The sequence below is a fragment of the Heterocephalus glaber genome, unplaced genomic scaffold (genome assembly GCF_053883595.1).
Source record: "Heterocephalus glaber isolate CG9 unplaced genomic scaffold, H.glaber_assembly_v1.0 deba00001446, whole genome shotgun sequence".
NCBI classification, from domain to species: domain Eukaryota; kingdom Metazoa; phylum Chordata; class Mammalia; order Rodentia; family Bathyergidae; genus Heterocephalus; species Heterocephalus glaber.
In genome coordinates this window covers 1214854-1336749 of record NW_028258298.1, presented here as the reverse complement: position 1 = coordinate 1336749, position 121896 = coordinate 1214854, and the positions used below count along the sequence as shown (strand labels likewise).

Genomic DNA, 121896 nt, shown 5'->3' with positions numbered 1-121896 from the left:
CGGGCACCCGGGATTGGCCTGGAAGCGGCCTAAAACCTGCGAACCGGCCCTCCCCCCTCCCCTCCCCTCCCCTCCCCTCCCCTCCCCTCCCCTCCCATCCCCCGCCCCGCTCCCCCTCCCTCACCCCGCCCCGCCCCTTCGCCGGTCTCTCCCCCTCGTCCCCGCCCCTAGTTACACTATAGCCGAGGGCCTGGGGATGGGTTGCAGGCCTCAGCCAATGGGCGCCCTGGGGCCGATCGGCACCCCTAGGCGCCTGCGTTGCCTAGGCGACCCGCGCGCGGCCCCGCCGCCCTCGCGAGGGCTCCCGCGAGCTCCAGTGCCGGCTGCAGGGGGTGCCGGCTGCAGGGGATCCAAGCACCTGAGCGCAGTCGAGGCGGGATGAGTACATGGAGCCTCCGGCGGAGGCCGGGCCGCACTCTAGGACTCCTGCTGCTGGTCCTCCTGAGCTTCCTGGTGCTCCGCAGGTGAGAGAGAGCGCCGCCTGCCACCTGCGGGACTGCACACACCCCAGCCCTTCAGCCCTCCAGCCCTCCACACCTCCTGCTGTCGCCTGGCAAGCTTCGAATCCTTAGTTCGCAGGGAAGACAGCCCAGCCGCTTCTTTCTGCGAGCTCTCCCACACCCGAGTTCCTCTGCACCTGCAGGAGCTCTGACCCTGCCTGGAGAAATAGGCGTGGATCCCACCGGCCGCTGCCCTGAGTCCCCAGGCGTCTGTTCGTGGACTTTCCCGCTCCTGGGCCCCTGTGATGTGGGGCTCTGTGCCAGGGGACGCCCCTGCGCTCTGGGAAGGTCTCTCAGGTGTTTCCCACACCCAGCCCCATCATTTCCCGTCTGACTCCCTTCTACTCTGCTCCTAAGCTCCCACTTTCCCTCCCAAGCCTGCTGGGGTCCCTGCTCTTCAGAGGGCAGTGCCCCCATGCCAGTTACAGCCGGTTCAGCTGTATGATCATAACTGAGCCTGCCCGGGGTCTTCCCAGGTCTTCAGCCAATGGATGGTTGGTTTGCATCATGCCAGTACTGATAAATAAGGTGGCCTCTGCTTCCCACAGTGCTCACTAGCTCACTCCCTTCTCTCATCCACAAATGCTGTTTTTGGCAAATGGTGGGGTTCAGGGATAAAATGATTTACCCATTGCCTGGACAAGTAAACATTTTCGGGGGGCAGTACTCCAGAGTTTTTCTAAACTGTGTCTATTTATAGAAGCTTGCTGCCCTTACCATCTTTTAGGTCGATGCCTGGCACTTTCCATATTCAAAACCTCCTGGGTTGCTGGGAAGCAGACCAACAGCAAGGAGCGCTTGGCAGTAGACATTATTGAGGAGGTGAAGGCCAAGGCACCAGAACTGGTGACAGGAACACACCCCTCTCTCCATTGCTTTTCTGTCTTCCTTCTTCATTTCTCCAAACTTCTGGGGAGACAGAGACTTTTTGATGGAAATAAAGATTCTTGCTGCCATAAGAGCACATTTAGAAACTCTTTACACTTATACCTTTTCAAGATTTACATCCCTGTTTTGTTTCTGAGTTGGTGAGGATGTCGAATAAATATTGTTTGGGAGAAGAAAATGGTTCTTTTCTCACCCTGGGTCCAGAAAATTTGGGAAACATTTCATTTTCCCAGTCGTTCTAAAGACTTTTCCCATCTAGGCTACCATCTTTTAACCTATTCCTTCTTGAAGATGGGTCTGTGCTCTTGTAGGATGCTCAGCCTCCTGGAGAAGCAAGGCTGATGCAACTCCCTGAAGAGGTGCAGGGCAGAGGCAGTAGAAGTGTCTCACACACAGCAGGGTGTCAAGGAGCCAGGGCTCCAGAGAGGTGCAAGTATCCTGTGTGTGCCTGTTGTTGATCTGGAGTAGCTGCCATTGCAGGCCTCCCAGACAGGTCACTGCAAGGGCTATGCCAAAGGGCCTGAGACAGGCCAGGAAACACACTTGAATAATCCCCAGGAAATGCTGTGGGAAGGAGGCTGGGTGTTGTTTGACAGGGCTGTGATGAGCTGTGTGAGGCTTGTTGCAGATGACTTAAACATGTCCCCACCTGGGTGAGGTGGCCACCGTAGGAGTCAGGCGGGGGCCTGACGTGTGGCCTGGGGAATGGCAACACAGAAGAAAGAACCATGACTCAGGCCTGGCAAATAGGTTTGATGTGAATAGCAAAGTTGTTGTCACTGCCACCCCTTCTTTCTCAGCAGATGAGACAGGCCAGAGGAGCTCTGTACCAAGCTCAGGGCAGTGTGAAGGAGCCTTTAGAATGTGTATCTTTCTGATTGTATCACCGCCTGGGTGCTTTCTGCCCGCTTCCTTCTGTCTGACTTGGGCTGCACACTGACAGTTTGTGAGTTAGTCTAATAGTCTTGGAGCCCAGAGGAAATCGGATTGTGTTTCCTCTTCCCGCCTGGTCTCAGCTGTGACTGGGTCATTAACTGAGTGGTAGGTGGTGGCCTCTCCCAGCTGTTGTTGGGGAATGTCTGTGTGGTCAGTGGAATACAGGTCACATGGAAGCTGGCTCATTAGCTCAGAGTTCTGTAGAGCCCTGCTGTCAGGATCTGCCCTTCTCCTGGACCCTCGAAGGAGGTATTTGGAGGGAGCTGGGAGGCAGGGGTTTGGCTGTAGTATCTCTTTTTTCCACAGACTTTTCCTTTGGTTGGCTTGTAGTCAATCATAAAAGTTTGATTATATCATATATAAGAAATAATAGGGCCAGGTAGACTTTTGGGGAAGATTTCAACCTTAGGTTTTTATGTTTGAACAGTGGTCTTCCTTAAATGCTACCTCTATTGAAATATGGTTGTGGTGTCATTGTACATAGTTAACATAAAAAGTTTGGTAAGTTTTGATACTTAACATATAAAGTTTGATAAGCTTAGGGCCTACCACTACAATTAAGATAGTGAAAATAGCCATTAGCTCCCAATTTTTTCCCCCTCTTGTACCCTTCCCTCCTACTCATCCTTGCTCCCCAGCCTCAAGCAAACTACTGCTCAGTTGCTTTCTGCCACCGTACATTGGTTTGCATTTTCTAGAGTTTTATGGAAGTGTAACCTAATGTGTGTACTCTTTTTGTTACTGTTGTTGTTGTTGTTTGGCTTCCTTCATTTGGCATGTTACTTTGAGATCCAGCATTACTTTAACCAAAGTGCCTTTCCTTCTCTTACTTCCTTCTACTTCATGAACACAAGAATGCCTGCTTGATAAGATCAAGGTATGTTTTCCAGTATGATTGTTCTCCTTAATATAAATGCATCACTGAGCAATAATTCAGTCAACTCTGCATCTCTCATACCTGAGATTTTAGCTGGCAGAAGTGGAGAGAGAGGAAAGCCTCCAGTAGGCAGCCAGCACTCTGCTCCTAAAAGATGGGTGCGTTTCTTCTCTGAGCTCTGTGTCACTCACTGTTTCTGCACTGCCATTATCTGGAATCCTGATCCTAAGCTTTCCTTGTAGAAAAGAAAAGGGGAGAACCTGTTGAACTCCTTCTCCTTCATAAAGGTGGAGAAGTTAGCTATGCAAGTCATTTTCTTTGATCCAGATCATAGGCTGAAGCTATGTGGACAAATTGTATCTTCTTCCTAAGCTTCTGTGAGGTTGTTGATTTTATGAGCTTTGCCTACTCTAAGTCTTTACTCTGCTTGAGGCCTGAATCAGTCCCTGGAATACTGAAACTCTTTAAATCCCGTGCCTTTCATCTTCTAGTGGCGATGATTTCAGTGTCTGGAAGTGTCTCTTGCAGCAGGTAATCACCTATCAGATGGTGGTTAGACAGAGCTCATAGTGTGGAAGAGGTGAGAGGTCTGAGCCACTGTGTACAGGGAAGACGGAGTTAGCACTGGGATGCTTACATGACCATGCTGGCCATCCATCCAGGGAAACCAGAGTTACCCGGGAGCGCTGACTTTGGTGGTATATTTTTTATTTAAAGGTCTTGGCTACCAAGGAGATTGGGAGTAAAGAGCTGCAGAGCCTTGGCATCAGAAATAGCAGCAAGTTGGCCAAAATGTTGTCCCCGCCTTAGGTCAAGGAAGTAGCAAAAGAAATAAAATCACTCAGTCTTTGATGAAATGAGTCAGAGTTGTATCACCTCACATACTGCTCTGTATAAGAATACAGGAGATGCTGGTGTTGGCAAGCAAGTTTTCAAAACATTTAGTACCTGAAAGGCTCTCTGGAGCTCTGGACTGCCTTCTACCCTCCTTCCCCACAGCTGCAGATGTCTCAGGGGTCTCTCGGTGTGGGGCCCTTTGCCGTTTCCTTTCCATGCAGTTCTAACTTTTGCTTAGAGTAACTTCCCTGAATATTAAAGACCATATTGAAAAGGAGTTCTCCCTCCATGGGACTTCTTCGGGGATAGAAAGGCAGGGTGTTTCTTGAGGTTCTAGGTAAGGAAGCAGATATCTCTGGGCTGGTGTCAGCTGTTGGAAGCTCTCAATTGGTTCTGTTTCTGGACTCAGAGACTCAGCAGAACATGAGGTTGCTTCTTTCAGGAAAAAATGGTATCGTCCTTAAAAATGTAACTTGTGAGTAGGTAATAAATGAACATGGTGGCTATTCGAGAATAAGGTGGACGCAGTGGAAAGAAACTCCCACTCCTGCAGCCTGGGCATCTCTCCCCTCCCTTCTGCAGAGGGCTTACTGATAGCTATACCTCTTCTCCCATTTGCCCATAAGATACATAATTTATTGAAACAGTCCACTACTGCTGAGAATTGCTGGCTTGCAGTCTTCCAGCTACTAAAGTAAACAAAATTGGGAGGAGGATTTGTTGGATCTATTTCTGTAAGAACTGCTGACCATAACATATATTCACTTTAAATCTTGATAGACCTTTCCAAAATTGCACATTCCATTTTTGTTGGACCAGCGTAAGGGAGATTCTGAGCTCAACTCTGTAATCTAAGGAAGGAAATTCTGTTAATTTGTATGTGGAAGGCAATATAGATTCCTTGGGTCTTCTATGAACTAGCTTGTCTCTTATTTATTGTTTATGGATAAGTTCCATGAGAAGAGGTCCCCCCCAGTCCCCGATACTGGGGATTGAGTTTGGGCCTTTGCATGGAGCTGCATCTCCTGGCTCTTTGAAAAATTTTTATTTTGAGATAGTCTAGTCAAGTTGCTAAGTTAGCCAGGCTAGGCCCAAACTTGTGATCTCCCTGCCTCAGCCTTCCAGAATTCAGGGATTACAGGCATACGCCACCATGCCCAGCTCAATATATATATTTTTTTGGTACTGGGGATCGAACTCATGACCTTGTACTTGCGATACAGGTGTGGTGCCACTGAGCTAAATCCCTGGCCCTCGATATATATATATATATTTTTAAATATGCTGTCTCCTCTTTCTTCCTATTTCATGAAGTCCTTCCACTTGGCCTTTCAGAACATCTCCAAGATTGGGGCTTGTTATTGAGAGCAGAGCCCTTTTGAGTCATTTAACAATTCTCTACTTCTGTTCAGGCTGTGGTATAATCATTTCTCTATTTATAAGACTACCAATAGAAAAGTTTCCCATGGTGAAAGTGCAGTATCACAGAACACCAGGGAGCTGAGCAGTTACATTTATGGTGAGGTAGGTTACTGATGAAGTAAACTGCTCCAAGGGCATCCCACATAGAAATTTCTTCACATGAGCGACTCTAGAATGCAGATTTCTACATTGTACTCTGGAGATCCTGATCCAGTTATTGACTCTCATGAAGTCTAATTTCCTGGCCAGTCTTGCTCCCCTAAATTGTCAGGTTGGAGATATTTCAGCCCCACCAGATTCTAGCCCTGTTCTCTGCACGCTGGGTGGTGTAGTTTGAAGGCTAAGAAAGGAACAAGTTACTCTTTGATCCAAGCTGTGCCCTTAACTCCTCTACTTCAGAATATTCCTCTTGGCCCCATCCTTGGGCCTTATGCTGCTGCCCCAGGGAGGGAGAATTCAGTCTTCATGTGTGGCCTGGCTTCTGAGGCCAGCCCTGTCTTCAATGAGGGACAAGCATGGCCCAGCAGGGCACCAGGAGGCACACTGCAGGGCCGCAGCCCAGGCTCTGCTGTTCAGTGTTTTCTGGGGGTGAGAAGTCACTTCCCTAAAATGAAGCCAAAATAAAAGTCACAGAAATTCCAGAGCAAGTGTTACATAAGCTCTGGCTTCAAGGCAAGCAGGCTCCCCTGGCTTCCTCGAAGAAAGTATGATTGTGACTAAACTGCTTACTGAACAAAGCTGCTGAGGTGCTGGGCTTCCTTGGGGCTTGGTTAGCTCCTGGGTCACAGCCTGACTTAGGAGCAGAGTCCCTCTGACTTTTAAACCAGCCGAATGTAACCATCCCATTGATATTTCCTTATTATTACTGAGTTAATTACCAGGGAATTAGGGGGGTATTCTTAATGATGATCATTAGTGTTAATGATCATGATTAGTGTTTAATAACCATTTGCGTGGTGCCTTGTCATTTGATACATGAAGCTCCACCTTGCGTCTTCTCCTTCCTTATAGTGAATTCCCTGGAGAAATCCAACACTTACCATGCTTATTTTCTTACCGATTTCATTCCTTCTACTAAGTTATTGACAGCGTTGCCTAGTAAATTTACCAGAAAATTTCCAGGAAGGGAACAGGTGAATTCTCCAGGATTTAAAATTTGCTAATAGCTAGCTTCTTTATTTTTTTGTTTGTTTGTGATGTTTATTTCCTGCTTCTTGATAAGCAGTGAGAAGGAAATTTTTTTAAATCTAGAAAATGGTAGGATGTAGACACCAGCAAAGAGACCCTCCATCCAAAGAGACAACGTATATGTAGATCAAAGGAGAAGGTACAGATGGTGCTTCTAAAGCTGTAGCCTTGGGATCTGATTGAAGTGCAGGTTTTGATTCAGCAGGTTTCAGGTAAGGCTGAGTTTCTAAAAGGCAGTGGATGAAGATACTCTGCAGCCCGCTGACCACACCTGGACAGGTCAGCCTACACTGGCCATCAGTGAGAGCACCGGTTTGTTCCAGGCAGGGACTGTGGAGGTACAGGGGTCACTGGGCTCTCACCTGCATCTTTGCACCTGCCTTGTGGGAAGAGGGAGGCTCTCACATCTCTCAGCAGAAGTTGTCATGAGAGATGTACGCTTTGGTCAAGAGCTAGAGATTGTGTTTCCAGAGTTCTAACAGAGGATAAAGAATGCTACCAGGTGGAGTGATCACCAAATTGAATTATCATTGTCTTTAAAAATAATGAGAATGCATGTGTGTGCATTTTTACCATCAGACTGTCAACATTCCCATTTTTAAGAAAATAATCTGTCCACCCAGTTCCTATTTGCACTAGCCTGGGTTAGGCCCAGCAGGCATGGGGTGGCTGAGGGGTACTTTAGGCAGGGAGGGCTACATAGGAAAACAGAGTGTGTGGGACCAGGGGTGTGAAAACCATGGGAGGTGCAGACTGTCCTTTGTCTAAGGTGTGGAAAATCTCAGACAAAGCCAAAATGGTCAGGACCTTGCCAGGCAAGGGGAGAACAAGAGGTGGTTACAGGGAGGCCCAGGCAGGGACCAGCAGGGACCCTGGGGCCTTGTTTGAGTAATCTGGGGCTTCATCTGCCAGGACAAAGGTTGGCAAGATTTCCTGAAAATGCCCAGATATTAAACATTCTCATCTTTGTGGGCCATTCAGTCTCTATTGCAGTTACAGTGGACCCTCGAGTTATGACCGGCCTGATATACAAACAACTTGGGTTACCACTGGAGTTTTAATTTTAACTTATGACCAAAGTCATGAGTTTGGCCTGAATGCTGGCCACTTGTGCTTCCAGATGGTCTCAGATACAGATTTAACCCTTAAAGGGTTCTGGAAAGAACATTACAATGTCCTTTCCTGTGTGGGGTTGAGAAATCCTGGGCCAATGTCCCTCTAAGGACACTGAGATCTGCCTGGAAGAAAGTGTGGCCTAAAATTATACAGGAGACAGACTCTGAAGACAGTTGACCAACTTGAGTTATGGGAACAAATTGAGTTTGTAAGTCAAGGGTCCACTGTACTTCCTTGTGGCCCAAGCAGCCACACGTGGATGTTGGATGTGGCAGTGGGCCAATAAAACTATTTACAAACATTAAGATGGGAAATTTATGTTGTTGGTTTTTTTCATGTTGTTTTTATCTGTCCCACAATATTATTCTTTTGATTATTTTCAGCTACTTAGAAAAGCAAAAACCACTCTCAGCTGGCAGGCCTCATTGAGACAGGTGGCAGTTGGGGTTTGGCTCAGGGATGGAGTTGGTTGACCTGGCCAAGGAGCTGGGTTTGTTTTATACGATCTCCATGTACAGAATCTTTTATTGTAAAAGTTTAGAAATTACACAAAGATAGCCTGGTGCAAAGTCTATCACATAAAATATTGTGTGCTAAAATAGGGAAAATGGAGAGTTTGGCATTACTTTATGTTAGGGACATAAAACTTACTGAGGCTGTTTTTGTAATATGCAAAAGTATGCTCACCTAAATTTATTTCAAATAGTGATAAACTCCTTTACTGCACATCACGGAGTATTTCATTTCTATCTGACTCTTATGGCAGCCTTTCTGCCCATTTTATAGAGGCAGGAATGCATTTCTACAGAGCTGGAGTTGTTAAGCCCAGGTGACTGTGCTACCTAGAGATTCATGCCCAGATCTCCCACTTCCAGATACAGTGTTTGTCTTCCCTTCCCATATAGGTGGTCGTTCAGAAGAACTGAGTCCTAAAATGTCACTTGCAATTCACTTGGAACATGGAACTTTTGTCTTTAGAGAAAGGAAAAAGTGATTAGGTCCCAGGTTATCCACAGATGACCTAGCTGAAGCATAGTTCTGTAGCCTTAGTGTGTTTCAAGGCTGGGGGCTGTGAGAAGTAGGAAGGAGCAGGTAAAAGATAATTCTCTTTGCCCATGAGTGGCCTCAGGAAATTTCCAAGTGGTTGGTGATGTCACCTTCTTGTGTGCTGGGGATCCCTGCCTGGCAACATGCCCAGCGTCCAGGGCTGTAAACAAAGGGGTCGAGGAGAAAGGTACCACCAAAACTTCCTCTTGCCCCAGGCTCTCATGCTCTTGTTCTCTGTCTCCAAGTTCCCTAAACCCCATTGCTGGAAATTTCCAGCCCTGCAGCTGCTATTGCCAGCTTCTCCTTATGGTCTTCAGGCTCCTAGGTGGAGATGCGAGGGAGAATTCTAGGATCACAAAGTTACTGGGAGCGTGCCCCTGCACCAACCTCAAAGGTGCTATGATGTGCTTGTTCCTGGGGTGTGTCATGCTGGGTCATCTTTTGCTGATGCTTGAACTTCAGAAGTAATTAAGACCTGCAAATCTTGTTAATGAATTGACACTGTTTAACTTAGATGGTCTTTCCAAGTATCTGCATCACAAATCTGATAGCTGCGACCAGTAGAGGGCTCGGAGGTACTGTTTCTCGTAGCTGTTGTTTTAATGTTTAGAACACCTGGCCATGGGTAGGAGCTGCTACAGCTGTCCCCGAATCCCAGCCCTAGAGAGCAGCCCCTTCCCATAACCCTGCCTCGTCCTCTCTTCTTCTAGCACACGTGTCTTCATGTTGAGCGTTGTGTTTGTCTTGTTCCTGACTGCATCAGCTTGCTCTCCCCCTGCAGCCGGGTCCAGCTCTGTGAGTGATGCTGAAGAAAGACTCCTTCCAAGGTTTGGCTAAGACAGAGGGCGGGAGCTTCGCCTGGCCACCGCGGGAGCAGGCCCTCTTCAGAGAGGAAGGCTAAGGGCCTGTGAAGGAGGCGAAGAAGCTGATCTCTCTGTACTCTGTTCACTGCTGTAGGGAGCTCCTAGGCTCCAAGAGGGTTTTTTATCTTTCTAGGTTGGACTGGAGCACCCTGATCCCACCCTGGCTTCGACACCAGCGGTTAGGGCTGCAGGCCAAAAGTCAAAACTTTATTCTGGAGGACACCACTTTCTGGATCTTTGGCGGCTCCATACACTATTTCCGTGTGCCCAGGGAATATTGGAGGGACCGTTTGCTCAAGATGAAAGCCTGTGGCTTGAACACCCTCACCACGTGAGTGTCATGCTCTGTTCCCTGCTGACAAGCCTGGTTATGAAATAAGGGCTCCAGGTGTCTGCAGGAGGCAAAAGATAGGAGGAGGGTTCAGCCCAAGTCCTCTGCTTAGGTCTGCAGGGTAAGAGTCTCCCTTCCTCCTCATCTTTATAGAACTTCCTATTGATGGGCATGAAAAGACCTAAAATCAGTAGAAGGTCTAGACCAGTGGCACAAGTGGTGCAGCAGGCTGTTTGTTATCACTGAAAGCTCTAAAAAGTTTGCTGTCACTGATCTAGAGCAACCAAAATAGCAATATTTTCAAAAGAATACAGTGAGGGAGGTGAGTGTAGATGTAGGCGGTGATTCAGACTGTAAATATTTATGCATTTATTAATTTATTATTTGCAGTTTGAACAACAGAAATATATTTTGTCACCCTATTGGAGGCTAGAAGTCCAAGCTGAAGGAGTCAACATGTTTTGTTCTTTCTGGTGCTTCTCTGTTTCCTTGTCCTTACGTGGCCTTTCCTCTGTGGTTGCACATGCTCCTGTTTCCTCCTCTTCCTAGCAGGTGTACTCCTCACCCCAGTGTCTGTAGCAGATGAGTGTAGTCCTCTTTAGAGCGGCTGCCTGAGCAGCTATCTGCCAGCAGCCTACAGAATTCCTCTCGTGGGACAGCCCTATATGCTGCGACTCTTTTCGGCACATGGTGTGCTGACTGGCACATGGTAGTGGCACACAGTGAAATGGTGAGTATGCAGATTATTTAAAAACTAAGGCTAACTGTTTATAATCTCTATCTTTTCTTGGATTTTTTTTCAAAATTGCCAAGAGATATTTGGCTGTACCTATATAGGCTAGATTAATCCATTTTCAGACAAAAATATGTAATTACCAAGCAAGGAGATGGATTTTCTGGGGTGGTTTATGGGCTGGCTTTGAAGGTGATTCCTGGGTTTTAAGAAAGTTCTGAGCAATGTTAGCATTGTTGAAAGAATTGAGTGACTTCTCAGAAAGACTCCTGAAGTCATAGCAGTACTGTGGGATTTGCGGTTGGGCATAACAAAATGGGACAGTCTGTATTTGTGTCAACGTGGAACCTTAGATTTGAATTGGAAGCCTGAAAGCCTCCCCTCCTTCCACTTGTGAATGTGCTTTGCAGTACAGCGGGCTCAGCTAGAGATCAGCTGTGGGCTGTGGGGAGGAGACCAAAGCTCGTCATTGTCAAGCTGACTTCTTCCCTTGCCTCTTGGGGTGGCCTCTTTTAGCAGCTTACTGTGGGTCCTTATCTTCCCTTTAGAGTTCCATTTTGGTGCAGATTTTGGAAATCTGGATGCATTGGTACTGAGGTTCTTCCTGCCCTACTTCTGCTTTTTTGCTATTGCTTCCTCTCTGGGGGAAAAGAAGGTGGCAAGCTGGTCTGTGGTCATAGAGCCTGATTTCTATCCATGAGTAGTGCTTTGCCCAAATCTCATTGACCCTCCCTCCTTCTGAGGGGATGAGATGCTCTTCCCCTGGGGCTTCCTCTGGATTCTCAATGGTTCCCAGACGTGTTCAGTTAGTTCTTGGTTCCAGTCGTGAAGCCATCAAGAAGCACATCTGCAGCCATCATCATGTGTTTCAGAGATTAAAAAGAAAGGTGATCTGAGAAGTGAAGTAGAATGAATGCCAAGTTCTGGCCTCTTATTACCTTTTTTATTACAGCTATGTCCCATGGAACCTCCATGAGCCCGAAAGAGGGAAATTCGACTTCTCTGGGAACCTGGACCTGGAGTATGTGGGGTTGCTGTCCTATGACCTGGCCGAGGAGGGTGGCAGAGAGGTGGCTTCTCAGGGTGGATTCAGAACCCCTGGGAAGTCTCATCTCAGCTTTGATGACTGGGGGCACTGGGGACTGGAGTTTTGTTTTCCAGACACTGTGAGAGGCTCTGTACCTAGGGTTCAGATGCTCCCTAGCCAGGACCTGTTGCCCTGGGCCTGGGTCTGCAGCCTCAGGTCCTCCCTTTCCTCTGAAGCCCAGAGGACCCAAGACTAAGTGCCATTCACCTTTACAGTGGCATCCAGTCACCGGGGCCAGGGCACAGGCTTCCCTCTGGGTTAGCAAGGCTGCTTCTCAGTTCATGTTAGGATCCCTAGGATCCCTGTACCCTGTTTGAAGCCCTTTCTCCACCAGAAGGGCTGTGTGGATGGGCAGTGTGAACCCAGGGTATCACAGTGTGAACCCTTGCTCTGCTGAGGTGGGGTTGACCCTCCCTCACCCAGTCTCCATGGTTATGAGAGAAAGGGGGCAAGAAGTAGGCAGCTGACCCTGTCAGGTACACAGGCTCCCTTCTGGGCCATCACAAGATGGCTGACTTGGTTTTCCACCCAGGGCCTTTGTCCTGCTGGCTGCTGAGGTTGGGCTGTGGGTGATTCTGCGCCCAGGACCCTACGTCTGTGCTGAGATCGACCTCGGGGGCCTGCCCAGGTGAGCCGGGCTGTGTGGGGTTCCAGCGGGGCTGGACATATCCAGATTCCAACACAAAATACTCACGGATATTGGGCGAGTTTGCTTTTTAGGTACAGTTTCCACTTTGTCCTCAATTCCCTTTTCAGAGTAAGTGGCACCCACAAGGAGTCATTTTGAACAACTTTATAGTTGCCCTTGTCAAACCCTGGTGGATCGGTGTATGTGGCAAGCAGCAGCAGAGAGGTTGGCCATTCCGAGGCATTTTGTTCTTCTGGGCCAACTATGGAGTTGGGAGCCCAGGCAGGTCATTTATCTGCTCTGGCCTTCCTTTCCCTGACTACAAAATAGGAAAAATCTGACCTGGCCTGTCTATTTCTTAGAGATACTACCAATCATTCTTTTAAAGCCTTGGCACTTTGATAAAGTATAGCAGAAGCTACTATTGTTTCACCCTCCAACCTTGTGATGTCTAATCTTCCTAAGTGTGCTTACTCTCTGCTGAGGTCACTAGAGTATTCTGTGGGTGGAAGAGAGGTCTGGACAAGAATCAGCCAGGACCACATTCATCCCTCACACTCCTCTGTGTTGCCATTATTATTTTCCAGTGAGAAGATATTCTTCTTAGCAGGTACAAGTTTTTCCAGCTTCACCCCATACTCACACCTGGAGCGGAAAAGGCTAAGCCTCCCAGGGTACTGTCTCTCCACAGTGTGACCTTGTTTTTGTTCTTGTTTCCAGTGCAACCTGCCCTTCCCTCAAGGGCTCAGCCTCTGCCTCCATCTCTGCATTATCCAGAATCACTTCTCTGAGCTGGCACAGTGCCCCGGACAAGGCTCTGAATGCAGCCAGAGCTGTGCCCTCACTCCCTGCAGATTAGAGAGCTGTGTGCCACAGACAGCAATTTCCTTGGGCTCAGCCAGAGCTGGGCATGGAGGACAACAGGGTTTAACAGTATTAACCAACAAGCATGGGGAGCTCTGGCCTCAGATCCTCACCATGTGTGGCACCTGCCTGTTCATGAGTGGGTCCCTGCACCGCTAGTCCTGTGAGAAACCCGCCTGTTTGAGGGGACAGTGAATGTGGGCATCAGATTTGGAGACCCCAACTCCACTTCATTGTTTGCCAACATTGATCAGTATTTTTCCAACTCTGCTGAGGGCAAGAGAAGCCTCAGAGCCATGTGTTAGGAAATGTGCTTTCTCGGGATTCCACATGAGAAAAAAGTGCTCTGACTCGAGCTTTGGAGTGAGGCCCTGCTGCTGTGTTCCTCCTTCCAGGAGTTTGTGCTAAGGGCTGCCAGGCTGGGAAGCATACACCATGCTTTCCTGCTGAGGGCTGAGTGTGGCAGTGCCGTGCAACTCCTGTGAATGAGCCCGTCCCTCACTGCAGTCAGCTGCTCACAGTCTGTGCCAGTCTTATTTTCCTGAGTGATCTGGAAGGTAGCGTCTGTGACTTCTAGGCCCAGTGATTTCTAACCCTCCTGGTTTTATCCTTTTGGAAAGGCACTATAGCATAAATGCTTGAAAACTGTGCCTTGAGTCCCATGAAAGACTTTTGTCAGCCTGCCTGGCATCAATGGGGCCTGGAGCAATGAAGCTGCAAATGAACTTGCTCCAGCCTGTGTCTGGGGGTGGGGCAGCAGTGGGCTATGGCACGTAGCCCATGAATCCATGCACATCTCCTAACTTCTGGCTGAGTGGAGGTAGTGGGGTGGATGAGTCTCCTCACCTGCTCTTCAGACTTACTTCTGAGCTCTTTGAAGCTGCTTTCTTCTCCCTGCACCTTCAGCATGCCGAGGTAAGGTCCCACACCCTGACACCAGTGCCTCTTCCTCCCCTTTTTTGTTCCAAGCTGGCTGCTCCAAGACCCTGGCATGAAGCTGAGAACAACTTACAAGGGCTTCACTGAGGCAGTGGATCTTTACTTTGATCACCTAATGTCCAGGGTGGTGCCACTCCAGGTAAGAGCACATGGACTTTTTGGTCTTTACCTGTCTTTCCTCAGGTGGCAGGCATCCTAGGTCAGTCTCAGACCCTGGGACCTGTAGTTCTTTCCCAAACAGGGGCACACTTCCCCAGTGTCTCAGTGTCTCTGTGCTAAAGGACAGACAGGTGTGAGGACTCAAATTGCTTTGCGCAGTGCAGAGCTGAGACTGGAGATGAATAGCTGGCAGGATTGATAATTGAAAACATCCATCTGTCAGTAGCCCGGTGACACCATGTCTCAGGCCTGCAAATGTGGCCAGGTCTTGGCCATTGATCAGACTTTTTGTAATTACAAAATTCTGATTGATGACTTTTTAAGGTACTTAACCTGTGCTACCAGAAAGGTACCGCATGGTACCCATTTACTATTCAAAACAAATGTTAAAATGATTCTTTTGGGGGAAAGTTTCTTAATATTTTATGTGATAATTGGAAGCAATAAAAAACAGGAGTGGGAATAATTAACCCAGTTACTTATGTAAAACCATGAAGAGTGACATTGAGAAATTAATACATTAATGAAGAATTAGTACATCAATAAAAATTGCTCTTGAGTTAATAGTTTGGAATGTTCACAGCACACATAAATCAAAGAGAACTGCCAGATAAAACAAAGGTTGTCCAGTTAAATTTGAATTTCAGATAAGCTAGGAATAATTTTTTAAGTATAAATATAACCCATATATTGAATGAGCCATACTTACATTAAGAAATTGTAAATACATTGTATGTCATTGTATGTCCTGTAGTTTTATTTACTAAATCTGGCAGCCCTATTAGTGAAAGAAGCCAGAAGCTTGGAAGTTGTTCGCCTGGATTTGCAAAGAAGGTGGAGTTTCTAAAATGATTCGACAGGTGGAGCTATAGGTCTGGGTAGAGGTGGAGTGAGGGCTGGAGGGAAGATCATTCTGAGAACATAGCTCAGAGGCACTTGAGCCTGGAAATGGTGTACTTGAGAGTTTTTTCTCTGGGTAATTATTTTATTTTTACTGTGGGAAATACACACAACACAAAATTCACCATTTTTAGAAAAAAAAAGGAAACAAAGTCTTTGTAAATAGGGAGGGATGGAGGAGTTGAAGGGAGGGCAGGGGAAGGGAGAAAAAATAAGAACCAAGAGAGATTATGTAAAGGTTCATATCTCCAATGATGAATGTCATTATATTGTACACCTAAAATGTACCAATATAAGGATATACAAAAAAAATTCACCATTTTTAGTCTATAAGTGTATTATTTGGTGACGTTCCCCCTTGTTGATGGGGATATCTTGATCTCAAGACTCCCAGAAGATGCCAGAAACCATGAATAGGACCAAATCTTATATATACCAGATTTTTTTCCTGTAGCCCATACTTACAGTAAAGTTTAAATTACAATTCAGGCATGGTAAAAGTTTAATAATAGTAACTGATCATAAGCTAGAACAGTTTTAAAAGTACACTGTGATAGAAACAGCCAGAATCACTAATCCTGTACTTTGGGGCCATCCTGAAGTACAGCAATACCAAAACAGTGGGTCTGATTGGTGAGATGCCTACTGAGAAACTGACAAGCAGGTGGCCACATAGCATGGATGAATGCCTTTCATCCTGGAAGAGGAAACAGGGAAGTTGGGGCACCTCCTCCTAGCCAGTCGTGCTCCGAGGAGGGGGAGGCCAAGGGTGTGCAAAAGCACCACGAAAGTTCTACTCTTTCATGTGGCTGTTCCTTGATTGTGTGGTCACTTGTTTGCTTAGATCTTTGACAAGTTTTCAGAGATTGTATGAAGTTATGTATATTTATAGTTGTTTATGTGATGTTTCCATAGGAGAACCAGAGCCTAGTGCTTCCTGTTACCTTGTCTTAATGACAGCATTCTTAATTAAACACCAAGCCTTTGAAGGCTTCTGTTTTCAAGTGGGATATATTGCTAATAATTGGTGATAGGTGTGACAGATTTAGGTAACATGATTCCCATGAATTCAACTTCTGAATGTTCATCTCTCCTCCCTAGTACAAGCATGGGGGGCCCATTATTGCTGTGCAAGTGGAGAATGAATATGGTTCCTACAACAGAGACCCTGCTTACATGCCTTATGTCAAGAAGGTGAGAGTCAGCCTGGATGGTGTCTTCATGTATATTACATGAAAATAATATGTGGGTCTAATGTCTCTCTCATATTAATTGGTATGTTTCCCAGAAGCATTTATTAATGGCCAAGTTTCCGCCACTGATTTAGTTCAGCAGGGTTTCCACAGGGCCATCACTTAGTCTTTATGGATTGGGGATTGCAGTGCATACATGGTGTTCCAGGGGCTGAGTGGTGATGTTTAGAGAAGTCTTCCTGAGCTGCTGCCCTGATTCTAGCCCTGGGATAAAGCCATGATTTGCTTTATCTGGGGAGTTAAAAATATTCTTATGCCCCAGCCACATACCATACTGTGTGATTATAAGAATTTGAGGTAGCCTCCAACGTGGGAGGGAGGTTGAGAATGAGTGCTTTCATACACAGCGGATTGGGGAAGGGCAGGTCTGTAGTGACACTTAACAGAACAAGCTAATATTCAGGCCTGATTTCTGTCACTTGGTAGCCAAGACCTCAAACAAATGCCTTACTTTTCTAAGTCTTCTTTTTCTCGTCTACTAAGTAGGATTAGAAAGAATATCTGCCTCTCCAAATTGTACTGTGTGAGGTCAGGCAGCTAGGTTTACAGTAAGTTGTCAGTAAGTGACTTTGCTAGATCATTGGCACTCAACTGAGAGGCCTCTGGAGGGTCAGCCAGGTTGGGATGTGAGTGAGGAAATGTTAACTGTCCTCTGGGGTGAATCCATCTCATGGGAGGCTGGACTTTAGCTTTGGCCCTTGATTGTACAGGCAGCATCTCTTTTACTGTCTTCCACAGATTCATTTTCCATCTGGAAATTAATTCCGTCCCTGTAGACTGTAGATCAAGGCTCAAGTGCACCAGACTGTAGATTCTCCTAGACCCTCGATGTCCCCCAACTTCTCGCCTGCAGAAAGCTTATTGGAAAGGCACATAATGTGTCCAGGATGGGAGGGCATCCCTCAAGTAGGAGAGGGGCAAGTTCAGTCCTGAAGTCAGGCCTAGTCACAGCCTGGAAGAGAGAATACATCCAGCTTCCTTTTCCTCTTTGAATTACCTAAAATGATCCCAGTCCAGACTCCGGCTTCTAGACCAACCATTTCTCTTTCCCTCAGACTCCCTGTAGGGACTGGGTCCTCTCCAGCCACTGCTGGGTGACTCATCTGCGGAGGAGGAGAACTGTGTAGTGAGCAGAAGAGGAGAGTTCAGCTCCTTAGGGACCTCGCCTTCCGGGTAGGAGCACAATGCCTGGGTGCTGCCAACCTGAAGCTCCAGGATGAATGCTTCTGATGCTGTGTGGCTCGATGTGGATGCCACCAGCACTGCTTGGCCTTGGGCAGGTTCCCTTACCTCCTTCCCAAGCCTTAGTTTATCATGTGTGAAATGGAGATAATGACCCCCTGTAGGGTGAGTCAGTAAATGAATGTCTGTGAGCTCTGAGTATATGCAGATGTTGTAGGAAGCTAAGGAGATGTTATGTGTCAGGAATGACTGATCAGATAGCTGAAGGGGGTCAGTTCAGGGCTTTTGATAAAGAAGTCACCCAGCGTCATAGTAAATACTCTCCTGCTCTGTCATTCCCAAGAATTGTACCCCCTTTGCCCTTTTCTTAAGAGGATGCATCTTCTGCTAGATGATATCTCTGCCTCGTCTAGTTCCAAAATAATTCAGCTGAAATAAATAGTCTTGTCATAAGATCTTCAGGGAAAATTAGGGGGAAATCACCTTTGCAGGGATTTCTGATCCCAATGTGTCCAAAGCCTGAGAGCTGAGCCTTTGCCGTGGACAGATTCTGGGGTCATCTCAAGCTCTCTCCTTGTCTCTGTGACCCATCATACTCTCCTCATCTGTACTGCTGATGGATTAATTGTGAAGATTGGGTGAATAGTGTACAAAGTGCTTATTAGAAGGCCTGCACCTTAGTAAATACTACTCTATAAACGCTAGCACCTGAGTGGTAGAAATCCTTATAGCCTCTCATGCACAGTGTGCTTGCTCACTTTGTCCTCAGACTGGTAACCCCAGGAATGCTTCTTGCTCCACTGGGCCTGGGCAGGGCATGTGGGTTGGTGGCAGGGAATGCCTTGCCCTGGCTGTTGGTGAAGGCCGCACGGGCTCAGTGTGGTGAAAGACAAGCTATCTTCTCATGGTGTGGGTGAATGGGAAGATGTGGGTGTTGTTCTGGAAGCCTGATCTCCTCACTGGAGCCCAGCAGGTAGGTGCCAGGTGACAGCATGGCAGCTGGCCTCCGGAGCTAGCCTCTATGTAGGCTGTCTGGGAACAGCAAACCAGCCAGACCTTCAGAAGCAAGCCAGAGCTGTAGTCTCCAGCAGCCTGGTCCTTTGCTGCAGCTGGATGTCAGCTCCATTTGCTGAATATAGCAGGCACAGACAAGGTGGACATGCTGCAGAAAATAATTTAATTAGATTTCTCCCCCTTGCTCTCCAGGCTCCCTTATCCCTAGCTATGTGACACCTCAGCAGCTATGAAGAATGAGTACTGACTGTGACTTGTCCTTTGTCCCACGTAGGCCTTGGAGGACCGTGGAATCATAGAACTGCTTTTGACTTCAGACAACAAGGATGGCCTGCAGAAGGGAGTGGTCCATGGAGGTACTTGCGAAGAGGCTATGTGGGTGCTGGTGTGCATGGTCCCCCTGGTGGCACTGAGACACATGTGGGAGGTTTTCTGTTCTCATTATTCCATGGCACTGGATTGGGAGCTATAGGTGAAGGGGCAGAGGGTCCGTGTCAGAGATGATGATCCATGGCCAGCTCTGTGGGGTCTCCCATCCCTTCTAGGCACTAGAGCACTAACAGAGCTGTGTATATGCCACCCCACTCACTCTTCTGTCAGAAAATTACAGCTCCATTTTCCCCCAATTGCATGAGCCCCACGCCTTGTAGTTGCTCCTCAGGTCCTCTCCCATCTGCCTAACCCACAAGCTGTGACCTGGCCTTTTAATCTCTAGCATTGTCTTCAGAACCTGTCTGGAGTTAAGTGTGTTTTGCCCCTTGGCTGTTACCATCATTTCCCTCGTGTTACTGGGTAGCATTTTGACTGACCTCTCTTCTCATCAATGATGCCTCCAACCCTTTCTCAACATAGCAGTGATTCATGTCTTTGAAAGTGTAGACAGGGTCATCAACCCAGGTGCCCCACAGAGAAATGAAGGTCTTGAGAATGACTTTGGAAGGCCTCCCAGCACAGCCTCTGGTATTGGCTGGGCTCCCTCCCAGCACCTTCCCATGTACACTCCCTTCTACCCTCCTGGCCTTCTTGCTGTTCCTCAAATGCACTCAGCACCCTCTCCCTTGGAGGCTTTGCACATCCTCCAGAGAGTGTCTGTGGCTGTTCCAAGGTCACCTCTAGCTGTGCTTGCCTCTACTGTAGCACATTCTTTGCGTCTATAGGCAGGGACTTTTGTCTCTGTATTGTGTCCAGCAGCACCTGGCATGTAGAAGGCTCTTGTCCCAACAGAGTGATTTGACAACCCAGAAGACCTGGTCTCTGGGAGTGATGATGACCAGCAGTGACCCCAAGGTGTCTGGGGCTGTGGCTGTGTGGGGAAGACCTTTAGATGCTGGTGAACAGTTTCAGCTCTTTGCAATTTACTGATTAAAGACCTGTGAGGATACCTGGACTTGCTCTCTCCATGCGCCATCCTCCTCTGCAGTTTCCACTCCTTGAGTCCCTGGTGCCACCAGTTGCTGCCTAGAATGATACTTTTTTTTGGTACTGGGGATTGATCTCAGAACTCTATGCTTTCAAGGCAGGCGTGGTGTCACTGAGCTAAATCCCCAGCTCCAATACTTTTTAATTTAAGAAATTAATTAAAGAAATACATTCACGTGGTCTAAAAGTAAAGTCACACAAATACTCATGGAGAATACAACACTGCCTGCCTCCTCCTCCTCGTCCTATTCCCTAGAAATGACCATCTTGAACCCTACCTTTTTTCTTCCACCACTCTCCTTCCTGTTTCTGAGCAACATGCACTTAGAACTCTATGTTTACTGAACTGACTTTCTGCCCATGGCTTCCTGTTCTGAAGATGATGGTATTTTCTCAGCCTCCCTCCCAAGGAGCTGGGCATCTTGACATGCATGGAGGACATGTAGAGGGCTTCCTGTGGCCCTGGCCCTCCACCTGTTTCCCCTACAGCACCCGAATCTTCCAGTTGCAAATCAGCTCACTCTCCAGTGTCCTTAGTGCTCACTTTCAATGTAGTAATGATCCTGTTTGGTTTTCCTTTCATCATAATTTTTCTTTTTCTTCCTCTATTACCGTGCTCATCCTTTTCTCTCTCTCTCTCTCTCTTTTTTAAACAAATGTTTCACCCAAGACCTTGGCTGGTACTTTTCAGTGCCTGTACATACCAGATTTCACAGTGGGGCCTGGCAGGCTGCCAGGAGCCCTCCTCCTTGTGTGTGTGTGATCTGCTGGAGACCTGCTGTACAGCATTATCCTGAGGTGCCCAGGGTGTCTCTTCTGTGTTGGATCTTGCTTCCTGGGGTTTGAAGACATTATTCCATCATTTTCTAGCATGCACTGGTGCCTCTAAAACCCAGTGACATTCCGGCTCCTGATCCCTTTGGATGTCCTGTCTCCTCCCTCTTTTCATTTCTTAAAAATTTAGAATTTTCTTTTTATCCATGATATTCTGTTATTTCACATTGATACTTTCTGTTGTGAGACATTTTTGCTTTGATGCCACTTCTGTGCATTGCTGGAACTTGCACAGTTGAGTCTGCTAATGATGAGATGTTTGTTCAGTCATTGCGTTTCTTTGGCAATGCTTCACCATCTGACTGTGTAGTCTTTTCATCACTTTTGGTATTTGTACATGGCCTCTCTGCTTGCCCTGTTATGTTGTTGCCTCCTCTGCCGAGTCTTCCAGATGAGGAATGTTCTCAGTTGCTTGGCTCTAACTGAGCAGCTTTAAAAAGAGGCACTGAAGGCCCCCTTGGTGCCCAGTGGGTGGGAGAGGCAGAGGACAGGACTTCTTCCTTGTGGGGTGAAGGGGCCATGGGCTTTTTCAAGGAGGGACACCTGTACGTGACTGCCTGGAGACACTGTCTGAGCACCACTGGGCATCTCTGTAGAAAAGGCCTTTGGTTTTTGCTGCAGAAATTTTCCCCACTTGGGAATCCCCTACCATATTCCCTACTTACATCCTTCCTCCTGTCCCACAGCTCCACACCCTTGGGGGTTTTCTAAGAGCAAATGGACCATGCAAAGAGATGGGCACAGGTAGAGAAGGAGGCCTGAGGACAGGGATGTGAAGCTGGGGACAGGTGTCCTCCGCTGCATGGCCTCCCCTGAGTTACCCTGCATGGGGCTGGGAGTAGGTAAAGCCTGGGGCTGGAGGTGGGAGCAAATGGAAGCTCCTTCCACTTTCTAAGTCCATCACTGCCCTAAGATTCCCTCAGCACTTCCCTCTGCTAACATCTCTTCCGCATTTTTATTCCTTGGGGCTGTCTTTTCTGCCCCTTCCCGCCCCATCACCTTATGTGGTGAGGAGTTAGGAGAGAAAGGCCACAGCTACTTGTGTCTAATCAGCTCTGTGCATCCAATCGGCTTTGAGACCTTTGCCTGGTCAGTTTCAGACAGGCTGCTGAGCAGAGTTTGCAGCTTTAGGCAAGGAGGGTTCTGGACAGTGACATCAGGGTCAGAGGGGCTTAGGTTTGCAGCCCTACTCTGCTGCCTGCCAATTTTGTGACCATAGGGCAAGTTATTGCACCTCCCCAAGTCTCACTTACTGTTTGTTTCTTTTCCCTGGTCATCTGGGGCTTACGTCTTGCAGAGTGGCTGGGGTCACCTGGCTGCCTCAGTCTCTGTCACCATTCCAGGGCCCACCTGAGCTCAGGCCAAGGCCTGTGCATGTGAGGTCACTATGAAGGTAGACAGCAAGCATGTTCGGACCCTCAGAGCCAAGTGATGTCCTTGGCTTAGCCAAGGGAAGCATGGCCAGCCACCAGACATAGTGCATCTTTCTTGAGCATATTTAAATTTTAAAGTAAACTCATTATGGTGTACAGTAGAAAATGACTCTTCATCAAGAAATAAAACAGGAGGCTTCATTGAGATCAGTATCCTCTGTTCCATGCTTTGTGTATGAAGCTCAGATGCTGTTTGCTACAAAAGAATAGTTATCATAGTGCACATTGTAGCTGTAAAACTACAGTTACTCAAAAATAGATGCTTATGAGTGACTGCTGTGCCAGCTCTGTGCTGAGTGGTGGGATTTCCAAGATTAATTAGGTAAGTCTGCTGGCATCAGACCAGTTAATGGACTGAGAAGGGCTTGGATGAGTCATAAAGTCTTCCTGACTTTAACACTGTTTTCTTTCTCCTTTCTCCTTTCCCTTCAGTGCTGGCCACCATCAACCTGCAGTCACAACAGGAGCTACAGTTACTGACCACTTTCCTCTTAAGTGTCCAGGTAAGTCTGGCCCGGGGAAAGTGGTGGGACTGCCCAGCACAAATGTTGGAGTTCTGAGTGCCCTGCTGGGGAAGACGGATGGGGTCACCCCACTTTTCAGCTCAGAGCCGTGTTGCCACACGCCTATAAGGGAAGCAGTGTACAGGGTGCTCTGTGATTTTGCCGTGTAGGCTGATGTGGTGTGAGTGAGATTTTGAGGACTTCACAAGCCCCAAACTTGCTCCAAGGGATTAAGGAAAAAGAGAAGCTTTTTTCTGTCCTATCCTATATAAGGTTCTGATTTTAACCTGGAAGGCTGGTCCTAGAAAGATGATTGTCAAGAGACAGAAGCCCAGTCCATCCCAAGTCAGGAGGAGAAAGAGGATAGTTGCTAGATGTGTCTCAGCATCATTAGATCAATGGTCTTGTACAGCTCAGTCTTGTTCTGATTGCTCTCTCCTGAGTTCACAGGAGACAAATGTGATCAGGGCCAAGATGCAACCTGACAGCAGAGGTCCAATCTCTTGCTCTGGCTTGCTGAAGGGAGCAGTGAATGCCCTTACCTGTTACATGTCCACATTGGTCCCAGACCTAGAGCAGTGCAGTCAAGAGTGTCATATTGACTGTGGAGATGGTTGGCCCGTGGACTTTAGAGCAGGGGTCGTGTCCTCAGGCCCAGCCCTATGAAGTTACCATGACCATTGAGGTCTTATAGGATGAGGGTCATGTGTCCCAGGCAGATTTCTGGTGGGAAAAATAATGGAAACTAGGTGGAATCTATTTCCTGAGTCCCTGATGTGTGCTTTTATGCTGTATGGTAGGTCACAGGGTCTCTGTACTCAGAATTTGTAACCTACTTGTGAAGAGAGAAACATGAAATACGCAATCAATAATAACTAAGATTGAACATGAATACTGCCAAAGGGAAATATAGAATGCTGTACACTATCCCTGAACACACCTGGCCACGCTAGTGGTGACCTAGGGCAAGTCACTGAACCTCTCTCTGTGTCTTTCCCCTTCAGTTAACTGGAGATAATGAGAGTCCCACTCATAAGGTTGGTGGGGTTAGGGTTAGTATTAGTGGCCCATAAGTGTGCTGCAAACCCTGGATCAGATTTCACTGCTATGTAGGCAGCTGCCCTTAAAATACTATGCCATCACTGGCAGAGGACATTTGATTATTGCTGAATGCGTGAAGAAGAATACTCTGGTGCAGATCCTGAAATGCTAGCAAATCAGTCCTTATAGTTCCCCCAGGTACTCCAGGCCTGCTACAGACACACCAGAGCTGAGCATGGCCCTGACAATGATCTTTGCCTGCTTGTGGCAATCATGCATCAAGGTCAGCATTCTGAAATAATATTTTAGACTTTTGAAGTATAAACCCAAACTGTGGCTGTGAATAGCTGAACTGTAAGTCCCTGATTTACTGGTCCAGTTTTGCAACCTGCTGTTTAAACCAAGCTAGACCTCGAAGATGGTGCACTTTGTAGGTCCCTGCCTCTTCCAGGTAAAGGGAAGCAACTCTGAGAGGACTGTATCCGTGCTGGGCCTCTTAGATACAGAGTCATTCTGGATAGAACATTTCCTTCCCTAGAAGAGGACAGCAAAGGTTGCCTTGATCCAGAAAGCAACTCAGTGTAGAGAAGGGCTTCCCAAGCAGATGTTGAATTCTAATGAAGATCTTCAAGGGAAGATGTGAAGATCTGAGCCACTACCAATGTCTTCTTGCTGGAATCCTCTGTATGTGCCATTAAAACCACACATCAGAATCCACTGACTGAACTTTGTAGCCTCTTGAATGCACTGTTTTCCTCCATGCTCTGCTTCCACGAGCACCTCAGGCAAGGGTTGTGTGGTCAGGGAAGAGGCAGGAGGCAGAAGTACTGGGGTCTCCCCCAGGAAGGGCATCCTTTATTCCCTTTTGGGTGGTCTGCCTGTCTAACTTGTTTTGTGGTACCCAGGGGAATCAGCCCAAGATGGTGATGGAGTACTGGACAGGGTGGTTTGACTCGTGGGGAAGCCCGCACAATATCTTGGATTCCTCTGGTGAGTGCCATGCTTTGCCAACATCCAGTATGTATGTTAATCTCGGAAGTAAGAAGGCGCTTCCTGTTCTCTGCTAGTTGATGTGTGGGGGTATAGGATGCAAGGCTCCTGAGTGATAGTCAGCTTTTGATATTTCAAGATTATTTGTCTTTACATTTGAAGCAAAAGGTAGGATTTTTAACATTGCTTTTATATATTTTTGTGATTAGAAAAGTAATGCATGTATACTGTAAACATCTGGAACTATAGAAAAGGGAAAACAAGAAATAAAAGCACCAGAGTTCAGAGAATGATATATGCAATGTAGACAGTTCTTATTACATCTCCATCTGCAGGCCTGTATGCACATCAAATAGGGACAAAAGTGGTGAGGCCCTGCTGACCCTGTCACCTGTTTAATCCGGTTAGGGGCACAGAGAGACAGCTTTCTCTACTACTAAGCATAGACTTACATTACCATCTTAAATAATGCAAAAAAAAAACCAAACCCATTGCATTGATGACTAAACCATCACTTACTAACTCAGTATTTTGCTGGTGAATTCTCAGGGGTTTCCTCAGCTTTGAAGATTCAGCACCATTTCAGTGAGTACCCTTGAACTCCAGTCATATGCCTGGCATATCAGTTCCCTCTGATAACAAAGTTTCTACAGCAATGCAATTTCAAAATGTGTATTTACCAAACCACCTTCCAGAAAGATTGTAGCAACTTTCACTCACCATCACTAAATGATTTCATACAGATTCCTCAACACTGAGTACTAAAATAATGTTTTAAGATTTGCCAGTCTGACAGGTCATTGTCCAGTTTACATTTCTTTAATTGATATTAAGAAAATACATATCTATTAACCATTTGTTCTTCTCCCTTGATATTGTCTTTTTACCTTGTGAGTTCCTTTCCAAGTGACGGCAGGATTGAGGGAGGGGCTCAGAGCTGTGTCTTTAGTACTGAGTTCCATCTTCATGCATTCTCCTGAGAGCAGCTACTGGGAGCACAATGCAGACAGGGAGTTAATAGGCTCAACAAGGACTGAAAACAATGGGATCAAGCTCTGGGCTTGGTCTGTGCCTGTTTCCCTTCCTCCTTCCCTATTCTGTGCTTAGGGTGTCAGGAAAGGTGAAGGACAGAGTGATGCAGAGACCTTGCAGAGGGATTGGGATGAGAGTCCCAGAGACACTAAGGGTTCGTTTCAGACTCTGACTGATTCTGCACGCCCGTCCCTCTCCCCTCTCGTATAGAGGTTTTGGAAACAGTATCTGCCATCGTCAATGCCGGCTCCTCCATCAACCTCTACATGTTCCACGGAGGCACCAATTTTGGCTTCATAAATGGAGCCATGCATTTCAATGAGTATAAGTCTGATGTCACCAGCTATGGCAAGTATGACTCCCCAGTCCTGGTCCCCCTGGTCCTTTCCTGCATTTGCAGGCTGGGGTTTTCCAGGAGAATCTTTAGGGACAAGTGGCACCTTTAATGTATTTGGCTATAAAGTACCTGGGAAGGCAGAGGCTGTGTCTGAGTTGTCGCTTCTGAACTTTGAGAGCAGCAGGAGACCAGGCCACTTGGTGCCTGTGAATTGGCTGTTCTGCTTCGGAAGCCCTCTGGAGGACATGATCCAGAGGGAGGGAGGGGAGGCCTAGGGTGACGGGGATGGGAGCCGCAGCCTCTGCCTCCTACTCAGACCTCCGAGAGGGTGTATTCTGGCCCCTTTCGATTGGGAGTCCTGAAGAGTAGAAAAAGCCTCATTTGCCTGCCTGCAGCTAGAAATCTAGGGTCATGCTGTGATCATAATATTTCATACATTTAGGATTTGCAGCAACTGAATGGCTCATACTAAAGGTGGCTTACCTTCCCAATTGCTGGGCTGAGAACCCTGCTACCTACCCCAGCTTCTCCCATCTCCTGCTGCCACAGACAGTTCTGGGGACAGGGACGACTGAGACAGTTGCACGGGTGTCTTGCAGACTATGATGCGGTGCTGACGGAGGCTGGTGATTACACAGCCAAGTACGGCAAGCTCCGAGACTTCTTTGGCTCCCGCTCAGGTACCAGCAGGCAGCTGACATGAGCACCACTCAGGCTTCTACTTTGAGCATCCCACCCTCCCCACTCACCCCAGCCATGGATTGGAGAGACATTTTTGTCCCAGTGTGCATACACCCCACCCTTCCCCAGGCTTTGCTTCCCAGAGAAGTTTAGGCTGTGCTGAGAACTTTCCAGGATACAGGAGGACACTGGGCCAGTGGATAGGAGGCTGGAGGAGGCAGTGACAGTCTGGATCCTTCAGGGATGGATGTGTGGTCTGTCTGTCTGTCTCTTGCAGGTGCCCCTCTCCCTCCCCCACCTGACCTTCTCCCCAAGATGGCCTATGAGCCAATTGCTCCTTCTTTCTACCTGTCACTGTGGGATGCCCTCAAGTACATGGAGAAGGTGAGTGTGTGGGTCCGGAAGCAGGGGCAGCCCCTGGATGGGCAGCAGGGCCCGGGTGCTCTCCAGGGCGGGTGCTGGGAAGACAAAGTCAGCTACTTTGCTTGATACTTTGAGGCCCATTCTCCAACTTCAGAACTGAGAGTAAAGACAGCAGACTGCACTGGGGCACCAGTGGGAAAGAACAAAAGAACTTGAAAGCAGGAGATCTCATTCTTCCAGCCATCTCTCTGGGACAGGGGGCAGAGCCTGGCAGAGGAAGGTGCTGACCCTTGCCCTGTGAAGAGGGTACCTCCTGGAGCCCACTCCAGGAAGCAGTGACACACAGTTGACAGTGGTTAGGAGTTAAGGCCCAGTATACTGCAGGGCTCCGTTCTTTCATGATGTCTCCCTCTTCCTGTCCCTGTGAGGCCCCAGGGCTCAGTGTGATGAGAAGTAAGAACAGAAGACAGAGGTTAGTCCCTCTGCCTCCTTGCCCTCAGTGTGCTCCTCCCAAGCCAGCCAGCCTGCCACGTTTACACCAGAGGGCTGGGCTGAGATGCAGCCTGGCTCTGTGTCTCCCCCATGTCTCCTGCACACAGCCCATCAAGTCTGAAAAGCCTATCAACATGGAGAACCTGCCAGTCAATGACGGGAATGGACAGGCTTTTGGGTATACTCTGTATGAGACCACCATTGCCTCCTCGGGTGTCCTCCATGGTCATGTGCGTGATCAGGGCCAGGTAGGAGTGTCTCTTCTGAATCCTGGGGACCTTCTAGTGACTAGACCTGCAGTATATACCTTACTGTCTCTGCCTTCAGAATCAGCTGAGCCCAGTGTGTAAAACGGCCCCTCCCCAGCTCTGTAACCCTTTGCTGCTGTGACCGTGGTGTTCTTTTCTCCTCCATGCCTGGCTAGAGCCCCTCCTGGGTGGTCAGGCAGGCAACCACACATCCTGGTGGACACCCCTCTCAGCCGTCCTCTTGCTTACCACAGATGCTTTTCATTTGCTCACTTTGACAGGTATTTGTGAATACAGTGTCCATAGGATTCTTGGACTATAAAACAACGAAGATTGTTATCCCTTTGATCCAGGTTTGTTATCCTAGGGAGCTAGGTATAGCTAGCCCCAGCTGCCTCAGAGGAGGCTTGGTGGGAGTTCAAGAGGAAGACCTAGAAGACAGGAGGCTCCTTAACCATAGGGTGTGGTGGAGAGGGATGGGTGTGGCTTTCCAGCCAGCCAGGGGCTCTCACTCCAATTCTCAGAGGATAGGGAAGAACTGGGGTCTACAAACACACTCTGAGGTGCATCAGTGACCTTGTGGCTGGGTCATCAGGCAGTTATCATTGGTCACTGTGTTCCTGGCAGGGCTACACTGTGCTGAGGATCTTGGTGGAGAACCGTGGGCGAGTCAACTACGGGAATAATATTGATGATCAGCGCAAAGGTGGGTCTCAGCATGAGCCAGAAGAGCTACCACTGCTCCACACAGACATGGGCAGCTACTTCTTTTTCATGCAGCTCATCAGCAGGCTGTGGAGCTGACTGGAGGGAGGATGAGTTCTGGCCTCTTCCCCTTTAGCCCTGCACACTTGTGCATGTGCTCATGGGGTCATAGAACACTGAGCTGGCATCAAGTCTTTTGGCTCAAGTATGCTTTTCCAGGGAGCCATCTGCTTGATTAGGTTTGAGGAGCAGGGAAAGAGAATGTTAGGTGTCTGGGCACAGGAGATGGGCAAAGGACCTCTGCCTTCTTGGAGCTCCACCCTGAATTTCTTTTCTTCCTCTATCAGGAAACCTATAGATTATTTTTCTATGATGAGGAAGAGGAAGCAGGGTATATAATAAACAGAATGCTTGCCCCTTCTAGGAATATTGTTTCAATTCACTTTGTTTTTCCTGGCCTTCTGATCTTTCACGCTTTAATTTAGTTTTTCCTTTCTTTTACGTGGGTACCTAAATGTGGTGGTTTCAAATAATGTATAAATAAGGAGGTAAGATCAATCTTATTGTGGTGAGAAAGACTGCTGACCTTCCCATTTTCTCCAAGCTCTACATTAGTAGAGGAAACTTGCACACCCTTTCCCTGGTCATATTTTCAGTAGAGATCCTTCTGGTAGGTAGCCTTCACAGAAGCCATGTAGCCCCAACATTGGTACTTCCTCTTCAAAAAGACCTGGAAGTAGCTTGTAGCATCATCCAAGCCAGGCTTTCTTTTCCTGTAATAGTTCCCAGTATTGCTCTGGGTCTCAGTGCCTTCCCAGGTTCCCTCTGGGAGCCCACCTCCTTCCTTTGTTCTGCTAGGGGTTGGAATGACCTCCTGGCCTGTTTGTTGCCCATGTTTGTGTCTCTGGGGCCCTCATCAAGTGTGTCCTGACACCCTCTGTGAGTCCTGTCCTCTGCACCACAGTTCTGTGTTTGTAAGTTGCAGACCTCCCCTCTAGAAATGTGTACACACACACACACACACACACACACACACACGACACCTACATACCTGTCCTTATCACTTAAGAGCATCTGTGGGCCCCTTGATGCCTGTCTGTATTCTTTTGCCTGCCGGAATCCCACTCCACCCTGTTACCTCTTGGCCATGCAGAGCTTCCCTCAAAGAGTCCAGAGGCCCTTCTCATCTGTGACATCTCAGCACTGTCCCTTTGCTCAGGTGGATCATTCTTTCTACATCCTGGGAAGTCGTGTGTTTGCTGGTTATCGTCTTGTTGGCATGGATAGGAGGGTTTGTTCCAAGTGCAGAGCTCCTTAGCCAGCACCTGCTGTAGGAGAAGCCCATATTTGAACTTTCTGAGAACTTCTATGGTGGCCTTGGACATAGCTGGCCAGCTCCCTCTGCCTTGGGCTTGCTCATGTTTCCTGGCCCCCTCCCCACAGGTTTGATTGGAAATCTCTATCTAAACAATTCTCCCCTGAAAAACTTCAGAATCTACAGCCTGGATATGAAAAAGAGCTTCTTTCAGAGGTGGGTCCTTTCCTGAATCCTTGTGAGCTTGCAGATAATGTGCATGAGAGCTGGGACCCAGAAGCCCTGCAGTTGTCTGCAGGTGCACAGATGGACTGAGGCCCAGGTACTTGGCCAAGCGAGGGCAGTACCACCCCAGAATCCTGTGCTGTTAGGAAAGGAAGGTCTGTTGTGCCACCTTGCTGCCATTCCTGTGTCCTGGTTAAGAGGCAGGGTGTGGGGATGTGGGTCCTTGAGAGTGGAAGGGATGCCCCCTAGGAATCCTATGCAAATCTGGAACCAGATCCAAGAAAGTCCCTCCCACCCATTCCTGCCATGTTCTGTCCATAGGTTTGGCACTGACAAATGGAGCACTCTCCCTGAAGCACCTACGTTCCCTGCTTTCTTCTTGGGTGTTCTGTCTGTTGTCCCTTCCCCTTCTGACACGTTTCTGAAGCTGGAGGTTTGTAGGCCCCTTTCCTTGCCCCAGATCTCATGTTTCCCAGGGCTGAGCCACAGCCCTCATGCTTGCCCTGGCTGGAGGCCTCTGGCACCTGGTTTGCCCATCTGAAAGTACCCCGCTGGGGGAAGGGGCACAAAGCAGAAGTACCTAGTGGTACTTCTTGGGGAGGGGTTCCTCTGTCCAGCCAGTGCTTGGGTACCCTGCCTGGGAGGCTCAGAGTTAGCAGGGTGAGGCAGAACATGCCAGCTTTGTGGTCTCTGAAGCTGAGTGAAGAACACAGGTTGTGTGTCTGACTGTGTCTCTGCCTTCCAGTGTGATGTTCCCTTCCTGGCTCTTGTGGTAGACTAATGTCCCACCCTTCTGTTTGAAGGGCTGGGAGAAGGGGGTTGTGTTCATCAATGGCCAGAATCTTGGACGATACTGGAACATTGGACCCCAGGAGACACTCTACCTCCCAGGCGCCTGGCTGAACCCAGGAGACAACCAGGTGGGAGCACTTCTAGCCTCCTATCCTTTTTCTTGCGACTCCCTTCCCACCCCTCTCCTCCTGGCATCAAACTGCTTCTCTGGGAGCCTTTGGTCAAGACTGGGACAAGGCAGAAGTTCTACCTAGCCTCCTCCATTCTCTCTCAACCCTGCCACCACACAGCCCCCTGGTCTGGCTCCAGGACAGACTCCACAGCCCAGTCCTCCCTCTCCCACAGGTCATTATTTTTGAGGAGGCGATGGCAGGTCCCATGGTGCAGTCCACTGACACCGCTCACCTGGGCAGGAACCAGTACATTCACTGAGCAGCAGCCCCACACCTCCTGCCTGGGCTTGCTGCCTCCACCTCCCTGCAGGAGTCTTCTTAAGTACCAACCTCAGGGACCCAAGGGTCACAGTCTGGCCTCTGTCTGAACCGTACACCTGGAGGTCCTGGAAAGCAAGGTGGAAGGCATGGCGGACTCCTCGTCCCTAGATAGCTCCTCGGCCTGGCTTTGTGGCTGGTGTCTTCCCACCTCCTTGCCCTCATGGGAGAAGCCTCAGGGATGACTCTAAGAGGTGGGAATGTTTAGTAAGATACCAATGATGAATTCTGGGTCCCCAGACAAGGTGCTGAAGTTGGGGGGCTTCTCCCTGCTCCGGAGTCAAAGCCTGCTGTCAAATGTTCATGAGGTATGGCTGTACTCCACATGGTCCCTTTCTATCCCTGAAGTTGTGGGTTTGTCATCTGTAGAGGATAGGGAAGGGGGATGTCTCATCTGAGTTCACTTTATTTTTTCTTCACCACCCTCCCTGAGCTGTCTCTGGGATTCTGGAAGAAGCTCCATTTGAAACACTCTTCTGTCTTTTTCATTCCTACAGTCTCTGCATCTGATAGGCTGACACGCTAAGCTTAAGAGAAACAGAAATAGCCACTCACTCTCCTGAATTAGAAAGCATTTCCAGTAGTACTCAATGAGAAGTGTCCTTTGAAGGGAAATGTGGATCCTAGCAGAAAGTCCACCCCACTTCTGACTTCCAGGGAGGGAAAGGCAGAGGTCCAGCTAAGTGGCATTGGGCAAGTAGCGCCCAGGGAATGTTGGGGTACCCAGAAGGCCGACAGATCTAGCCCAGCTTGGTAGGTTCCCTGCCTTCCATAACTAGGCAGCAGAAGGAAAGTTAGCCGTCCTGCACAGCTGTCTCCATGTCCACTCTGGAGCCTCTTTCTCTGAGATCAAATCCACTGTTCTAGCTCAGCTTCACTGTCCTGAATTGAATAAAGAATAGAGATGACCCAAACCCTCTTTGCCAATGTCTTTGACTTGTCAGTGCCACTCTAAGCAGGTGGGGAGGGCAGCCTGGGGTCAGGCACACATTTCACTGCTGGTGCTTGAGGATCTAGACACTGACCATATGCAGCTGGTGCCAGTTTCTTCCCCTGGCTTCTTAGCATGCCTTTCATTCTCCTTGAAATATTGCTGGATTAGAAGGGTCGCTGGAAAGGAGAGGCCAAATGCAAATCCATTCTCATGCAGATGGACAGGAGTAAAAATGCACCAAACAGCCAAGAACACTGTTAGGAATGGGGGGTAGGTAATGCTATTTTCTTCATGAAGTACATTTGGCATGTACTGCCTAAACTAATTATCTTCAGTAATAGTCAAATTCAAAGCAGTGCATCTCTTTTGAGCACAGTGCCCTCAAAGGGTTGGGAAGAGTGGGGCAAGGGGCTATAGCCTATAGGCTGAGGGCAGGGTGCCCAAACACAGGGTCCGTAGTGAGTACCCCTGGTGCCCAAGGATCCCACTTGGGGTAGAGAAATGAAACTTATAAAAAGTTTGGGTTGTGGACAGTGGATGGAAAGACAGAAGCATAGTCCCTAATTTTGTCCAAACTCACACACCAGCTCTTTCTGAGCTCATTGGAATGGCAGGCATTGAGTTAAGATGTAGGTGAGTCCAGGGTCACTTGGGAGTGGCCTGAGCTGTGGAACAATGTCACAGTATCACTTTATTGTGCATTACATAGGAGCAGGGTTTCTGCAAAGCTCACCTCCGCTGGAAAGTGTGACAGGGAATTGGAACTTAACACTGGGGTTCGTATCTCTCCATACTCATTGCACGGGGTGTACTGTGAGGCTTGTGGCTTTGTAAACAGCCTTGACACCAGTACCTTCCAATGTTGGTCCCCATTCACGTGCCAGGTGCATGGAAAGCTGTCCCCTACCATCTCCTCCATGTGTGTAGCAGGCATCTGAAACAGAATTCCGATTTTCCCCCACATGGTCCCTCCTGCACTCTGTCCCATGTCAATAAATGGCAATTCTCTTTTGTGTGCCTATGATCATTTTTGGCTCTTCTCTTTATATCCTTCTTCCAGTCCCTTAGCAAGTCCTCCTGGCTTTCCCCCTAAAACACATCTGGAATTCAGCCCATTCTCTCTGTCCTGAAGCTTGCACCCTCAGAGGCCCGCCATGGTCTCTACCTGGGTTATTGCAGCACCTGCCTTTCTGCTGGCCCTTACCTTCTCCATCTGCCAGCATGAGGAGCAAAATGGTTCTTCCAGAAAGCCAACTGGATCATGTTGGTCCCCTGTGCTGAACCTTCCTGTGCCTTCTTGCTTCACTCAGGATAGAAACCAAGAGCTTTGCCCAGAGCACCGCCTCTTGTGCCCACCTCATGTGCCTCCTCATCTCCCACCACACCTCACCCTCTTCCCTTGCCCAACAGTTGCAGCAACAGAAGCCTTCTGGCTGAGCTGTGATCATTCTAAGTGCTCTCCTGCCTGATAAGAGCTCTCTTCTCAGAATGCTCTGACCCTGTGAGCTGCATGTCAGGCTGTTGCTGCTCTGCTGAAAATCACTCTTGGGGTGACCTTTCTGAGCACCCCACTTGGAACCTTAGCCACCCTCACTGCTGGTACACTGCAGGGTGTCTCCTTACAGTAGATCACACTTGAAATGCTGTGCCTTTGTCAGCTGCGTCCTCTTGATAGAGGGTGAGCTACATGAGGACCAGGATTTTGTTTCCCCATTGCTGTGTGCTGGCTTTTAGAACAACACCTGGTCATAGTAGGCACACTGTGAACACTTTTTAGATGACTAAGTAAATGAGAATAAAATAAGGCAGGGCCGAAGAGGATTTTGACTGTTAAAAACCATATTTGACTTTTAATTTTGAAAACAAATTACAGTTAAATGAAAACAGAGCAGATGGTGCAGCTGCCTGGGCCTCACACTCACCCCAACCTCTGCCCTGGGAATGCCTAACCCTGGCCTCACTGCTTTGGGCCGGCTTGCCAGCAACGGGAGCAGGGAATAGCCTGGGTTTGGAGAACAGGTTGTTGTCGTGGACCAGTTCTGACTGACAACAAACTCATTCCCAACAAAGAGAAGGCTGAAGTCCACCAGGGTTATAATTATAAATAAATATACATGCAGCTAAGGGAGGATATTAGGCAAAAACAACTGAACTAGCATCTGCCAAAAAAATTCCATTTCGTTGTTCACTGTCAATTTCCTGAAAATGAGCCCTGGGTTTTGGCTAAGAAGATGGCCTCGGACCAGCCCATCTGACCTTGGTATTTAAGGACTGGTTTCCATGAGTGAGGCAGTAGAGTGCCACTGTGATCACTCACTGATGCATGTCCTGGGCCCACCTCCTCCCTCTCCCGTGCCACCTTGCTGCCAGGGGTCTGTTTTCGAGTGTAGAGGTTGGGAAGACATCCTGTGAGGTGGCTCTGGATCTGATCCCATCGCATGGTCTTATGAACACCATGGGATGTGAAGTCCATTTCCAGACAGGCAGCCAGTTCTATGCTCTGAATATTAGGTCTCTGCACTGAGTCCCACTTACCCACCTGGGATTGGGTTCTCAGTGGTCCATAGACCTGTCCTGTGAGTTTTAATGGAGTAAGGGGCTGTTAGCAGTTAAAAAATAAACACCTCTTCATTAGGCTTGGGCCCTTTCCTTTTCTTCCTCTTGGGAGAAAAATTGTGCTTCCAACCTGCAGGAGCATGCGCTAGATCACCACCAGAGGGCCTGTCCGGGTCGCAGGTCGGGGCCTGTCCAGCACCCACCAGTGGAGGGCAGCCACTCACCGTACACTGTTCTCTCTGGGGTGGAGACGGCAGCAGGACATGAGGCGGGCTGGCTCTGCACGTTCCCAACTTAGGGAGAAGTGAGATTTTCTTTCCTATTTTTTAAAACATAGGATGATTTCCAAAGTAGTGTGTGCTCAGGTCTCCTCTCAGTGTTGCGCAGATATCTGCTCCCTTTCCCTCTGCCGTCCCCTCCTACACACACACACACACACACACACACACACACACACACACACACACGCACACACGCACCGAGACTGGGCAGGAGGACTTCGGGGTTGCCCTAGCCTTCCTTTGCTCTCTCTCTGGCCAGAGAAGCTCTTTCCTGCCCACCACTGCTCACTCCAGCCCTGAGGTCTGAGGGTGTCAAGGAAGTGGGCCTCTCCCCTTCCGGGTCCAGGCCAGGCAAGCAGCTTCGCAGTCCAGGGCTGTGGGAGGCAGTGTGTGGACAGTGGGTCGTGTTGTTCTGGGTGCAGGTCAGTCCGTGACCTGTGCTGGCTCTGGTCCCACCTCCTTGCCAGCGCTGGAGAAGGCTCGAGGGAAGTGGGCGAGAGGGAGGGACTCGACTCCCGTCACAGCCTGAGGTACAGGGTGTGCCAGCAGGCCCAGGCTCTCCTGCACAGGGCTGGGTGCCAGTTGGGATCAAAGACAGCCTGATGCTCTGTAAACATGGACTGGAGGAGAGCCAGAGGTATGTCTGATTTGGGAGCAGCACTCAGGAAGAGCAGGTGCCAGGGAGGGGCATGGGGCATGTGTGATGCCCCCGGGCTTCTCTCTGGTCTTCTGTACTCCCCGGCAGCCTGTGTGGTTGTGCAGAAGCAGGGAGCCAGCGCAGGCCGTGTCCCCTTGACTGTGAATCTTCTCACCTCCCTCCCAGCCCTGCGTGGGTGCCCAGGCCCTGTCAGTGCAGGGAGCTAATCCAGAGTGTGCTGGGCGCCAGTGCTCCTGGCAGCTGCATCCCCCAGCCCTCAGTCTCTCAGGCCCTGGGTCATGTTGGATGGAGAGAACAGGTCTGGCATTTCTGTGCTTAAATTCTCTGTCCTTTGTCCTGGCATCAAGCTGGGCTCCCAGAGAGGCCCCCAGAATAGCAAGGAGGTCACGATGCTTCTTCAGGAGTCTGCTGTGGAGGCCCAGCAGCTGTGCGGAGAGGATGGAGGCTGAGAACAGTTTTTGAGGAGCAGGCTCCTGTGGGGCAGAAGAGAAACCAGAGGGGTCAGCCTGGGTAGGGTCAAAGAGGGCATGGCCAGCTTGGCCAGCCTCTCAGTCTGGAGCCCTAGATGGGGCCACTAGAGTCCAGAGAGCCCAAGCCCTCTTTGGGATCTTTTTGGGGGCAGGTGGGGAAGGCTCCCAGTGACTGGGTAGGGGCAGGGGGCTTGGGATGAGGGTCTGAAGTGATTCCTTCTAAGAGGCACTGCCCAAGGTAACTTTGTAGGTTCAGGGGACAAGACAGGCAGAGTGAACCGCTAGTCCCTGTGGGCAGGGGGGCTGCAGATGTCCTGGGGCCTGAGAACAAATGTCTGCCCACGGAACTCTGGCCTTTGCATGCACAGCCTAGTGAAGGGAGTCCCGAGTAAGATGTGCTTTCACGAGGTCTCAGAGAAGCCCTCCTGCCATCCTGGCCTGGTCTGTCACCCAGCACCACGCACACAGGCCAGGGCATCATGCTGGGCAGGCTATTTTACTCCTCGGAAGTTATTTCTTTACCTCTGAACTATGTACACATCCTGTGGCCTACCTCTATAGAGAGATCTAAAGAATCAAATAAAAATAGCAAAATTTAAATAGAACTTGTTAGGTGCCCCAGTCTGTTCTCAGGACCTCTGGCACAGATGAAGAAACTGAGGCACAGGAGTAAATTGGGTTAGACAGAGAAAGGTGATAGATCTCGGTATGGAAGCAGGATCTGGGTCCGTGAGCCACTGCCTGCTGAGAGCCACAGGGTCACTGGCTGCTGGAGCAGGTGCATGGCAGAAGGGGAATCCAGAGGGAAGAGGCAACCTCAGGACAGAACCTGTGGTGCACATCTGAGCAGTGGTCCCTTGCTGTAGTCTAGGGCACAGTAAAGTGGTGAGCAAGGTGATGCCATCCCAAGTGTCTGGTGGCAGGACCTCACTGGGTGGGTAGGATCTGGCACCTGCTGCCTGTCAGACAGCTGAACAGGAAGGGGACTCTGGCCACACCTCTTCCTCTCTTGCTCAAATTTAGCTCTGTCTTCCCACAAAGACCAAGAGGAGGGAGGTTGAGGCAGGAGGACCACAAGTTCAAGCCCAGCCTGGGCAACATAGTGACTTAGGGAGAACTTGTCTCAAAAGGACTGGGGATGTAGCTCAGTGTGAAGGCTCTGGGTTTGCTGCCCAGTAACACACACACACACACACACACACACACACACACACACACACACGCAAAACAAGAGAAGCCCCAGTGCCGCACTGCCCAGCTCCTCACCTGGCCTGGCCTGCCTGACCTCCTACCTGCATCCTGAGGCTCAGATCTCCACCGAGGGGTCAGTGAAGCCCTTCTTGCCCTCATTCACCAGCACTGGCTTCTCTGTGCGTGTGTGCCAGACCAGGATCTGGATCCAGAAACAGGAAAAGAGGTGGGGCAGGTTCCTGACCTCATCCAGCACCTCCCCGTTCCCTCCCGTGACCTCAGGATTTCTCCCGCCCTCCCCTCTCTGCCCTTGTTCCCTCAAAATTTCTCAGTTGTTCTGTATTTCTACCTACCCCCTCATTCTTGCCATTTGTACACGTGATGGATTCAAAATATCCATTGCAAAGGAGAAATCTAGAACGATGGAATATGGACAAGCCCCAAGATCTCCCAAGTGTGTGTACATGCACGTATGTGTGTGCGTAAGTTTGTATATGTGCATGGATATGTGTGTGTCCCCACCTGCTATGGTAGTACACGTGCGTGCATGCATGTGTGTCTGTGCACTCAGCAGCAAGATCATGGGACACCCCTGTTGTGATGGGGAGCAGAAACCCTTGGTTGTGACTCCTTGATGGCCGCCCTCCCTATTTCCCTGCTGGCCAGCAGTGTGGGTGCCTCACAGGTGATAGAGAAACTGCATTTCCTGGTGGGGATTTTAGAAAGGCAAGGCTATTTCAAGGCTACTGTTTCCTTCCCACTTCTGTACAGAAGGTCTGGATGGGCTCTGGGACAGCTGCCTTTCACCTGCCGGCTCCGTAAGCACTCCCACCTTGGTGCAGTTGGCTGCCTTGGGCTCCAGGTCATTGAGGGTGACGAGCTCTCGGAGCAGGCTGCTTTCCTGGTAGCCTCCCTTCACGCCTCGAAGCTTGAAGTAGGCCTGGCTCCGCTGCAGGATGAGCCGCAGGTTGACGGCAAATCCAGCCATGTCTATTGCAAACGGTCGGTGGGGGTCAAACACTGTCTTCCAGCCAACCACCTTTCCTGCCCCGTTCACCCGTGGGGCCTCGTACCGAAGGCCACCAACAAAAGCAACAGGCCACACGGACACCCTTCTGGTGCTGCGCATCTACAAGGGAGGAGAGAGTCAGGACAGCCGATCTGTGGGTAGGAGCAGCCCTTAGGGTCCAGGGTGTGCTGCGCATCTGGCCTTGGAGGCCTCTGGCTTCTGCTGCCTGGCAGCCCTGACCACATTAGACAGGGTGGCTGACCTCCGAGACACATCCCTGGTGCTGTCTTCTCCTTGACTAACACTTCTCAGTCCTGCCACAAAATGGAATGATCCCTCACCCCCTTCACACTGCCTCTGAACCTCGAGGGAGCTCAGACTGCCTGTCCCACAGGAGCAGTCTCTGGTCACGACACTGAGTGCCCTCAGTTCAAAACCTCATTCTGGACAAACACCTCTACAGCTGGGACTGTGGTTTGGGGGCTCTGAACACGACCCGTCTTTCCTTTAAGTGGTGGCAGACGGTTTGGCCGCAGGAAGGTTTTCCACTCTTCCCTGTTTCTCTGCTATCTGCACAGACCCAGCTGCCCTCTAGTCGCCCCTCCCAGGCCTGCCCGCCAGTCCCGATCGCCAGTCCCGCTCGAGTGTCCCCTTCCTGGCGCCCTCGCACCTCCTCAAAGAGCTCTAGGCTGTAGGTGTTGTCATCATCGGCGAAGTACACCACGCCAGGCTGGGTGGAATTTCGCGGGAAGGTCTCCCGCAGCCAGCGCAGGGCCAGGTTGCGCTGCATAGTGCCCCGCGGGATGCGGGGGTCGCGGGCGTCACCACGCAGCTTGTAGTTGCGGGGCGTCTCCACGTGCAGGTGGGTGTAATTGAGGCCCGTGTCGCGAAGCAGGCGCGCGGTCAGCAGTGTGCGGCGGGGCGCGTCCTCCACTACTAGCCAGTGCAGGTTGGGCACATGCAGCAAGGTGTTGGCCATGCGCGTGAGCTCGGCCTTCTGCACAGGGCGGCTGTACGTGGGCGTCACCACGTGGATGGTAGGCAGCGTGTCGGACCAGGGCGGCGGCCGCGTGTAAACATACTCCGTGCGCACCACCTCCACGATGTCGCGGTCGGACATGCAGTACTCCCTGGGGTCTGGAGCCTCTCGCCTGGGGTCACCGCCCTCATCTGTGGAGTTGGAGATAGGCCTCATGGGGTCATGAGCGCTGGCCTGGGCCCCACCCCAAATCCAGGGTGGAGGGCAGCACTCTGCCAAGGCAGCCCTGGCCTCTGCCCAAGACGGCCGGCAGAGCCTGGGCTCATCTGCTGGATGTGTGAGAGCTAGAGCAGAAGTCTGCATCCCTGGGATTCTCAGGGGATTTTCTTCTGGCTGACTCCTAGGATGACACAAATAACCTGTTCCTCCTCTTACACTCGACAGCCCTGCTGCTGCTGTCTGAATGCAGCTGGCAGTACTCCAAGCTTGCATGCTCAGTTCTTGAGTGCACTGGATTTTCTATGACAAAGTGCCCTGACCCCCGCCTCCCTAGTTCTGCTGCAGCTGGTGGGGCTGGCCACACTTCATAGTGGCACTGCCACACTCACACTCGGTGGGTGCCACAAGGCCAGAGCAGCATGCTGCAGCATGCAGTGGCCCCCATGGAACCTGAGGTGAGCTGCCTCAAATTTTTCATTCACTAGTTGGGTGGGGCCTTTTCCCTCCCGGCCTTATGTAATCCAGTCTTTGAATCTTAGCTTAGAGCTTAGTGTCTGACTGCAGCATTTGATTCCCCTGGGTTGTGCCCGGAGCTGTCAAGAGGGTTGTGCATCCTAAACGCCATTCCTGATTTTAAACAGTTTTCCATTTTGGAATGCACAATGGGACATGGTGGAACCCTTCCTCTTGCATGTTGCCAGTCTCCCGATCTGTACTTTCTGAACACTCTTATTTGGCCCCCGGGACACCGAGCGTTCCACTGTCCTAGCATCCAGCTACTCTTTCCTGTCTCCTCCCAAAGGATAAGGGACACTGCCACTTTCAGGGCCTGGCCTCTGGCCACACACTCAGATGTGGGACCCCTGTACTTTCTGGGGGTAACCTGCTCCTACTGGGGAAACTCCAGCAACCAAGGTTTTCCTTACATCCTAGACATTTTCCTCATGGGGAATCCAGCAGTCGTGCTAAGAGGAGCCATGGGGGCCACTGGTATCCTTGTTTCTATGTTTGAAGGGCCTCTGCATAGAAGTGTGGCCTTTGCCGCTCACGAGGTGCCATTGTAGCAGGGAGGTGGTGGGTACAGGACAGACCTAGCAGCCTGGATGCCCAGGCTCAGATGCCCTTCTCCCATCACCAGCTATGTGCTCTTGAGGAAGTCACTTGGCTTCTGGTGCCTTGACTTCAGGGACTGTAAATTGGAACTATTAATAGCACCCACTTTATTGAGTTATTCTGTGGATTAATGAGTAAATACACATTTTGATCTCAGAGCACTGCCAGGCACAGTGTGGATTATTTTCTCTTGTGTAGAATGCTAGCTGCCCTACTTCCTCCTGGATCCCTTCGAGTACAGTGAGGATGGAAAGAGCATGGTCACATAGAAGATGCTGGTTGGGCCTTTCTGTTCTGCTCCCAGCCCACCACTCTTCCTGGCAGCATGTGGGGTGTGTACACAGGCTTTGTGTAGAGTCTGATACATTTGAACCCAGAAGATGAGCTACTCTTGGTGCTCAGCAGCTGGGAACCAGCTACCTGGGCCATAGATAGGATGCCAGGGGAGAGGAGGGAGAAGAGAGGAGAGCAGCACAGTTGCAGCTCATCAAAGGAGGATTTCTGGAGGAATTCTGGGTCACACTGAAAAGAGAACAAGCTTGAAGGGGTATGCATGTCCAAGATTCTGACCAGGATATAAGCTTTAATCTATCCTGCAGTCAAAAAAGGAAATGGAGGTTTGGGAATAAGATTTAGAGCAATTTGCCCAGCATCTGCTGTCCAGGTCACCCCAAACAGGTGCAGGGCTGTGCCAGGGAAAGTCTCCTCATGCTGGGACTCCTGCATACCACCCTTCCCACTGGCTTCAGGGTCTCTGCAACTTTGAGTCATGAAGGCCTGTTGTGACCCTAACTTCATTCAACTGCAGGATCCACTCAATCCATCCATCTCGGCTTTCCCTAGGGAGACAGGATGCCAAGCCATCACCTTCAGGCATAACACCAGTGCTTAGCAAAACAGCCTGGCATCTCTGACCCTAGCTCTGCCAAGCGTGCAATAGACATAATATTATATTGCTTTATGTATGGTAATTTAATCCCTTGGGAGTGATGTATTGTCAGGATAACCATGATTCTAAACTGACATGCACCAAAGAGAGGCGCTGGAGTCAGGAGCAGAGAGTACCAGCAGGTGGAGAGGCCCAAAGTACCCAGCATGGACAGCAGGGCTGCAACAATTCTGAGCTTGGCCTTTCCTCAAGGAAGCTGCAGGGACTGCAGGAGGCTTTGCAGTACCTGATATTGAACCGCATGGAGCAGAAATGCTTGCTCTGTGGATACAGTCTGCATCTGAACCAATTGGGGTTGTGGTGACAGGAGACTCCCAGGCCCAACTCCAGAGCTACCTCTCTGTGGCTGGGATGGGCTTGGGTGCCTTCTAGTTCTTCATGCTCCTATGTAAGATGAAGGTACATTGAGCTGGGAGTGTGGCTCAGTGATACAGCTCTTGTCTAGCATGTTTGAGGCCCTGGGTTCCATCCCCAGCACCTCATTGAAAGGAAAAAAAAAAAAGAATAAGTTGATAAACATTGCAAGGGGAGAATCACTGCTTGCCTAAAAGTGTTCATCATACCCAAAAAGAATGAGACTAAAGGCTGAGGAGTGAGGGGCAGCCAGATATGGGGTACATGAAAGTGCTGGAATGCAGGGAGCTCAGGTGTGAGAGAGAAAGGCAACCTTGGGACTCAGAACCAGGAGTGGGTGGCTCAATCCCAGTGCTTCCTGGTAGGACTCTTGATAGATCAGAATCTCCTAAGCAGGAAAAGGGGACACATAACACACTCTTCTTGAAAGGTTTTTTAAACACCATAAAGATTCTGAGAGGGTTAGCAGAACCTTTCTCAAGAAATAAAGGGATAGGGATATAGCTTAGTGTGAAGGCTCTAGTTCAGGCCTCAAGCACTACAAAGACAGGCTTCCCAGCACATGTGTGAGTGTGGCTCAGTGGTACAATGCTTGACTAGAATGCTGGAGGCCCTGGGTTCTACCCTTAGTGTTGTAAAAACATAAAGAACAACAAAAAACGTATCTGATAAAAGCCACAGATCTCCTCCCTCCCTCCCATCTGCCGCTGAGTGGTCTGTTCCTTGAACATGGTAAAACTGGATGTAAAGTTGTGTGTGTGTCTGTGTGTGTGTGTGTGTCTTATTTTCTAAAATTTTTCTATAATTAATGCCTTGACTTCTCAGGGCCTTGCAGACCGGAGAAGGGACCCTCCCAGAGGTACTAATTTCTAGTGATAGTAGACAATTGCCTGACACACACCTTTCATATGCAAATGATAGGCCCAGAGCCCTTGCTCCAAACCACCACCTTTATCAAACTTAGACACAAGTCCATCTTCCTCTGCCCTGAATCACCCCGTGGCCAAATATCGGATAATTAGAAACCACTTCATATCCTGGAATCCACTGAAATGATTCAAATGCTCCACTTCGAAGTCTGTTTGGCTGCTTGCTTGGCAATTTTCCTTCCTGCAGAAGCCACAGTAAAGGCTTTGGCACACGCCCCCCAGCCCAACTCCAGGCCTGCCCCTGGGGTGACCCAGTGATTCCCCTGTGGTCCTGCCCAGTGTGGCTCCTCTCTTTGGGAACTCAGAATAACGAATTCTTTCAAGGCAGTGGTCTTAGTGTTATGCAAATTAAAACAAATCCCGGGTGCATTTTAAAACAGCGTGTGGGAGCTTTTACCAGATTTTGGGGGCGGGGCGATACCAGAAGGGTAATATTGACCCAGATGATCTTCAGGGCTCTCCTAGCTGCTTAATGCCTTACAACCAGAACCTGTTCTTAGGTAAGGGAGGCTGAGCAGGGCAGAGTGGGGCTTACCTTTGTGCACGGCGAGCAGGGGCGCCAGGGTGGTCTGGTGCCACACGGTGATGAGCAGTGTCCAGGGCAGCACGATGAGGACGATCGCAAGGATGTCCCGTCTTTTCGGCATCTCCAAGGCTGGCTGCACCCACAGCTCCTCATTACCTGAGTGGTGGTAAGGTCAGGAGAGGGGCGGCCACGGAGCAGCAGCAGCAAAGGGGAGAAAAGAATAGGCATGGGCCGGCCGGCCAGGAATGGAGAGAACAGAGAAGCCGAACGCTGGCTAGCAGGTCTTACCAGGGCTCACAACCCACCCATTGTGGAAGCAGGTTTGGAGAATCCTGGCCGAGGAGTCTGAGAAGGGGTGGTTGTCCAGGGGCAGGGTCAGGAACCCTCGGAAGTGGACACCTGCAAGAGAGAGCACAAGAGGATGGGCAGAGACCTGAGCACAGGGGACATCAGGACCCGCAGGTTCCTGCTGGGGTTTCCATCCCCTCAAGGACCTCTTCCTTCTGCTTGCCCGGGTGAATGAGGCTGTGCCTTTCCCACTAGCACAGGGCATGGCAATGCTGGACTTCATGGAGATCTGAAAAGTCCGAAATGTGCTGCCCATGAGCTGCTGCACTTCTGCCAGGTACACCAACTCTCTGTACCACAGTTTTCTCATCCATAAAATTGGCTCTACTTCCCAAGGTTCTCAGAGTTAAACAGTACTGGCTGCCCCTGATGGCAGTGCATGAGAAATCAAGCTACTATGATGTCCAAATGGTTAGGCCTGCGGGGTCTTTCATGGCCTGGACAGTGGGGTCAGAGTTGGAAGGCCTCCTCTGAGGGGAAGGAAGGTGTGCTTTAGGGCTGGGCTGCAGGAAATTCTTGTGGAAATTCTGGCTAGGAATGGGCAGCCAGGGGACAGGGGGTGCTCCCTGTGGCTGCTAGGTCTTGGGGAGACACTTCTCAGAAACAGCAGCTGCAAGGCCCCAGGAGAGGCGCACCGGTGAGGAGAATGTCGCTCAGTTCTGCTGACCATCTGTGGGCAGCCACCCCCTCCAGGACTTGTTCTTTCTCGTGACAAGGAGACTAACTGTATCACATTCACGGGCATCTTAGAAGGTGTCACATCCACTTCCTCTCTTGTCTTCACTTCTGAGTGAGCCATGCAGATGCAGCTGGGGTCTGCAGGGCAGAGAGGAGAGGGCAGTGGGGGTGTCCCAGCAGCCCTTGAGGCGCCACCACCCGCAATGCCTAGTGGCTGCAGGTTCAGCCTGCCTGTGCTCCCCTCCTGGGTGGGAGTGGGGGTGGGGTGGAGAGGCATGCCCACAAAGAGTTTCTGCCCCAGCTTTGGGGAGAGTGTGCTGCATTTCTCCTTCTCAATCTTCACTAGTTCTGAGGCCTGTTGGAAGATCCAGGTCTGCCTCCCAGTAAAGAACACTTTGGTTCTGTTGCCTACCCTTCCCACCAAAGGTCCAATGCCTCCAGAGTCTGTGGAGAGAGGGTGGCAGGCACCCCTCATTCCCTATGTGGGAAGGAACACAGAGTTAAGCGTCATGGACCTGCAGGGAGGGTCATTGTTCTGCCTGGGTGCGGCATCCTCTTCCACTCCTCTCAGCTGGCCCAGCAAGTGACACAGCCCAGTGCCCACACCGTGGAGATTGTGGGGGTCCTGTGTGAGAGGCAGAGTGACCTCATGCCACACCCTCCAGATCAGGGGCCTGGCCCCCTCACCCAGGCCCCTGGCAGGGCTATATAGGCCTCTGTGTCAAGGCTGTATGTTGGCTGGCACAATTTTAGTGCGCTTCTGATGAAGTGCTAAGGTCTGAAGCTTATGCTGGAAGTCACCAGTCACTGTGGTGGTGCCCCCAGGGGCACTCTTAAGAAATGATGTGGTCATTCAGAGGGTGAATGCCATTCTCACAGGAGCAGTACCATCTATCAAGAGCAGGGCATCATAAGGCAAGGCTATCCCTCCTGCACCTCTGCTCTCTGCCATGACTTGAAGCAGCACAAGGTCCCCCGCCGGCACCATGGTCCTAGACTTCCAGCCTCCAGAACTTTGAGCCAAACATACATCTTTCCTTTGTAAAGTACCCAGGCTCAGGTCATCTGTTATAGCAGCAGAATGTACTAAGATAGGAAAACTGGGCCTGTCTGGGCCTTCTAAAATATCTGGAAGATTTCTTCTGTGTCCTTAGAGACTTGACAGCAGGGAAGGTTCTAATTCCAAGAAGGAGAAAGCTAAGGGAAGAAGTGAGTGTGGGACTCCAGGTGAGCCCCAGTCAGCTCCTTCTTGTTTTTATGCCTCTTCTTTCTGGGCAGCTGCTTTATCCTATGGCCCTCACCTCTGACACCTGCTCAGCCCTCGCTTGTCTGTACTGGCTGCTGTTAATGAACACAGGCTTTCCTGTTGCAGTCTGATGCCCAAGAACTGGGCTCAGTGCTAACACATCTGCTGGCAGTGCTCACAGCTGCCCTGTGAAGCTGTAGTGCTGTGATCCCTGGTTTACAGCTGCATTCACTGAGGCCGGAGAGGGCAATCTGCACCAGGTCAAAGATGGAAATGGTGGAGCCAGAATTCAACCTGGCAATGTGTCTCTGGCTGTCACTGGGAATGTGGGATGGGCCAGGCTCAGGCTGGACAAGGGACACTGGCTAAACATTTTCTCTTGCTGGACAAGTTACCAACCACCCTCTTTGGCCACAGCAGCCTGTACGATGGATGCTGGCACCTGCTTGGACCTAGGAGCAGGGAGAAGGGGCAGGGGGGAAAAACGAGTGGCAAGGAGTAAGGGGAATGGGCAGGGGGCGTTATCCAGTATTTTGGTCAAAATATCCATGAGAGGAAAGCGAGGGGAGTGAGCAAGAAAAGCTCTAAAAATAAACTTAGCCATAAACCCAGTTGTGCATTAATTACTCTGGAAGCCATTATGGCTTGAAAACCCCATAACTTTAATGGAGGTTATTATAAGCATAGTGGCAAAATTGTGGAGCTAATTACCAGGCGGTTATTAGCAGAACAGGGCACAGAGCTAGTCCCAGCTGTGGAGAAAGTATCTGGCCAGCAGGGGGCAGGTTTGTGGGAACTGGCGCTTCCCCTTGGGCAGAGGGCCTAGGGCTGGGACTGCATCTAGCCTGAGTCTGAGATGGGCATCTGGGCCAGTGTGAGATCAGAGGGCCAGTGTAAAGCTCCCCACAGAACACTGTTCTGATGAGAGAGCCAATAAGTCTGGAATTGGCATGTCAGGGAAAACCTTCCCAAAGGAATCCCTCTTTGGGTGTTAGGGAGTTGGGCTGTGAATGAGAGAACAAGGGCTGTCCAGGACTCAGACAGAAAGGCTGTTATTATTCCAGGCTGTCAGGGTGGGGTGGAAGTCAGGCCAGACATCCGGGGAGAGGCCAGGCCTGTGGGCCAAGGCAGTGTGTGAGGCTGCTCAAGGCTTGTCATTCTGCAGGGTTGGAGCAGCTTTCTTCTAGCCCTGGAGGTGCTCAGTGGAGAGCCTCTGCCACGCCCCTCAGGCCTGAAGAGGAAGCTTGCTGAATTCCACTCCAAAAAGAGTAACTGGGCATCTATAGCTCTGCAGTGGGCAAGGTGCTGTGTTAAATGCATGAACAATATAGCAGTGTACACAGGGCATCCCAAAGCAGGGCATGTGTGAGCTATATGTAAGGTTTGAGAGTTGTGTGTGTGCATGTGTGAGCACGTGTGTGACAAAGACCGGTTACAGACAAGCCCACGACCCACCCATACCGCCTGTTTCTGGAGGACGATCAAAGCCTTCCTACCCAGTAGGACTGGGAGTAGTTCTTTGGTTAGTCAGAAAGCCCACAAAGTGAGGCTCTTTCAGAATGATACACATGGCATACACATTTCAACATACGGGACTTTAAAGAGCCAGTTGTTCAATATAGTTGGTTTCCCCATGATTGTCTATATGTGATCATTTTTACAAATGCAAACTACCCAGCAATGGCTGGCTTTCAGCCCTTCCACCTTATTGATGCAGGGTCCGGCTTCTCCTGGTATGAGGGGCAGTGCATGGGATATCTGGACTGCTCTTCTGCATCTGCCTCACACAGTGATGCTTAGATCTCCAGCTCTGATTTTGCTGAAGTGACTGGAGAACTGAGGGACAACCAATCTGAGCACACCCCTCATTAGAAGGCTTATGACTATCTTATCAATCTTCACCTAATTTGGAGAATGCTTTTTCTGGACTCATTTTATGGTGTCTTTTGAGAACATTCAATCTAGTTTTCATAGAAACAATACACTTATCTCAACAGACCATTTCAGTGGTTTACATAGTACTCCATGATAACAAGCACTACCATCATAAACAGGGGAACACAGGTTTTGGCTGCTTGGTGTGTGCCTTCCCAGTGCGAGAAGGGTGCTGCCAGTGGTCATGAGCGGGGGACATTAGGCAAGTTGCTGAGTCTATTGAGGAAAGGTAGGTTAAGAAAGCTTCTCAGAGCCAGAGCTGTGGCTCAGTGGTACAGCAACTGCCACGCACACAGGGTATGGGTTCCATGTCCAGCACTGCGTGAAGGCCATCTAGAAGCCTGAGTCCCCCAGGCACTGATAGAGGGTGGAAGTCTTCTCTTTGTGCAAGATCATAACCAACCTCACAGGAGGAGCTGGGGGAACTAGGATGGCTGGGGAAGGCTCCCAGGCCTCTGGGCATAATGTGCAAAATAAGATAATGGGAGGGATCATGGCCTAGGCTCCAGCATCTCCCTCCAGCCTTAAGCAGCCCCCTCACACCACCCAAAGAGAGGGATGCACAGACTTTGTCCCAGAGATCCACAGGAGCCCCTAATGGGATCAAGGGATTAGTATTGATTCTGCAGGCGCTGCTCATGGAAAGCCTGATGCCAGAGCTAATCAGCTCCCAGCCCAGTCAATCTATACTTCATTAACCCAGCCCCAGCTGCCAGCCACCAGCACTGCTGCCCTGGGCCCCCTCAGCCCCTGCCAGAGGGCAGGACACAAGCACACACTCCCCATATGCCACCATCCTCCAGAACACATAGCGGGTTCTCAGGCCTCCCGCTCCACATCTAGCAGGTTCCACTGCAGATCCTACATAGAGCCAGTGGAGATTCCTAGTTTATAAACCCAGTCATTTGATTGTCTCCAAAGCGCTGTGAGGTGGGCAGAGAGAACTCGTCCCCATCTTGCAAAGGAGGAAACTGAAGCTTAGAGTGGCTGCATGACCAGCCTAAAGCCCAGATGTTATAAGTGAGCAGAGGCCTGAGACGGACCCAGCTACCTCCTAAGTACACACTTCCTCTTTCCTACTGACACTTCTGGGAAAGGCCAGTGAGGCTCCCAACCCTGTTTCTACAGCACCATGTGCAGCACCCTGCACCCCCCCCCCCCCGCCCCGCCGCCCCACCGCCCCAGGCCTGGAGACGTCTGCCACCTGCTGGTGGCACTTGCAGATGCTCTATAAGAAAGGAAGTGCACATTCCAGGTCTTCTACCATCTTGTTTCCATCTAAATGGGAAAACCCAGCCATAGACTGGGACGGAAGGAAGAATTATGTCAGTGCAGACTTGGTGTAAAGAATACTCATATGCTTTACTTTTCTTTCAGCCCAACAATGTCAAAAATGTATCCATTGAATTTTTTTTTTTTTTTTTTTTTGTACCGGGGATCGAACTGGGGTCCTTGTGCTTGTGAAGCAGGCGCCGAAACCACTGAGCTAAATCCCCGGCCCTCCATTGAAGTTTTGTATTTTCAGGTAATTTTATTTTCCAAGAAACAGCCTTTGTATTAGATTTGGATTATGATTCTATGAATAATGAAAATTAGGTTTTGGTGTACGTGGTTCTCTGCAAGTGAAAGTCCATTCTAATTTATGGCAGGACTTTGAAAGGAATAAAAATTGGCCCTAGCTGGTCTTGCTGCAGTTTCCTGCATCATGCAGCTAGAGGCCTCCAGGCAGAAAGACACTCACTTGCTCCAGAGCCTCCATGCAGGATGAGCTGAGAGCAAACGTCCACCACTTTGTCCTGGGGGACACTAGTTTCCTGCCCTCTGCTCGGCATACATAGGATGGGTGCAGCAGACAAGTGACTTGCTGCTTGTCTTTTCCAGGGGGAGAGAGGGCAGCCAGAGAGACAGACCTGATGGGGAACTGTAGACAGCTGGACAGTGGCCAGCAGGCCTGTGGAAGACCCCCAGTGAAAAGCCACCACATCACGGGCCCTGGTGGGTGGCTGGCCACAAAGCCTGCTCTGTGGCTGAGTGGGGAAGTGTTCAGTAGGAACATGCTGACAACCAACAGAACAGCTCAGGGCCACTCAGCCCTTGCTTGCACAAGGGGGACTCTTCAGGGGTTTGCAGGACAGGGGAGCAGTCCCTTCAAAGAGCCCTTCAGCTGACCTGGTATCAGAGGAGAGTTTTGGCTTTGGAAAGGGTGCCTCCCCTATTTCCTTGGCCTCCCTTCCTGCTAGCTTCCCTGCCTTGCCCTAGGCCCATTCTGTCAGCCACGCCAGCTTTTGGAAGGAAAGGGAAAACAACTATTTCCAAGAAAAAAAAAGTACCCATTTTCCATGCTCTCTCAAATTTCCACATCCATGGGAGCCTAAAACTGCACCCATCTGATCTTGTCAGTTTCCATGGTGTGGAGCCCAGGCCTGGCTTTGGAGGGTTCTAAGGGCTGTGCTTTCATCTTCAGGGCTGACTGAGAAGAAACTGCTTTAAGCTCACTCAGGTTGCTGGCAGAGTCCATTGCCTTGAGGAGGTAGGGCTGAGGATAGGGTGCTTGCTGGCTGCGGCTGGGGTCTGAACTGTTCACAGGACTTTACCACATGGGTCTCCCCAACACAGCCTTTTGCCTCATCAAGTCACAGCCAATTGGAGTCGCCCACCATACAAAATAATCATTTTTGCCACATTCTACTGGTTAGAGGCCAGGCACAGGGGCCTCCCATACCCAGGGGGCTGGGGGATGGCACAGAGGAATGGACCAACCAGGCAGACAGACCAACCCACCCTCATGCCTTCCCAACTTCTGCAGGTGATGTCAGGACCCAACCACAGCCAGGGTCTTCCATGGCCTCTCTCCTGTCTTCTGTTCACTCTCTTCTGCCCAGGAGGAGACACCTGCAGGGCTGTGCAAACAGCAGGAAGAGCCTGGGCCCCAGACACCTGAGAGCCTCTCTCCTCTGCTGTGAGGTGTCAGCAAGGGAACCTCCCTAAGCCTTAGTTTGCCCATCTGTAAAATGAGAATAAAAGTAGTTCTTCCCCTAGTAGGTTGTTAGGATTATTAGAAAAAAATCATCATAAACATCTGGTACATGTTTGGAGCCAGTAAACAGATGCTGCTGTCACTGTTAACCTGACAGCCTGAGAAGGGCCCGGTGTGGGCTGCTTGGTCTTTCTTCCCTCTCACTCCTGGATGCTGAAAGGCAGGTGGGTGCTAGAGATGCTGGCAGCCCATGTCAGCCCTGAAGAGAGAGGCAGGGAGGAAAAGAGGGGCTGGGATAGTCATAGACAGTTCTATCTCACGGGCTAAGCTTGGCCTTACCACATAGTGTGAAGCCACTGAAAGGCCTTTGCTTTCCCCGGGCCTCAGCTTCCACAGGCCTAGCACAGTGCTGCTGCATTCCTTTTGTTGCTCTGGCATATTCCAATGTGGCCTAAGATCCAACCACCTTCTTCCCCAGCAGCTCTCCATCCAAATGTCTTTCTTTGGGCCATCATTTCAGAAGCCAATATGAAAATCTTGGGGTTGTCCTTGATTCCTCCTTCTCACCGCATGTGCTGGGCTTCAGCTCCTAGCTATCTGCTCCAGACCAGGGGCTGTACCCCTCCAATCCAGGACAGCTCTTTGCTTCCCACTGGTGCACACCTGCTGGGTCAGCTCTGCCACAGGGCACAAATTGAAGGAGGATGAGTTCAGACTATTATGGTACAAGGTGAACAGCAGGGTTAGCAAGGCAAGAGAGCCAATCTACAACTGCTAACAGAACAGGGGCATCCTCCCTTTGCCAAGCTGCCATGCACCAGCAGTGGCAGAGAACAGTCCAGAACCCAGAAAGACTGTAGCAGCCCTAGACTCTGCCAAGACAGAAGATGGGCAGCTGTGGGGTGCTGGGTGTTGGATGCAACAAGGGTCTCTATGGCTGGTCAGGTGAGGGCACCACCTGCAGTGTGGAGCTTGGCACAGGCACCTGCTGGATCCTTGCCAGACCTGTGTACTGGAACCAAGCGGGCTAGGAAAATCAGGTGGGTTTGGTCCTGGCACTGAGTACGTGAGCCTTGAGTGCACTGAGCCACTGTGCAGCCTCTCAGGCTGGCGGGTCCCATGTCCTGGAGGGGAGGGTGTGGGCAGCAACACACATATGCCCCAGTGGCATCATCCTTCCTGCTCTCTGCCTCAGTTTCCCTGGGTGCTGAAGTCTGTGCTGTTGAGGTGAGGGTGTTGGTACAATGAGACTCTGGGGTTTTACATCTGTTGGCTTTCTGCTCCCTGCTCTGATGTCTTCTCTGGCCATGTGCTCCTCAGGCTGAGCAGCTGAGGCACCTATGCCACCTGATGTCCAGCCCCCAGCATGCCATGCACTTGTTTGCTGATTTTCACATTTATCCTCATGCTCAGACCATGAGGTCCTCTGGGGCACCCAGCCTTCCTGCCCCTGGGCCCAGGACCTGAACACAAAAGAGCTTCACCAATATCTCTGATTCAGTTTCCTTACCTGTAACTCTTACAGGGCTGTTTAGGGGTCAGTGGAGGGAATCTATGGAAAACACATGGCTCACAGTTAGCACTACCAATGCTAGGGCACCAGAGTGTGGCAGCATTGACAGCCACCTCCACCACCTTGTTTTGAAATTCAGCTGAACCCCAGCATCTGGTAGAGATGGGAAAAGGTGGGACCTTGCTCCTTCCTTTGAGTGAAGAGGAACTGGCCATTGGGCACCTCTTCTAGCAGGATGAGACTCGGACTGGCTGGCATGAAGCAGTATGATGGCTGAGGGGAGGCTGCTGTTGCAGGGAACCTGGTGCTCTGGCCTGGCTCTCCTTACCTCAGCTTCCTCTTGCAGGCACCATCACATAGCCTCTCCCACTGTGGCCTCGGTGCAGTTCCCTCAGGTGGGCACTGAGGCAGGGAATGGAAAGGCTGAACCACAGCACACCTGCACCTGTCCCAGTGCTGATAGCTGCCAGTGGTTGTTCCCTTTCCCCACCCCCTCAAAGGTCAGTCCACTTAGAGGACACTGACGTAGGAAGCCCAGGGATTTCCTGGGCTATATGCCCCCTCATCTCCTACTTCCAGAGCTGCCAAATCACTGAGACATGTTAGCTGGGGACTAAGGCAGGGACCCCTAGACACTATTTCCTGCTTTTTTTCTCTTGGAGGCAGATTCCTGGGAAACTTCATTCTTACCCCCTTTCACCTCTGAGGCTCCCCTACTTCCCTCTGTTACCCCTGCTCTTCCCTGGCATCTCTGCTGGGGGCAGCAGCTCACCCTACGGCCTGGATGGGAAACAGTTAAGGTAAAGGGTAGAAGGGGTTGGGGGACACAGCCTGCAAATGCCTTTGAGCCCTGGATGGTGAGTGTCCCCTCCCAGCAAGCACAGCAGGTGTAGACGTGACAAATGTAGGGTCCTTAGATCTCAGTCCCACAGGCAGTAGATTGTGCCTACACTATGTATATGTTTTACAGGCATATATCATACAGCAAGCTGCAGGGTGGCTATGGATCACCGATCGCCCAGATGGAGCCAGAATATCACAGAGGCACATGCTCAGGGCAGGCTTGCCACATACCCAGTGACTCTCTGGGGACTCTCTCTGGTCTCCTGGGTTCCTTCCCTAGCCATGGATTCTGGAAATAGTAGAGAGATTTCATTTTTTGGGTCCCAGAAAGGCAGCAGGGGAGAGAGGGCTTGGCATGGGCAGTAGTCCACTGGCCAGTGAGTCTGCCCTTCCTCACTGTCCTTGCATGGGGTAGCTGCTCAGCCCCAAAGGACCAGGCAGGGTACACACATCTTAGGGGCAGCCACACAGGCGCTGGGCATCTGAGGACGATCCTCAGAACAGGATGAATGAAGGGTATACCCAGAGGCTTGAGCAGACTGCAGGTAAAACAGGGCTCCCCACTCTGCCCTCACAGGACAGCTGGCATGTAGCTTCACTCTGAGCACAGACTCCGCTGCGTCACCTCATGCTTAGGAATCCCCTAAGTGGGATGGCAAGTACTGACTGAGCACTTTTTCTCCATGGCCTGGGGGGAGCAAAGGACCTATCCACTGGTTGAATGGATAAACAACATGTTGTATAAGGACACAGTGTTCAGCCTTGACAAGGGAGGGAGATCTGACACATGCTACCACAGGGATGCTTAGAGAACATCATACAAGCAAAATAAGCCAGCTGCAAAAGGACAAATCTTGGATGACTCTGCTCACATGAGGTATCTAGAGCTTACAGAGATGGAAACCAGAGTGGAGGTTGCTGGGTCTGGGGAGGCAGGTGGGGAGCTCTGTCATAGAAACAGAGTTACCAAATCCTGAAGGCCTGTTTCTCACTGATGTGAATACACCACAATGTGCGTATGCTACTGACCTGTACAGCTAAACATAGTTAAGATGGTAAACTCTCTATATATTTTTTACCACAATAAAAAAATAGCAGCCTGTCATCCAGAAGGTCTGTTAGACATGGTAGGGATAGTTGGTGAGCTTTCCTGCAGCAGGCTGCCTTGGGGGATGCCCTGTCACCCTCCTGAGCTGTCACCTGGTGTCACCATGAGAAAGGAGGCAGATGGCACACTGGGGGAAGCACCCCTCAGAGGTTCCAGATGTGCACTAGGGGGGATATGCACTCCATGTGGCAGCTTGGATGTGGGCACTAGTGGGGACTGGGAGCAGTTAGGCCTCTGAGAGAGAGAGAGAGAGAGAGAGAGAGAGAGAGAGAGAGAGAGAGAGAGATAGATTGATTTACAAGTGGGAGAAGTTAATATTGACATGTGAGGAGTTAAGAGCGTAATACTTTAGCTGACGTTCAGGCACTCTGATGGAGAGAGAAAATCTCACACCCAGAGGCTGTACGTCAACTTAAGCAGTCTTAGTTCTGGGCCTGGACTCCACAGGCTCAGTGTCTTCCCTGCAGGACAAGCAGGGTCCTCTGTGATGTGTAGATGAAGGGAAGACAGGCGAGGGTGGGAAAGAAGTGACAGAGCAGGGAGAAGGCAGCAAAGGCACAGAGCCCAGGGCGAATGCAGGCCCCCAGGGCAGCTACAGGAAGGAGGCCTCTGCAGCCACAGCCTGTACGCCCTTCAGTGGCTGCATTATTCCATCTGCAGTGCCTCCCAGGGGACACAGCACCACCACTCTGGAGCAGCTCTGATCTGCAAGGATGTTGGGTCAGTGAGGTGGGGTGGCTGGTCCTCAGATTTCCTCAGGCAATCAGGGATTCAGGTCTTGGGGAGGCAGAGCCAGTGACCCTAAAGCCCCAGTCTCAAGCCACTGAGGCCCCTGCCAGTCGGCAGCCTGGTTATCCTAGGCCAGCTTTATTCCTTGGCCAGATTTGTACAGACACCATTGTGGCTAATGATTCACTGATTTAATTAAGGTTTTGTATGTGTTTTTGATTTTGCCTGTGGCCAGAGGAACTGGCCTGCCCTGGGCCCTGTGACAGAGACTTTATGCTGTCCACTTACTCTTCTCCCTGGCCCACCCCTGCCTGGGTACAGCTGCTCCATTGCCAGTCTGGGGCTCCTGATGGCCAGTTCCTGCTACCCCATCCTCCCTGATCTCTAGCGGCTTGGCAGGCAGCCCTTTGCTCACATATCCTGCTCCTGGTGTTGGGTGCACAAGTGGAGGGGTATGATTTCACTGGTTGGGAAAGGTTCCCCAGCCCACACCTCCTATTTAAGATAAGGAAGCCGAGCCTCACCAGGTTGTCCCACAGCGAGCTGCTGACGAAGCTGGGCACTCTGGCTGCATAGTCAGCTGAAAGTCCTGTCCAGCCAAGGGCCTCCCCACCAGACCACAGCCCTGGAGACCAGCGATGGGGTGAGGCCAGGCAGAGCCCCTCACAGCCCCTGCTCCACCACTGTGCAGCAAGATGCTAGCACAGACTGCTCTTTTATCTTACAGGATTTCAATTTTTGGGGTTTTTTTGGTGAGAGTAGTTCCAATAAAACCAAATTTCCATCACATGCACCTCCAAGTAACCTCAGCTCTTTCTCATAGCATTTGATTACAAACAAGAGGACATGTTCCTAGTCTCATTTATCTCACAAGGCCTGGCACATTGCAGGGGTTATTATCTGGCCCCATGTTTATCACAGATGGGGAAACTGAGGCTTGGGAAGGGTCTGAGTTGTAAGCAAGGTCACATGCTGATGGCAGGGAGCCTGGTACAGAGTAGGCTGTTCAGTAAATGTTTCAGTGAATTACTACAAAAATGAATAATACAAATTGCTTTCTATTTTCAAATAAAAAATAAAAAGCAACTGGTGTTGCATGTTCTGAGCGATTAGCATGATTAACTGGAATGACTCACTCCCTCCTCGACATCCTATTATCACCCTGTGTAGAGAGGAGAAATCAGAGGCCCAGAGAGGTTAAGCAGTGTCCCAAGATCACACAGCTAGTAAGCAGTGGAGCCAGGACCAAGTCCAGCCAGGCTGGCTCCAGGGATCACACTCTTATCCACCTTATCAAACTGCCTATGAGAAGGAAGAGGAGGAAGAGTTGCAGCCACGCTGTCTGCAGACCTTCCTGTCTGCTGGGAGACTTCTGTGTGTGCTGTCCAAGATGGCAGCCACTGGCCATGTGTGGCTACTAGAGTGGCTGCAGGGAAGCAGCCTGCCCACCCGGATCTGGTGCACGGCCCCAGCCCTGGGCATAAAGAGTCCTTCCTCGGGGTTCAGACTATTCAGCTGCTCTTCAGAAGGAGACAACTTGGGGAGCAATGAAGGAGCCCCACCTGCCCCACATAGCCAGCCCAGAAGGGAGGACAGGAGGGCCTGTCTCTCAGCACAGCCGCCCTCTCCATCCCTGTGGCTACGCCTTCTTGCCCCACTCTCCTTCCTCCCTGTCCTTCTCCCTTCTCGACTTCCTGCGAGCAGATGACCGGCTAGCAGCTCCTACACATCCAGAGAGGGAAAGTGTGACTCCTCCAGCCCTGACACTGTGGCCCCGGGGCAAGGTCATGCCTCCAATCCAGTCAACTGGAGCCAGACTTAGTCTCTCTACTTAGGGGCTTATCGGAGGTGGCAAAGCCCTCATCCCTGCCAGGCACTTGGCATGAGGCTGCCTCCTGAACTACTGTCAGCTGGTGTGTGTGTGGGGAGTGCACACTCATTTTAATATTGGCCAGAACTAAACCTCATTAGAAAAGTAAATTTGCTATAGCTGCAGAAAAAAAAAAAAAAGCAACCCATGTAACCCTTCCAAAGCTAAATAGAAAACACTAATTTTGGGTTATTTGATGCTTTGTGTCCTCAGAACCTGGGATAGAGCCCGGGACACAGTAGGTGCCCGCTCTGAGCTGTGGAAGTCGACTGGGTTGTCAGTAACCTCTTTGCCCATCCTGTCACCTTTCAGCATGGATAATAAAGTTGCAGATTTGGAATTTGTATGTTTCATGATTTTTCTTAGACAATCATTCCCTGAAAAAAATGGAATGATTCCATTTCACAATGACTAGACATAAGACTGTTGTTATTTAGCTGGGTTTCTCTGGGATGAAGGCTGGGGGCAGCTCAGTCTAGGGTATGGCCTGATGAAATGGGTGAGGGTGGGATGTGGGACAGCAGCAATTCTGTGGAATTAGTGGCATAGCTGGCCTGGTCAAAGAACACAACTCCAAATTCCAGAGCCACTCGGGTTCTGGGAGGATGGAGGGCAGGAGAGTGAATAGAATAAATTAAGGCCCATCTAGTGCTTCCCCTAAAAACAATCTGGTTAGATGAGGGTTCCCCAATTTACAGAGTGTCACAAAACCAGGACTTAGAGGGGCCTTGTTTTGTTCTTAAAGTCCACTCAGTTTGTAATAGCTGGACTGAGGCAGGACCCACAGAGGCTGTGTCTGTCCGGGCCCCTTGCTGGTCTTCAGCAGAGTCTCCAAAGGTCTAGCCTGGAGCCTTGGTTTGGGGCGGTGGTATATGAATCGGGCTTCTCTTCCTCCTTCTCCCCAGCTGCCAGGCCCATTCACCCCATGTCTTTTGCATCACACTGGATTCCAGGACCAGGAGGGGTGGCAGACGCCAGAAGGTGAAGAGCCCTCGGCATGGGAGATGGCATGGCAGGGTCTCCTGAAGACGCCTGCATACTCAGTGCTCTTGGAGTCACAGCTTGTCTCCTCTGCCTTTTGGGGCCCCCTGCATTCCCCAGAGCCTTAGACTGTTCAGTGCTCCATTGAGAGGCTCAGCAGGAGAGGATAACTGCCAGTAGAAGGCTGTGGGAACTTTAGAAGGAACATCTCTGGTACCCAACCTCTCCTGGCTTCACACACCCTCTGTGCCACACTTCCGTCTGAAGGTCTCAGACTCTGATTCCTTCTATTCTGGAGGAGGCCCTGCTTCTCCTCCATTCTTAGCAGAGAGGAGCGCTCAGGCATCTCTGTGCTAGCTCAGCACTTGCTTCCAGCCACAGAGGGCCACAGGCTCCCTCATCCAGATCCCAAGGTTCCCGGCCCATGTGTCTTCCTCCAGGTCTGAGCTGCCTCATCACCTGGGGCTCCACCTAAGAAGAACATATTGACTCCCTTCTCCCCTGAAATACTGCTGTGGGAAAATCAGAAGCCCAAGTAGAAGAAATGGGCTGCTCTGGAGTCCTGGGTCTCTACCACAGACTTCCATCCTGTTGCAGGAGCTGTGCCCCTCAGCAATTTACCTGCCCCTTGCTTCAGATGCTCAGAAGCATGTATGCCCATGTTCAACCCAGCACACAAGTCTTGATGGCTCACCAGAACATGCAGTGTTTCCCAAGCATGGAAGGATCTGCTATGGCAATGGAAACAGTAAGGCGTTGGCTGAACAGGGCACAAATGCGTTAACCCTCCCTGCTTCATTAACCCTAGCCAGCACAGGAGTAGAGGGAAAATGACATGCAACTCCAGAACCCTTCAGGATGCTGGGCACACACAGCCTGGGCTGAGAAGTCTCTGGGAGGATCTTGCAGGAAAGGCCCTTCATCCAGAATGGGAGGGCTGCATGTTTAGTCCAGTAAAGCCAATAATTGTCACTAGCTAAGCAAGTTCTGGGGGGAAACGTCTCAACACTGCAGTGACTCTTGACAGCAGTAGGGGAACAGGGGCAGAAGACAATTCTTAGAGAGCTCTAGAGCAATGGTCTTACACAGTCCCATGCCCCTCGACCCCAGTAACTTAGGAAGTGGCATTCCTGGGGTTTCCATACAAATACACAGAGTAACATCACAGTGTTCCACACCAGGACATCCACCCCCAACCATTTTTAACAGTGTGTGCCGAGCAGTTCAAGCTCAGATCCCATCATGTCCCCCCACCCACACTGGTGTCGACAAAGACAGAGCTGCTCTCACCAGTAAGGATGAGCCACTGTCTGCCAGAGGCCCCTTCTAGGGTCCTGTGCAGTGGAAACCTCTGGAGTCCCTGGGCTCCAGCTTCTACAAGAAGCCATCTAGCTAGTGACTGCGGAGACTAGGTCTCAGCTGGCTGGAGGGAGAAAGGAAAGGAGCCAGTCAAGACCATGTCCTCATCTGTGTGTGCACACGGGTGGCAGTCTCTACCTCGGCTGCTTAGGATGAGGCTGTCCACTCCTTGCCCTGGCACCGCTGGATCCAGTGGCTTCCTTCTTTCTTCCTTCCCTGCCTTAACTCTCAGCTTCTGTTTTGAAGTTACGTGCTTTAATTGGAGGGACCAGGTCCTCAGGCCTGAGCCCAGTCCCAGAGGGGAGAGGAGGGACAAGAAAGGTCTTGCTTTCTTCCTCCCAGGTGCAGTGAAGGTCCCAAGGAACCTCTGGCACTCTTGCCACCTCTCAGTGCCCTGGCATCTCCTGAGGATCTGCAGAGCCTGGTCCCCTGAAGAGAGTTAACTTGCCAATGCCGGGAGGGAGCCACAGGGCAGGGGGTGGGGGGCTGCTGAGAAGTGGGCAGGGGCTGCTGGCCTGATCCTCCTCGGGCCACTAGGAACCACCTGCTGAAGCGGCAGAGGGGCAGGCCGCTGAGAGCTGGAGGATCGATCATTAGGAGCTGCCAAGGACCGGCGCTGCTCCCCTTTATCCCCGTCTGAGGATGGCAGGCAGAATCCATCCAGGTTTTGTTTCGCAGCCCCTCGGCGGCGCAAGGCCTCCCTGCCTAGGCCCCCTCTCCGATGCCTTCTCCGCGCGCAACACACACACACACACACACACACACACACACACTCACTCACACACTCACATGGCACGCGCGCACCCAGGAGGACATGGCGTGGAGACTGGCGGGGCCGCATGAAGGGGCTCTGTGCACGCGGGCGGCAGGGCGGGGGCACTGACCTGCGGCGGCGAGTCGGGGTCTTCCGCGGCTCGGTCCATCGCGGGCGGCGCTATGCCCCGGTCCGGGCGCCTCCGGGCAGCTGCCCTGGGCCGCGCTCCCCGGGGACTCTCGGGCTCGGGGTCCCCGGGGGCCACTTCATCGTTCGCCGGCCGCCCGGCCCGCGGCTGTGCGCTCGGCGAGGCGGCAGCGGGGCGCGCGGGAGCGGAGGGGCCGGCGCGGGAGGCGGGAGGCGGGAGGCGGGGGACCGAGCAGGGCCGCGGGGCCCTGGCAGTGGCGGCGGCGGCGTCGGCGGCGGCTCGGTGCAGCTCGGCGGTGACAGCGCCTCCGCCCCGCCTCCCCTCCCCGCCCCCCCGCGCGCGAGCTGCCGGCGGGACCCGCGCTGCTGACGGTCGGTACCAACCTAGCCAGCAGAGGCGGGGGCGCGAGGAGGCCGCGCGGAGGACCCCCCCGAGATTGGTATCACCTACCCCATCCCAGCCTGTGAGCGCGCGCCCTCCCGGGCTGAGGCAGTCGGCTCCCGGCGCTGGACCCGGGGCTGCGGGCGGGGCCGGACGCGCCCGGCTCGGCGCCCCCGAGTCAAAGCCCCGGCCCCTACTCGCACCCCGAACCGCCCCGCCTCCATCCTGGCTGCTCCTGGCGCCCAGCTTGGCAGCCTCTCTCAAAGGGTGATTGTTTCCGGGCCGGGCTGTTGGGGGGCGGGTCTCTGGGACCGGGAGGCAGGGCTGGAAAGCGGGGAGGGTGCGGCCCCCTCACCGGGTGCAGGAGCCGCGGAGTGGAAGGAGGCCAAAGGGCCCGCGGGATCTTGTCAGGATAGGGGGCTGCTTGTGTGGGGCAGAGGTGATGCTGACCAAGGGGCGGCCCTGTCTGTGGGCACTGCTCCATCTTTGAGGTGCAGGTCAAGCTGGGAGTGTCAGCGTCCCAGCCCCCTCACCACCAGGACAGTGCGCTGGCTATGCACAAGGCGGAGGCTCTGGCCGGGCTGTCGGAGGCGGAGGAGCAGAACGGGGGGCGCAGGCCACCCGTGGTTTCCCAGGCGCGCTGTGCCATGTGAGCTGGTGGGCTGTGTCGCCAGTAAGGCAGTGTGGATGTGTGCAGAAGTGTGCATGGCTGTGTGCGTGTGCAGAGGTAGAGTTCATGTAGCCACCTAGGGAGAGGTTTCCAAATGCCCTTTCCTCCACTTGCCAGAGACATAGAGCTATCCTTGGACTCCAAAAGGTATACATCAGACCCGGTCCCCAGGACAGCGGTCCTCAGGGCCATCCCAGCTCCTGTAGGGTGTCACGGCTTTCCGCAGGCTCTGTGACCTGTGGTACCGTGGGCCAAGGCCTCTTTCCCCATCACCTTCTCTGCTCGGGAGCACCAAGCCAAGCCCTGGTTCTTTTATGGGGCATGTGTGGTGGGATGGGTAGGGTGGGGGCTTCAAAATCACTCACTTTGGTCAAGACCTCGCAGTGAGGCAGACTTTCAGAATACATAATCAGTCACAATCACTAAGGACCGCTGGCCTTCCTCTCACTCCCTCTTCCTTCCTGGGCGCAACAGTTCTCCTCAACAGAAAGGAAGTCCTTCCAAATCTAACCTGAGCACCTCCTGCTGCAGTGCAGGATAATTTCCTCCTTCTCTTAATGCAGCATGGATCACAGCCATCCCTGCTGTGTGCCTTCCTTCCCCTGGTGGGATGGCCCAGGCTCCTTTAGACTTTGCTAAGAAAATCTTTCCTGGGACCACATTTTCCTTCTAATATTCCCTTCTGTGCACACTCTCCTTCTCCGTGACTCCACATCAACTAGAGAGCGGGTACAAGAACAGGAAAATGGAGCATCAGAGCATGCAGAGGAGAGACCAGGCCCAGGGTGCGCTGCCACTTCCTTTCTGAACTAGCCAGAACCAGGCACAGAATCAGCAAATGGTCCAACAGTGGCTCCCTTGGAGACTGCCTGCTTCCAACTGGGTTTTACCAGCAGGAATTGGGGCCACAGCAGACCCCATCAGTGTGTGCTCACACCCAGCTCTCTTTTCTCCAGCAGGGACAAGCTCCTGAGTGGGATCTCAGGGCCATGGCAGTGAGGAGGCCTGTGCTCCACCAGCTCTGAAGATACCAGCTACGTGATGGGCTGAGGTCTTTAATCAGTCTTGTCTCTAAGTCGAGAACAGGGTTGCACTAAGTGGCCCCTTGGGATCCTAAGAGGCTGCGGCCTTGGGGTGCAGTTTGCAGGTGTCTGCATTGCCCTCTAGCTCATGGAAGCTTGAGCAGCTGGAGCAGGAAGGGCAGCAAGCTTCATCTCACTAATCATGTAAGAACAATAGTGATAATAAAACCCCTTGCTTGGGACCTGTTTTGCAATTTAGCCCCAGGGTCTGTTTATGGAATTTTTTAATATTAATTTTTAATGCCAATTTAAAAGAATAATGTGAGATTTAAATTAGCATGAGAAGGCTCAGTAAAGAGACAATAGTCTGCCATTTGTTTCTGTGGCAAGTTTTGGCAACACCCCAAGTGCATGGACACACATACACACACACACACAGATCTATGTAGACACAAAGCATGCACATGGAGCTAGATACACATGTGAGTGCAGAAAAACTAATCTCTATGAACATCCTGTCCTATAGCTGCTCTGCACATAGGAATGCATGCACACGTACACGCCCACACACACCCGCCTGTGCCACATGGGCAGCAGTCCCCACCAGGTGGTCTGACCCAGAGCTGTCACCTTCTTACTCCTTTTCTCTGTCTCTCTGCTTGGTCTCTGCAAGTCTGGAAAAATCCATTCCACATCTGGATTTGGTACAGCCCCACAACTTGGCTCTTGATCCAAATATCTGGAGCAGCCTCCAGGTGTTCCTGAATTACCCATCTTTCTCTCCTTCTTCCTTCTCTGTGAGGAGAGAGCCCCTCTTCTCAGAGGCCCCCGAAGCCAAGCACAAGTATGTTTAGTATGCAAAGCTCGGGTCTGTCCTCTGGGACAAGCCTTTATGTGTTTATTGTGTAGTTAAGCAGGACAGAATCCCTGCCCCCGCTCTGGTCTTGGCCCAGTTCCCATAATCTGAGTCCCAGAAGGGTCCTATAAAAGCATCATCTGCAATGCAAAACCGGCAAAACATCTGGAAGGGTCCGTAGGTTTTCTCCAAATCACCTGTGCCCTAATTTAATATGAATAACAATTAGTTTACTCTTATCAGTTAATTGTTCCCCTAGCTGGTTCTGTCTGCCTCAGCCTCTCTTCCATCAGGATTGTGCTGGTCCTCTTCAGGCCAGTCTCTCCTTCTGGGCCAACCATCCTAGGGAGTAACAGCTGAGCTGCCTTTGCCTGTGCACCAGCCCCAGCCCCCAGGCTGCCATCTTAGCAGTGTACTTGCTAGGGTACATTTTTAGAGCCAGCCAACATCCTCTCCTCCACAGGGAATCCACAGCCATGATTTTGCTGATGAGGGCAGAAAGGCCCAAGGAGGAGTCCACCATCATGCAGTGCACGTGCTCACCCACCATTGCCCAGGCAGGGACACAAGAAACTCACAGTGAGAGCACCAGGCACCACCAAGAAGCCCTAGGAACACTGACCCTGTCTCTACAGTGGGGTGAGTCCTGGGGACCCAGTCCTGCTCTGACTCTGCACAGCGGTATGTATGTGTGGGTGGTTGAGTTTGGAGCTCTGAGTCTTTTATTAAGGTGCCTCTGCTCTGAGCTTCGGATTGTGGCACACCCTTGTTGCCCATGGTAAACTGGAGGTGGCTATTTGGTGCAGAGACTCTCAGATCCCACTTGCTTGCCTCTTTCCCAACCTTCTGAATTCTCTCAGGTATCCCAGTCCTTGGAAGAGTATAGGTGTGTGGCAGTGGAGTGCAGTGTCATTTAATGGTCCCTGTGCTTTGCTTTCTGTGGCTGAAGGAAGCCTGAGAGGAGTGGAGCCCTGTGCCTCAGTGAGGGCAACTCTGGGACAAGTCTGGGGTGTTCTGTGGCCTGTTGGAGATGTGTGAGGAACCCAGTTGCCCCTTGTGGAGTCCACTCTTCCAGATTTCCTGAAAGCTCCTTCCAGCCGGGCTCTGAGGCCCTTGCTCTTTCCCTCAGCCTCCCCTGACCATCAGGGATCACAGGCAGTGAACTACTTTTCTCCTGAGTCCCATAGCACTTAGTTCTGGACATCTCTGTGGGCTTGTCTTCACGTCTACATGCTTTTATTTATTTCCCTAATATATACTGAGCTCCTGTCATATGGTTCTTCCTGCCTGAGAGAGAGAGAGCGAGAGGGGAGAAGAATGACAGCCACTAGGATGGTTAACTTGACTGGGCCCTTTGTGTATACCAGGCATTGTTTTAAGTCTCTGATTTTATAATGTAAGGGGTTACTTAGGAGATGGTAAGTTTCTATAATAGTTTCATTTTGTATGTCAGCAATCTGGGGCATAGTATGTAGGTAACTTAATCAAGGTCACATGCTCACTAAGTGGCAAAGTTGGCCTTTGGTCAGGTGATTGAGTTCCAGACTTTTCAGCTGTGTGTTCCCTGGGGGCTGACTGCTGGTGGATGCCAGAGAGATACACAAGACACTCATGGATATGGAAGGTGACAAACTGGGTCAAACCAGCTCACGGGCAAGAGAGCACCCAGAGGAGGCTGAGGGAAGGTGTCTTCAAGAAGGTTGCCCTGGAGCAGAGGCCCGCAGAAGGGCCAGTGGTGTATGGTGTTGGGAGAACAGAACCCAGACCAGCAGACAGCATTGGCACAGCAAGGCTGGTGTGCGGCGAGAAGGATGTTCTCTTCACAGTGCAGGACTCGTGTGCAGGACTGGGCTCATGCACTGGTGTCTTCTAGGGAGAAGCTGTTCAATAAATATGATGGATGTAGTTGTTTAATTTCCTGCCTAACTCCCATCCACAGCTGGGGTGATGGGCAAACATGGACTCCTCACACTGTCTTTCTGCATTTGGAAGACATAACCAGGGAGTTTGAAGACTTCCCTCACAGGTGCTTTGGTTTCATTCTTCCATTTCTTCATTCAGTCATCCCAATTTCACTGAGCTTACTTTGGCTGAAAATGCAGAAATGAAAGACTAGCTCTTGCTTCCAGTCCATGGCCCTCTCAAGATGAGGCATCTGTGTCTCAGTTTCATTGTCTGCCTTTCCCCATGAGCCTTCCCCTGGACTCTTCTGAGGGAAGGGAGACACAGGCAGAGGACAGGTTGTTGGGAAGTTTGTGGGGACCTGGGCTGGGGCTACTGCAGGTGCAAAACCTGGGAGAGAAGGAAGAGCAAGCAATGCAAAGCTGCCTCCAAGTATGTTTTTATCACCTAAAAATAGTCGGGGCTGTAATGACTTTTGGGGGGATGGGAGAGGAGGGAGAGAAGGCTATAAGAGGTGCAGAGAAATCTTAGATAGCTGGGGTGATAAGGCATATTCTGAAAGATATATTTAGCAATATAAAGTTTCAGAAAAGACAGCATATTAAAATCAGGCTTCTCTCCTCCCTCTCAAGCTTCCTCTGGCCTAGGACTATTCTAAATTTCTCTCTCTCTTTTATTTTCTGGAGCTCAGAGTGTTACTGACACTGGGGAGAGGAACACGCATCCAGTGTATCTGGACATTCTTTCCTCAGCCTGACAGCATGTCGCTGAACCATATGTTAAGGCAGACAGGGAGAGAGCATCACATTGCATACTCCCTGATGGATCACTGATGGTGGGAGCCTGATGGGGCTAAAGAGCATGGCCCTATTGGCTTTATGAGACAAACTCATCTGTAGGATTTCCGGGAAGGGAGAAAGTAGAAATATGGACTCATGAGCAGAGAGTGTTGTATGTTGGGGGTGAGCTTTTCCTTCCTCATACATCAGGAATACAGGTGGAGCAAGTCCACTTGAAAGTCTGAATAGTACTCTCAGCAAACCGCACAGTGGTTGGCTCTTCCCTGAGATCCCAGAGGTGGCAGTCCTGGGCTCATTACCCAGCCAGTGGCCCCAGGCCTCTGTGGCTGTACCCATGCCCAGAGCTGGGAAAACCATAGTTTATTTTGTGGCTACTTCCTGCCTGGAAGCATTCAGTGTCTCTGTAGGGAAGCTGGTCATCTGTCCTCACACAGCCTAATTAGGGAAGAAGGGTCAGCAGTGTTAGGGAGAGCTTTAATATAGCCCCTGGGTTTGGGCACACATCTGACAGTTCTAATTCTCCAGCTCTGTTTTCTGCAAATGGATGGTCATTTTGGGCTTTCTGGTCTCTAATCCTCCATTCAGCAAAGCAAACACCCTAAATCCTCAATAATGTAGGTTTCACAGTCTCACACATGCACGCCTATGTTTCAGCACCGAGGCCAGCACCACTCATGCGCTGCATATGTTCTTGCATCTGGACAGAAGCAGTGTCAGGGAGCAGAAGGCCAACTTGGGCTTGGCAGGAGGGCATCACATTGTGGAAGCCATACTGATGACCATGTGGAGCCTTTTTTCAGGCCTGGTAGTTGTATTTCTTTGAAAAGGAAATCTTTAAAGGATGTTCTTTAAAGTAACCAGTAGACAAGGCATACAAGTGGAAACAGTGTATTCAGAGAGGACTGACAAAGGCTGAGAAAGAAGGCCTACATTCCAAATGAAGGGACTGAGCTAGATCAGGAACAGCAAATCAATTTATCTTGCATGCCAATTTCAGTAAACTGTAGGTGTGTGAAGTGCTATGAAATGTTTTGCAGTCACATCTGTGATGAACAGAATGGAGCACCATGACCGTTAGTGATGTCTACCTGGAGTGGGTGGGAGGACAGTAGGAAAATTGTGTGTGTGTGTGTCTGTGTGTGTGTGTGTGTGTGTGTGTGTGTGAGAGAGAGAGAGAGAGAGAGAGAGAGAGAGAGAGAGAGAGAGAGAGAGAGAAAGGGAAAGAGAAAGAGAAAGAGAAAGAAAGAGAGAGATTGATTTAAACATTGTCTGTTGTTTGCAGTTGATATACTGGAAAATATATTTTACTTACCTACAGTGAGCTTACATTCTAAAGGGAAAAGGGACAAGTAAAGAGGAACAAAACAGTGGGATAAATGCAGTGTTCTGTGGGGCTGATGGCACGTTCTTGGGCATAAAAGGAATGGTGAAGTCCCAGCCCATTGAGTTCCTCACATCAAATTAAAATTGTCTCTATATGAGGAGGCACAACTAGCAGAACTTGAAAACAAGATTTCCAAGAGTTAAATTCTGATGTCTAGAAAAGAGCTCCCAGGTTCTGATGAATCTAGGCAAGATTTTGATAAGTGATACTTGTCTATCAGTGCAGGATGGGTAATCACAAAACCATCTCCTAGAACCAGGTTGGGTTTCATCACCCACAGACTACCTAGGAGAGTCCAGCAGACTACAAATTCAAAAGCATATTTAGAACTGCAAATATCTGAGGGTTGGAAGTTATCCACGTTTAGATTACAGGAAGGCTGGGAATGTCTTGACATATGAGCACTTGGGAAGACCACTGGAGTCAGGTCCAGAAACACAGCATGTGTCTCTAGGACAGCTTTTCTAATAACTTTTTTGTCTTCAATCTCTGGGAAACCACTACCATCTTTGTAAATCTTAGCAGATTTATTTGTGATAAACTCAGTGTGAAAAAATTTAAGCAAGAGGAGAATGGATACTAACTTTACAACAGGGTACACTGAGGCCCAGAGAAGAAAGAAACTGCCCAGGGCACATTGCATGGCCTAGCTCTCCTGCATGTACTGACACCAGTGGGCCTGGAGAGCTGGGACACAGCATGGTCAAGGCCTCTGGCTGAAGACTGAAATCCATAGCGGCAGTGAACGGAGAATCTCCATGCCTCTCTCTCTCTCTTTTTGTGGTATGATCCTTTAATTCTTGGCTTTTATTTTTTTCTCCCTTCCACTGCCCTCCCTTCACCCCCTCCACCCTTCCCTATTTGCAAAGAATTTGTTTCCATTTTTTTCCTTTTCTCATATTTTTTCTTTTCTCTTCTTTCCTTTTACCTACCCCTCCCACTTCCCCTGCTCCTTTAGACCTTTACTTCCTATTACACAATATCAATTATACATTTTTAAAATTAAAATATCAAGACCTAGGAGACATTACCACAGATTTTACAGAATTTAAGATGGTATAGAAAGCATATTTCAAAAATCTGTTTTGAAATAAATTTGACAACTTCTAAGAAGTACCTTGGAAAGACAAATTAATGAAACTAACTCTGGAGGAAATTTGAATAGCACTTATTAAAGAAAGTATATTCCTAGCTTGAAAACCTACCTATATGACAACAACAGGCTTGTATACATTTTAACTGATAAATTATATCAAACATTTAAAGCAGAGAAAAAAAGGAACACTTCTCCTCTCATTTTAGGAAATCAACATTGTGCTAATCCTAAAACTGGATAAAGATAATAGAAGAAAAAAGTATGAACATAGATAGACATTTGTTTAACAAAACAAACTATTAGAAGTCAGATCTGGCAGTATGTAGAAAGTGGTTTTATTATAGGGATGACAGTGTTGGTTCAGCATTGGAAGATCCACCCCCAAAAGTCATCATTTTAACAGAGGAAAGGAAAAAGTCATATGATCCTGTTAGTAGTTGGAGAAAAAGTATTGGACTAAATTCTACAGCTGTTCATGGTAAAAGCTATCAGGAGACTAGAAGTAGAACAGAAACTTCTCAACAGATTAAAGACATGTACTCCATACTTTCAGCGAGAATGCCTTATATGAATGGAGAAGATACAATGCTTTCTCCTTGAGGTGGGGAACAAGGGCAGATATGCTTACTCTTCATCTGTCCATTAAACTTTGAAACCTAGGCCCAAACCAAAATAGTCTGGCAATAAAATGACACAATTAGGATAGGATTGGCAAAGTAGAAGCAAAATCTTTATATGTAGATGAAATGATCATCTACAGAGAAAATACTAAGAAATCTCTAGGAGCCCCTAGAACTTGTATTTGAATTTAGCAGGATTAGAAAACACAACATATATAGAAAAATTCAGGTCTATGTATACTTGCTATAAATGAAGAATTGGATATTGAAATTTAAAAGTTATGTAGGAGTACAAAGGACCTAGAAAAGTAAAAAAAACAAAAAAAAGTGTTGGAAGACATTTAGTACCTAATTTTAAGACTTCTTCTAAAGCTACAGTAATCAAGGCAGTGTTGGTGTAAGGAAAGACATGTAGATCATTGGAATAAAACAGAGAATCTAGAAATAGAACCACACATATATGGTCCACTGAGTTATGAAAGATTATTTAACATTAACATTTTATAGAACATAACTCAATTTAAGAGCTGAGGAAAAGGTAGTGTTTTCAGCGAATGGCACTAGAACACCTGGTATCCGTATATAAAAAATTAACCTCAACCCTTTTTTTTTCCATACATGAAAACAACTTGAAATGATCTATGAACCTAAATATGAAAGCCTAAAAGTATAAAACTTTAAGAAGAAATTATAAGGGAAAATGTTTATGAATTTAGGGTAGGCAAGAACTACCTAGGATACAAAAAACATGATGTATAAAAGAAAAAATTGATAAATGAGATTCCATCAAAATTTAGAACTTTAAATGATGTCATTAAAATGAAAAGTAGTCCTTAAACAGACCATACTTACATTACATATAACCTATGACCAGAATATATAAAGAACTCTTACAGCTCATTAATAGACAACCCAATTAAAAAGTAGACATAAGAAGATGATAAATAGCCAGTACAGCACAAGGAAAGGTGTGCAACTCTAGAATCAGAAAAATACTAATCAGTACAATAACAAGATTGAATTATACACTCATCAGGGAGATGAAGTTAAAAGTTTTAAAAGCCTTGTCATGACTTTTTCTTTTTGTTGGATTCTCCCCCTTTGCGTTTAATTTGTCACGCCCAATGGATTCATTCTGCTGGACTTCCTGGGGGTGTGATCCTCATTGTCTTTTCCTAGGATATTGTCTAAAACTTTTTGGAATGCTGGTTTGATATTCATGAAGTTCCTGAGGTGCTCTTTATCATGAAAGTATCTTATTTCTCCATCAATTTTGAAAGATAATTTTGCAGGGTACATCAATCTGGGTTGGAGGCTGTTTTCCTTTAGGGCTTGAAACATATCACTCCAAGCTCTTCTTGCCTTGAGGGTTTGCATTGAGAAGTCTGCTGTGATTCTGATGGGCTTTTCTTTGTATGTGATTTGTTTCTTTTCTCTCACTGCTTGTAGAATTTTGTTCTTCCATTGGGTTTCTGGAATCCTAATTATTATATGCCTGTGTGTAGATTTTTTTTTGATCAAGGCTAGCTGGAGTCCTATATGCCTCACTTATCTGTATGTCAAGTCCTTTCCCCCTGCTTGGGAAGTTTTCTGCCATCACTTCTGTGAACAGTTTGTTTTTTTATGTCATTTGCACTATCTCCTGTTTCTTCATTGACTCCAATCAGTCTTATGTTATTCTTCTTTACATCATCTAGTAGCTGCTGGATTGATTCTCGTGTTCCCTTAAAATTTTAAAGCAATTTTTCTTTTCCTGGTCACTAATTGCAATCTTATCTTCTATATCTGAGATTCTGTCCTCACATTGGTTCATTCTGCTGTGTAGACTTTTTTTTTTTGGTACTGGGAATCGAACTCAGGTCCTTGCGCTTGCAAGGCAGGCGGTGGAACCACTGAACTAAATCCCCAGCCCATGCTGTGTAGACTTTTGATGGAGTTTTAATCTCCTAGGAATCTGTTTGCATCTGTTTTATGGATTCCATTTGTTTCCTATGTTGGGATTCCATCATGTTCCTTAGATCCTCTATTTTTTTTATCTGCGTTCTCTCTAGATTTATTAATCATGTCTTGCACCATGAGCACAATCTTTGCTGTTAACTGAGAAATTATTTCTGATTTTATTTTTCCCAGATCCTCTTTTGTTGCCAGTTCAGAGAGTTCAAGTGGTTGAGTATCAGATTGTTCCATCTTGTTTCCCTTTAGGGTTGCTGTAGGTGATCTGGAAGTCTGTTTTTCAGGTTTGTTTACATGTCTTCTCATTTCCATGGTGGGGGGCTGCTTCTGGCACCCACAGGGCTCACCTTCTCTCCCCTAGGAGCATGGAATGGCAGCGGGGGAGCCTCCTTCCGGATGCTGGGACCGGCTCAGCTTCTCTGCCCTAGGTGCATGGGATGGCAGTGGGGGAGCTTCCTTCTGGGTGCTCGGACCTGCTCACGTTCTCTGCCCTAGGAGCGTGGAATGGCATGGAGGGAGCCTCCTTCCTGGTGCCGGGACTGGCTCACCTTCTCTGCCCTAGGCTCCATGCCTCTCTTGAAGATCCCACAATTAAACAGGCAGAGAAATGTATTTCATAAAATATGCATATTGTTTGCTTCATACAAAAGCATTTTAATCTCTCTTAGCTCATAACCCAGATCAGCAATGAGAGGAAGAATCTTTGCCTTCACATTAAAATCAGTTGCCAGCCAACAGTGTCTTCAGGGTGAACACCTATCGTCACCATCCTTATCACTGTCACCATCACCGCCACCAACACCACTGTCGGTTCTATTATTTATCATCCATGTGTAATTTTACATAAGTTCTGTGGAAGCTCAGACTGTGTTTTGTTCACCTAAGCAGCTCTTTCATCTATCGCAATGCTTGGCACATGCCTTGATACCTAGCAAATATCTGATCTTGTAAATCTTCATTAAAATGAACAAATGAGCTTTCATATGAATTGTTTTGTTTGTGTGTTCCTATGTAAAACCCCACAAGACAGGCACATGGGTCCTATCTTAGCAAACTGAGACCCCGATTGGTGCATTGTGTTGGCATGGGCTTCCCTGTGCCAGACATTGCAGAGATATATTGTCATGCTCTGGTAAAGTTTTCTTCCAGCAGCAGAATCTGATCACCCTCTTCCCTGCCTTGACTCCCTCCTAGGCCTGGCCCGAGTGCCCTCCCTTGGGGCTGAAAGCAGCCTAACCCCCACTTTGCTGCTGTGCTCCATCTGACTCATCTAACTCCCGTGGATAATGGCTCCTTGTCAGGACTAGAGCCTGAGGAGCAAATTCTTCATTATTGGATGGAGCTGACATGCAAGAACAATTGGACTAAATTGATTGTATTTTCCAATCATCACCCAGCTTCTAATTCTATCTGCAAGATGGACTAATTTGAACGAGAATTAGCTTCTAAATTGAGAATCCAGGCCCTTGACCAGGAAGGGAGAGAGGGCCTTGTGTAGTCCAGCAGGGAGGAGGCTCCAGGCCTGGTAAACCCAGCAGCCTTCCCAGAAGCAGCCTTGGGGAGGAGAAGGGTGCATCATCACCATGCTCTGTCCTTCTCTGCTTTACTGTGGCTGTCCCCTTCCACCACTGCATGCACCCCGGCAACATTTTCTCAAAACCACCTATGTAGATGAGTGGACATATATTCTGGCTCCCCTGTTTCCCTGCATGAAACAGAGGCAGTGGGCAGTGGTGGAATGAAAGAAGCCTCAGAGTGAGGAGAGACTTGCAGGCCATCACTGCAGTCCAGCATAGCGTCTCTGAGAAGTGCCAGTCCTGGCTCTGTTTCTGCCCAGTGGCACAGGCCCCACTGACCTTCAGATGTCATCTTCCAGCTGCAGCTTGCTCCCTAGAGTAGAAAGTTCCTTCTACGGAAACTAGAACCTGCTGCTCTTGGACTCGAGAAGCTTTGTTCTCTTGGGCAGTACCCCTCAAACTGTAATGCACTCAGGAATCTCCTGATTTCTAAATCTAAGAAGAGTGCAGCCTTGGACTCATCCCTGGATGCCCCATTTTCAGGCTTTGGGCACATGGGTGCTGCTGGGCCATCAGACTCACTTGGAGCAGTGGAGTTCCCCGGCATGGACAGGGTGTGTTTGAAGGCAGCAGATGCTCATCTTTTGATTTCTCTTCACCAGGATAAAACTCCTACATTTCATTAAAACACGATAAACAAGTTTCTTAAGTTCACACAGTGTCAAATCTGGGTGAGACTCCTCCCAAAGGGATCTTGTCTCATTTTATTCATTTTACAGAAGTGGAAATTGAGGCCCACAAATGTCTGGAGGGTTGTCTGCAGTCATACAGCTGTCAAAGCTTTGTGAATTAGGATGTGCTGAACTAGGATCTTTTCCTATTAAACTCTATCACTTTCAGATATTGAAAGTAGGAGGAGCAGATAAGAGAGGTGATCAAATGTGGTCCCCTGGATGCTTTGGGAGGCAGGAACACAGGGATAGGTCTCCTAGTGGTGCTTCATATGGTTAAGAAAGTAGAGTGGAGACTAGAGAGAAGAGAAAGGGGGTCAGGTGAGAGGGGAGAGCGGAGGAATGAACAAACTATGTTGTATGCATGTACAAGTATGCAAAAATGAAACCTACTGGCTTGTGTAACTAATGTGCACTGAAAAAAGAATAGGTTTTGTAGCTCCTGCCTGGGAACAAGGGATAGAACTGGATAGAAGTGTAAGAGAAAGGAGGCAGCTATCAGGAGACATGGAGAGTGGAGACAGAATAAATGCAATGCTATCAGGGACTTCTTTTGGAGAGGGCAAGATAATTAAGGCAGAGGAAAGAAAGAAGGAATTGGATCCCTTCACACATGTCAGAGAAAATGGGCAGCCATCATCCCTATTTCCATAGCACTTGGCTCTTACCCCTAGGTGGTAATCTGCCCTCTGTATGTCATTTTCTGTTTGCTTAATGTTTTTCCACCTCTATACAGTAAGCATCTTGGAGGCAAAGTGTACCATCTCTTCACCATTACTTCCTAAGCATCTGCCCTAGGGCTTGCATACAGTGGGTGCTTAGTGTATATCCATTTCGGCATGGATGTCTGAATAAGTGAAGAGGTCCAAATCTGGGGCTAAACATCCTAATAAACTCTGACCACTGTAGATGCAGCACATATCTTGGTGGAGAGTAAGGTAACTAGATCTGGGACCAAGAAGACGTGGTGGGTTTTGCATGTGCATGATGAGGGGGTTGAGGAATCAAGAATGGCACTTAAGCTTGTGGATTGAAGAAAGAGGGAATAGTAGAAGTGAGACTCTAGTTTCTTAGGAAAACCAAGAGCTCTGTTTTAGACATTATGTCTTTGATGGTATTAGATATTTCAGGAAAGATTCTAGCAATTGGATACTGGGTAGAGTTGCTGATGGAGGCTGTTGGGGTGGGCTGAACCCCACTGCATCCCTGAGGCTGAACCCCACTGCATCCCTGAAGCTGGGGGAGTGCTAGCTCCACTGGCAATGGCTAGGAGTGGAGTGGCTTCCTCCTGGTGCTTCAGTGGAGGCTGATGGCTTACCACCAGGGCTCAGCACCAAAGCTTATCAAGCTCATGGAGACCCAAAAGGGCCTGTAAGGTGAATGTGGTGCAGTGAAGGAAAATCAAAACATACCTAAAGGGACCATTGAGCAGGAGAGAAGCACACTCAGAACACCCAGAGTAGCTGCCTCTACTGAAGGAAACAACAGAAACTCCAACTGCAATAGCTACCAAACTAGAGCACCAGGGGAGATTAAGTCACACATAATGAGTACTTTCTGAAACTAAAAGTCCTGTTTCCAGATTAGAAAATTCAGTAGCCAAACTAAAGGAGATGGCTACTACTGAGAATCAAATCAATGGCTTCTAAGACCAGGTGGATTAATAAGCTTAATGTAGGACAAAGAACAGAGTTGAAAACTATAAGAAGATATTTGGAGGACATATTCTATAAATAGTAGGAGAAAAATGAACAGATGGAGAAGTAACAAAGTAATAATACAGGAAATAAATTTTTCATTTGCCAAATGCTTAAGCCTGGAGATTGCAAAATCTCCTAGATGAGACTGACAAAACTGTCCTGCCCAGGCATATATTGGGAAAAGTGCAAAAAGTGTGCCTTTTTTGTTATTCCTCCCTCAAACCCAGGGAGATAAGCATCTTAGCTAAGTATGATACCACCTCTAATACCTTCCCTGAGAGGGGCAGTGGGGATTCCACAGTCCTGTCATTGGGGTGAAGGGGTTCTGGGGGAGAAGCGGGCTTCAGACCACACTGCTTCTGTGAGAGGCAGCACCTGGTATCCAGGATTCCACAGCAACACATAAAGAGCTGAATCTCAGGTGCACACTGGAAAAGAAGGAATGCTGGGTGCTGCCAGGGTGGACTAAAAATAATATAGGGCATAATTCAGTCACCTGAGATTCTCCTCACCAGAGTGTGCTCACTTTAGGTGAGTGGGAGCCAGTCCCTGTGGTGCAGTAACACATCACAGTGCCATGGGCAGGAGTGGCTAAGAGCTGAGCTGTGATCCCACATCCTTGGCCTACCATGATTAAAGTTTGGGTCAGAGACACCACAGCATCTGTCTGTGGATAAGGTACTAGGCAAAGTTCTTCAGAGCCAAATGTGTAGAGATCACACAAATTCATCAAACACAACAGGCCTTCCCCAAAAGCCCAGTGTTCAGGACATCCTGAGAGGGATGTAACTGCTGGCCAGCCAGGACCTGAATGAGGAGCGCTATGTCACTTTGCCTGGGCACAGACATGCCGAAAGTTCACAGAATGTTGGAGGTAATGCATGACAGTGAAAAGTTCACATGGCTGGGTGTTTAGAAATGTTGCTGTGGTCTCTTCAACAGGAGGACTTGGATCCACCAAAGGGTGGCCTCTGTTTGTGGTCCTTCCTATCCTGAGTGCCTGTGAGCATGGAGGGGGACACAGTGAACAGCAACAACAGCAGTGTCTAACACAGATCTGGAGAACCTGGCAGAACATAGGCTACCTGTCTACTACACTCTGGCTTTCGAAACTCATGTTGTAGGTGTGGTAGTCCTGCTAGCTACTGACACAGATGAGACCTCACTGTCAAATGCATTAATTCATTACATGCCTCCAATACTTGGGTAAACTAGCTAGGGGCAAGCTTACTATGTACCCATTTTACAGATAAGATAATTGACAAGTGAGGCTCTTTTGTTGATTAAAAAACAACAACAAACTGTGAACATCACATGGCCCCAATTCTTCACCCCTTCATTAATCTGTGGCCTTTTCATCATCTCATGGACAGCCAGTTGTTTCTCTCCTTTCACTCTGGGCCTGTCTATGTAGCTTCCTGTGGACATTGGGAGTGTAGGTAACAGTGAGTCTGATCTCACACTGGGCCTCAAGAGAGTTCATGGGGTCCGGATTGCCCTCTTTTCCCTTTGCCATGGCTAGGAGAGGAGTTTGTGCACCCTAGGTCTGGCCAGCCCCAACCTGCCCTGCCCCTAGCACTCCTAGACCTGCAGTTAGAAGCTGAGTTCTTCTGGCAAGAACAAATGGCTATTGTTTCACACCACTGAGATTTTGTGAGTTTGTTCTTGTTATGCAGAATTATTATGGCAATAGTTAACTGGTGCTGTTAAAGACAATACATTACCAACTTTCATGCACAAGAGAATAATCTGCTAAAACACACTGATGAGACTCTTGGAGATTTGATCTATGCAGTCTGGAGAGGAGTCCGGGGTCCTTATTTTGCTCTGGTGCTATCATACTGTCTGCCCACTATGCACTGAACGGAACAGCCCTTCCTTTGTCTCACACTCACCTGTGGCTGTGCGGTGCGTGTTCTGGCCCTTGGACTCTTGGCTCTTGGAGTGCAAATGCTTCCCCCACAGCCCTGCTTGCAGCAGGTGGAGTGTGAGTGTGGTGGCTGTGGGTGGGTGCAGCCCACTCGTGCTAAAACTTGGCCGAGTCTGCTGCTGTGAATGGCATAGTTCTAATCTAGCAAATTGTTCCAGGAACTCGGTGAAAGCCGCGCTCTAAACTGCTCACAGCTGCAGCTTCTTGAAGCACACCGCCCCTCCCTGCACACGCACGCACTCACACACACACACACACACACACACACACACACAGCCACCACATGCACATACAAGACGGCACTTTTCTTTCTGCAAGGATCAAATTTGCCTCCTTGTTGCCAGCTCAAAGCAGCTGTTTATTTGTTGTTTTCATGTTTTTGACTGTTGTGATGAGGTTTGCTTCCTTCTTCTTTAACTGAATTACGTGCCACTTAGCTCTTCAGCGCAAGCTGCAGATTGAGCTGGATGTTTCTTTCTGTTATGTGGGGCTTCAGACTCTCCTTGCCCAGAGGCCCGTCAGAACTAGCACAGCCATCAGGTACCTGGGCCTGAGGCCCCTCACCAGGATAGGGGCAGAAGCACAGGTGCTCCTGAAGCCTGGCCTGTCTTAGCCCTGCACCTTATCTCACTTCGAGCTCAGCTCTGAATGAGGACAACAAGCAAGCACCATTGCTGAGAGCTGAGAACTCTCCTCCCTAATTTGTCCTCAGGCCCTGTTCTGGGAGTGTTGAGAAATTCAGGAACAGCTATGGTTGGTAGGTTCCTTGGTGACGTGTACTTGGTCCACAGAAATTGAGTTGAGTGCATGGGAAAGACTGGAAATAGGTTTGTACGAGCCCTGGAGGACAAAAATGGCTGGACATGGGGACATGGACCACGTATTTTCAGAATCTTATTTTTGTCTTGGGGAACCTAAGTTCCACCTGACACAGACCTCAGAAGGGCCATAGAAGCTGCCATCATCCCAGGGCTCCTTTCATTTTCCTGCTGCTGCGCCAGCCCTTGAGGCCTGCTCCTGTCTCTGAGTGGGACAATGCCAAGACCACCTCCACACCCCATCAGGTGCAGTGGACTCAATATTGCTTTCATAAGTGGTTGGCTTGCCGTGTGACCACTGGCAACTACTTTCTTGCTCCAAACTTGAATCTTTTTAACACCAAAATGAGATGGTTGGGTGGTATTAGCTAGATCTAAGTTTCTTGCTAACTCTAAATGTCTGTGATTTGCATGTATGGCTATGGCTAAACTCTACTGCTTCTTAGTAGTTCTGCAGTATTAGTTTAGCATCTCTGTGATAAAGAACCTTGATCCTAAGGAAAATTAGGCATGGTGATGGGTTTGATAACATTGGAAGAGAACTGAGCAGACTCTGGAACTGAGGCCCCTTCAGCCTGAGGTTTACTTGGTAGCACATGCATTGAGATGGGGGTCAATGGCTTGGGTACACAGGGCAGCTGTCAGAGCAAGGTTCAGTAACAGGGAAGCAGGCCAGTGGATCACAGAGGCCTTGGGGAGTTGGGGCAGGATAACAGGGTGGCAGGTGAGCCCAGGAGAAGATCCAATTTGCAGGCAGCTGATGCAGGGAGGTCTGTAGCTGTGAAGCAAGACCTGCCGAATGAACCAAAGTTTCCTCATCTGTGGAGGAGTGGGAACTAAGGGAGGTACTAGTCCTAGAGCCAAGAACAGAAGCAGGGACTCACTGTGAAGATGAGGCATGAGCTGCTGCCATGTGTGTGATAAGCAGGGTCTGCAGCTCTTCATACATTGTTGCCCCAGCCTCAGGTGAGATGAGAGCATCTTTAGCTCTAGGTCAAATATTCCTTCTCTTGGTCATTTTCCAAGACTGAGTCCCAGCAGTGAGGATGCTGGAGTGAGGGTCTACAGAGGCAGTGGACAGCGCCTTTCTGCCCTCCCTGCACCCAGCACATCAGCAGAACAGTGAGATGTCCTCCTTGGAGCCTAAGGTACAATTCACTCTTTCAGAGCCCTTCTGAGTAGACTGCAGCTCTTCACAGCACTATTAACAGATGCTTTTTAAAAATAATAATGCAAGAAGATTATATACTTTTTCTTCCCAGTCAGGCTTGTATGAAGAAATAAACCCCAAACAGAGCTAGGAATGAATACTATTTGTTCAAGAAGTAAGTTAGTGTTCTCTCCTTCTGGTAGGGGAGGAAGATGGTCTTCAGAGAAGCTTGGCCACATTCTCTAAGGGTCCTAGTAGTGCTCCTTTATTCGCTGTCTCAGGGTGGACCTTCAGCTGGGCAATCTAGGAGGTCCCCTCTGTTGGGTGGGACCAGAGGAGAAGGAAAGAAGTCTTCTCTCTGGAGAGCCTCTGGGGCTTTGTGAAGGGCTCCTATGAGGTCTGTAGCCCTTTGAGGTCCCCTTGCTATGGGGCTGGACAGCAGGGTTGCCGATGACCCTGTGCAAGGCCCTCCAGTCACTGTGCAGTGTATCCCCCTGCAGAGGACCTTGCCAGCTTGTCTACGATTGTCACTTTACAGCCCCACCCAAGGTCCCCCAATTCCATCTAGAAGTCCCTTCCAAGTGTGTAGTTGTAGGTGTTGGATTTTATAAGGTTCTGTTGATTTCTTAAGATTATTATTTATTCTGATTAAAATGGATTGTTTCTGACACCACTTTTCAAATTTTGACTTAGGAAATATGGCCATTGAAGGAGAGGAGCTCAAAACTCAAGAGTGTCCTGGCTTAACAGGTGTCTTTGTGCTGCACCAGGTAGCACCTCAGGGTGCAGGGGCTGCCCCTGACTTCACTCTCCCGAACAGCCCTCCTTCCCCGAGACCTGTTCTCAGTGTGTGGATGTCTGACAGAGGGCTGTCGGAATTTTCTTTAGATGCAGCTTCTGCTGTGAGTCACAGGAGCTGGTGAATTCCAGAAGAGAGGATCCTAGGTGACCCGAGTCTTAAAGGAGGTCAAGGTGCTCCATGGGAGCAGGTGTGGGGAAGGCATCCTGTGCACAGGGCACTGCAGATGCCAGATGCACAGCCCTGAGGGCCATGCTGCCCACACTGAATCTGTTTTGAAGAGTGAGAGGGTGAGAGAGTGCCTCTGCAGCCCCAGACACTCTTTTCATGGAAAATAGCATTGCTGTGAAAGAAAATCACCCTTAAAGAGTCCCTTGGTTGCAGCCCAGAGGCAGCTGCCCAGCTATGCAGGCAAGGCCAAGCCAGGAAATCATTCCTCCCTGGCTGTCCCGGGTGGAGAGCACCCTGGGGGAAGGTTAACACAGGGCATCATCATTAGCATTGGCAGACAGAAGGCTTCTCTCCAGACCCAGGCAGCTGCCTGATCTGCTTTATTGCTGGGAACTGGGGTCGATTACCACTGAGCGACTTCATGGGCTGCCACTCAGCCCCAGCAGGAGGCTCCCAGACCACCAGACAGGTTCTCTTCTCTGTTCTTTAAGCTTACAGTCTTAGCTTCTCATGATGCTTTTCAGTTGATGGAGAACTTTCATGTACACCGCTCTTATCTGCTTTGGATATTATTATTCCCATGTCACCTGTAAGAACAGAAAGCTTCAACAGGAGATCAAATTTACCTCGTTAATGGGTGGAGGAGCTGGGATCAGAAACTGTTTTTGATTGTATCTCTTTCTGCTCTCTTTCTCTTGAGAGGGGGAAGGAAAGAAAGAAAAATAAGACTTCTCAATTACCTTACACATGTGAGGCACCACCCCTATGCTAACTCATGTTATTAAAAATACCCGTTTTACAGATGAAGAAACTGAAGCCCAGAGAAGTTAAATGATATGCCCAGTTTTGCTCAGCTCATGAGTGGTGAGTTGAGACTTGGCCTCAGAGCTGTCAACTGTATCTTCCCTCTTCCTATGATGTCCTCAGGTGCTTCAGGGCTTGGGAAAGGATTGGGTTCCTTATTGATCCTAAGCTCTGGGGGTTCAGACAATACTGTATGTAGCTTGGATAATTCTGTACCATTTAGGCCTCATAGGGAATTCAGTAACTTTATTCAGTTATTTTAGCCAGTGCTATACCTGTTCTGTCTACTTGAATTGGTGGCCACTTCAGAAGGGAACTTGCCTCTGTGGCAATGTGTCCCTGCGGTCACTGCAGACCTGACTGCAGGCTGGTGGGGTGTGCAAGGTCACCCCAGAGTGCAGGAGCCTCCCTGCAGGGTCCAGACCAGGCCCATGGCTATTCAGCCTTGACCCCAAAGTTCAGGAGCCCACAGGAAGACCTCAGCCTCCCTCCTTCCTCATGTCCTGCTTCTGCACTGGAAGAAAAGCCTAGGAATTTGATTCAGTGTCTTTTAGGTCTATCTCCCAGATGTCTGGGATTTGGATTCATCACAGATGGTATTACAAAAGTCAAATTATATTTTGTATCACTGGAATCAGGGCCCATGAATATCTTCCCCAGTGTGCTAATTAGTGAGCAAATGTAGGCATGGACAGAGTGTAAAGGGCTGCTGGAAAATCGGAGAGGAAAGGAGATGAAGACTACCTGGTCCCTGCTATTCATCTCCCATTTGCAAGAATCTGGCCCAGAGAGGGGAGCAATGTTTACAGGAACTTCCTCTGCCCTTCCTCCTGTTCCTCTTCCTCCCTCTCCTCCTTGTCCTGCTCCCCCTTCTTCCCTTCTTCCTCTCTTCCTCCTCTTCTGTAATTATGCCATGGCACTGCTACTTCTATATCCTATTTCTTATGTACATTTTATCCCAATTTGCCAAATTAATTCAGGTCAAAATGTCCATTTGAGCTGTAGATTAGCTGAATAATTGTGTGGATCTCACTCTGGCAGCCCCCTCAGGGAGCCCCAAGCCAGCATGAAATCCCTGCATCCAGGGGTACAGCCCTGCCAGAAGGCAGAGCCCTGGCTGGTGTGGGGTACTGACCCTTGCCTGGTCCCTGGCAGTAGCCAACACACAAGGGAGAGCTAGAGCCAGGGAGAAAGCTGAGTGCTATGAAGACATCAGTTCTCCCCCTGTTAATGTATGAGTTGGGATTTTCCTCATACTGATTTTTTTTCAAGGAGTGAGGAAGATTTGAAAAGTTTTAAGTGAAGGGGAGGAGAATATATGAGGAGTTATATATTGAGGAATATATGAGGACAAGGAAGTTGAGTGATGGTGCTTGTTCTGCTCCACCTCAGAACACATTGTAGATCTGTTAATCACCTTCCACTAGGCCTCGTCTCTAAAGGGTCCCACATCACCCCTAGTACTGTGCTTACAATGCGTGGACTTTGGGCAAACCATGTTGCAATCATAGCACCTCTGAGCTGCGCTCCTCAGATGAGAGGGAGCAAGTTGGATATGAAGAAAGAGAGAGGGGTGGTGGCTGGAATGGGAGAATGTAGGATACAAGCTGTGTGTGTGCGCTATCAATGTGACAGAAACTGTAAAGCAGACTGGGAGGCAGAACATTAAAGCATTAATGATGACTAACAGGGACTGGTGGGTTACCCGTGATCTTTTCCCACCTTGTTCCCTGCTGTGAAGTCAGGCCACCCCATTTTACATGCTTCTTTCTTCTGCCTGTTTCCCCTGCCACTCCAGCGAGTCCTCAGGCTTGCCTAGTGGCAGTTAGCTGTGGGACTGCAGTGCACATGAGGTGGCCTTCAGGGGTCCACAGGCTTCAAGCAAAACTGTGGATCATGTTAGGAAAGTGCCCAGAGCAATGAGGCAATGGGAAGGGAGTCCCTCCCACCCACAGAGAGAAGTTGAAAATGGTATTTTCAAGATGAGCCCTGTTTGGGATAACTTGATGTTTTCATTTTGTTTTTGATAGAAAAGCTGTCTCTGAATTAAGAGCTGCAAGAGCCCCTCCCTGTTGTGAGTGATGCTGGAGGGCTGTGAAGGAGGGGAGCTTTCTGAGCCACTGACAGGAGCCAGGAGTATTCTCCCCAGCCAGCCACTGCTCTTGACTTTCCTTCCCATGGCCCCTGGCAGTACTCCCCATATGAAACAGCTCTAGGACCTTCTGGTTCTCAATGGAGAAAACACTCCTTTCTCTCCTAAAGCCCAGTGTCTCAGGGTCACTCTCAGGGCCACTTGTACCCAAGAATAAACTCCCAACGGTGCCCATTAGTCCACAGACCCTAAGATTTGTCCCTTGTTAACCTGGTCCTCAATCTGGAATATATTCCCCTTCCTACAGCTGTTCAGAGAAAGCCCACCCCTGTTATAAAATCCTGACAAAACCTATCCATCTCTGGGATCTCTTTTGATCACCTCAGTTCAAACAAGTGTTTTTCTCTAACATGTCTGGGCTTTGCTGTCAGAAATGTTCATGTGACATTTACTGCATTCTGCCCTTTATTGCCAGTTATTTGTTACTGTGTTTGGAACCCTCCTCTCTGTGCAATTATAACACTATTCTCTACTTAGAAGGTCACCCACTCCCTTCTCCATCTGTGAACTCCCTCTGAACACTTCCGAGGCTCAGCTCAAAAGCCACCGTCTGCCCCAGGCATCCACTGTGTGTTTTTAAGGAATCTTGACTCATGTATATGCACTCCTTGTAAGGCAAGGGACCATGTCTGGCTCTCTTAGCATCCCTCAAGGTGACTAGCAAGTGTCCAGCAGGTGTGCAGTTGAATGCTGAGTCAACAACTGAGTGATTGAATGAAAGGAAGAGGGTAGAGAGCTTTTCGAGATTTATTTGGATGAATTATACATTGGCTGTGTTATTCCTTTACCCATATTGCATACAGAGTGCATACCCATTACGTGTTGATAACTTTATTATTACCAAATCAGAAGGTGCTTAGTCCATTTTCCCCTCACCCTTGCCTAGGAGAGCGTTCCTCTGGAGGGAGCTCTTCTGACTCATAAAGGAAGGCCCTATCTCAGGACGTAGCAAAGTCATCTTCTGCCTCTGGGGCGGGCTCCTTGACTGTGACCTGCTGCTGTCCACAGGTGGGTGCTTTCATGAAGAGTGCACCTTCCACCTGGACCTGTGTGCCATGTGAGGGCCTCAGGTATAGCAGCAGATGCCTGGTCACCTTCCAGTCTGGCCACCTGTGTGACCCGTCCATCTATGGGCCAAGGAGACACGATCAGAACAGCAGCCGAAACACCTGAATAACCCAAGGGGTGCAGAACCCATTGCCAACTGGGAGTGCCTGGTTACCCTGCTGACTTGCCTGTTAGGAGAGGGATCTGGTCTCTGGAGCCACTTTCAAACCAGTGGGGTTTTTCCTACACACTTCAGCAGGAGGTGGAGGCTCCTCCCTCCCTTCTCCTGCAGAGAAGAGCTGTCCTGGCCCTCAGCATCTTAGAGAAGAGAAAAGGAACAAAACAAAATCCCCAAATCCCAGCTCAGCAGAGCCATGCTGTCCAATTGGCTCTATTTGTTCTGACAATGTCTGTCCCTTGTTTTTCCCTTAGTAAAGCTGTTCTTTTGATCTCAATAACTCTCTGAGAGAAGCATGGCATGGAGATAATTATTTTTTTAAAGTTGCTGAGGCATCATAGCTCTGGAGAGCCCTCACCTCTGAGAGGGTGGATCCTGCTAAGAGGAAGTCTCCCAGGCCATTGCCTCTGTGCTTGGGACAAGAGGCCCTGGCTGTGAACCTGCTCACAAGGTAGAGGTGAGGTGAGTGCAGGCACCCCCCAGTGTCCCAGCCCCCAGTCTGCCCAGCTCTGGGGATGGGCATCAAATGATGGGTTTGCGTCAGCCTTTTCCTGAGAAAGTTTGGGCAGGTAATTGACTTGTAAAGGACTGGGGGTAGATCCAGGGCCACTTGGAGAAGGGGATAGGAGGGTGTGGAGGGATGGGGGTCAGAGCAGGAGATGGCACTTTTTTTCTTGCATCAAATCCACCATCCTGCACAGTGAAGCAGATGACAAAGTACCTCTGGGGTCAGGGAAGATGAGAGGATGGATCTCCTTCATTCTGCAGTATGCCAGGCTGATTCTGGAGCCAGGCTTATTGTGAGGGGTTCACCTTCCTTGACCCTAATCAGGACCTGGCTGCCAGGGGCCATCCTTGATTGGACAGAATTCTGCAGCTACAGTCCTGGTTCTGAGCCAGCACTGGGTCTCTGGCTGGGACACCCATTCTTTCTGCCTATGTTGTTCCCTCTCCTCAGAGGCCTCAGTGTTACACAGCTCTGCAGTAGAACAAGGGCTTGACTCCTTGTCCTGGGCAGCTCCTCCAGTCTGCCTGGAATTCTGCTGCCCCAGCTGCTAGATGAGGTGGGGCTAGAGGTCCACCCAGGACTCCTGCATCTCTTTCCTATAGTGGGTTGTCCCAGCTGCAGAAGTGCACAGTGTCAGGATGAGCTGCTCCTCCCTGAGCATGGGGCAGAGTCTCTGCTGTCCAGTTAGTGGACAAGACACACCCTGCTCCCAGGGAAGCCAAGCCCACTTTGGGAGTGACATTTTACTTTACACTTTCTGAGCCACTTTGCAGTTCCAAGAGAAGAAACAGAGCCTAGCCTTGGTGATGGGTACGGGGCACTGGGCTGTGAGGCTGGAGGGTGCAGAGGCTCTGGGGTTGCACAGACCCTGGCGGAGCCTCAGAGGAGTGCCTAGGGTGCACTTGGGGGGGGTGGCCTTTATGGCCTCCTGGATTTAAAGTTTCTACCACACAAGCCAAGAGCAGCCTTCTCTAATCACCCAGAGATAGGAAAGCTTCAGATCTAATCTCCCCCTAAATTTCCCCCTAGGCTTTTGCTGTTCTTTGTTGTAGTCCCAAAGCCACATTAGTGACAGCTAAAGCTCCTTTATAAACAGTCTGTGACTTCAGAGGTCTGTTCCATGATGGAGCCATCTATTTGGGGGATTGAAGGTAGAGAGGAACACTCAGAAGCTTCTGGAAAATTCCTGATGGGATTGTGTATATGTCCTATCTCTGCACTCCAATCAAAAGATTAGATGGCTCATAGGGCCAAAAACCAACAGAAGGATGCAGTTTTCAGGATGCTTCATTGCAGTCACAGCCTTTCTGTCCTCTGGGTCCCTGTGACCTGGATAGACTTCACAAGCCTATTCCATGGGAACAGTGGGGAAAACTTTAGGCCTTTGGTGACCAGCTATGAACCTTACCTCCAACGGGTTGCAGCAGATTGGCTTTCATGTCCACTGGCACCACCCCTGCATGGCCCTCTGAAAGTTTGCCTGGGGACTAGTTTTTACTGCCTGCCCTGAGGGAGGAGAGGGAGATGGTGGGTAAGGGGAAGGTGACAGGGGGCCTTACTGCTCTGATAATGGCTTGAAGAAATTAAGAAAAAGAAACAGAGATAAAACATGCTTCATGTGCAAACCCTGTCCTTAAAAGATCAAATGACATAGGGCCTGGAGGGAGGATCTGGAGAGGGCGGTATGGCTCCAGTGAAAGCCTGTCTTTTCAAGGACTGCCCCATTGGGCAGGGCTGGGGAGAACCAGGCAGGAGCAGCATGATCCATGTTCCCACCTGACTCAGTGCCCGGGAGTAACTGCCCTATGGTGTGCAGAGCGCTGGCTCTGATGGGCTGTCTCTGTCCACTGGGAGGAGCCAGGACAGGGGCAGCTTGCAGCAGGAAGCAGCCCTCAGTTCTTCTGTTCTTCCCTGACAAATTTTCCTTGGGGGCCCCTCTTCTTTTCTCTCTTTCAGGGGTGGGCATGGCAAAGACCTCTTTGCGTTTGTCTTTCCAGTGAATGTTTCCACAGGATTCACCTCCGTTTTCTGCAAGGTCAGACTTCTTTGCATTGCAGGATGCTTCTTGTGCAAAGGACAGCACAGGGCATAGAGTAGGAACCCTCCCTCAAGGTAGCCCATAAATGCCACCCTTCCTCTTCTCCTCTCCTGGTAGCCAGGCTGCCCTCCACCTAGAATCAACACACTCAGAACAAAGCCCACCCTCCTCCAGCCTCCCCTGTCCACAGCTGCCCTCCCCAGTGCATCCCCATGTTTGGGTGGGGCCTCCTCACCTCCTGCTTGACCCAGGCCTGACTGTTCCTCTGAGTCGGACACTAATCTGGGCCTGGACTCCTTGAAGACTGCAGCCAGATTAATCGTCACAAGGCTTTGCTTTGATGATATCACTTTTATAGACACATTAAAAAAAAGCATTTAGGCAGTCAGTCATGCTAAATCTTAACCATCTTCACAGATTTTTTAGTGCAGCACATCAAAATTGTCATCAGCCCTGAAGGTCCTGCATTTATGGTACCCATGACAATTCCTGCTCGGAAGGAGTAGCAGGCACTCGCCTGGGTCTGTCCCCACACAGCCATGGCCAGCTCCACCCTCCACCTGGCCCAGGCCCTCCTGGACCACTGCCTGGGGCTTATGATCACCTCCTGCTCACTCTGCTAGGGAGCATCTGCAGTCACTCCCTACAATCAGCTCTCCTCTGCAGCAGCAGTGTACCCCAGCAGTCGGTGCTGTGGGCTCAAGTGGCTGGGTGGGAGGAGGCTGGGGTCCCCAGGGACTGGAACAGGCCGGATGGACAGACTTCAGCTGCAACTCCCAACCAACAGCATGGGGTGGTTATCACAACTCAGGGACTGTTCCTGACTTTTGATGGTTTAACTCATGCTTCTTCAACTTTATGATGGTACGGAAGCCATGCATTTGGTAAAAGTATAGTTGGAATTTTGAACTTGCTTCTTTTCCTGTGCCAGAAGCATGCAGTGCAACTGACTCTTACCAGGCTGGGGGCACCAGGGAGTTGCAGCACTCAGCCAGCCCCTCGAACAGAGGAGAAATGGTGGGCACACAGTGTGCTGTGTGGCCAGCCAAGGGTGGCAGGAGGCTGGGGGTGCAGTTTCAACCGGATGGTATTTTGACTAAATGGATTTCTCAGCACATACCCCCATAATAGGTGAGGAATTTCTACCTAAGGAAACAGGAGCCAGGACCCACAACTTTGAGTTATGGAGGCTGGGTTATGGGTGGTTGTTTTCTGTTGAAGGGCTTAATGTTGCTGCTGTGTCTAGTAATAATTAAAAAAGACCAGCTTCTAAAGAAATAAAGATACTGAGATTTAAAAAAGAGTTTCATGGGCTCTGGAACCAGGGTCTTTGAGTTCAAATCCTAGCTCCAACACTGGTTGGATGATCTTGACTCAGTCACTTAACCTCTTTAGGCCGTAGTTTCTCACTTGTAAAATGGGTATGAAATGGAATCAAGTATCACAGAGTTTTGGTTTGAATAAGTGACATAGGTCCTGAAAAGTGCTCAGAGGGCCCTTGGCACTCAGTGAGTGTGCAACAGTGGCCTGGCCTCCTGATTGGAAGGCCTGTGGCACTATGGTGTGGTGTGGGCCATGTGGCCCTGTGTGTCTTGTTCCGAACTGGCCTCCTAATGAACTGCTTGCATTAGTCTGTCATCCCATCTACTGGTTGTCCACCTGGCATGCCACATCTACACCTTACCCGGTACATGTCATGCCTTTCCTTGACCCACAGCAACACCTAAGAAGTCCAGATTCCAAAGCAAGCCTGACCTCACTGCCGTGGGCCTCAGGAAGCTTCTCCGACTCAGCACATGGTCACCTCATATCCTTAGATCCCCAAGGACTTAACCTTTGAATGGTTTACTCAGCCCTTTGTGTATGACTCCTTTTAAGAATTACCAGTAGCAGTGGTAATGGTGAGATGTTTGTTCCCTCATGGTGTGGGAGATGTGCCAGCTAGTCTGTTCTCTCTTGAGTACATGGACTTTGTTTTGTCTCCACCCTGCAGTGTGTCTTGTGATTGTAGGTTACCTGCAAGTTCTGTCTAATGGGTGCATATCCACTCCCATCTCCTACGCCTGCCATGTGGAGGCCACTGGGGACTGGGATGATGCTGGTCGACCTGGGCACTACCTCCCAGCTTGACTCTGGCTCTGCCTTTGCTCTGCCATTCTCCCACATGCTGAGCATTCCATTCATGGCACGATCTGAATGAGTTCTCCTGCCTCTCACCCTCCTGAACTGCAGAAGAAGAAGGGCTCTCTGCGTTCTCCATGTTGTGGAGAAAATGCATGTAGCAGTAAACCAGGGCAGAGATGATAGCCCTCCTTGGCTGCACAGGGTGAGGCACAGCTGCAGGAGACAAGGGCCTCTTCACATGTACACTTGGCCTCTGGGCTCCCGAAGGCCACAGCAGGGAGATCTGTAGCCTCCTCCCCTTTGAGGAGTAGTTGAGAGGTTACTGGTTCTGCTGTGCACTGCAGCCTCAGCCTGTGCAGATAGCTGGCATTTCCATGCTGTTAAATAATTAATTTGGTACCACGTGGAGTAAAACATGCATTGGTCTTGATAAAAAGCTGCAATTAATTGCTTTCATTTCAGCAGTGTATTGCATCTTCTGGAGGAGATAAGAGAGATGGAATGCGGACTTGAAAGCCAAGCTGAGATATTCTCATAAAAGATGACAAATGCCCCTCTTCATATCCAGTGGGGCCAATCAATTATGCATTCCAAGGGCTAGTGGCTGCCACCTGGTCATCATCCATGGCTTCCAGTGACGTAGGACAGGGACCCAGGCTCCTGCCCCTTGTTGATGTGTGGCATGTGATCTGCTGCCTCTGATCTGACTCTGAGACAGAGGAGGGAGTAATGTTGGGCAGCTTTTCTGATGCTGTGATTGGAAAAAACTCTGAGTCATCACACACCTGCTTTCCAGGCCTTGCAGAGAAGGCCTGGTGTTTACTGAACGAAGCTGTTAAAGCCAGGGACATTCATGGTGGCCTGAGATGTCAACAAATACCAGTGACAAAGGGAACTATAGTCTTCCAGTGTTTTGTGCTGCAAGGGTTAAACCAAATGACAAGGCTGTCATTTTCTGTTGTACTACTTCTCCCCTGGACATCCTTTTCCTTGAGGACAGAGCCTGTCCTTTCTCTCTTGTCTCTCAGTGCCCAGGCATCTACCACCAAGTGGGCTGGTGTGGAGGTCATGGTGTAGATGGGGCCTCCCAGTGTTGTAGCCCTGATAGTAACTACTCTGAGAATCATTTTGAGTGAATGGTGACAATCAAGAAGGTCATCTAGGCGGGTATTAACTTCTGGAGGTTGGACACAGAATGGATAAGCCCCCAACAAGCCACTCACTACTTACTTTAGGCGGTGGAGGGCTCCCTCTTTGGTGAGAGGGAGTGGAAGTCCTCAGGTTTTCTCTGGCATTCTGGGAATTACCTGTCTTAGTCACTTTCCTCATTGTTAGGACAAACTACCTGACATCCACAGCCTAAAGAGGGAGAGGTTTATTTTGGCTCCTGGTTACAGTCCATGGTTGGTTAGCTCCAAGGCAGAAAACAGAATGGCAGTGGGGCATAAAGGAGGAAGCTGCTTATGTCACGTTGGCCAGGAAGCAGAGTGAAGGGAGGAGCCAAGAAAGGAGATACTGTATATCCTTTCAGGTCACACCCCCAGTTACCCACCTTCAACCACACCCCACCTCTTAACAGCAAGGCAGCTGTAGCACACAGCCCACCATCGTGGATTCTTCCCCCTATGCCACAAATAGCCCTTGGCTCTTCAGTTCTGATCCTGAAAAGCTATCTAATAAATCCCTTGTGTAATTATACATGTATTTCATGTACACTTTGTTCCTCTAGTGAACCCTACCTACTACACCATCCTTGTGAGGGCTCAGAGGGAATTGGTTGTCTTCATTCCTCTTCCAACCATTCATATGGCCTGGACTTGTGTATTTAGTGGTCTCACCTCTACTTCTCATGGCTTTTATAATGTGGATAGTATGCTCTTTTCCACCATTCAGCTTTGAGTTTCAAATCTTCCCTTTTTCCAGAAGCTTCCCAAGATTGACCAAGTGAGCATCCACAGCTTCCCTGGCCCCAGTGAATGATGGGCATGTGTTCATAACCCCACACCCAGTGTGTTTCTCCCATTGTGGTTTTGATGTACTATTGTTAAATTTCTTTGTGGGCCACCCTCCATGACCTACAGTTTATTTTTTAAATGAAAGATCTTTATGATACCTTTAACAGAGTTGACTTAGTTCCTAGAAATTCATTCATCTATCCACCCATGCATCTATTCATCTACTTATCTATCCATCCATTGATTCACTCATCAACCTGTTGATCAGTTGATAAATCAATCGATTGATTGATCCATCCATCCATTCATCCATCCATCTATCCATCCATCCAACATTTATTGAGTGTCCACTACATACCAGGATCTGTTTCAGTAGGAGGGATATAGCTGTGAAAAATACAGGAATAGTCCCTGTCTTCAAGGGGACTGCATTCTAGTTATTTTGGTCCAGGAAAGGGAACTAATATTTAAATTAAAATTTTTGGCTACCTCAGAAATGGCAAACATCTGAGCCAGAAGGACCTTTCAAGGTCATATTGTAAAATCTCTCATTTTACAATGAAGAGTCTTGGGCCAAAAAAGAGATATGGATGGCCACAAGTGCCCTAACTGGACAGTGAGCAAACACAGTGGAGCCCAATCTTTGCACAGTGTGCTTCCCATTGAGTGATTGTTCCCCACCCAGTGATCTCTGGGTTTAGGCCCATTGTAGGGGTGGATGATTTACAAGCCTGGCTTCAAAACGATGTGGTCACAATGGAACAGGTACAGCGATATTTCAGGTGATTGAAACCCAGGGTGAGTGGGAGCACTTCTAAAGGGGAATCCTATACAACTGCAAGGTGCATGCAATGGTTCAGGGAAGGCAGTCTCTGCAAAAATCTGGAGGGTTGTCTAGAGAGGAGAGGAGATGAGAATATGCAGATGGCTGAAAAGACATTGACCCAACTGGGTCTGAACTACCGATATGGGCTCCCAGGCAGGGAAAGGGAACACTAACCTGGCCAGGCTGGGCCTATAGCTATACCTCAGGGCTCGTGTCCCGTAGTCTCCTTCTGGGCATATGATGCTGATGCTACACAGAGAATTGTGGCGGCACAGGGACAGCTGCTGAATTGCCACTGGCCTGGGCGGTCACAGCTCCAGGATCTTCCACTCATTTTTCCCTGGCTCCTTTGTACACTTCCTGATCTAGCTTCATTTTCATGTCATGAGGTACACAGAAAGTAGTATTTATATGGTGCACTGGAGCAAACAAGATTTTGGAAGTATCTACACAGACTTTGAAAAAATGTTCATTACATGCTATTGCATTAGTTAAGGTTGACAAGAGATTCCAAAATATACAACCTTGAGAAAGATTAGGTAAATCATGTTAAATAAATAAATAACAAAAGGTAGTAAAATAAATAAATTTGCATTAAAGTTCTAGAAATCCAAAAAATCTTTTAAATGAGAAAGCTAACTTGGCTTTGCTGAACGTAATTCTTTAGCATACCATATCCATGCTTAAAAGAGCTACAGTGCAATTTATACCTCACACTTAAATGATCATTTATTCAAATTCCTTCTAGGCACCATTGACTAGAATGTTCCATTGACTACTTGTTCCTACAAGTAGGTGCTAAAAGTTTTAAAACCATTTTTTATAACCATTCAGAAATTTATAGCAGTTCAAATTACATTTCAAGTCTCAAAGACTTCTCCCTTTTCTCTTACTGACAAAAGTAATATTGGAATTTCTTATAACATTACAAATGGACATTTTGATAGCAAGTATTTTGAAATAACGAGTGAGTGGCAGTGTTAGAGCAGTTAGCACACTTGCCGCCAGCTCAGACATTATGAAAGAGAAATCAGACAGACACACATGGGCAGACTGATACACACAGGCAGATGGACAGACGTGGACAGATAGACACATGGACAGTCTCAGGTCTGTAGAAACAGAGACTGGCCTTTTCGTGCAGCCCCATCTGCTAGCAGCCTTGGCCTGGCCCCAGGTAGGGGCTAGGCTCTCAGGTGAGGGGCAGATTCCTCTTGTGACCAGTGATGGTAGCTGCTGCAGTGGAGGTGTGGGTTACAGGAGTCTTCCCTGGCCATGCCAAGCTGATGGCCCAGTGAGCTGGAGCCAGCCACACATGAGAAACTGCAGGGGAGTGGCTCGGTCCTGCAACAGCTGACCTGGCCTTATGTCTTCAGGGCTGGTGGATGACCTGCCCCAGCCCCTCTACTTAGCATGTGTACATGGAGGTGTTTGCACATCTCCATGGCCCCTAACCCTCCAGCATTTCCCCATCTGCTACATTCTGAGTGGATAACATTTCTGTCCTCATCCACTGAGGAAGATGAGATCCTTCAGCAATCCTCCATTTCTTTTCTTCTGTATTTCAAATCCTCCCTTTCTTTCTTTCCTGCTATTTTTATTTGCACATATGTTCACACCACCCAGGAGCCAGTGGACACACCGTTGGTGGTGGGCATGAGTAGTGTGCATGAACAACATGATCGGTCTCTTCTACTGGGGACTGGGGACGGCAGGTCCTTGTGGAGGTGAGAGAGGCCTTGGCTGACTGCTCAGAGCAGTCCTCCAAACACTCCTGCATCTTGCTTCTCTTTGCTGCATCCTTAACACACTCACCAAGTCCCTCACACCCCTATAATCTCTGCTAGTCCTTTTTGTTACTTTATTACCTACACTGCCTGTTTCATCTGAGCCTGGGATGCAGGGCTCCCTCGGTGCTCTCTTCTCCCTCAACTCTGTACCATCTGGATCCTGCACACACTGCATGACAGAAGTTGCTCTCTCAAAGGTCACAAAGACAGAAGTGCCAAATCCGATGGCATTTCCCTGGTCCTCCTCTCTCTCACCCTCCGTGTGAGCAGACACTGACGACTGCCTTCCTTGCCTGCAGTTCTCCTGGCTCAGTGACAACACATTGCCTGGCTCCTGCCTGCTTCCCTGGGGTTCCCTTCTACTGCCAGAACGAGGCCTCAAGAATTAAAGGCCACTATGGTAGAAGAGAAAGAGAGAGCCCTGTAGGAGGGGCAGGGGACTGAGTCTTCTGAGTACCCAGGATTCAAGGACTTCTATCGAGTCCCTTTTAAATCCCTGGATTCCTCCCTTGCTTCGTACTTCTGGCCATTACTGGTAGTGAGCATCCCTAGGTAGCATAAATATGCTTTGTGTTTATTTAGGAAACAGTAGGGAACAGGTTAGTGACCAGATCCTGTTTTCCGGATCAGTAATTTGGAAGAACTGCAAATCCCCAGAAGCAGCTTGCAAGCCTGGGCCTCCAGGCAGGGAAGCTGCACTAATCTGTCTGGCACCCACGCATGGGCCAACACCCTGTCTTGAAAGGTCTACTCCAATACTCTAGCTGCCACCAGGTGAACCAAGTTTTCTCCTAAGAGTCAATGGAGACCCTATCTCTCCTGCTGCCTGGCCTCTCTCCAACAATATTGTGAGTCTTCACTTCTCCCTACGCTTGGAATCCAAATGTAGAATACTCTAGGTTTGGAGATTGAACCCAGGGCCTTTGCACTACCGCTCACCCCCGGCCCTATGCACATTTTTACTTTGAGAGAGTGTCTTGCTGAGAGTTAAATTGCTTAGGCTTGGCTCAAACTTGCAGTCCTCCTGCCTCAGCCTTCCAGAGTGCTGGGTTGACAGACCTGTGCCACCACAGCCATGTAAAACACTCTATTTACTATCTTCCCTAAATTCTCCACATAACAGAGCCCGAGAAAAGGGTGTGGGTGCAGAGAATCAGTTTATAATTAATTTGTGATATGGAGCAACTGGAGTCAGGGCCTGGGGCAGCCAGGCAAGCAAGGAAGAGCTTCTCCCAGGCTACCTGGGGGCTGGGGTGCAGTGTAGGGCCCTGCTCTGCATTTTTCCGGGAGGAGGGGTGGGAAGCCCAGTGTTGCTCCATGGGACTGAAATGTGGTCCCTGAGTGATCAGAGGCTTGGTCTTTTCAGCCCACTACTGGCCTCTGGGAAGAGGAAGACTCCTGAGCAGCAAGACCTGAAGAGCTTCCATGTGGCTGAGGAGAGAGGAGTGTGGGGTACCCAGAGATGCTGTGAAGGCTGTCACCCCTGTGTAACCCTTCATCTGAGCTCACCCATGTCCTTTATAGTGAACTGGAAAATGCAAGTAGAAAGGCTGTCTGCATCTTGTGAGCTGTCCTAGCTAACATCAGACTGAAGCAGGAGGTTGTGGAAGGCCTCATGGGTAGCTGGCTGGTCACAGGTGCAGGTGGCAAGTAGGGTCAGGGCACACCTGTAATCCCAGCTCCTCAGGAGGCTGAGGCTTGAGGAGGATCACAAGCTCGAGGTCAGCCTGTCTCACAATAAAAAATAATTTTAAATAGGGCTGGGGATATATGTAGCTCAGTGGTAAAGCACCCCTGCATCCAATCTTACACACACACACACACACACACACACACGCACACGCACACTACGGGTGTTAACGTGGGTCTTGTGATTTGCATATGCAGTCTTGGGAACCAGTCCTCAACCTGTGGATCTGACACTATCTCTGGATAGATAGTCTCAGAAATGAGCTATTTCCATTGGCAACTGCTGCAGAGTTGCTTGGCATTTTGGGAAACTTTCCATGCATTGGGTCACAGGAGTATCCTATATTTAATGTGAGACGAGAGAGAAAAAATGTTTTTCCTTTATACACAGTAACACGCCCATGATTCCATATCCCGTAGCCAAAGCCAAGCCCTGTTTCCTATTCGAGCTGGCTGGCTCACCCAGGGGAAGGCTATTGGAAGGAAAGGAGGTGGTGGAGAGAGGTGGCTAAGGCCAGCAGAGCCCTGTTGTGGTGAGACAGCAGGTCCATGTCCATGTCTCAGTCCATAGGGAAAATCCACTGGCATGATAGAAAATGGCCAATGGGCTTTTGACAGGCATCAGTGGGTAAAGCCATGGTGCTGCCAGCTGCACTTCGAGTCTGCACACTGGGGATGACAGGAAGGGAGTAGCTATCTGAACAGTGAAGACTGCTTGGGGCTCCCACAAAACATCAGAGGGGTCAGAGACAACGTTGCCAACCACAGGGCTACAGGAGAGTTGTCAATGAAGCACAACTTTCCACCTTGACTTCTGAGGGAGGAAGACTGGAGCTGCCACCACAACAGTGGCTGTGCGCAGCCCCATCTCCTCAGTGAGTCACTGTGCTGCTCCCACAGGTCCCCAGTTGAGCAGCACTCTAGCTAGTATTGTATAGGTACCTGGGCTTGAGATCCCACTGGAATGTGAGCCCATCAATGGTCAGGGAAAATCTGGAGAATGATGAAGAGAGACTGTCATTTGTGAGGAGGTGCATTTGAGGAGATGAGAGTCTGAGTCCACTAGTACTAGTTTGTGAACACTTGGCTGTCGCAGGCTTTTGTTCATACACAAGTCCATTCTGACTTCCAAGTGTGCCCTAGAGGTTGGCTGGGGCAAGGGGCCTTGTAACCTTCATGGTGGGAAGTGGAGACCTTGTGACACTCAATGAGTAATGGAGACGAGCACTATAATTAGCAAATTGTTAGGAGACCACTTGGAAGCTTTTTTGAAAGATAATATTTGTTGAGTAGCACATTTAAGATCGATAAAGAGTTTCATGGTGTTTATCCAGGCCAATAAAACATTAATATTTTAGTTAGTTGAGACTTTGATTTTCTTTCTCTACCATGAACATGAGTGCTGCCTTATTAGGTGAGGAGCGTGTGTGTGTGTGTGTGTGTGTGTGTGTAAGCACACACGTGCCCATTTCCTCACACATGTGCCATTTCCTCAACAAAGGACACTTCCTCCTCCTGCAGTGTGGCTTGTTTCCAGTTGTGTGCAAAGCTGTTCTTTCACACACACCCCTTGCTTCACCTCCACCACTGTGCTGCCACAGGGAGATACCATGGAGGACCTGGCCCTGCCCCAGCATGAATAGGCAGTGCCATGTTGAGTGCTCACTGTCTTCAGATAGGTTCTTCTGTTGTAAGGTCGCCGCTCTGGACTTCTGACAGTTTCCCCATTAGTTTTTGCAGGATTATTGGAACTCTTCCCAGGAAAGCCCTCGAGTCACCTGCAGGCCACTGTTGTCGCCTCTGAGGGGCCCAGTGGGCTGGCTAAGAGGGAACACCACTCCTCTGGTCTGCATGCCTGGCTTCTGGGTGGCTGCATCCACTGACTTGTGTGAACAAGGGCAAGCTGTGGGACTTCTCTGATCCTTCTCTATCACCTCTGTAGGGTGGGGAGCACAGCGGTGCCCCCTTGAGACCTTTTTCCCATGGATAAAATACAGAAAGTGGGGAAGGTGCTTGAGGCAACACACTGCAAGAGATCAATAATTACTTGATAGAAAGGTTTTTGGCTGATTTGAAGTAGACATTTCCTTCCTAAATTTCAGCACCTTTGCGAGAGGAATGTGCCACAACTTCTCACACTAGCTCCAGCTAGGTGTTGGCCATGGCATGGTGCTCGCTGCCTGCACTGGCACCAACATCAACAACTCCAGCCTCAAAACCTGCTGGCTGGTTATCAGTGGCCTGGAAAACTACCCAGGAGACAATATAGGTGGATTTTCTAGGCCTATAAGAATTAAATTGTCATGGAGGAAAGCAAGTTAAGCATGTTTAGTACCATTCCTGAAGCAAGAGTCAAAAGTAGGCTAGCTCCCCATAATTGCAAAACCCACTTAAGGGCTCTCAGTAGCATTAGTTCTTATATAGTTTCCTATAAAATGTTGCATCAGTGAGGCTTGTGATGCACAGAGACAACATTATGAGCAAAATCCAAACATCACGACTCTGAATCAAGAAGTATTGCAGTAGGGGTAGATTCTGAATATGAAGAGGTTTTAAGAATATCTTAATTTATTCTATTCATTTTTTACGTATGTAAAGCATAATCTATAAAGCATTGCCAAAATAAGCCTTAACAGCTCTTTGAACAAATAAAAAATTAAAATTATGCATGTAATAAGTATGCTTTGTATCCTGGTTTAATTTCCTTTATCCTTAACACATAGTAAAATAATACAGTATATAAGTGTCTCAGGCTTAGTGAGATGTGGGATTAGGTAAGGCACAGCCACCTTTCATTCCTTTAAGGAATTCTTATAGGACATGGCCATATGGCTGTGTTTCCTGTCCTCTGAATGATTTCAGTCTGATATGCCAGTGTGTCTTTGTGATGGTTAATTTTTGTGTCATCTCAGGGAGACTATGGAGCACAGTTGTTTGGTCAAAGCTAGTATACATTTTGCAGTGGAGGAGGTTTGTAAGTTTGTAGGTATGATTAACACTGACAGTCAGTTGGCTGTAAGGAGGTAGAATCAATCACCTTCCATCACATAGGATGGGGGCCCTTTCAATCAGGTAAAAGCCTTAAGACCATTAAGCCGAGCTTTCTCAAAGAAGGAGTTCAACTCTTACCTGAATTCCAGCCTACTGACCTGCCTTACAGATTTCTGACTTACCCCTCCCTACAATCTCTTAAGGCAATTCCTAAAAATAATTCAGTTTCTCTGGAAAATCCTAACTCACATGGTCTTTTAAAATATGTTAGACAGAACTAAACAGAATGACCAGTTTGCTAAAGTGAAAGGAAAGAGAGGTTTTTTAAAAATTTTATTTTATTTTATTTTTTAGGTTCCGGGGATTGAACTCTGGCCCCGGTGCTTGAGAGGCAAGTGGCAGAACCACTGAGCTAAATCCCTGGCCCCCAGGAAAGAGAGGTTTTTAGTGACATACATGTAAAAGTCTTGATTTTCTTAACGCGAGCTGTTTCTGGCCAGCTTTCTGGGTGGCTGGCAGACTCCAACCCAGTGTCTCACTGCGGTCCCTATATCTTCCCTAAACTCATGTCAGATCACACACACTTTCTATGTCACTAAATTTGGCCAATTGCTTTAGCCGTCATTGTCTATTTAATGGGACTTGTCCATCACTGTGGACGTGTCTGGTGTACAACTGGGAAGGACAGAGATCTCACTCTTGTGGGCACAGGGGTGGTGGCACTGATTACATCCTCACTGCCAGGCATGAAGTCATCATCTGGTCCTCTTGCCACAGCTTAGTGTCTCCAGAGTCAGTAGTTCTGGGCTTGGGCTGCACATGGGCAGAAGTGGATGAGTTGTATTAATAGTTTCCCTTGCATAATCCATCATTCCCTCAACAATGCATCTCTGGCAGTTAATTAGAATCCATACAGTGGAATAACGAACATCGTGTCTAGAATTACAATCTATAGCTAAACAACAGATCAGACAGCCTGTTATCTCCCATCACCCTGGATGTCTTAAGTGTCTGGCTTCCACAGCCTGCTTAGCAATTTTTAGCCAATGTTCTGCCAAATGATTTCAGATTGCTTAATCACATCCATGGGGTAGAGCCTCTACCTGTCTGTGGGTAGGAGCTAAAAGAAGGAGGGAGCAGAGCTCACTATTTGGAAAAGGGAAGCTGCTGCTGCCCAAGGCAGCAAGACCGGTCTCTTCCTTGGGCTTGGCCTCAGCACCTGCCAATGGAGTACAGAGAGAGGAGGAGTTCAAGAAACAAAGTTTTAGTTAAAAGGGGCCTCAGAAACACCAATCCAATCCTTTTTCTATTCAGAGGCTGAAAGAGAATGGAAACCCCACCTCCCACCTCCCACCTGGCTCTCCTTTCTCCTGCTCCCATGGAGGTCTGGGTCAGTCTATAGATGGACACAGGTACAGTAACCTCATGAGGCTCTGACTGCTCATGATCTTTATTGCCTGGTGTGGTGAAATGCCCAGTGTCCATGGCACTTCAGGACAGCCAACTGACTGGCACACTCAGTGTTCCTACCTGGCTGCCCCATGTTTGGTCTTCAGCCCCACAAGGCAACTGTGGAAGGAGGCAGCAAACTCAGGAGATGGTCTCTGGCCGATGAGATGGGTCTTTGCTTCTCTTCTGTCGTCACCTTGTCAAGGCAGTCTTTTCCACTCCGGGGACCAAGGGGGGCCTATCTGTGGGGTGGCCTGGGTTGATCCTGAGGGCTCGGCTCTTGGAAGGTCAGTGTTGTTTAACAGCATCGTATCTGTGGCTCCAGAAAAAGGCATCCTGAATGCTGTGGTGCAAATGTGTCCCCTTAAAGTCACATGTTGAAACTTGATCCCCATGCAACAGTGTTGAGAGGTAGGAGCTAAGTGATGCTTAGGTCATGGGTGGATGAATGTGGTCCTGAGAGTGTGTGAGTGGCAGAGGCTGTTCAGCCCTTGCTTGCTCTCTGGCCATGTGGTGACCATGGTAGGATGCAGCCAGAAGACCCTCCCAGATGCAGTCCCACATCTTAGGGTTCCCTGTCCCCAGAACTAGGAGTCACAGATGTCTCTCTACATTGTAAGTTATCCGGTGTGTGTTCTGTCTTATAGCAGTGTAGAGCAGATGGGACTCTTGTGTGGGGAATGCCCACTGGTCTCCTGTGTACCCTCACACTGCGTGCCCCTGGCTCCCCTCTGTGCTCTGTGCAGTGGTTTCCGGGGGTCCCTGAGATGGCAATCCATTCACAGCATCAAGTGATCTCCGCTGTTACTGGCCATGGAAGCAAGCCAGGGTATTTGGGCTCTCTGAGACTCAGTTTCTATATCTGTAAAATGGGCACAACATATTATCTGTTTCTCAGACGTTGGATAGAATAAGTAATAGAATCCTGTAAAGTTCTCAATCAATCTCAGAGAGCATTGTGCTATCTTACACACACACGCACGCACGCACACACACGCACGCATGCACAGACCATTTGTGGTCCCTCATTAGAGATGGTCCTTTGGGTTGGGCTGTGTGGGACACATATCTAGACCCCCCATTTCATTTGACAGAAGACCTTCACTTTAGCAAACTTGAAGTCAGCATGTATCAGAATCAGCTTAAGAATAGGTGAAAGACACCAGAATTAATTTTATTCTGGCCTTTAGACTCAGTGTTGGTAAATGCTCATTAACCGGCAAGGAAGAGTGCCGTGGTCTGTGGAGGTCTTGGTCTGTTTCTACTACTCCAATTGAATAGCCAGGCTGGGTGAGGTCCAGATGAGAGGGGCCGGAAGGGCAAGGTGCTAGAGGGCTGTGCCTGGTGCGGGCCTCTGTGCCACATCACACCTGACAAGCAGCATAGCCAGCCAGAGAGGACTCTTTTTAATTTTTTAATGTGTATGGTGGGGCCCTGGGGACTTAACCCTGAGCTTTGCCCTGAGCAACACCCCTACCCAAGTTTTATTTTTTATTTTGAGACAGGGACTCATCAAGTTGCTAAGTTGCCCAGGCTAGGCTGAATTGTGTGATCCTCCTGTCTCAGTGTCCCAGAGTGTGGGATTATAGCCGTGTGCCACCTCACTTTTCTGACCGAGCCTGCTCCTATGAGAGAGATAAGGACATTGGTCCATTCACGAGTGTGGAGCCCTCGTTGTCTATTCACCTCTTGAAGGTTTCACCTCCCAATACTGTTACATGGCAATTAAATTTCCCTTTTGGAGGGGGCACCAGGGACTGCAGCGGTGTTTGCTGGGTTCGGGGTAAATGCCCCCCTGCCCCGGGCTGATTTTGGGAACTTGGAGGTAGGGAGAGGCCTACACCACTCATCATGTATAGGTCAGAGTTGGCCTCAGACACAGCTGGGCAGGGACAGATGCAGGCTCAGTAGGCTCAGGCTGCTTGGCTGGTCCACACCATTGTTAGAGGCTATGTCTCACCTTGCATCAAGCTGTTAAACCAGGTTGATGGCACCTTTGCCCACTGTAGTGGGCACCCGGCCTGAATGAGCATTGGCTTTGGTTACTTGTGGGTCCACGTTTCAGTCCCAGAATCCCTGAACGCCTGTGTGACTTTAGCTGTGGCAGTGCCCACCCCCGCCGTGGCATTTCCCCCGCTTTGTAATTGCATTCCATACCCTCCCACCCTCTCGTCCACCACAGCCTGGTGTGCTGTGGGTGTTTTATGAATGCCTGTTCAGTGCAGACGTTTTCAATCCCGAGTCACATGTGGTCACGGGCCAGGAAAACTAAAGGCCCTTTGAAACTTCCCTGCTTGAGTCCTGGAATGGCTGATGAGGGCCTTTGTCTTTCCTCTCAGCACCTGTGGTTCTCACTCAGGGCTCAGCTTGTTCTTCGGCCTGCAAGGGTAACACGTGAGGCAGCAGCCCTGTACTTGCAACAAGCAGAATGTGGTGTGGTTCTGGCTGCTCTCCATCTACTGGGATGTATCCACGGCAGCCTCCCCAGGCCCCAGACCAGGCCTGACACAGAGATGCCTTTGGAGTGTCTGGCACTCTGACCTTTTGCTGCTGGCTCTCAAGGCCAGAGGAAGACACACTTGACTGACTCACAGTGGCAATGCCTTGCTACAGCTTTAAGAATAAATTGGGTGCCTTGCAAAAAGATCGCTCTATCTCTGATGCAATAAATATAGATTCCACAAGGCAATAAATATAGATTCCTTTGTCATAATCACAGTGGCATCTTGATCTGCCTGCGGTGATTACAGTGAAATCAAACTGCTGTTTAATTTCATTCCAGTCCATTTCCACATTGTATTGTATAGAAATGCTGCCTGCAGCCCAGGGGCCTATAGTGTGTGACTCTTGAAAACTCTGGCTTCTCTGAGGAGTAAGCCAAGCTTTGGCTGTGTGGGGTGTATGTGAACAGCCTGCAACTCCTCCTGTCTTTGGCTCTCTTGACACAGGCCATTCTGAGTTCTTTTGAAACCCTTCTCCTCCTCCTTCTACTGCTCCCACTAGTACAGAGCCTGGCCTGCAGCTCTGAAGTCAAGCCTTCATGCACCCATGTTATGAGAGCCCGGTGAAATCTGCTTTCAGAAAGCAATGCCCTGTGCCCCATTGGGCTGCTGCTATGAGCACAGTGAAGATCTCTTCAAATAGGTCGTACCCGTGCCTCTGCTTGGCTAGCAGTTTAGGCCTGAGCTGGAAGAGACATAGAGAAGAAGGCATGGAGGAGGCTTCTGAAGTGGCAGATAGGGGTGATCTATTCCAGTCAAATTGGTGGGCTTGCTCCTGTGAGCTCTGCCATGGTAGCTGGCATCCAGGCAGCATGATTAATCTGATTTCCCTGAGATTTTCCTGAGACTCCTCCAAATGCAAGAGCCTGTCTGTATAGGATTCTCTGGCCAGCACTGTGCCCGCTTTGGATTAAGGGCCCAGTGAACACGTGTCTATAGGCTGACGCAACATTACCAGTGAGAAACCTGCAGACACAGCTTTCTTTCCTCCTGGCTCCTGAAAAGGGTGGGATTCGAAGTTCTACAGGGTAGGAAGTACATTGGATTGGGAAGCAAGGATGGAGAGGATGGATCTGACATCTGTGTGCCTGCTCAGAAGAAAGAGGTTGCTTGGTGCTTACACATCTGTGCTGTCATTATTTTAAGCATGGGCCCCAGGGATTCTAAAAGAGGGAACAAGGAGCAAGTTGTGAGCAAGCAGGGAAACACATTTGCCAAAGTTGCTGTGTGTTTTAGAGGTGGAACTATCCCTGCTTTGAATGTGTGTGTGTGTGTGTGCAACTGCCAGGGTGTGAGCCCTCAAACTGTTGTGATGGAGACAGTGGTGGTGAAGACTCTGGTTGGAGAGAAGATCTTAGGCCACCCACCTGGCCCCGTTCTTTAGGACGGAAGGCAGGATTAAGGGGAAATTCTGTGCATCTCATTTATTGAGATGCGGAACCTTCTTCCTTCCTAATTGTCCCCTCTCAGGGCTCCCTAAAAAGGCATGAAAGTGCACTCACAGCAAGGCCAGCTGTAGAGAAGGGCTAGAGGTAGCCCTGGACGTTGGCTACCAAATTCCGAGCAGTGAGGAAGCTGCCCAGGCCACAGAGCTGGCCCGCTGAGGCCAGTGTGGCAGGGACAGCAGGTCTCTTATGAACCTGAACACTGCTGAGAGCCAGCCCTTCCTAGCCTCTCTTCCTTCCCATGACCAGCTCAGGCCCTACTTAGTGTGTGCTGCTCAGTAGATGGGGTTCTGTGATATAGTAAAATATATATTTGGCCTGTCTCTGTTTTCTAACATATGGTTCCTAAAATCATTCAAACCTCCAATGCCGAGTTGACTGGTGACTGCAGCCCCTAGGTGGCTTCACATGGAGGCTTACTTCTGGAAAGACCAAGGCAGATGGGACGGGCTAATTTCCTGGGGAAGGGAGAGGGCCCAGCAGTTGAACTGATCACCAAGGCAACTGTGCCTATGCAGTAAAGGTGCCACGGGTCCCGCAAAGGTATGGCTTGAAGCTCCCAGACAGTGGCACATGTGGAGGATCCTGGAGAGTACTGAGCCTGAGAAGGCAATGGTACCTCATGCGGGCCTTCCATGCCTTGCCCTGGGCATCTCTTTCTCTGTATCCTTTGTAGTACCCTTTATAGTGTGCTAGCAAGCCTAAGAACATATTTCTCTGAGTTCTGTAAGGCACTCCAGCAAATCCTTCAGTTCTGCAAAGGCCACTACGGGACACTGGTGTTCACCTGCCTTGTCAGAAGCACGGATCTAACTTGGGGCTTGGGATTGGCATCTGAAATGGGAGTGGTCTTGGGGACTGAGCCCTCAGCCTGTAAGATCTGAGCTAACTCTCAGTGGCTGGTGCCAGACTGAACTGAATTACAGGACACCCAGCTGGTGTTCACTTGGGTGCAGCATCTCTGGCTCAGTGGTGAGGAGAAATCCCCACATATTTGGAGAGCTCAGGCTGATCTGTGCTGTGAGGGTATAGCAGGAGAAACTGATTTTGAGTTGGTTTGTTTTTCTTCACAGGTTCCAATAACAGGTCAGATAAATAACAAGCTGAACCCTAAGTGGATATTCCTCCTTGCTTGCCCTTAGCCCTGCTGTGCACCTGGTCACCATGAGAGTCTTCACCACTGTCCCTCCGTGCCCAACTCCCCTGCTCCTGATTCCATATGCCAAATGACCCTCCAATCCATTCATTCCTCCTGCCCCTGCTTTCTCCACACTGGCTCCAGAGCCCCTCACCTCTCGCTGCTGACTGCAGCAGCCTCTTGACTGACGCTTTGCTCTCCTTCTGCCTACCCCCACCCCTCTCTCCATTGCTTGTTTGGTACTTTCAGGTTTGTGAATCTGTCCCCATGACCCTACACTCTAACGCCCTTCATGACTTCACAGTGCTGGCAGGGTGAAGCCCAGGCAAACTTCTGGGCCTGGATGATGTGAACTTTACTTACATCTCCATCATCATTCTTCTCTCCCCCAACTTCCCAGGCCTCCAGACAAATGAAACCTCTCGTCGTTCCCCCAGAGTACAGCACTCCCTTTTCTGCTTGGACATTCACATCTACTGTTCCCTCAGCCTGTAATTCCCCAAGCCCTTTGTCTTGGTCCACTCCTTGCCCATCAAGCAAGTGTGGACACCTGCTTCCCTGCCAGCTGCACTAATGCCCTGCAGGTGCTCCTGAGGACCCTGTGTGTCATTAGGCTTTGCTATACTGCTCAGAATGATCCACTTGTTCACTGGTCTCTTCCATTGGCCTGTGAACTTCCCAGGGGCTTGAACCATGGCTGGTCATGGTGCTTCACACACCTGGCCCCAAGTAGTGTGAAAATATTGTTCTACATTTTCTTGCCTCCAGGGGAATTCCATATTTTAAGATATACCATCTACTTGCACTTTAGGAGGAAATGGAAGTACCACATTAAATATATGCCAAATCATTTTTGACTGATTAATAGTATGCCCTTATCCAAGAACTACATTTCTTACTCAGCAAGGATCAGGATTAGCACAAGGTCCTGCTGTTTCTGTATTAGGAGTAAAGTCTCTTCTCCACCGAGACGCTGCAGAAGCAGTTCCCGCAGCCTCAGCTTCTGCCTTGGCAGCACGGCCATGTGGTCCTCAGGGCACACTTGTCACAGTCCTCTGGATCACTTGAGGATTGCTGATATAATCTCAAGAATACTGAAGGTTGCCATGATTTCTGCTGCTTTCGCTATTTGATTAAACTCAATTTTTCTTTTCTCTTTCCATATTGACTTATATATTGCTGGAAGTAAAACAACCTGTCTGAAGAATCAGTGTGACAGGTCTGACTGGTGCTTCTCTGCCCTGGAGTGATAGTCCCTGAAGACTGTGTGCTGGCCCCACCCTCCCAGTCTTGGAAAAAGCACAGCCTGTGCCTGTGCCAAGGCGGCAGCTCCAGGGCCTGTCATCGCATCGCTGGCAATCGCACAGCTGTCACCAGGATGCATGATCCCTTTTCCCTCTAAAGACCTGTCCTGGGTGTAGTTTTTAAAAAGACATTTTAAAGAGAAGTATGGATTCACATGGAAGGGCCAGCTCCACTCATGTCATGCTACCAAAGCAAAAGACCAATTAAGCAACAACCCTTCCTTTGCATAGGCAAAGACAGAATTGTTCAGGCTGTTTTCTACCTTCTCTCCAGCAAGCTCCTTTGGATCTCACTTGTAAGACACATTTGATTTTATAATAGTTCATTGACAAAACTCAACCTGATACAACCTCAGAGGGAGAGAGGTGATGGATGAAGTAGAAACATCTGCTCCTTTTCGGCAATGCTGGGCAGTGTCATCTGGACCCAGGATGGCTGTGTAATTGCCTCTGTGAGTTTTGTGCTTTCCTTCATGAGTTTTGTGGCTTTTCCCACATCCCTATGGAAATGAGGAGCTTCTTGGGGTGGGAGCTGTGAGCTCTTCCTACATTCCAGCCCCTCTCCAGCCAGGCCCCACCTTGCTCAGTACTGGCTCTCCCTCTGCCTTCCAGGGCTGATGTGGATAGCTGTGCTGCTGCTGCACAAGCAGCAGGGGGGCCCCAGGGCCCCTGACCAGGGGGCTAGCCATCTGGGGTGTACCCGCCCAGCTAGGCATTCTCTGGGCCTTGTCTCAGGGTGCACCTTCATGGAAAGGTGGAGGGGCAGATGAAACAGGCTTCCCTCCTACTCCCAGTCCCCTCCTTGTGACCTGGGTCATGGCATCTTGGCTTCTAAGCCTGGCAGGGACTGTGGCTGACTTGCTGAAGTCCTTAATGGGTTCATCCCTCCTCCAGGCCAGAAGGGGAGCCTGGGAGCTGAGGGAGGGCCCTGGAAGCTAGCTCTGGAGAACTTGCCCCGAAGAGCTCCTTTTATCATCTCCTTATCATGTCTGATTTCTCTGAGGTGACAGCTTTGACTTCAGATATTCTTCTTTAATTGAGTCATTGTCACTCCACTGATGGCAATTTACATATCCAGCAATTATACTAATGTGGGATAGAGGCTTAGGTAACTGGCTAGGGTGAGAGAGCTGTGGGTACAAAAGCCTTGTGTGAAGAGCCATTTCCCAACAGTGGCCAGGGGGACCTTGGACCATGGGGTTTCTGGAAGCTGTGGTGTGCCTGGCTCAGGCTGGGATGGCCAGCTTCTGGCTTCTGCTCTCCTTCACTAGGCATAAGGAGGGTGGGGCTGTAACAGTGAGTGGCAGGCTTCTCTCTAAGGAGTCACATACACAAGTAACCAGACTTCATGCCTGGATAGGTCAGGCACAGGAGGCCCACAGATGAATAAGGTAGGATGAGTACACACCATAATGTCTTCACAAGCCTGCCTTTCCATTAGATGGCACTTGGTAGCAATATGCACTGTATTTTTGTTTACATCTCATAAAGATATTCAAAGAAGACTTCCAGAGAACTGCTTCAGAAAGTGGCAAGGATGATGGGATGAGTGTGTTTGAAGTGGAGGGGAATACTCTGTGGGGAATTAATGGCTGTGTGTCTTTTACTGTAATAGGTATTTCATTTTAAATATTCATTTATTTTTTAGTCACCCATTGTAACCCTTACACCTTATACCTATGTAGCCACTGAATCTTTATAGATCATGACTTCCTGGATTTTGGGAGAAGAATCCATGTTTCAGTGAAGTCTTAATGGGGCCAAAACAGGGTGGCTACAGAGGAATAAGGCTCATCAAGAATGAAGGCAGGAGGATGGCTCCTAGTTTGTGACCAGCCTGGACTACATATGAGTTCAAGATCATCCTGAACTACATAGTGAGAGACTGTCTCACCGAGCCAAACCAAACCAAACCAATGAAAAAATAAAACCCAAAATAGAATGAAGCCTCCCAGCAGTCGGTCACTGGCCCCCACCCCCAGCCCACTGCAGCCTGTAGCTTTGCGCAGCTTTGGCAGGGCTGGCGGAGCTCTCACGTGTCGCTCTTTAGCTCAAAGAGACTGTGAAGTATGGTTATTACACTGTGCTACAGAACTTGTCTGAAGTCAGCACAGCGAAGGTCTGGGTTGCCTGAGCCTGTGTGTTCTACACTGAAGCTTAGGCCCTTGCTGGGACCTCTATGTTCAGCAACTGCCTGGCTATCACTTTCTGAAGTGAACAGGGTTCCAGTCATCCTTAAGCAACTCAGGTTGAGGCTCATTTTCTCTCCCTGGAGGCAGCTGGGCCTTACCACCTCCTGCTCCTGGACCAGGCTCCAGGGTCCTAGGTGTAGCCAGTGTCAACCATTTCCAGGGAAGTCAAGCTGCTGTTGGCTTCTGAGCCCAGTGAACTTGTGTGACTAGCACACAGCACTGGTTCTTAAGCAAAGGTTTCACCTGGCAGTGAAGAAGGGATGTAGGAGGTCCATGGCTTCCAACCCCTGGGGTGAGGGGCAGGCACACTTGTGGGGAAGTTGACAGCTGTTGTCCTCCAGCCTGTCCAACAGCAGCATCCTGTACTCCCTTCACTGCAACCGTGAGCTGCATGGGCTCATGCTGCTCCCCCTGGGCCTGGACCCAGATGCAGTCAGGGCACAGGTCCTCAGGCTGTGGCCTGGCAAGGAGGATGAGAGTGGAGAGGCCCACAGGGGACAGGGCAGCATCACAGGCCTCCTCCAAGGAATATGCCTTGAGCCTTCACCCACCTTCCTGAGGCCCAGGCTCCTCCATCTCTAAAGCAGGAAAACACCCCAACTTCAGAGGTCATAAAGATCATGTGATATTAAATAGGTGAAGAGCTCCTGTTCTGTCCTCACCACTGACCTTGCTCGGCTCTCCTGTCCTCCCCTTTCTTCTTTCTTTCTCCTTTCTCCTTTTCTCTGTTTCTATTTCCTGCTTCCTCACCACTCCCCAAGGCTCTGCTTTGAGAATCAAGTGCTGCCTGCTGGGCTAGAAGAAGAGAGGAGAAAGGAGCCCAAGGCTGCACAGAGACCACAGAAGCTGAGACAACAGTCCTCAGTCACCAGCTAGGACCAGGGTGCCCGCACCCCTCTATTCCAATGGGAGCAGAGGCATAGGGGCTGTGTGGGGAGGGCTCTTCCTCCTGTGCCTTCCCCCACCCAATATAGCAGGAACCCCAGAGAGGAGAGTGATGTCCCCATAAGAAAGAAGGCAGCTATGCACCATAGTAAGGGGGAAATCGCCCTCCACAGCAGGAAACAACTCTGTGCATTCCCCTTTGTGTTAGAAACTAGAGGGCCTCATTGCTGTTGGTTTACTCATTCCAAGCATTAATTTTCTATTATGAATAAAATTAATGAGTTTAGCCAATTTCTGGTCCTCATAAAGTTGTACTTTTCATTACCTAGGTTAATAGCCTGCTGGTGACTCGGCCTCCTGGCAGAATGCCCTCAAGAGCAGGCACTGTCCATGGAGACAGAGGAGTAGGAGGTGCTCCAGCCAGCCTGCACCCTGTGCCTGGTGCCAGGACCCCGAACACCTGCTTCATCCTCCTACCATCCTGCCATCTCCTCTACTTGTCTGACTTACAGATTAAAGCACCCCTGTCCCTGAGCCCTCCCTGATCAGTGCTGAGCATTAATGACCATGCTGTGATGTTACATCTTCCCATCAGCTGAGGTCTGAATTTGTGACAGATCCTGGGCCAAAGGAGAAGATGACCAGGCAGTGACAGCAATGCAGAGGGCTATGATGACCAAGGGCAGGCTCCTCAGAAGTATCTTCCAGGACTGCTCACCTGGCTTGAGGCCAGGAAGGCCTGCTGAAGGAGGTGAACTGTAGGTGTCTAGGCTGGGAACTGCAGGCTGAGTAGCAGTTGGTCCCGGGAGTGGAGTGAAGTGGGAGGAATGTTCTGAGTAGAGTGTGTGGGTGGGCATGGAATGACTTCTTCTAAGTCTCCCAGGGAGAACACACTACAGAGGTGCTGGAGACAAGCAGGAGATGGGCACAAGGTCCTTTATGCCTTGCCCAGGGACTGGGGACAGATGGCTGTAGAAATTGGGGCCCTCTAGTTTTGTTTGTTATGGCCAGGAGTCAGCAAACAGGGCCCACTGGGCAAAGCCAGGGTGTGACCTGCTTCTTTTTTTTCAGAGTAGGAAAAATTTATTGGGAGAAAGAAAGCTTCTGCCTAAGAGAGACAGAAGGGGGACCAGAAAGTGCCTGTTCACCCCACTTTTCAAAGAGGTTTTATACAGCAAAGCCATGTGGTGAGATGGGTACAAAGTGGGACAAAACTATAAGATCCAGTGGAAATTTACAAGGTGGGCATGAGGTGGGACAAAACTGTGACCAACCAATAAGATTATAAGGACAGTCACCCAGGTAATATTGATTAAACGGGGGTCAAATAGGGGAGCAAGTCACATAGCAAGTGTACAAGGATTTTCAGTAAGGGTAGTTCAGGGATATTTCCTGGAAAGGCTGGTTTAAGACTTTGGCCCCCCACCCAGGTGATTGATACTTATTTAGAATATCAATCACTGCTATTCTTCCTACGTGGCTGTGGTAGTTTCTCTCCTTTTACAATGCTGGCCTTCAGTGAATGTGTCTTCACTGTCCTCCATGTTGGCTCCTTGACTGTCCTCCATATTGGCTCCTCATGGGCTGGCCCTGTCTAACTGCCTACAAGATATCTAATTAACTTACCTATCTGCAATATTCCCCCTCTGAAGAAGTACCCCTAACTGCTGTGAGGGGGCAAAGGACAAAGACCATTCCGACTACTTCTGGCTGAAGAGGGTGTGACCCGTTTCTTTAAATAAAGTTTTATAGGAACACAGCCTTGCTCATTCATTTACATATGACCTGTGGCTGGCTTTGTGCTACAAAAGCAGCACAACTGAAATCATACGATCTTCAGAGCCAAGATATTTACATAGCCCTGATTGGAAAAAGTTAGCCAACCCTGCCCTTAGCTCTTTCTGCAGCTCCAAGTAAGCCTTCTTCATGCCTTCTCTCAGGTAAAATCTCTGCACCGTGTTCTGGGGCTTGGTATTAGGAATGGTAAGATCCCAAACTGCAAAAGCGAGGTGCATCTGTCGGGATGCTTGGGTTTGGATCCTGGCTTGAACTAGTCATTAATGATTATATGATAAGAACTGTTGTCATAATTGTAGTAAATGTGGTAGTAGTTTTCGTTTATTCAGTGATGATTATATGACAGGGTTTCAGCTAGGCTTTTAAAAATATATTATTTCATTTAAATCCTCACAAAAATTTTCAAAGGTAGATTTTTTTTTTTAAAGTCCTGATTTTATAAATGCTGGTGATAGTTATCTACCAGACAAAATGGCCCCAACGGTTCTACATTCTAAAATGGCTCTCATTCCTAAGATGGTTCCTGCTTATAGAAATGAGACACTTCGGAAAAGTGAAACCTACCCCTTCTGGAGAAGCAAAACTTAACTTGTTGCTCCACTCTGTTACCCATGTGATCCTTCCCTTCCAATCACCCAGTGTCCCGTTGCTCAACTCTCAGGATACTCTCCCTGCTGCACTGCCCTATATAAACCTCACCCTAGTTAGTCTTGCCCTCTCTTGCCATTGTTTGAGGTAGCCTGGCAGCTCCTTCCCCAGTAAAGCCTTGCCTAGGGAGCTCCTGTTTCAGCTTGTTTTCTTTCAGCTGGCACTAACACTCGAGAACAAGTGTTGAGCATGGATCAGTTAAGAATTATAATCTGCTGCTAACCACAGAAGAGGGTACATAGAGCCAACAGCTGAAACACAATGAAAGGTTTTTACCCACTTTCCCATAGTAGAAGTGTGGAAGTGAACAGACATGGTAGACAACCTGGCAGCTTCACTGTATTTTACATTCTGCATTATCGCCACATTATTTTTTGTTTTCAGGTCTCCTCAGAGCCCCAAACAGTGGCTGAAGGTCCACTCATTGCATTCACATGCCAGGTAGGAATGATGGTGAAAAGGACAAAGGGAAAAAGACATTTCTCTAGAAAGATCATTTAAAACCTCCTATTTGCATCTCATTGGTCAGAATTTAGTCACATGGCCATAAATACCTGTAAGGGAGGCTGGAAAATGTTTTTGATGAGACATGTTACTACCTGGAATAAAATAGTGATACACTACCAACAGAGAACAAATATTGAAAAGCTGCCAACAATGTCTGCTGCATCTGCCACCTCGGCTCCCCAGCTTCCGTGGACAGGGTTGTCTGCAAGGGGAACACACTGGGATTTCAGAGGCAACAACCCCCCAGCCTATCCAGTCACTGCATAAGCTCTTTCTGTATGCAGGTTTCTTTTGAAGGCACTTTGTGACCCCGTGACTTATAAACCAACACACAGGATATTTGCTGCCTACATGCCTGATTTATTCTTGTGGAGTAGAAGAAAAATAACTACAATTAAAAAAAAAATCATCCATTCAGGAAAGTGGATAAGAGAAACACAGCACCCACTCACTGGTCCATGGTGATGGTCAAACCCTGCAGGGCAGGAATGGAAAGAACTTGCTGTAGGGGCCCCTCTGCTGTCATGGGGTGCATTTCCTGGATCCTGTCCTCAGTGGCTGTGGCACAGCCTGTGTCACTTGTTGTCCACCACCCCTCTGATGGGGCCCTGGAGAGCTGGTTCTCAGAGGGTGCCCTGTGGTATGGGTGCAGGAACTGGAAAGGAGAACATTTTAATACTTTTGGCTTAAAGCTTCTTTAGAAATACAGTTTCCTCAAAATCCAAATTGTTGTCTAGTCTATTTGCTTTTGATCATTTTAACGTGCAAACAACCACAGCTGCACTTCATGTCCAGATATAGTTTTAAGCTTAATTATCTATTTGTTTTACTCATGGGCCTCTGTACCTCAAACCCTTGTCTTAGCTCTTAAATTAATGGTGACAAAAATAACCCCCTTCATCTGATCTTTGCTGGTGGATCAACTCCCCTGGTCTGTGGGAGCTCTTAGTACATGGTGTTGGTAATGTCTCAGAATTACACTTTTATCTTCCAGTGGAGTTCCCACTCCAGAGCCCCCATTTATAACTGTTTCAGTTTGGGATACAGCTGCATTGGGTTTTTTGGGGGTATTGTAAAACAACTCAACTTAAGCAGGACCTAGGCTAGGACATGTGGTGAACATGTAGTATTCCCTTTGCTCCTGGCTTACCTGACAGCCAGCTCTAGTGCAAGGCGATCTTCTGCAGGATTTTATGGGAAGTGACTAGCATGATTCAAACCACAACAATATTTCCTTTGATTTCTACCATTCCCAAGTGCTCTGTCCTCAGGAGGCCTGTGATCTAACTTCCAAGGGTTGTGGGCTTTTCAGTGTGAAGGGATTTTAGTTATGTTATGTTGTCCAACCCCCTTCATAGAGCACATGCCCCATCCTCATCCTCTGGTGTGCAGCAATGTGTCCCGAGTCTAACAGCAAATCCTCTACCAGTGGGAGTTGCATCTGCCTGTGAACAGCCCTCTGACCTCAGGTGGCTGAGCACATGATGGCTGAGCTGATGGAGCACCAACTCTCCTCTGTAATTAGGACTCAGTGCTCAAATTGGGGCTGTCTGCCTCCTGGTCTGCACAGCAGGCACCAAGTGATGGTGCCTCAACCTACCCCATTTACCGCCTGGATTTTCTATTCAGATACGAGGCCTAATTTTTCATCTGCTCCATGGTGCTGCTTCAAGAAAGAAATGGAATATGGTATAAAGTGCTATATGAGTATATGATGCTATTATTAATGTGTTTTCCCATCTGGGAAACTGATTTGCATTTTAAGCAGAATCTTCAATGTCCAGACCCTTGAGTAATCTTAATGGGGAAAACTTCAGGTACCATGCAGGCCAATATTAGAAATGTTAATTAAAAATAAAACACAGGCAACAACTTCTAGCCCTTTCCCCATCATCTTTATAATGTCCTCCTTCTTATAATTTTTCTTGTCTCCCATGTGTGCTAGGGACTTTGCCTGTGAGGGATGTGGGGGATGGCTCTCTCCTCTGCAGCGGGGCCTCATTTCCATGAGGAGGACGGAGCTGTCGTGTGTGCTGTGTCTTTGTCTTCCATAGAGACAGAGTGACTGTGATTATTACAGGAAACCTCACATCCAAGCCTGGGAAGACACTTCCTGGGTACGAGGAATTAAATAAGACTGAGGCACTGATTTGTAAGCCTCTCCACCTTTTAAAAATATAATTTTCTTTACAATTTTTCTTTTCCACAGTGTTCATAAAATAAAATAAAATATGGAATGCACAAAAAGTAATATAGCTGAGGAGTGAATACCGAGGCTCTCCTCATGTTCTGACCTCAGTGTGTGGCCTCACATACCTCAGGATGGGTGGAGAGTTTACAGGGTTCTGTGGTGCTGGTTCCATTCTGCACTGCTCCTTTCCTCATTAGCATTTCAGGGATATCAGTCCTCATCACCCAACAAAGTCTCACATAGGTCTGAGCTCTGGGATCAGCAATTTTTATAAACAGAATAATAGCTTGTAGAGCTCAGAGGTGATGTTAGACTGTGCAGGGAAGCCTGGGTCCTGCCTGCCAAACCAGCCTCCTCACGGGCTCCTGTGTCTAATTGTGAGGCATCCTGAGGGATCTGGGCACAGTAATGGTCCAGCTGGAGTCACATTCAAGACCTTGTGGCTGGCTCCCTGGGAGAGCTCAGGGGCTGGCCCTTCTTGGTGGGAGGGTGGGGATGGGAGCCGAGCTGCCTCTACTTACCCATCCAAGCCCGTCAAGGTCCATGCAGCCGGGAAAGTGCTGTGAAACAGACCACTGGCACTTGGGGCAGTCCAAGCCCAGCTCTGCAGGGTTCAATCTTGGCAGCCTGGAGAGCTTGAGAATATTGCTTTTCCCTTGATGTGGCATGCTACCTACAAAGCCTGAGGTCATTGAGCTGGAAGCTAGAACTTCTGACTTTTCCTTCTCTGGCAGCCTGGTGTCTTGGCCTTTCATGCGAAATCAATCAACAGTGCATCTTCCTTCGATTGCCAAAGTAATTTAGCTAAAATGCAGACCTGAACTTGGCCACTTCCCTACTTAAATGTTTCCATAGCTCCTTGTCGCCTACAGACAAAAGTCCCTGTTCTGGAAAAAGGCTTGCAAGGCCCATATTGGCCTGGCTCCATGACCTCCCTGTAGCTCACAGCCTCCTTAGACACATCTTCCAGCACAATTGAGCTGTCCAGTGGCCATGGCCTCCCCAACCCAGGCTACTTCTCAGGGGCCTGCCTTCCTTCTGTTTCAGATGCCCTTCCCTCCTTCTTCTGGCCAACTCCTAGTCATCCTTGAAAACTTGGTGCTAGTAGGCTCTCTTCCAGGAAGCCTTTGCTCATCCCATATCCTCCTCCCCTTCCCCAGCAGGCCTGCAGCTACCCCATGATGCTGTACCCAGATGGTGTTGGTGTCTGCGTCTCCTACAGGACCTGGACCCTTCACTTGGCCTCTGGTCCCACAGTGTGCAGTACATGGAATTTTACACCAGTATATTTGTCCCATTTGAATAAACTATGGGACCATCATTTCTGTAACTGTTGCACTGGAGGTTGTGTCATATACTCTAGGAGGAGAAGTGGGGGAGCAGAGATGATTCTAGTTGTGGGGATGGGGATCTGGGTGAACCTAATGGTCACCTGCCACCTGGTGGCTTCTTCCAGGTTGGCAGCCTTGGAGCCCAGCTCTGATGCTCTGGATAGTTGCAGGTGCACAGCCTAGTGTTCTCCCCCAGAATTCAGAGACTCGATTATTACTTTGGCTGTCACACAGCTGATGGATGTGACCTTACCCAAGTCACTTCACTTTTCTTGGCTTTGATTTCCTCACTCATGAAATGAGAACGGAGGCCCTGTCTTCCTTTGATACTTTCTAGCCCTGACTGCTGGGTCTCTGATCTCACTGTGCTCTGAGATTGCCTGAGAAGCAGAGGCTTAGAGAAAAGAGAGGACAGAGAAATAGAGAAAGGAATTCCTCCACTCCAGTCACCCATGGGGGTCTAAGGTCTGGAAGTGACAAGCATAGACCTCCCCATGGGCTCATAATACAAGCACAAACAATGACAATTTTGTGGCCCTCCATCCGGCCATGTAGCAAACCCATGTCTCTTCCTGCTCTTGTTCTGAGGGCCACGTCACAAAGTCAGGTTTAGGTCCTCAGTCATGTGCCATCTCGTTCTCTTCCTACCCTGCTAATGCCCCCAGGTCACAGCTACATGTCAGAGGTGAAGCCTCCCAAGAGGTTTCAGATTTCCTGGGATTTTTATAGCAATGGGAACTCTGGGATCTCTTGCCAATGTTTCAGAAAATCTGATAAAAGCTGTGCTTGGATCCACGTTCAAGCTGTAAAGTCCAGCTGAAATGTCAGTCTTACATTTTGCCTTGAGTTATACCCACATAGCACAGTTATCTCATACCAATCAGCAACTCTAATGGGCACTTATGATGTCCTTTGACTTGTTTAAAAATGGCAGATGAAGCAATAAATATATTCCTGCAAATGATTCTTTATGCTGAAAGGCAGAAATAATCAAAAAGGTCCTTAGAGAAAGGGCCTGGATAGGGTATTGTTCCTCCTTTGATAAGAAAGGAAACTGCACATGGAGAGAGGGCACTGCAGTTCGAACCTGTCCCCCTAAACCTCCTGTGTTATAAATGCAACCCTCAAAGTCACATGTTAATGCTGTGGAGGTGGAGCCTTTAGGAGGTGATTGGATGAAGATGAATCATGAAGATGGGGCCCCCCAATGGCATGAGTGGCTTTCTATGAAGAAGAAGGAAGACTCAAGCTAGTGGCCTTGCTCTGTGTCACCATGTGGAGCCCTCTGCCTGTTAACATGCAGAAAGAAGGCCTTTATCAGGTGCAGAGCAGATGCCAGGCCACAACCTGGGACTTCTCAGCCTCCAGAACTGTGAACCAAGTGGACCTGTCAATTAGTAGGTCTCAGGCATTTTTCTCTTACTTGAAAAAGCACACTGAGATAGATAGTGAGCTGCCCAGGGGTAGTCAGAATCCAGCTCCTAACTCGAGCTTAGTGGTCTTCTCTTGGCTGTGTGGAAACCCATGTTCTACCAGCTGAATGTGCTGACACTTTAGCTTTCTGCAGGCCAAAGACTCCTACACCAAGTACTTCAGTGTCTGTGGGGGCTGTCCTTGAGGCAGCAGGAAGCATTTGTGTGAATGCCCCATCTCTTGGCAGGTAGATGGAAATGCCCTAATGCCCTAGGGACTTCTCTGTGGAAACCATAGTTCTGTGAAGGTGACCCACAGATTTAGAAAGTTGGCTGTGAAGGAATTGATGACTATGAACCCCTAAAGATGCAAATAAGTTTTAATGTGGGGCAAGGGGGTAGCTGGACATGAAGTATTCTTTTATTTACCAACACCTGTGTGCACTGCTGGGCATTGTTCAGTGGACAGCTGAGGAGAGTGGCTATGTGCTTGGCCACTGTGCACAACAGAAATTGTGTCTAGTATAGAGTGAGCACTCAAGAAGGGGTTTTGGATGAAGAAAATGCAAAGGCAATGAGTGCTCTGCAGTGTAGACGTTAGTGTTACAGTCTCCAGGAAGGTGCTAAGGTTGGGCCTTTGTGGATGAGAGAAGAGACAGAAACCTGGCAATTAAGAGTCTCAGCAGGTAGAGAAGCCAAGACAGGCACTCAGGCCCCCTGAACAGCCTGGCCAAGACCCAGGGGCATGGAAGAGTTTTGGGGGTGTGGTCTCCTGGGTCAGTGGGGCTAACTCCCTTGGTGCTTGAGGTAGAGAGGGTAGCACTGAAATCCAAAGGCCTGCACTGTGTTTCAGAGGCTCTGTCTGCCTGCTAAGGCCATCCCACCCCTGCAGTGAGAGACTGGGGGAGCTGGACCCCACTCAGACCTTTGTTACTATTTTGACTTGGTGTTGAGAGAAAGCGTTATCCAGAAAAAAAGGACAGAATTTCTAGGCACTGTTCCTTGGCCTTTGAGTCCTTCTTCTGCCTGCTCAGGCAAAGTGGCAAAGCCTAGAGAATCAGGGGTAAGACGTGACTTGAGCTGCAGCTGGAAGCCCCTTCTCAGCTGTGGATGGAGAGGGATCCTTGGACATGTAGACTGAGTGAGAAGCTGTGGAAGTGCCTATAGCTTGCCTTCTACTAGTTCTGTTGGACTGAGTCAAGAAAGTTGGCTCTGGAAATATTCCTTGGGGGCAAGTTTGCAGGGAGCTGCAAAAGCCTGGGGCCAGCTGGGAAATAAGTGCAGTGCAGAAGCCTGCTCAGCTGAGGAAAGGAAGACCATGATTGTCGAGGACCCCCTGGAGCCAGCCACTGGGCTGAGCAGTGTGAAACAAGCAATTTCATCTTGTGCTTATCATAAACTCTTTGTGATCTGTCCTGGTTTAAAGGTGCAGCCACTGAGCTCAGAGAGGTTAAGTGACTTGTTCATAATTGGAGGAACTGGGATCTAAGCCTGCTTCTAGGATCAGCTCACTTTCTGCTATCTTCCCCTCCTTCACCCTGACCCTTTGCAGACTGTATAAGCCTGAGAGATCAAGAGTGGCCTGTGAATGGCCTTGGAAGATTGCCCCAGGAGTGACATAAGTTTATTACTTCTTCCCTCCTGCCCTCATGGCCACAGACTGCTGGCTCATTGGGATTTGAGAAGATGCTTTTCACAAGACTGTCCAGGAGTGTAGGCCCTTGCTGCTTCCCTTTTCTGTGCTCCTACCAATCAGAACAAAGTGTAGGTGGCTTCTCAGGAAGAGTATAGGTTCCCCTCTTATTGTATATGAAGCTCAGCTTGTACTCTTCTCAAGCCAGGCAGATGACATGCAACATGTGAGAGGGGCTCTGTGCAGGCTCCTGAGGATGGAGACAGAAGCTGAATGTGGCATCTCTAAGTGATTGTCTGCATAGTGCCTCTAGGCTGGGCAAGGAGGAGACTGGCAGGCACTTCCATCCTGCTGGGGGCACTTGTTGAGGCAGGTACAGTCCTGGAGGTGGCTTAATGCACCAGCATGAGTGCAAGTGCAGAGGCTCCCTTCCAAAGAGACCTTATTTGCCAATAGCAGGAGGCCTCCTAGTGCTCAGAAAGTCATAACCAGCAATCCTCATTTCAGGTCACTAGAGAAAGTGGCAGAGGCCAACTCAGTATTGTTAACTCTGTGCTGCACTTAAAGAATCTCAACAAAACCCCTACTCGGAAGCATCTCCACAGGACAGCTGCCAAAGGCTGGAGTCTCAGCACAGTGATACATCCTGCTGGCTAGGTATCAGTCCACACTAGAATCCATGCTTACTGAGAAGGGACCACTATTCGTCAGTAAGATGATGAGTGAGAATGAAGTGATATTGTGCTCATTTAGAGAGCTGAGTGGAAAGATGTGGAGCTCAGGGTGAAGTGCGGCAGGGCATCCCAGGCAGAGGTGGTTCTGTGTGGGTGTCAGCAACTTTAATCACCTGTGTGTGTGTACTTTTGCCTCAGCTTTCTCATCTATAAATCATGCATGAATCTCTGAAGATTTCACCAACTCTGAATTCTGGTACCTGGAAGCCATTAGGGACAAGGGTTCTTACCATTATCATCTTGTCATATCTTCTCTCTGATCTTCAGTGATTGAGAGAGATTGTAGGTAGAGAAGAACTAGCTCAATGAGAAAGCTGAAAGGCTGGTAGAAAAATAAGTTAAACAGACTTGTGTGGTTCCAAGAACCCGAGGAAACTATCATTTTGGTGTTTTGATTACACAGCTCTCTTCTCAGAGTGCAGATGAGTAAAGACTCTGGGATTTTGGCAGGGCAAAATTGGCAAGTGGGCCAGGAGCTGTCCAGCAGGGCAAGCTCCTGAAGCCCGCAGGATCTTTCCACTCCCCCAGGATGCAGTGCTCAGAATGGCTCTGCTTGCGTGTGGAGTGCCAAGGAGGATACTGGTGAGTGTTGACCTTGTCCTTAAGGAGCTGATGCTTGGTTACAGAGGCGAGTCTTGGGCTCCTAGTACTATGCTCCAGGAAGAGATGGTCACTACTGGACGTGTGTAGAAGATAGGAAGTGTGCTGTGAAGAGTCTGGGTTTCTGTATACTGCAATGATGGCATGAGCAGAAAGGTTTGCAACCCATACAAAGAGGCTAGGGATCAAGTTGTGAGGGAGAAGGGTAAAGACAGAAGGAGAAGGAAGGGGAAACTAGGAAAGAAGGGGAGTGAGGGATGAAAGGGAAAGATGAAAATGTGGAAGGAGACTAAAGATGAGCCAGTGTGAGGCCTGTGTGACTCTGTTGACTCCAAGCTGTGGGCTGGGAATTTAATATGGGAAGAGCCAGCTTGGGGGAGAATGAGAGGAATGGGTGAGGAAAAAGAAGGTACTGCACCCTGAGAAGGAGAAAAGCACCCAAGCAAGCAAATGCTCCTTCTCTGCTGTCAGCAAGCAATCCTACAACAGGTTTGATTCCAAGATTCAGGAGATGGAGCCATTTGGAGCCACTGAGGTGTGTGGAGACTGCTTTCTTTCTCCTCTTTCCAGCTACATCCTCTTCCTGGGATGCCTTCTGATGTGCTGATCTCTTCTCCTTAAGATTGGGAGTTCACAAGGGTTGTGCTCCACTTGCTGATGGCTCAACTGCCCCCATGGGAACATCTCCTCTTGAGGGACAGGTCTAAGTGCCAGCCCCGAGCAACCTTTGGCACCCCAGGAAATGGGCTGGCACAGGCCACACCCTTCCCTCCCTTCTGTGGAGGAAACTTTGTACTCGCCTGCTCCAGGAAGCTTTGCTTGAGTTCCTACACCATGCCACCTGTACTCTTGCTGGCCCACTGAGGTTTTGAACCCTCTGCTCAGGACTGCCTGTGTTCTTGTTTCTTATCACTTTTCAGTGGGTGCATGTCTGCACCTACGGCAGCTGTCTTCACTAGCCCTTGGCTGATGTCAGAGGAGGGTTGTGGGCTGGATGACACATTGTTAATATGCTCACCAGCAACAAATATCAGGTTATTTCTGTTTGTAGCTTCCCTTCCCCACAATGATCTCCTTATTTCTTACCCACTTAGAAATGAAGGGGCTATGCGGTGAGAGACAAGGCTATTGAAAGATATTCTTTAGATAAGACAAAGGCCTCTTACAGCACCCATGGCATGGCGATTGGAATGGCTTCCCTTTGTTATTCATTGCTTGTGCTTCACAGAGGAGTTCAGCCCACGCTTTCAGTTTTCAGCATCAAACACACACAGTTGGGCCAACTCCTTCCTGCTGACACGCAAGAACACTAATCTTGCACAGCGAGTGATCATTGCATAAGAAAACCCACGTGTCAAGAATTGCTTGCTGCTGGTGCATTTTACTGGGGAAAGGGATCCCAAACAGCCTTCCACAGAGAAAAAGGGCTGACCTATCTAGACTCAATTCAGAACAGCACAGGGTGAAGGTGGTGGTGGCCTGGACTCAATGACCCCTGAAATCTGATTTCAGGACATTTTCAATCTCTGACTGAGTATAAGGTACCTTCCTCCCTCTCTGCAGCCTTTGGACCTGGGCTATTTTCTCCTTTGTGAAAGAGAATGGAAACATCCATTATGAAAGCCAATTGATATAATTGGAACCTGCTTGCAATTAAAAGCCAAATTAAGCAGGTTGGTAAAAATCTGACCTCCTAGTTTAATGGGCTCATTCTGGAAGTGGCCACTCAGGCCCTGGCTGAGGTTTGGTAGTGGGGTAAGGCAAGACAGGATGCCCATCTCTGGAGGAAGCTGTGAGAGAGGAGATCTGGCAATTCTCTCCCACACTGTGCAGCTCTGCTAGCTTCAGGTTGCCTGGTGCTCACTCTGAGGCCCACATCCCAGGCTGGGGTAGGTGCTGAGTGGCAGCTCCAACAGATGCACTTGGAGTGCAGAGCCTGGGCTGGACTGCAGGGACTCTGTGGGGACACCCACAGAGACAGCCAGCAGACACACACATCACAGTTATAGGCCCCACCTTTCTTCTTTCTGTGTGTCTGGGAGAAAAACAGATTTGTTCAAACACAGGAATCTACCCCGACTTCTGGAGGCGTCCAGTAGGTTGAGCTGCAGAATAACTTGACCCTCAGTGTCCATAGGGGATGGTTTCAATGCTTGTGTCCCTCAGACAAAATACCACAGTATTTGCATAAAACCTACACATTTT

General features: G+C 49.3%; 2 protein-coding genes and 1 long non-coding RNA gene across 15 annotated transcripts; 2 read left to right on the top strand and 1 right to left on the bottom strand.

Moving 5' to 3' along the window:
• Positions 1 to 265: 265 nt before the first annotated feature.
• On the top strand, positions 266 to 37779 carry LOC101710289 (beta-galactosidase-1-like protein 2). 5 transcript variants are annotated; one of them, XM_004862676.3, is made up of 19 exons: positions 266 to 464; positions 9808 to 10005; positions 11691 to 11759; positions 12358 to 12453; positions 14287 to 14395; positions 16417 to 16509; positions 19039 to 19120; positions 22883 to 22953; positions 24900 to 24984; positions 26227 to 26364; positions 26953 to 27033; positions 27312 to 27418; positions 27997 to 28137; positions 28419 to 28490; positions 28765 to 28843; positions 30286 to 30373; positions 30704 to 30815; positions 31186 to 31302; positions 31520 to 37779. In XM_004862676.3, the coding sequence occupies exons 1-19, from the start codon at positions 379 to 381 to the stop codon at positions 31604 to 31606; spliced, it is 1911 nt and encodes a 636-aa protein (XP_004862733.1). In that variant the 5' UTR covers positions 266 to 378; the 3' UTR covers positions 31607 to 37779. The 5 variants fall into 5 exon arrangements, with proteins under 5 accessions (XP_004862733.1, XP_087070386.1, XP_087070385.1 ...); XM_021242759.2 differs by lacking the exon at positions 266 to 464 and adding an exon at positions 2376 to 2573; XM_087214258.1 differs by lacking the exon at positions 266 to 464 and adding an exon at positions 9307 to 9638.
• B3gat1 (beta-1,3-glucuronyltransferase 1) lies at positions 34421 to 60819 on the bottom strand. 6 transcript variants are annotated; one of them, XM_004862680.4, is made up of 8 exons: positions 60305 to 60503; positions 51357 to 51694; positions 44122 to 44232; positions 43843 to 43989; positions 39435 to 39934; positions 38588 to 38884; positions 37831 to 37957; positions 34421 to 36567 (listed from the first exon to the last, which is right to left on the bottom strand). In XM_004862680.4, exons 2-7 carry the CDS (start codon positions 51433 to 51435, stop codon positions 37871 to 37873), a joined length of 1221 nt encoding a protein of 406 aa, XP_004862737.2. In that variant the 5' UTR covers positions 51436 to 51694; positions 60305 to 60503; the 3' UTR covers positions 34421 to 36567; positions 37831 to 37870. The 6 variants fall into 6 exon arrangements, with proteins under 6 accessions (XP_004862737.2, XP_087070387.1, XP_087070389.1 ...); XM_087214261.1 differs by having other exon boundaries at positions 37857 to 37957; positions 60305 to 60502; XM_087214263.1 differs by lacking the exons at positions 51357 to 51694; positions 60305 to 60503 and adding an exon at positions 60773 to 60819 and having other exon boundaries at positions 37857 to 37957; positions 44139 to 44232.
• A 23-nt stretch (positions 60820 to 60842) lies between these two features.
• On the top strand, positions 60843 to 110597 carry LOC110345428 (uncharacterized). Of its 4 annotated transcripts, none has more exons than XR_015452406.1 (4): positions 60843 to 60970; positions 62330 to 62599; positions 63715 to 63890; positions 109168 to 110597. It is a non-coding gene; the product is annotated as an uncharacterized LOC110345428 (long non-coding RNA). The 4 variants fall into 4 exon arrangements; XR_015452407.1 differs by lacking the exon at positions 109168 to 110597 and adding an exon at positions 71675 to 78603; XR_002388754.2 differs by lacking the exon at positions 109168 to 110597 and adding an exon at positions 64805 to 69150.
• Positions 110598 to 121896: the final 11299 nt, after the last annotated feature.

Bases quoted from the DNA above. Each gene is read 5' to 3' on its own strand.
- LOC101710289 (XM_021242759.2), top strand. From the start codon at position 2,464: ATGTCTGTGTGGTCAGTGGAATACAGGTCACATGGAAGCTGGCTCATT. The intron at 16,510-19,038 runs GTGAGAGTCAGC...TGTCCCACGTAG, and splicing joins ACATGCCTTATGTCAAGAAG to GCCTTGGAGGACCGTGGAAT. The intron at 19,121-22,882 runs GTACTTGCGAAG...CTTTCCCTTCAG, and splicing joins GAAGGGAGTGGTCCATGGAG to TGCTGGCCACCATCAACCTG.
- B3gat1 (XM_004862680.4), bottom strand. From the start codon at position 51,435: ATGCAGCAGCACTGTGCTAGGCCTGTGGAAGCTGAGGCCCGGGGAAAG. The intron at 44,233-51,356 runs GTAAGGCCAAGC...TCTCTCTTGCAG, and splicing joins CAGTGGCTTCACACTATGTG to GTGTCCACTTCCGAGGGTTC. The intron at 38,885-39,434 runs GTGCGAGGGCGC...CCTCCCTTGTAG, and splicing joins GCCTAGAGCTCTTTGAGGAG to ATGCGCAGCACCAGAAGGGT.